Source organism: Cyprinodon tularosa, unplaced genomic scaffold (assembly GCF_016077235.1).
Source record: "Cyprinodon tularosa strain WSP-4 unplaced genomic scaffold, ASM1607723v1 ctg493, whole genome shotgun sequence".
Taxonomy (NCBI): domain Eukaryota; kingdom Metazoa; phylum Chordata; class Actinopteri; order Cyprinodontiformes; family Cyprinodontidae; genus Cyprinodon; species Cyprinodon tularosa.
This window is the reverse complement of record NW_024039222.1, coordinates 6260-150438: the sequence shown is the minus strand read 5'-3', so window position 1 is coordinate 150438 and position 144179 is coordinate 6260. Positions and strand designations below refer to the sequence as shown.

The 144179-nt window shown below is 40.2% G+C and overlaps 5 protein-coding genes across 5 annotated transcripts; 4 read left to right on the top strand and 1 right to left on the bottom strand.

Annotated features, from left to right (window-relative positions):
- Positions 1–1544: 1544 nt before the first annotated feature.
- Positions 1545–24070, top strand: sf1 (splicing factor 1). The gene is made up of 12 exons (XM_038302517.1): positions 1545–1961; positions 6702–6830; positions 8238–8313; positions 11765–11917; positions 13826–13915; positions 14006–14189; positions 16435–16550; positions 16618–16725; positions 16815–17010; positions 17095–17314; positions 22473–22637; positions 22710–24070. The coding sequence occupies exons 1-12, from the start codon at positions 1700–1702 to the stop codon at positions 23042–23044; spliced, it is 2034 nt and encodes a 677-aa protein (XP_038158445.1). The 5' UTR covers positions 1545–1699; the 3' UTR covers positions 23045–24070.
- Positions 24071–28809: 4739 nt separating this feature from the next.
- On the top strand, positions 28810–75268 carry LOC119794819 (glycogen phosphorylase, muscle form-like). Its single transcript, XM_038302525.1, has 20 exons — positions 28810–29052; positions 39076–39177; positions 41380–41458; positions 41533–41636; positions 46157–46288; positions 47816–47927; positions 48000–48082; positions 48184–48327; positions 50079–50171; positions 53425–53571; positions 61261–61424; positions 63493–63607; positions 65865–65966; positions 66056–66203; positions 66286–66344; positions 67210–67351; positions 67873–68080; positions 69431–69565; positions 69646–69712; positions 74283–75268. Exons 1-20 carry the CDS (start codon positions 28810–28812, stop codon positions 74430–74432), a joined length of 2529 nt encoding a protein of 842 aa, XP_038158453.1. The 3' UTR covers positions 74433–75268.
- Positions 75269–81274: 6006 nt separating this feature from the next.
- LOC119794812 (transforming protein p54/c-ets-1-like) lies at positions 81275–98250 on the top strand. The gene is made up of 8 exons (XM_038302516.1): positions 81275–81513; positions 86892–87011; positions 89544–89747; positions 92808–92882; positions 92959–93153; positions 95146–95370; positions 95464–95582; positions 97604–98250. The coding sequence occupies exons 1-8, from the start codon at positions 81381–81383 to the stop codon at positions 97826–97828; spliced, it is 1296 nt and encodes a 431-aa protein (XP_038158444.1). The 5' UTR covers positions 81275–81380; the 3' UTR covers positions 97829–98250.
- Positions 98251–115906: 17656 nt separating this feature from the next.
- zgc:112271 (uncharacterized protein LOC553698 homolog) lies at positions 115907–119528 on the bottom strand. Its single transcript, XM_038302535.1, has 4 exons — positions 119436–119528; positions 119189–119253; positions 118153–118250; positions 115907–116114 (listed from the first exon to the last, which is right to left on the bottom strand). The coding sequence occupies exons 2-4, from the start codon at positions 119249–119251 to the stop codon at positions 116015–116017; spliced, it is 261 nt and encodes an 86-aa protein (XP_038158463.1). The 5' UTR covers positions 119252–119253; positions 119436–119528; the 3' UTR covers positions 115907–116014.
- A 411-nt stretch (positions 119529–119939) lies between these two features.
- slx1b (SLX1 homolog B, structure-specific endonuclease subunit) lies at positions 119940–138927 on the top strand. Its single transcript, XM_038302534.1, has 5 exons — positions 119940–120145; positions 120231–120282; positions 125827–126141; positions 134776–134991; positions 138710–138927. The coding sequence occupies exons 1-5, from the start codon at positions 119973–119975 to the stop codon at positions 138737–138739; spliced, it is 786 nt and encodes a 261-aa protein (XP_038158462.1). The 5' UTR covers positions 119940–119972; the 3' UTR covers positions 138740–138927.
- The last annotated feature ends 5252 nt before the right edge of the window (positions 138928–144179 follow it).

The window sequence follows — 144179 nt, the reverse complement described above, 5'->3', positions numbered from 1 at the left end:
GAATTCCTCATAAAGTGAAGAAAATTATGGATAACAGTGAGCATCCTCTTCATCAGACTGTTAAACATCATCGAGTGTCTTCAGTCAGAGGCTTATATCTGATGCAAGACAGACTTCCTTCCTGCCTACAGCTATCAACACCTACAACAACTGGTAAAAACAAAATATGCAAAATTTAATGAAACTTTGAAATTGGTGATGAATTTTTCAGTTCAAATTATTTCTATAGCTCCAATTCACATCAAGTCATCTCAGGTCACTTTCCAGTTCAACCAGATCATCCGGTCAGATTGATTCAAAGTTTTCTATCTAAGGAAAACCAGCTGATTGCATCGGCTCATTGACTCTTCAGCAATCCCTCACACTAAGCATGCTTGTGGCGACAGTGGAGAGGAAAAACTCCCTTTGAACAGGAAGAAACCTCCAGCAGAACCAGGCTCAGTGTGAGCGGCCATCTGCTGATGGAGACAGAAGCAGACATAGAAAAAGAACCATAGATACAAAAGGTCAACCAGCTCCACAGGCGGCCCCGTCCAGGAAACACACAGCCAGGCAGACGAGCTCCGAGCCAGCTCCCATGTCAGAGGATGAAGAGAGCACATCCAGTTAGTCACAGTCAGAGAGACAGGACTACACTGGAAAACAGGTCAAGCTCCAACATCTAGAAACAAAGGTGTTGATGGCAGCAGCACAGCTGATATTTCTCTCCAGGATGGAGTCACAGCCAAACAGGAACAGACCAGATGAAGCTACTATGAGAAAAAGCAGAGAGAGCAGAACGTTAGAGATTGAACTAATAGATTCAGAGTGGGAGAATAGAGATAGAATGAAGCAGAATGATGAAAAAGGGGTCCCTATGTCCTCCAGCAGTCTAAGCCTATAGCAGCAGAACTATAGAGATAGCTCAGGGAGTAATTTTTGAATTGAACGTTTGCTGTGTTTATGACAAGTAAAATAAATGGACCTAGTGTTCCCTTGCCCGGACATTCCTCATTTACGGGAAGACAGGGCTTCTTTGAAGAGTTTTCATAAACTACAACTTTATTCTCTTAGTTTTAGGACTTTATTCTCGTAATGTTGTGACTTTATTCTCGAAATAGAAGAACAAAAACAAAAAAAAATATTTAGCCTGGCCCTACTACTCCGTCATACTAAATAAATCAAACTTTATGCAAACTTCAATAGCTTTTGTATGGAAGCCAGTTTCCGCCACTCTTTAAAAAAAAAAAAAAATATATATATATATATATATATATATATATATATATATCATTATAATGAGATACTATCTCAGTAAATTGAGTTACTATCTCATTATAATGATACATATATATATATATATAAATATTTTTTTTTTTTTTTTTTTTTACAGAGTGGCGGAAACGGGCTTCCATACCTTCGTGCCTTTTGATTCTTCCAGAATGTTGAATGGGCGTCTTTCAGTTAGAAAAAAAAAATTGCAAATTAGCCAATGAAATCCCAGAATGAAGGGGTCCCGCTGCCCAATAGCAATGCGTCTTGTTAAGAAGTGTCATTTGGGATCGCCCCTTTGGATCCCGTCGGTCGCCATTTTGATTAAAGCATTAGACGCAGGTGCTGCGGACCGCTCCAGCGGGTTTACTTTATTTAAATTTACCATTTACTGAGTAAACTTGAGGGTTATCGATTAAAAGCCATTTTAAAGGGCATTTAATCGGAAATGGCCACTGGAGCGAATGCAACTCCCCTTGGGAAGTTGCACCCCAGTATCGGCGCTAAACGCGGGTTTGAAGCTGGGCCCGGAGCGGGTAACGGCTTGATGCCGACCCCGGCCCCCCCTGGCTCGTTCTCTTCCCTCCAGGGTTATCCGGCTTCCATGCCCAACGCCGCCTTCTCTCAGGCGCACCAGTTTAATCCCGGGACTAATTATTCCACCCAGGCTCAGCCACAGACATCCGCGGGGTCCGGAATGGCCAACACTGGTAAGTTGCTAACCTGTTAGCCCCATGCTAACCTGTTAGCCCTATGCTAACCTGTTAGCCCCATGCTAACAGGGCCTTCATGAAATGGAGTCCGCGCCGTTTGCTAACTCTGCTTAGCAGCCTCTTCATTAAGCGGATCTGTCCTCATAGTGTTTGTATATCTGCTGACAGTAAAGCTGAGCTTTTTTTACCCCCTAAACGACAAAGGAGGACAATCATCTTGACTTCTTGAGGTGTTTAGCATTTAAAGACCCGAAGTTAGCATCCTGCGGCAGGTCAACAAAGCACTGATGCCTAGTAATTGGAATAAGTATCATTTGACTTGTATTTGTAACGGTTACTGTGTTTTAACCACTATCAACAACAGTGAATTTTGGGTTTTCCTGTAGTCTTCCCCCCCCCACTTGTGATTTGGATTTTCAATAAAGTAAAACTTTAATCCTGATATCGATACCCAGGAAAATATTTTAGAAACTCTATGATATTCAGGACAAGGATCAGAAATTGGCTCGGATATTGACTAATTAGCTGGACTGGATGGACTAGTGATTTAAATATTTTATTTTTTACCTTTTTTTGTTTGTCATAATGATTTATTTCCTCACATATTGAGGTTTAAATAATTTAACATTAGTATTTTTATAATGTATCTTATTTGGATTAGATTGGGAAAAATGGATTGGTGCATCTTAATACTCAATACTGATTTTGACAGCATGGGGAAAAATGTGACATAATTTAAGGCAGACAGACTTGGAAAAACTCCCCCTTTATTGTCAACATGGAGCCACGCTTTCTCAACAGGATGACAGATGCTGGTTCAATAAGTGTAGAGCCAAAGAATGAATCAGATTAATCGATTATTGAAATTATCGCCAAACTAATCTAGTAATCAATTATTCGTTAACTGTAGTATAGAGATTTAAACATGCCTTTAGCTGACAGAGCGACCCACTCACAGCAGTAATCATATCAACATTGTAAAAAAAAAAACATATTAATTTTGCATTTAAAATAAAATAAAAAAACTTTTTGTCCATCAACATGCTCTATCCTGAAGTCCTCATGTGGAAAAGGTTGAGTTACACCTGGTTTAATTTCATAAAGTCGTCTTTAGGATCTTTGCCTATAATGATTATTAATAAAAAGATATCGACAGATTAATACATTTTTAAAATAATCGTTTGTTTCAGCCCTAATCAGAACATATTGGCCTGCCTTTAAAATGTGATGTAATGTAACTTCTATACCCGTTACCAGCGAGCAGAGAAACCGGTTTAAACGCATGTCTACCCGGGTCAAACAACTTTGCAAGCGACTCGTGTTAAAATCGCCTCGGTTCTGATCTGCATGCTGTGGAAACACCAGAGCCAGGTTGACCTGCTAAATTATTTGACACCATTGAACACAACATACAGACGTCATCATACCGTGCCATTCGCTTCACCTCAAAGAACCAGAAACAACTCTGTTTACATTCAATAAACATGGAGCAGCTCTGGTAAAGCAGGATTCAGACAGATAATAGACAATAAAACACACCAACTAAGCCCTGGCTTCTTTACATGGTGCTCTCACCGATCTGTTTATTCACTGGATTGCTGATCGCCCACTGGTAGTACAAGGTTGGAGTGAAGCCACCGGCCGCCATATTGGTACATTTTCACTGGAACTAAAGGCTTTTAAAATAAAGATAAATTCATCACTTTGACACACACTGGCTGTTTCATAGTATCGGTAGATTACTTTAACTTGGAATAAAAAAAAAATAGGCTCATCACTATCACATCACACAATAACACAGACGTGCTGAAAGTAGGGATGCACGATATTGGGATTTTGGCCGATATCCGATATGCCGATATTTTAAAACTCATGTAGCCGATAACCGATATCGATACCGATGTTAAAGCTGGACAAAAATAAGTAGTCATTGAAAATAGCAGTTTTATTATCCATTTCTGACACTTTGAAAAATAATATACTCAAATATATTTTCATATGCTGATATCAAATTGATTTTTAAAAACGCGGTATCGATCTATTTTACTTTCAAAATCTGGTGAAATTTCATCGTTCTGTTACAAACTCTCGTGATATTTTGCAAATTCTTGTGAGATTTTGTTAGTTAAATAGATCGATACCGCGTCAATATATCAACATATAAAAATATGGCAACATTTTGTGAATTTTCGGGGGATTTCGTAGCATAACGATGACATATAGCAATATTTCATTAGTAAAAGAGATTGATATGGTGTTTTTAAATGGCAATATATCAGCATATGAAGATATTGGGATATTTTAATGGATCAATTTTTTTTCCCTCGTCTTTAGAAGTTTTTAAGTCTGTAAAAAAGAAGTTTTTGAGGAAGAATTAGTATTGTTTTTTTTTGTTTTTTTTTTTTTTTAAGACTTTAGAAACTCAGAAGCTGATCAAATATCGGGTTAAATATCGGTGGGGTGGCCGATGTCCGATATTCATTTTTAAGGCCGATAACGATAGGGGGCCGATTATATCGTGCATCCCTAGCTGAAAGTGCTAAACTGATGATGTACATGTAATATATATGTATTTATTACATTGTTATTGTAATTATATCTTGCATACTGTTAATCGTACATCATATATATATATACACTATATTGCCAAAAGTATTTGCTCACCCATCCAAATTATTGGAATCAGGTGTTCCAATCACTTCCATGGCCACAGGTGTATAAATTCAAGCACCTAGGCATGCAGACTGTTTTTACAAACATTTGTGAAAGAATGGGTCGCTCTCAGGAGCTCAGTGAATTCCAGCGTGGAACTGTGATAGGATGCCACCTGTGCAACAAATCCAGTCGTGAAATTTCCTCGCTCCTAAATATTCCACAGTCAACTGTCAGCTGTATTATAAGAAAATGGAAGTGTTTGGGAACGACAGCAACTCAGCCACGAAGAGGTAGGCCACGTAAACTGACGGAGCGGGGTCAGCGGATGCTGACGCGCATAGTGCGAAGAGGTCGCCAACTTTCTGCAGAGTCAATCACTACAGACCTCCAAACTTCATGTGGCCTTCAGATTAGCTCAAGAACAGTGCGCAGAGAGCTTCATGGAATGGGTTTCCATGGTCGAGCAGCTGCATCCAAGCCATACATCACCAAGTGCAATGCAAAGCGTCGGATGCGGTGGTGTAAAGCACGCCGCCACTGGACTCTAGAGCAGTGGAGACGCGTTCTCTGGAGTGACGAATCGCGCTTCTCCATCTGGCAATCTGATGGACGGGTCTGGGTTTGGCGGTTGCCAGGAGAACGGTACTTGTCTGACTGCATTGTGCCAAGTGTAAAGTTTGGTGGAGGGGGGATTATGGTGTGAGGTTGTTTTTCAGGAGCTGGGCTTGGCCCCTTAGTTCCAGTGAAAGGAACTCTGAATGCTTCAGCATACCAAGACATTTTGGACAATTCCATGCTCCCAACTTTGTGGGAACAGTTTGGAGCTGGCCCCTTCCTCTTCCAACATGACTGTGCACCAGTGCACAAAGCAAGGTCCATAAAGACATGGATGACAGAGTCTGGTGTGGATGAACTTGACTGGCCTGCACAGAGTCCTGACCTCAACCCGATAGAACACCTTTGGGATGAATTAGAGCGGAGACTGAGAGCCAGGCCTTCTCGTCCAACATCAGTGTGCGACCTCACAAATGCGCTTCTGGAAGAATGGTCAAAAATTCCCATAAACACACTCCTAAACCTTGTGGACAGCCTTCCCAGAAGAGTTGAAGCTTTTCTAGCTGCAAAGGGTGGACCGACGTCATATTGAACCCTATGGATTAGGAACGGGATGTCACTTAAGCTCATATGTGAGTCAAGGCAGGTGAGCAAATACTTTTGGCAATATAGTGTGTATATATATATATATATAGGGGTCAAATGTTTGAGTTATTTTTTTTGTTCCGTCAATATAACTACAATATATCCGTCAATATTTGTAACATAAATATATTAAAGCACATTACTTTTTCAAATGAGAAATACAACAAACGCTACAAAAACTACTGTGCTATCCACTTAATAAATTATTACATTGACATTTCACAGTGAAGTACTTTCTATTTACTCTTTCTATTTACTTTTTCTAACATTAGACACAATGTTAATATTTTCAAGTCGGTCTGAAATAGCCAGACTAATGTCACCCTACATACTATAGGATCCATTGGCGTATTTATGGATTTTCATTCACTGAGTGTGAATCTCCCCATGTGATGTCTTCCCACAGCCAGGTAACTGCTTGTTTTTGCAGCCAAATGCTGCACACGTACTCATTTTTACTGCGTTTCTTCTTTTGGCCAATCAGCAAACCAGTGAATAAATAAAAATAAGTGGTTGTCAGTGGCTCTCCATTGTTTACTTTCCTGATTTCTGTCGCACTGGTGACATTATCCATAGTAACTCAGCGTAATAGTCTCACCAGTCATCGAGGGGTATGGTCAGCCTTTTTTTTTTTTTTTTTTTTTAGACAATTGTTAGTGAGCTAAATGCCAATTGCTAGCGGGTTGACCCATGTTTGAAAACGCTATTTTCAGTGGGAAAGAGGCTATAGAAACATTTTGCTTCTATCTGCTATATCAGTATCATGGAAATGAAAAGTGTTCCTTTTTTGGGTTCTTCTAATAAAGGATTATAAAGTGAAAGTTACTCCCTTGACTATTGCTTCAAAGTTTGACAGATTTTTCGGGGTTTTGTTTTTTCTAGATTTTGGCCAAAAGAAAAGGAAAAAGAGTCGATGGAGCAGTGAGACCCCTGATCAGAAGACGGTGATACCGGGAATGCCCACCGTCATTCCCCCCGGACTCACCCGCGATCAGGAGAGAGCCTATATAGGTAAACGATGATCATCTGCTCTCAAACATTTAGCTTAATGAAAAGATGTCTGATTAATTGTATTTATTATTAAGTTTCTTGTTTTCTGACAGATTATTGTGTGTCTGCTGAGGTCCCAAACAGCTGGAGTCATAGAAAAGTACCAAAAAAATCCATTCGTGGAGAACATGGCAAATCCATTTTTCTGTTTATTAAAGCGCCGTCTCTTTTGACTCCAGCTGATGAGACGAAGCAACATATTCCCGATGAGCAGAAATGATCACGATTTTTGATGCAAGATGTTCTGGTTTTAAGTTGTCTTTGCTATTCTGTAGCCTTTTGGTTTGCATACCATTTTTCACACCCATTAACAACAGCTTAAGGTGGCGGCTTGAAGCTGCCGGCCTGATCTGAGCGCCGGTCTGTTTAGAGGAACCCGGGCCCAGTTTCAGGGCTGATAAAGAAACTGATCTGTTTCCAGATCAGTTTAAAGGAAAATTGATTGAAATCATAGCAGCTTCAAGACCAAAACATTTAATCCAAATCGGTATTTTTATTAAGGAAAACGGATCAGGGACAGCCCTGAACTCTTAATCTAAACCATATGGGTCAGTTTGTCTGTAACTAACATCCGCATCTCGTTGGTAATGGTTGTTGGTGACTGGTATGTAAACATCCATCTGTATCCACCCTTCCTCGTCCCACTTAGTTTGGTTTTTTATCAAGTAGATCCCCTAAAACAAGAGTTTCAGAATTAAATTGCTGTGAACATGAAGCCTCTGGGATGTGTATCCGCCTCATTAACTCAGAATAATCCTTTTTTTAAAATGAATCTGTGTTCAAGGGGATACTTCTTTCCGTTTCTCATAATGTGCATGAAATGTCTGATCTATTCTTTTCTCCATTGCCTCCTGAATACGAGACTTGCCCCTCAGTGTTAGATCTGTGACTGCAAGCACCTGTTTTTTTTATTTTTCTCACTGAAACCTGCTAAACAAATTGAGCCCAGTCTGTCCTCAAAATGCCTCAGCCTTTAAACCGAGCGTGACCTGCGCTCGGGGAGGTCAAGCCTCCTTTGAAGCGTTGAGGAGGCAGGCGGGCATTTTTAGGAATCACGGTTTCATTGTTGGACATGTTCCCATGCTTAATCATTGTGAAAGAAGGAACGGTTGGTTGTCTGTAACCCTAAATGAAATGACCTCTCAGGCATTGTAGGTTTTGACTCCAGGCTTCTGCTTTAGCCTTCAAACCAACACGGTTTTATTCGATCTCCCTCTTGGTTTAGCAGACTCACCCGTTTGTCTTTACTGCAGTAGTGATTGAGACGTTGCTCTCTCTCTCAAGTGCAGAGCCATGTCTCTCTGATGTTGCTGTGGTAACCACATTTCTCTCCATCCTTGTTTTCTTTCCTAACCTGAATTCTTCCAGTCCAACTGCAGATTGAAGACCTGACTCGTAAACTGCGTACAGGAGACCTGGGAATCCCTGTTAACCCTGAGGACAGGTTGGAAAAGATTAAACCCTCGAACAGTAACACTTTCTCTACCTTCTTGCCTTTATGGAAGACTAATGTTGATTTTTAACTGTTACTATATTTTAGTTTGTTTTATTTAATGTCAGTTTTTCTAAAAAGATTTGAATGCTAGTTTATCTATTTCCTCAGAAAGTTAGTTTAGCAAAGATAGTGACTTGTTTAGCCCAGATTCAAATGATAGATCGTACCACTACTTTTATAAGAGCAGAATTGGTCCTGTAGCTAGTATTAAATTTTAAATATGGTTAATGGTTTTATTGGGCTAAGGGGGAAGCAATACTATAAATTTTTTTTAAAGATGTTAAACTGACATGTTTACAGGTTTTAAAAGGTTTTGAATCAATGCAAACGCAGCAGAGGAGACGACATGCAGAAAGAAATGAAATGATAATGAGATGCAGTGGAAATGGTTTCACCAGAATTTGAACAGAAACTTTAAATGGCAGAAAGGCTTAATTTTTGTCAAATTACAGGAAAATTTAGCATTTTTCCTACTGGAACACTGAAGTCCAGCTATGATGGAGTGAACTCAGTGAAATACTGTGGAAATCAACATTTCAAGCCAATAAGTGTTATTGAATCCGGGTCAAGACCTTATTACCTGTAACATAAAAAAAATATGGTTATTTTGATGGATAAAAATTAATGTCAATGTAATAAGAAGAAACGCCAACTTGACCGAAACATCTATATTAAGAAAAATAACAAAAATGCTTCTATAAGAAATTCATGAAACGCCCTCAGAGTGAAAGAAAGCCTCAGAGGCAATAATGCTGATATTGGCACTTACATTATTTATTTATTTTTTGTTTAAACCTAAATTTAATTGTTAACTAGGCTTATTAACTTTTGACCTTTTCTTTTTAAACTTTTCAATTTTTTTTTCCAACTTAATTTCCAGTAGGTAATATATCATTCAATGGCTCATCTAATTGGTCAAATCAGATGTACAGATATGTAGCAGCATCTTTGCTGAATGCCTGGATATTGGCACAAGATCTAGATCACTTGCATACCCCTAGTAAGGGGTATGCAAGTGATCTAAAACGCTAACGATAAAAAAAAGAAAAAAAAATTTTTTTTTTTGTCTGACAATCTGCTCTATCCAGAAGTGTGAAAGTTTCAGTTTCAGCTGGTTTAATTTCATAAAAAAGTCTTTAAGAACATTTGGCTACCTGATTATTGATCTAAAAAAAAATCGATTTGCAGAATAATTATTAGTTGCAGCCCTACTGTCGAATATTTTCGTTAAATTGATTAATAATCTGATAGCAACAGGTTCTTAAAAGAAGACTTTTTATGAAATTAAACCAGCTGAAACTAAAACTTACCCACTTTAGGAGTTCTGGATAGAGCAGATTGACAGATGAAAACACTTTTAAACATAAAATATTTTTTTTTTTTCACACTTTGGGTGTAATTGTTGTTTCTCTGTGAGCTAAAAGCATATTTTAGAGGTTAAATACTCCAGTTAATCGATTACTAAATGAGTTAAGCCCAAGTTTACAGATCATAAGTTGCTGAGAAGCAATCTCCAAACTATACTTGAGTACGACGCCATTAGGGGTTATTGCTGATTGGAGAATGAATGAATTAATCTAAAGCTAATTGATCTTTTCAGTTGACTAATGATTAATTATTTAAATGTTTATTTTATCAGGACAATCTTTTTCATCCTACTTTCATAACAAATAGAGATAATATTTGAGTTAGAATAGCATGTCGTCATATTTTACCAATTTATTGTACTAATCAAATAAAATACTGATTGAATTAACAAATGTTTTCTTACACATTAAGCTTCCTGAGATAAAACGGGAACTTATTAGGTTATTTCAAGATGAATAAAATGATGTTCCATGTCTGATTTCCAGAGATATTATTAACAGAAAGGATTTGTTTGTCTCAATCTTTCTAAAAGTCATAGGATTCCAGTCTTCTAGGAAAACTAATGAATGATTAATGGGATGGGAATGTCTGTTTTACTAAAGGCCTGAAATCAACTTTGTGTAAATGATTAAACAAGGAAAGAAGGATGAAAGAACAGGAAGCATCTTAGGAAATCAATTCTCAGCTGAAAATGTAAACAAGTGTGATTGCAGGAAGTTCTCTCTGCATCGGTGGACTAATCCAGAGCTTTTCTCTCTCTGCAAACTCAATGTTTCAAATTAAACCAGGAAGAAAATGTTTATTTTTCTTGTTTTATGAATTAAAACTAATCAAGTCTTTAAATGTGTAAATGTTTTAGGATATTTCCATTTTTTAAATTGCATTATTTCTAATAATTGATTGAGTTGGGGACAGTTAGCTCAGATAATTTAGCGTTTTGGGAACATTAACCCTTTTTTTTTTTTTTCAATGCTGGTTATTTTCCATTTTACCAGAGTTGAGTTCCTATGAATTAGGATTCTTTATAGCCGAGCAGAGAGTTAAAAACAGAATTGATTTGTCGCCGGGCAGTGAAGTGGCTTCATTCCAGTTTCCCCTCTGGACTGTACTGGTTTTAGAAGAAGGGGGGCCGGTCTGTAACTTTAGGGTCATAAGCATCTGTTTTTGCAGGAAGCGGCTCACCCTCCTCAGTCTCTCCACTTGACATCTGCTAGTTAAAGCCACTTGAACTTGCACGCTTGTTGTTAGTTCCTCAGATGTCTCCACAGCATCCCAAAAAATATCAGAAGAACAGAAGCCGTCCATCAAATGAGCCGCCCCCCCCCCCCTCCTTGTCTAACGTAAGAGAAACGGCTCGGAGGGGGGAAGAGATGCTGCAGCTCGACGGCGTTGGGAAGTTTTGAAGTTGAAAGTTGCTCTCTGTTAGGAGAGCGTAGGAACATGTGGACAATCTAATCCTAATTCCTTTCCTCTAACCCAAATTACCCCACGTCAACCTAACTCTTTTTCAAGCGCAGAGCCTCCTTAACACAGCGACACAGGTTTTCAGCATCCAAGGAGAGGCACGGCCCTCTACTGCCACGTCAGCACCAGCGGCTCAGATTTTGCTTTGATCATTATCTTTTTTTTTAACCTTCATCTGTTTTTTTTTTTTTTTTTTTTTTTTTTTTTTTTTTTTTTTTTTTTTGTGGGCCAAAAATCCTGAATGCAGGTTTAGTTTTTAGAAGCAGGTTTGGGCAAAGACTGGTTCTGATGATTCTCTTTAATCCGAGGTTAAATCGCCTCCATAAACAGCTGAAATGTTTGACAGAATGGACTCTACACCTATTAAACGTGTCGGTGCAAAACTCCTCCTGATTAGTTCTGGTTTTGTTTTGTTTTTTTGCACCGACCAGGAGTCCAAATAAACCTGAGATTGTATTAGGTGGTAGTCAGCTTTAGGGAGCCTTTATGCTTGTGGATTGCGGCGCTCCGGCTTCTGGAAAGGTGTCATCGTTGTGCGTTTTTTTTGTATTTTGTCTGCCGCTCGTAGGTCTCCTTCTCCAGAGCCAATCTACAACAGCGAGGGCAAAAGGCTGAACACCCGCGAGTATCGCACTCGGAAGAAGATCGAGGAGGAGCGCCACTCCCTCATCACAGAGATGATCGCCCTCAACCCCGACTTCAAGCCCCCGGCCGATTACAAGTATGGATTTTTATATGACGAATGATTTTAGCGTTTAAAGTTGCCTTTTCCTAAGAAAGTGGGGTAAAAAAGTGTGAAAATCGCTGGTGACGATTCTCAGTCATCCAGGTCATAGGCATTCCAAAAAAGTTAAATAATCCACTGGACTTTGTTTCCAAGTTTGAAGATGTTTCTCATCCCATCTAGGAAGCTTTTTCAATACAAAATGTCAGATATTAGTCAGTCCAGTTGGATTTTTTACTTTTTTGGAAAGCGTGAAAATTATTTTACATGCAAACAAGACGCCTCATATCGTATCTAAGAAACCAGTTTGAACCAGTAGAATTCTAGTCGATAGGCAGTGGTTTTATTGGGAAACTGTGTCGGGCAAAATTTAGCTATTTTGTTTCATCATAAAAGGTTATGGACAGAAATTCAGAGGAAAAAGAATCAGGTTTATTTTCTGAGTTGATTGAGCCTCATAGTTTGCTTAACAAAACTAAGAGGAAATAAACACAGAATAGGATAAAGTGAATATTTTTATGTTTTTAAATGTTTTAACTCCTGATTTTTTGGGGGGTATTATTCAACTATTTACTCCAGTTAAATAAACGAAGATTGAGGAAATTCACTCAAGCTGCGTGCAATGAAAAAAATCGAACAGGGAATGCCCGGCTTATTTTTATCTTTGCAAACAGAGAACGGTTCATCATTAAACGGTAATCAGCCCTGTTCTGATCTGGGCAGCATTCGTTCCCCCTTACTTATAATAATGGAAAGTAGTCAGAGTCAAAACAAATTACAGACACTTTGGTTAAACAGTAACATGTTATGAATAAACCTTGAGAAAGAATTTGGTTTGTTATGGGAAGAAGGTATGTCTGGTCTACAAACAGCCTCACTCGGGCATCGTCTGGCCTTGCAGGTGAAGCAAACTGAGTGAAACACTTTTGTAGTGAGTAAATGTCTAAGTCAGTATATGACATAAGAGAAATCAAACTTTTCGTAGGGAAGTCATATTTAAATGTCAAATCATTCTGGCTTAAACATGTATATAAATGTAATCTTTATCAGATGATATTGTCCCAAAAGTTAGAAAATTTCTATAAAAAAAAACCTGTCTTAAAATCTGTGTTTTTATTTCATTATCTTCTGCAGGCCAGTTAGTTCTACGTCAGCCTGAACGCCTAAATTCATCCAATCACATATCAATGGTCATCTGTCAATCAAATCTTTTTCGGTCATAGCATCTTGATTCATGTGTCGCAGCTAATATACGCAACGGTTGGAATCAGAATCCTTTCCTTTCCCATTGAGTTGCGTCCCAGTGTTCACGGGGATGGACGTCTGTGTCTTCGGCAGGCGTAGAGCTAACAGAACTGGCAGCGTTGCGAGGCAAGGGCTCAAACATGTATGGCTGGAAGCCTTCTACACCAAACCAAGCTTCTGCCGCCCTGGCGTCCTCTTCCACAACATCTTCGTCCCCGCTTTCCTGCTCTAAATAAAAAATGGATGACGGAGGAGACTCATCCACGACCTCCGACACTAAACTCTCCTCCTCTTGCATGTTTCCGCTGTCCATAGCGTTCCTTGACAGCGTCGTTTCTAAGTCACCAATTTAGTGCTTCTTGGTCCCTATGGAATTACCCATTGGGAACCTGCTAGCACTAAGATGCTAACTGGTTAGCAAGATGCTTCCCACAAATCGGCCACAACCAATGAGTTTGAACAACAGAAAAATATGTGTTGGGTTGTTGGGAAGGTATGACTTTTGTTTCCATGGAAACCGGCTATGAGGGGAGCCTCAAGACCTTCCTAAAGAGACAACCATGTCCGGTAGACCTAAACTCTGGGCTAAACACTTGGACCTGCTTTACCAGCGGTACCTGGTACCAGAAACATTGGGTTTAAGGATCTGTTCTTCTTTAGGCCTCCCGCCACCAGAGTGAGCGATAAAGTCATGATCCCTCAAGACGAATACCCTGAAATCAACTTTGTGGGTCTGTTGATTGGACCGCGGTAAGTTGGACCCGATTGGTTGGTTCTTAAATATATTAACCCTTCTCATGGGCGATCGAGTTGATTAAATGACGTTATGTTTGTTTTTAGGGGTAATACTCTGAAGAACATCGAGAAAGAATGCTGCGCAAAGATCATGATCAGAGGAAAAGGATCAGTGAAGGAAGGGAAAGTGGGCCGTAAAGATGGACAGATGCTGCCAGGTGAAGACGAGCCTCTGCACGCCCTGGTCACCGCCAACACCATGGAGAACGTCAAGAAAGCCGTGGAGCAGGTAAGCCTTTATCCAGTTCCTCCCGGGGGGGTTCCGATGCCGCTGGCGTTCGGGTTCACCATAGGGCTGGGCGATATGAAGAAAAGCTAATATCACGATATATTCGGGCTATAATTGCGACACACGATATATATCACCATATGTATAAATTACTTTCAAAAACAATGGAGTGCATAAAATTGCTTTTCTGCAACATGATATCTTTGGGTGTCGGAACCTTAAACAAGATCCCAGCAACCAAACAGGAAACAAAGCAAAAACACACAATACTGAAACCAATGATAAACCAGACGAAATGTGAGATTAAATATGGAAGGCAGTCTGACCCCGATGAATGAGAATTAAACGGCCAATACATCTTTCTTAAAAATGAACGAGCGTACAGCCTCTTCCTGCTTCCGGCTCACGTTTAAACGAAAACCCCAAAGTCTAATCCTTCCAGAACTGATTCTAAAGCTGAGTCAAACCAGAACTGTTCAGTAGTTGCCATATTCCTTGTTGTGCTTCTCCAGCGTTGCGCAGCTTTGTTGTCACGCCCTCAAACCCCCGCCTACTTTCCATCCAGAAATTCAAAACGCATCTCTGTTTTGTGATTGGCCCGCCAGTTCTAGGGCCTGAGGCATTGAGGCTAGACCAATCGCAGGCAAAAATTATTTTTGCCGCACAAAAAGTTATAAAACTGAGAACATTTCCAAGTTTAGAGAAAAACCGAAAAACCTCTGAACATCACAGGTATTAGAGCATCTAATAAACGTTTAAATAATGTATAAATAGCGAATGTGATTTCCCTCCATCTCTTCCTGTTTCTCTCATATGGGATCGTTTTTTCAAACTCCATCGGCTTCACAGCGCATCGATTTAACATTACGACATTCTTCATTTTACAGCTGATTACTTTTTAGTAGAGGTGTAAATCCCATCCATCATGGTGATTTGATTCAGTATCGATTTCCTGACCCAACGATTTGATTATTTTCGATACTCAAAAAAAACACTTCGATTCGATTAATTGGTTCATTTTTTTTTTTTTTTTTTTAACCTTACAGGCTAGACAATGTTTCAAATTTGAAATAAATCAATGAAAGCTGTAATATCGTTATGCATTTTATTTGAGAAACAGCAGCAAATAACAGAAGTAGAAAAGTTGTTCTCCATCTATTCCTATTAAAACTTAATTCACTGAAAGATAATAATATCCCTGAGTTATAGATTCTGAAAGGCTTTGCATCAAAAAATACTGCACTAAATCAGTGCAATGAGAGCAATGCAATACCACGGCTCCAGAGGCTCCGCCCCCTCCACAGACGCTCCGCTGCTCCTCTCCCACATTGTAGCTGACCGCAGACAGGAGGCCGGCTTGTTTTGTTTTTATGACCGAAATTGCGGAAAACAACTCGTGAAGTTTGACCCGCTAGAAGAGCGAGGTGCGCGAGAACGCTGGGACCCTTTTTCCACCTGGATCTCCGCTCTTTTTGGCCCTCATGTCCCTCCGTCGTCGGACTAAACTCGCCCCCACTTCCTCGCCGCCTCGGCCGTATCTAGACCCACAGCGTGTAGCTCAGACCACGCTTCAATACTGAGCATAAATCTAAAATGTCTGCATCAAGCTCACTGCAACACACTGCTGTAAGACTATAACCAGGAAGCGAGGTAGGAGGGCAAAATAGGTTTAGCGCCACCGCAGCACGGGAGGAGAATTGCGCCCAGGAGCAAATGGATAAAAATAGACCGGAGGGAAAATAAAAAACATGAATCGATTCTCTTGCGGACGTATCGATGCATCGGATCGTCGGCTGTTGGATCGATGCATCGATACAAAACGATTATTATTCACACCCCTACTTTTCAGGCGGTGGAATAAATTAGTACTGCTACCTTTTGTAGCAATGGTTTTTGCAGCACGTTTTACAAATTAACGCCTTTTTACGACGTCGTTGGTGTGAAAACCAAACCGCTGCCATATATTGCTTAGCGCAAACATCTGCTGTCGCCACATTTCGTTTGCCGGTTGCTTAGTTTGCTTGCATGCAGAAAATAATCCTGTTTATGAGGAGCGGTTCAAAGTATGTGGGAAAAATAAAACTCTGTGATATAGATGCAGACGGCTTGATGTCGTCATGTGAATTTGGACTCTATGGCTTCGATAGAAACACTTGAACTATTGTGCGTGGGGAAAACACGAGATACATGGAGTATATTTGATAGATGGGCCCCTCCTGGTTCACCATCCGGATTGTCTCCACAGATCCGTAACATCCTGAAGCAGGGCATCGAGACCCCAGAGGATCAGAACGACCTGAGGAAGATGCAGCTGAGGGAGCTGGCCAGGCTGAACGGCACGCTGAGGGAGGACGATAACAGGTGTGTGTGGGAGGCGGGGCCTCAGCGTTCCACATCCTGATGCTGAACAGAAATGCGTTTGTTGTAGGATCCTTCGTCCGTGGCAGAACACCGAGCCCCGCAGCATCACTAACACCACCCTGTGCACCAAGTGTGGAGGAGCCGGTCACATTTCCTCGGACTGCAAGTACACCAGGTAACGGTCGGGGGCGTCCCTCTGGTACTTTAAGCTGATCTGTTGGCGGTACGCCTGGAGCTTAACGCCGTTTTCCCATTCGGTGACAGCACCTTCACAGGCCAGAGAGCCACTGGCGGTGAGCCGCCACAGTCGGCTCAGGATAAGGCTCGGATGGATAAGGAATACCTGTCCCTCATGGCTGAGCTGGGGGAGGCGCCGGTGCCCACCTCTGGGGGGGGACACTCCAACTCCCCGAGCGGAGCTCCCCGGGCCTCTGGACCCAACAGCAACCAGCCGCCGCCGGTGAGTTTGGGACACAAACCGCTGCTGGATCTCACACAACTTTCACACATTGACCTGATCACCTCCCCCCCCACTCTTCACCAGAACCGCCCCCCCTGGATGAGCTCCGGTCCCGCTGAGAACAGGAACTATCCGGGGATGGGGGGGCCTACGGGGCCCGGAGGCCCTCAGAGCTACCCACCCCCCATGCCCAGCATGGGAGGGCCCCCAATGCCCCCCAACCCTAATGGCCTCCCTCCACCATGGATGCAGCCCCCTCCCCCTCCAATGGTCCAGGGACCTGGACCTCACGGACACCCCATGAGTAAGAACCGACCCGGGACCAGTTCTGGTTTCTGTAATGAGACCTTATTGATGTTGATCTGATGGGAAACGTTCACCTAAACCGTTCAGCCTGTATAAATCATTACTTTACTGATGGAAGGAAAATATAAAAAAGAATGAAATGTTAAAGAACATGCAGTTCAAAAGAAATCTCAAAGGTTTTTAGATTAATTTGCAGGCTAAACTTATGTATTTTTTATTTATTTTCTATTTTTGTTCCAAAAAGTTAAACAATCCACTGGACTTTTCCAAGTTTGAAGACTGTTGGAGCCATTTACATGTTTCTGGCTCATTTGGTTTGGGTTGTGGCGTTTCCATAGAGACGCTGACCTATTTTCCTCGGTGTGGAGGGAAAGCTATAAAGGTCAAAGGGCAGAAAGGGTTCGGGTGACGGGAGGTCATACGCTTTTAACCGCTACCTTTGGCACACATTAGCCTGCTTAAAGGTCTCCCCACAGCTGCTTAGCAAGCAGTGAAATAGAAGGTCTGGAAGTGAAACGCTACAGCGAGAAATCAATGAGTAACCGCCACCAATCACAAAAGACACGATTGGTTCTTTACAAGTCAATCATGGTTGTCTGCTTGTCCCTCCCCCCCGTTCGTGTACGTTGACACATGAACGAATTGACCCCTATGGCTGGCAGCTGGCCAGAGTTATGCAACGTTCACACTTAAAGTAGCAAAAACACGCGCGCTTTTTCATTTTTGATGTATGTACAAGTTCAGTTCTGCTGCTTTAGCTGCACGGTGGTAAAGTGGGTCTGATGCGCGGTGGGCGGAGCTACCCTATCCTCTCTCTGCCTGGAGCAATGGCAGCTATATTAGCTGTGATCAGCAGGTAAAAAGTAGTTAGAATCTATGTTGAAGTGAGAAAGTCCTCCTGAAAACATGGTCTGTGCAGTCAGTTCATCCAGATTACCATCCTGCCTTCAAAGATTATTTCTCTGTGGGAGCCGCTCAGACCCCCACATACCGGCGCTGGGAATCCCATTCAACAGCAGCCTCTGGTCCGATCGCCTCTTCGCAGTTTGCTGTACCGGCTGGAAGGCTTTTTTCGTGTACGTAATCCAAACTGCAGCACCAGGATAATAAAAGTGAACATATTCTGCCGGCAGGTTTCAGCATTTTAAGGCCTTAATAAACTGTTTCAGAGGAGTGATCATAGCGCTCTGCATCAGCAGCGCTGCTCCAGCTACTCTAGACGCGCTGCAGACAGCGTGCGCGTTCATTAGGGGTGGAACGGTTCACAAAATCCACGGTTCGGTTCGATTCACGGTTTCTGGTCACGGTTTTCGGTTCCATTCGGTATGTTGATTGTTACACCGAAATCCCATAAAAATTTATGAAATTAATGAAAAAATCCCCCAAAAAATAATGGATTGTAAGTATTTTAAATGATCTGCGGAAACCCTGGATCATTTCCGCATGTTTTGCTGCTTTGAATTGAATCATCTGGTGCATGCTCTCTACCATCTCCAAGGAACTCAGAGCGGAGCGGACGGGAGCCACAGTGGAGGCTGTAGGCTTTGCTTTGAGCAGCCGGTCTGGAGCGCAGCGGGGCGGAGCGCTGATGGAGTATGAGGGATTTCAGGGTTAGCATGACATGTTGGTCATGTTGCTGTTAGCATAAACAAAACATGTTGCACAATGCTTGCACACTGTTGCACTTTTATCCACAGCTTTCTTTCCGCCGTCATCGTAGGTCACTCTAAATGCAAAGCGGTCCCATACAGCAGACCTATAAAGTAGGGATGCACGATATAATCGGCCCCCTATCGGTATCGGCCTTAAAACTGAATATCGGACGTCGGCCACCCCACCGATATTTAACCCGATATTTGATCAGCCTTCTGAGTTTCTAAAGTCTAAAAAAAAAAAAATACTACTTCTTTTTCCCTTGTCTACTTCTAAAGACAAGGGAAAAAATATTGATCCATTAAAATATCCCAATATCTTCATATGCTGATATATTGCCATTTAAAAACACCATATCAATCTCTTTTACTAATGAAATATTGCTATATGTCATCGTTATGCTACGAAATCCCCCGAAAATTCACCAAATGTTGCCATATTTTTATATGTTGATATATTGACGCGGTATCGATCTATTTTACTAACAAAATCTCACAAGAATTTGCAAAATATCACGAGAGTTTGTAACAGAACGATTAAATTTCACCAGATTTTGAAAGTAAAATAGATCGATACCGCGTTTTTAAAAATCTATTTGATATCAGCATATGAAAATATATTTGAGTATATTATTTTTCAAAGTGTCAGAAATGGATAACAAAACTGCTATTTTCAATGACTACTTATTTTTGTCCAGCTTTAACATCGGTATCGATATCGGTTATCGGCTACATGAGTTTTAAATATCGGCATATCGGATATCAGACAAAATCCCAATATCGTGCATCCCTAAGTTTAATGTCTCCACCTAGTGCCCGCCTTGTTAAATAATTATGACTTTTTTTTTCAAGGACTAAATGTTCAGCAAAAAATGGAGGCTGTTTTTGAAAGAAAACATTCCATATAAATAGGAGAAGTCTTAGAGATTTCTCAATATGCGTTCTTGAGCGTTCTAGTGTACTCGTGGCACGTCATCAGCCTCAGCCCGAGTACCGTTCCAATTCTCAAGAACGCCAGATCGAGAACTCATAAAATCCCCGGATGTTGTTCTCACCCCGCCCTCTTTATCGAGCATGCATCAGAGCAGACTTGTGCGTTCTTCAGACTGACTTTATTATTTTTCAAAGTGTCAGAAATGGATAACAAAACTGCTATTTTCAATGACTACTTATTTTTGTCCAGCTTTAACATCGGTATCGATATCGGTTATCGGCTACATGAGTTTTAAAATATCGGCATATCGGATATCGGCCAAAATCCCAATATCGTGCATCCCTACTATAAAGTGCTGCTGGCGCGTCTTCCAACTCCTGTTCTTTCCCACTCGCCATACCCACAGAATTCTCCACCACAACTGATTTTTTTCTGCTACACCCGGCTACACTGCTTCGCTTCTTCTTCTTCTTGTTTACTACTGGTGGTTGGCTTTGGTCGCAGTACCGCCCCCTTCTGCTCCGGAGTGCAAACGCTTCGCCTATGAGAAAAAGGAGCAGCGCATGAACCGAACCGAGACAGTCGAACCGAACGGTTCGGACGGTTTTCATAAATCGTCCCATCCCTAGCGTTCATGCGTTTTGAAGGCGTGGTTTCAGGGGGTGGTCTGAAGCGAGAGGAATGATTGTGCATGTTCTAAAGTATAGCTCGCTGGAACCATTTTTCCAAGATCTCCTACAGCCTGTGGACCCAGGTTCTGTCATATTACATCTCTCCCATCTCACTTGCTGTAAAAGACCGCCCCTCAGATTGTTCGGATTAAAAGGTGGTCGATCATCGCTACAAAGTTGGCCCGATCAAAAAATTCTCACGACTGGGGAATCGGCCCAAAAAGGGCAAAAAATTGTACAATGTACGCCCAACTTTAGGTGAATGTGGACAGCAGAATCTGTCCAGAGGAGCTAGATCGTCTGACTTTTCAGAGGAATGGGCCAGTATCTGGGACTGCAGGCCAATAATGACCTCAATGACTCCCATTAATAAAGGGTGGAGCTGGTTTACCTGTTTCAGTGTGCATGTTTTTTAAATCCTGGTTTATGCTCAGAAAGCACGTAGGTCTGCATGTGTGTCGCAGATAACTCACACTCTGGTACACCTCCCCAAAATTGTAGGTGCAGGACGCTAGTTTATAGCTCTGTGACGATCTGTTGGTTTGCACCCGAAGCCAAAACACGTAGCGCTACAGCCAGTCTTTGGGGACACCCATGGGTGAACTGTCGTTTGGCGTTGTAGATGGCGAACAAGCTCGTCAAACGGACGTTCACAGTCCTAGTTAGTGCCGCTTCAAAGTACCTGAAACAATCTCACTTTGACACATCGCTGATAGGATAACCAGCCCACAAAGCCTGGAACTCAATGGTGTGTCTGACATTTTGATTGGAAAAGCTTCCTTGATGGACGAGTAACATCTTCAAACTTGGAAATAAAGTCCAGTGGATTATTTTTTCACTTTTTTGGACTGAATAGAATCACTTTACATGATTTCAGCTCCTTAGTTTTGTCATACTTCTGAACTTTGAGGAAATATCTGTTTGGTTTTATGACGCCTCATTAGAAAATCTTGACCAAGCAGTGCTTTCCTGGTCTGTTAAGGAACGTTGGTCTTTAAGCTGGTCGGAGGATGAATCAACGGGAAGCGTTTTATTGTTCACCTTAATTTCCTTTATTTGTATTTTTTGTTTGCAATAATGGATAAAAACAAATTCACTCCACAGCCGTAACACTTCAAAACTACCCTGCAAATGTTCTAAAATCCAGAACATGTCGGATAATGTTTCATGTCCGCTCACACTGAGCCTGGTTCTGCTGGAGGTTTCTTCCTGTTAAAAGGGAGTTTTTCCTCTCCACTGTCGCTACAAGCATGCTTAGTGTGAGGGATTGCTGAAGAGTCAATGAGTCGATGCAATCAGCTGGTTTTCCTTAGATAGAAAACTTTGAATCAATCTGACTGGATGATCTGGTTGAACTGGAAAGTGACCTGAGATGACATGATGTGGATTGGAGCTATAGAAATAAACTGAATAGAATTAGTTTTAAAGAATTCTGTAGAATAGTGTAGAAATGTGACCAATATGGACTATAGGTTCCATCTTTTATTAAACTAAAAAGATCCGATTTCTGGTCGTTTTTTGCAGCAAAACAGGAAGTTGCAGAAAAACATCAGTGAGGTTAGAGTAGAGCGTCTGTGGAGGACGCCGCCATGTTTCACACTCAAGAAGAGCAGATAGAGACGAACATCTTAGATAGAAAAACTCAGCTGAACAAGGCAGTTTATTCCTCAACTTTCAGGAAGACAGACCTCCACCTGTATTTTCTGTTTAGGTTTTATGATTCTATTTTAAACATTTTCAGAATTTTGTCTTTTATTTAGAAATCCATAATTATGACGTTGGCAGCAGCATTTCTATCATCTCGTTTTATTACTTTTCTATTTTTATTATGTAAAAAAGGAAGAAAAACAATTTTATGTTTTCCGGAGCAGAAACTTAATTCTTTAATTTTCCCTTTAGGTATGCTCCCCCCTCCCATGGGCATAATGCAACCCCCACCTCCTCCTCCCGGCAACCAGCCCCCTCCTCCTCCATCCGCTGCCCTGCCACCCTGGCAACAGCAGGCTCCACCGCCGCCTCCTACCAGCAGCATGGCGACCAGCACCCCGTTACCCTGGCAGCAGAGTAAGCGATCAGGAGGCTGCGAGCGTCCGGTTAAATTTCCGCCACGTCTAACGGTGTCCTCTAACTCCGCAGATACAACCACCACCACCTCAAGCCCCGCCTCCAGCAGCCTGCCGCCGTGGCAGCAGCCCCAGCAGCCCGCCGCGTCCGCAGCCCAGCCGCCGCTCCCCATCGGATCCCAATCCATGGTGCCGCCTCCGCCCGGCGTGCAGCCCCCGCTGCCCCCCGGGGCGCCCCCGCCTCCTCCCCCTCCTCCTCCAGGCTCCACCGGCATGATGTACGCCCCGCCGCCGCCTCCGCCACCTATGGACCCTTCCAACTTTGTCACCATGATGGGCATGGGGGTGCCCGGCATGCCGCCCTTCGGGATCCCCCCCGCTCCCCCTCCACCTCCTCCACAGAACTAATCCTGCCACAGAAAAAGTTTTCACACCCTCCCCTTCTCCAGCAGGACGTGACGCACCAGCTACCGACTGACGGCGAGGACTCGAAGCAGAAATGTCTAAGCGGCGCTCTAATTTTATTGCTCCAGCGGCGAACAGCTGGAACGGTCGGCCATCTTCCCTTCCTCCCCGTTTTTCTTTTAAGTTTCCATGGACACGCCAGTGTTTGTGTGGATGTGAACACCATGGCTACGGAGAGAAATTGGTTCCAGTATTATCGTAAACGCCTTTCAGGAAAAAGGAAATTTGGTTCGTTTTAAAAATGAACATTTTTAAAATTCGCAAATTAAAATTTTGAGTAACTTATAATGTATATGTAACATAACAGCCAATATATACATTTATTTTTTCACCTTTCAATTATTGCAATTTTTCGGTGGATGTGAAAAGATTGTTAAAAAAAAATTAAATCTCGAAACTATTAAGATATTGGTTTCACTTTAGCGTTCATATTGTAAATTACATTTTAAAAATATTTTTGAAACAATTTCTCCTTTTCTTGCAAGGCTTTGGCTTTCAATAATGCTGAACTAGATTTCCTTCCATATGTTTCTGCGTCACACGCGTGTCACTGTCTGCTCTCGGTTGTCGTTAATTATCCGAAATTTGGCAAAAACATCCCATAAACTTCCACCGGTTTGAACCGGTCGGAGCTAAACTTGCATGGTTCACCTGAAGTGACTGGTTTTCTGTTTTGGCCTGAAGCTTAACAAGATGAATATTTTTGTAATAAGTGAAGTGTATGTTAGCTGTGTTAACCATTTGTAGTTTGGTTCTGAAAAGGAAAGTTTTTATGTTTGGTTCCTGACAAAGTGTCCTGCTGACTTCTGGCGATGTTCTGTGGTTCAGCGTCTCTGAACCACAAAGAGCTGAATAAGGTTCATGTCCCTCAGGCTTCAGAAGAAAAATGTTTGGGGTTTTTTGGCATAACTCTGTTCTGAATGAAAACCTGTTGAAACATTGCCTGGTTTAGTAATAAACTTATCAAAGTCACCTTTTCAGGCTCCCTGGTTTCTCTTTCCATCCATCTAAGGTCCTTTGTTTTCCTGCCGAGGAGTTTTTTTTTTTTTCTCCCTCTGAGGATTTCTTGGCTTTCTTCCCTAATGTTATGTAACGTAGTTTCCCGGCTCGTTCTGCCGCTTCCTTTCACAGCAAACTTGCTAAAGGATCTGATGGCAGCCATTGGAACAATAGCAACCGTTTCATATTTTCATCAAAGAATAAGTTTTATAGAGGAAAAAGGGTATAAATATTTCCTATAACACGGTATACACCAGGCATCCCCAAAGTGGGTCCCGGAGGGCTGCTGTCCTGCAGGTTTTAGAGGTTTCTCTGCTTCAGCAAAGCTGATTTACATTAAAAGCTGATTAACAGGCTTTTGCTGAACTACAATCATTAGAATCAGCTGTGCTGAAGCAGAGAAACCTCTAAAACCTGCAGGACAGCAGCCCTCTGGGACTCACTTTGGGGATGCCTGCTATACACTCACCGGCCACTTTATTAGGTACCCCATGATAGTAACGGGTTGGACCCCCTTTTGCCTTCAGAACTGCCTCAATTCTTGGTGGCATAGATTCAACAAGGTGCTGGAAGCATTCCTCAGGGAGTTTGGTCCATATTGACATGATGGCATCACACAGTTGCCGCAGATTTGTCGGCTGCACATCCATGATGCGAATCTCCCGTTCCACCACATCCCAAAGATGCTCTATTGGATTGAGATCTGGTGACTGTGGAGGCCATTTGAGTACAGTGAACTCATTGTCATGTTCAAGAAACCAGTCTGAGATGATTCCAGCTTTATGACATGGCGCATTATCCTGCTGAAAGTAGCCATCAGAAGTTGGGTACATTGTGGTCATAAAGGGATGGACATGGTCAGCAACAATACTCAGGTAGGCTGTGGCGTTGCAACGATGCTCAATAGGCTCTATGCACAACTCCACTACTTCCTGAATTTAAAGCAGCTCCTTTGTTTCCTGTCTTTCATGATTGGATGCTCTGATTAATCCAGGTGTGTATGACCTAAGTAACTGGCCAGACACACCTGGATTAATCAGTTCGTCCAGTAATGAAAGACAGGAAACAAAGGAGCTGCTTTAAATTCAGGAAGTAGTGGAGCTGTGCATAGAGCCCATAGGTACCAAGGGGCCCAAAGAGTGCCAAGAAAATATACCCCACACCATGACACCACCACCACCAGCCTGAACCGTTGATACAAGGCAGGATGGATCCATGCTTTCATGTTGTAGACGCCAAATTCTGACCCTACCATCCGAATGTCGCAGCAGAAATCGAGACTCATCAGACCAGGCAAAGTTTTTCCAATCTTCTGTTGTCCAATTTCCATGAGCTTGTGCAAATTGTAGCCTCAGTTTCCTGTTCTTAGCTGAAAGGAGTGGCACCCGGTGTGGTCTTCTGCTGCTGTAGCCCATCTGCCTCAAAGTTCCACGTACTGTGCGTTCAGAGATGCTCTTCTGCCCACCTTGGTTGTAACGGGTGGTTATTTGAGTCACTGTTGCCCTTCTATCAGCTCCAACCAGTCTGGCCATTCTCCTCTGACCTCTGGCATCAACAAGGCATTTCCGCCCACAGAACTGCCGCTCACTGGATGTTTTTTCTTTTTCGGACCATTCTCTGTAAACCCTAGAGATGGTTGTGCGTGAAAATCCCAGTAGATCAGCAGTTTCTGAAATACTCAGACCAGCCCTTCTGGGACCAACAATCATGCCACGTTCAAAGTCACTCAAATCACCTTTCTTCCCCATACTGATGCTCGCTTTGAACTGCAGGAGATTGTCTTGACCATGTCTACATGCCTAAATGCACTGAGTTGCCGGCATGTGATTGGCTGCTTAGAAATTAAGTGTTAACGAGCAGTTGGACAGGTGTACCTAATAAAGTGGCCGGTGAGTGTATTTTATAGTGAAGAGGATTAGGGCCACTAAGCCTCTAAACAGCTGAGAAAACCGGCTAAACTTTTCAGTTTATCTACCAAAGAAGGGAACTACGGAGCCCCTCTGATGACATGGTCAAAAAAATTTTTTAATTGTGGCCACGAAGTAGTATAACGTGCGCACGAAACACTTAATAATATTAATATCATTCCTGGACAACTGGGTAAGCAAATGGAGCGCGCCGTAGACCTTAGAGAAGGTGTGCTCCATTTGCTTACCCAGTTGTCCAGGAATGATAAGTATTTCGTGCGCATGTTAAACTTATTGCGTGGCCACGAAGTAGTATTTCGTGCGCACGTTATACTACTTTGTGGCCACAATAAAAACATTTTTTTGACCATGTCATCAGAGGGGCTCCGTAGGGAACAGCCTCTGGAAATGATTGGGAATTTTTGCTTTTTTTTCTTCTGCAGAGGTAAAATGAAAGTGGAAATGGTTAAAAAAAAAAAATGTCGACCACGAAATACTACTTTGTGGCCACGCAATAAGTTTAACGTGCGCATGAAACACTTATTAATATCAATAAATCCGCCCGTTTTCAGGCTTATGTTAACTGTAATGACTTATCTTGGACAGGCTGCTATGTAAACGGACCTTTAGTCCTTCGTTTAGCTATGCTGCGGTTGTTTACACTACGCCTTTTCCACCTAAAATGGCGTCTTAGCAACAAATGTCACATGACTGGGGGAGACCGACTGGGTAAGCAAATCGAGCGCGCCTTAGGCCTTAGAGAAGGCGCGCTCGATTTGCTTACCCAGTTGTCCAGGAATGATATTAATATTATTAATAAGTATTTCATGCGCACGTTAAACTTATTGCGTTGCGTGGCTACGAAATACTACTTCGTGGCCACAATTAAAAAATTAAAAAAAATTTTTGAGCATGTCATCAGAGGGGCTCCGTAGCATTTAGTTTCAGACTCCGTTGTTGAAGTTTAGGCCAAACGTCATCAACCATACAAGACTTTTTTTTTTTTTTTTTCCTTTATTCCAGCCAAATAAAGTTTCTTTGGAGTCTTTTAAAAAATTCAAACTGATTATTGCTAAATATCGACTATATGAAAGTTTTCATCTTTAAACTATTTAAGTTTTAAGGTTTAGGAATAAAGAAAAAAGAGACTTTATAAAAGAAAGCCCTGATTTGTTTTTTTAGCCTGACCAAAATAAAAAAATCTAAATGTACTGTTGCTAGGTTAAGAGGTTTACAGATGTTGGTGCGTACAGATGTTCTTTGCTTCAGTTTTCACCAATTTAGTGTTTTAACATTCTCAATTTTTAATCCAGCTTTGATCAGCATTCATTAATTTCTAACCCATGTTTATTCCCATTTAAATTTATACTACTTTTTTAATGGTACCTTTATAAATTGTTTTACTTTTTTTAATTAATTTCTGAATTTTAGAAATTATTACATTTTTAAACTATGATTCTTGTGTAAAACTATTTTAATAGCTTTTCTTTTCATCAAAACTTCAGTTTTTATCTTTAGGTTTAATTCATTTCAATTTTTTAATCCAGTTTTAAATTATTGTTCAGTTTGTTTAAAACTTCCATAACCATGGGCGGTTCTAGACGGGGGACCAACGGGGGCCTGTGCCCCTGTAGATAATGTCCTGGCCCTTATATGGCCCCTGTACCGGACCCCCTGTTGAAGTCCTTTGTTTTAGATATTTATAGAGCCACCATTTTTTTTTTTTTTTAGGTTCTTATTGCTATGTTAAGGGATTTTTATTTTTAATTTAACAATAATCCAAATGAGCTTTTTCACGCCAAAAAATATATATTTTCAGTTTAAAAGACATTTTAATTAAACACATTAGAATGGAAATTTCACTTTATGCAGCTCTCTTACTATATTTGAATCCTTTTTTTTTTTTTGTTTCAAAATTTGGGTGAAAATTTTTGTTTCTTCATCTTCTGTGGCTCCATGAAAACACGCCCTCAGATTACAGGGTGTGAATAATTCTCAATTTTCAAAACACAATTTGTGGCATTTTTATAGCATAAATATGGACCAGGATTGGGGCCACTGAAAAAAATAAAGTTAACTGATTTCCTAATATTAACTGATGAACTAATATTTTAGTTTAATATGGGAAAATTCCCAGAATTCTGACTTTAATCTGAGAATTGTAGATCTTAATGTAGATAGGCTCCATGAAGGCAGAGACGTGGAGCACTCAGCTTTACTGATAAAGATGTGAGTTGATTGGGAAGAACAGGAACACATTGGTGAAAAATTATGGAATTAGGCAACTTTTTACGTCCCTGAGGGTCCCTGCTGATGCTATTTGATTAATGGAAGAGCAGAAGGTGATTAAAACAAGAGAGCTAGTCTCTAAAATAGACATGGCTATGGCTAAACATGCTAGCATGTTTGTTAGCTGTCAGAATTATGAGATTAAAATCAGAATTCGTTCCATTTGTATGGTATAAATCATCTTAAAGGTTAAAAATACATAAATGGTAAGAACAAATTCCTACACGCTCCGCCATAAAGTGTTTCCTGTCAGAAATGAGCAGAACCAGTTCCGTCTGTAAAACCAGATTAATTTTTTTCTCTTTCTGCGGTTCTGGTGCAGCCTGTCAGACTGGAGCTTTATTTTGAAAGGGTTGTAGCGGAAGCGCCCGTCCTCGCGTTCCCATCTTGACCCAGAGGTTATAAATAAGGGAGAGGCGGAAGGTTTCCGTGTCCAGCTGCACTCAGCGGGACTATAGAGGACAGGGAGGCTTCAGCTCCGCATTCAGCCTGATAAAGCCGCTCATTGGAGCCATGGCCAAGCCGTTGACCGACCACGAGAGGAGGAAGCAGATCTCCGTCCGGGGGCTAGCCGGGGTGGAGAACGTAGCGGACCTGAAGACTAATTTTAATAGACACCTGCATTTCACCCTGGTGAAGGACCGGAACGTCGCCACCAAGCGGGACTATTACTTCGCCCTGGCGAACACGGTCCGGGACCACCTGGTGGGCCGCTGGATCCGGACCCAGCAGCATTACTACGACAAGGACCCGAAAGTAAGCAGCTGATGCCGCAGTCTGCGGCGGCACGTCCGCACAGCTGATGTGATGAGCGCGCGGGGAGGGGAGGGGCTGAGGAGGCGAGGGATGAGAGGCCTCGCGCTTCTCCCGCTGCGGCGTCGAACTTCGTGTGTGTGTGTGTGTGTGTGTGTGGGTGCGCGCGCACGTCTCCTGTGCCGCTTTCCTCCTTTTATAGTCACGCACAGGATTCCCGCTGTTCACGCGCACTTTTTTCTCGCCTATGTTCTAGCAGCTCCGGCTCATGCACGCGCCTGGTGTCTTTTCCATCGACTTCTGTGACCTTCACTGTACCCCCCCCCCCACCCCACACACTGCTGCAGCGACACGCAGGAATCGGCCCACTCTTCTAACACACGCAACCGGTTGTTGGAACGCAGTTGCGTAACGTGATGGCGTCCATTCATCCCCTCCACGAGCGGCCGCATCTCAAAATGGCCTTTTTAGAACCTGGTAAACTTCACGATCACAATGTTGTGTGCAAAAAAAGTTAAAGGAATATTTTTACAGTTTACTTATTTGCACTTTTTCAAATATTTTTTTTTTTTCAAATTAGTTTTGGGAAACTGCATTCTTCTCAAATCTCATTTTTCAAATTTTACCCTTCACTGTCCCTGTGAGGACCAGTCTTGTTTTCGGCAGCCATCTTAGATTTAGTTTATATATTTTATATGCGATAGTTTTAGTCGACTAAAACTTACAGCTCTATTCTAGATGCTACAATAGCAGGGTATAGAATGCTGCCATGCAGTTCATCATTGCTGTTCGACAGAAAACTTTGATTTAAAGAATTTAAATAGGTTTTTTGTTAAGAATTAATGCCCTACTATATAAAAAAGTGTCTCACAAGAGCTGTGAAAGTCGCAGAACTAGTTCAGCACATCCTATTGGTTAATATAGCAGACAGACAAGCTAACAAAATGTCCAATAAAGGAAGGATTTTAGACATCCACGGTTTCCATCCCAAAGCAAACACTTCCTGATCTACTATGAATTCTGCATTAAACACAGATCAATAAAATCTGCATTGCTCCAAAAAACAAAGAAAAAAAATTATTCTTCTTTCTACTTTGACAATTTTTGTTTTATTTTTTTAATTTAGCCCTTAGTTCCTGCTGCTCAGGGGTCAAAGTAGATTTAAATTCACAGGGTTTCATATTAAAAAGGAGAGAACCTACATCATTGCCATGGCAACCCAGACCTAAATTGAATGTCTACGCTACCTAAAATGTTGAAACATTTAAAAGAAACCGAGAAATTTTTTTAATGACATTACAAGGAAACTTATACATTATATTTAAATACAAACTAGAACAATTGGAGAGAAATATTCAAAGATCTATGTACTTTTTCATCAGGCTATTTAATAAATAGAAATAAACAGAAAGCAATTAATTATTTGCTTTAGATATAATTTAGGAATTCCTTTTGGCAGAAAAGGAAGAATGTTTAGCATCACCTCTTGTGAGCTGGAAGAAATAAAATCTTGATAGTTAGACAAATATGTTTTTTATGCTAGGCAGAGGATGATCAGCCACATTTAGTTTATTAAGTAGCGAGAGCAGGAAGAGCCGTACTGCTGAGAGCGAACCATCGGAGTCGCCGCGCATTTCTGCAGAAGCACAGCTGGAAGATCAGAGTTCAGCCTGCAGTACCGGACCATGGCGGGTTATTTTCTCAGACCATAACGCTGCTGCCAGGGCGGCAGCATCACGGCTCATACTGCTTGGCTTGTCTAACAGATTACAGCACAATGATGTCTGAAACGCCACCCGCTATCATTTTTAGGGTCTCATCAACAAAAACTCACACCTATGAGTCGCCATGTTTTTTGTCGTCAAAGATCCGTGTTTAGCTCCTCAGTTTTCGTCGTCATGAAAAAAAGGAGCGTCAGCAAAATAATTTCGTCATCATTGACGAAAACGACACAAAAATTTGGAAAAACGCCACAAAAAAAATTAGAAAAAAAGTTTGAAAAAAAATCTTGAGGGAAAAAAACGAATGACAAACTGTATAAATATCGGTTGTTGAACTTTTGCAAACACCTCATAAATGAATCTCACCTCCGGATGGTCCAGGAGTTAGGCTCCGTTTTAAAGGAGGACACATCCTTTGAGGATTGGAGGAGGTTCCACCTTCCATCGATTTTAAACTTTCATCAACCGTGTTGATAAAACTAACTGTTAAAGGTTCACTATGCAACCGGTGTTGATTTTCCAGCGAGGCTCCCCCCAGAGGGCGAAATTAAAAGTGCACTGTCGTAAATATGCACAGCTGTTCTCCTGGTTTCTCCGTCAAACCTGTTTTGAGCTTAGCAGACAGGCGTACGCAACAAATCACCATGTCTACTGCGGTATGTGACTAGCCATCGCTTATAACTTCAACAAAGAGAAATAAATGTTCATATACAAAATCATAATACAAACAATGACACTTTTTTTGGTCGGGGACTCATTTAGATAAAGGAAGAGGGACCATGCATTCCGTGGTTGACAATAAATTACAGTCAGACAAAAAACGCTTCTAGGGTCGTCGGTAAACGCTGGTTTATACATAACGTTACTAGCTTCGTGAGGTTTATGGCTTACAAACGCGACTACATTTTGTACTGGTTTCAGATTTTTAAGCAGCTCATTGCAAAACGCGATTGAAACCCAATCTGCGCAAAATAAGGAATTTAGTAAAGTAAATACACAGTCTTGAGATACTTCACATGTGAAGCAAGTTTGCCAAATAGCAAGCGATGCAGTTATCACCTACCGCAACAACAATGTTTAGGCAGCAAGCTAACTAACTTGCTAAACATCCCGCTAGCTACTTAGCTACTCAGCAACAGACCACAATCATACAAAAGTCGAAAAAAAGGCAGTACAAACAAGGACTAACACAGTGAAAGTATGAACATGCACACAGAGAGAGAGAAACCATTCCAATGTTACTTACAATCGCATCAGCAGAAACGCGAGGTCCGCGTCAGCCGTGCAGCCTTCTTTTTCTTTTAGCTCTCGCAATTCGGAAAAAGCTTGCCCGATGTTCACGCGTGTACGACTCCTCTCTGTCCAGAGCCCTTTTCCTCTTTCTTGCCTGCTCCGACATGGGCTTTCGCTGTTTTCACGCCATAATAACTGCACAAAGATCGCCACTGCGCTAGCAATGAGCATGCTTTTCACTGGGGGCGTGTAGCAGTTCTTGCCGTAAAGCAAGACCGACTGTGGGTGCGGGTCGGTGCTCCTGCAATTGCAAGTGCGGTATTTCCCCCACAGACCACCAGGGCGGCTGAGAATACCTTTGTTCAACCTGAAATGACTCATTTAATCATCCAAAACGTTATGGAACACATTAATTAACTGAAAAATGTTGCATAGTGTGCCTTTAACTTGAGATGAGAGATGCAGCGATCCAGCTTTTTGCAACAGTTTGCTCTTCATGGATGTTAGCGACAGCGTCGCTATTGGTCCACATACAGACCAACCAGAGGGGTAGAAACACCATTTGATAAGGATGTTTTTCAAAAAGAAAAAAATACTTAAAGAAAATAACTTTCATACTTTTTTTTTTTGATGAAGGTTTTTAAAGTTCTTGTTTTCAAACATATTTTCTTCATATTTTGCATTTATTCTTTTTAAACTTTTTCCATAAGAGGTAAAAATCAATCCACTGGATTTTGTATCAAAGTCTGCAGACGTTTCTCTTCCCATCCAGGAAGGTTTTTCAATTCAAAATGTCAGAAATAGCGTTTAGTTCCAGGTTTTATACAGTAGACCAACAAAGCCTTGTTTTAAATCAGGGTTTCCACGGGTTATTAAGTCATTAAATTATCTTTTTTTTTTATTATTATAGCCCTAATTGGTATTAAAAGTAATTAAATCTAACTATAGGGGCATTTAAAATGCTTTATTGAAAAAAAAAACTTTTATATGAATAATTTTGTCAGATATATCAGATATAACTGGTTCTGCACGTTTGCGGTGAACTGCTTCCAGTTGATCGTAAAGCCTTAAGTTCGGAAAAGAAGCTCAAGGCGCAGAAAAAGCTAGAGAAAATGCTAATTTTAACAAAAGTTGCTGGAAAACGAATTAGTCATCATGGCTGCAGCCTGTCAACAGTTAAGATGACGCAGTATTTAGCCATGTTTTTTATATATATAATATATATTAGTGATGGTGAGATGAAGCCTCATGAGGCTTTGAACCGTTTGGCCAAATTGCTTCAACGATCCCCACAGTTCATGAGGCTTCATGTGAACATGTCACCACCTACTGGTGGACAGCAGAACTACAGTTTTGCAATAAAATGTAATTTTTTTTGCAACTGTTTTTTTCCCCCTTTTAAGTTCCCTTGAAATTGTTAATGGTTGGTGTGTGTAATAAAATCTTTTGTAAGTTTATTTTAAGTGTAAAATTTCTTAGAACAATCATTTAAGGTGCACAGTTTTTCTGCCATTTTAGTGAAATAAACTCAAGCAGACAGTGAAAGTGTTTGAGCAAATCGGGTAATGATGAGCAAAATAAAAGGTGTTAATCATTTTTATTTAAACATGATAGTTTTTCCACATTTTTTGGTTTTAATCAGGTTGGAAGTCGTGTTCAACCAATCTTTTGTCTAAACCTAATTTAACCAATCTATATTTTTATTGTGGCAAAACAATGCCAATTACAGGTGCTGGTCATAAAATTAGAATATCATGAAAAAGTAGATTGATTTCAGTAATTCCATTTAAAAAGTGAAACTTGTATATTATATTCATACATTACATACAAACTCATATATTTCAGATGTTTATTTTGTTTAATTTTGATGATTACAAATGACAACAAATGAAAATCTCAAATTCATCATATCAGAAAATTAGAATATTACTGAAGACCAATAAAAACAAAGGATTTATAGAAATGTTGGCCAACTGAAAAGTATGAACATGAAAAGTATGAGCATGTACAGCACTCAGTATTTAGTTGGGCCTCCTTTGGCCTGTATTACTGCAGCAATGCGGCGTGGCATGGAGTCGATCAGTCTGTGGCACTGCTCAGGTGTTATGATAGCCCAGGTTGCTCTAATAGTGGCTTTTAGCTCTTCTGAATTGTTGGGTCTGGTGTATTGCATCTTCTTCTTCACAATACCCCATAGATTTTCTATGGGGTTAAGGTCAGGAGAGTTTGCTGGCCAATTAAGAACAGGGATACCATGGTCCTTCAACCAGGTACTGGTAGCTTTGGCACTGTGTGCAGGTGCCAAGTCCTGTTGGAAAATGAAATCTGCATCTCCAAAAAGTTGGTCAGCTGCAGGAAGCATGAAGTGCTCTAAAACTTCCTGGTATGTGGCTGCGTTGACACTGGACCTCAGAAAACACAATGGACCAACACCAGCAGATGACATGGCACCCCAAACCATCACTGACTGTGGAAACTTTACACTGGACTTCAAGCAACGTGGATGAAGTGCCTCTCTTCTTTTCCTCCAGACTCTGGGACCTTGATTTCCAAAGGAAATGCAAAATTTACTTTCATCAGAGAACATGACTTTGGACCACTCACCAGCAGTCCAGTCCTGTTTCTCTTTAGCCCAGGCAAGACGCTTCTGACGCTGTCTGTGGTTCAAGAGTGGCTTGACACAAGGAATGCGACAGCAGAAACCCATGTCTTTCATACGTCTGTGTGTGGTGGTTCTTGAAGCACTCACTCCAGCTGCAGTCCACTCTTTGTGAATCTCCCCCACATTTTTGAAGGGGTTTTGTTTCACAATCCTCTCCAGGGTGCGGTTATCTCTCTTGCTTGTACACTTTTTTCGACCACATCTTTTCCTTCCCTTCGCCTCTCTATTAATGTGCTTGGACACTGAGCTCTGTGAACAGCCAGCCTCTTTAGCGATGACCTTTTGTGTCTTGCCCTCCTTGTGCAAGGTGTCGATGGTCGTCTTTTGGACAACTGTCAAGTCAGCAGTCTTCCCCATGATTGTGTAGCCTATAGAACTAGACTGAAAGACCATTTAAAGGCTTTTGCAGGTGGTTTGAGTTAATTAGCTGATTAGAGTGTGGCACCAGGGGCCATCAATTTTGAACCTTTTCACAATATTCTAATTTTCTGATATGATGAATTTGAGATTTTCATTTGTTGTCATTTGTAATCATCAAAATTAAACAAAATAAACATCTGAAATATATGAGTTTGTATGTAATGTATGAATATAATATACAAGTTTCACTTTTTAAATGGAATTACTGAAATCAATCTACTTTTTCATGATATTCTAATTTTATGACCAGCACCTGTAGTCTCATCAGCCAAAATGATTAAATTTAATCGCAAATTTCAAAAGTAAAAGACAGGTCTTGAACCATCAACCTCTAGAGTGGGAGCCTGTATCTTACAGAGGACGCCACTTAAGAAGATATCAGTTGTTGAGAGAAAATACTCCTTAACAATGACGTGTTAACACTGGATTTGTTCGGTGGTTTGCTCAAATTTTCATCATTACATTGTTTATTCTGACCAAATTAGCTTTAAGCAACTAGATTTGTTGGAAAAACAACCAATCTATTCTTAGAATCTATCCAAACTTTATCCAGCTGACAGCATCTCTCCTCCAAACTCCCACATCTTGACTGAACACTGAGGCTCTTTAGATGCCTGTCTAAATTCTTGCGCTTTTTGAGCCACTTCCCGAAGCGGACGTCATCAATTTTGGCCCCGCCTCTAAATGAATCACGCCTCGACACGCGCTTCGTGGAAACGCCCCCTCCATTACTCGACTCACGCCTTGAAGCCTCGGCTAATCTCATGACACCACTAATATATATATACACTATATTGCCAAAAGTATTTGCTCACCCATCCAAATTATTGGAATCAGGTGTTCCAATCACTTCCATGGCCACAGGTGTATAAATTCAAGCACCTAGGCATGCAGACTGTTTTTACAAACATTTGTGAAAGAATGGGTCGCTCTCAGGAGCTCAGTGAATTCCAGCGTGGAACTGTGATAGGATGCCACCTGTGCAACAAATCCAGTCGTGAAATTTCCTCGCTCCTAAATATTCCACAGTCAACTGTCAGCTGTATTATAAGAAAATGGAAGTGTTTGGGAACGACAGCAACTCAGCCACGAAGAGGTAGGCCACGTAAACTGACGGAGCGGGGTCAGCGGATGCTGACGCGCATAGTGCGAAGAGGTCGCCAACTTTCTGCAGAGTCAATCACTACAGACCTCCAAACTTCATGTGGCCTTCAGATTAGCTCAAGAACAGTGCGCAGAGAGCTTCATGGAATGGGTTTCCATGGTCGAGCAGCTGCATCCAAGCCATACATCACCAAGTGCAATGCAAAGCGTCGGATGCGGTGGTGTAAAGCACGCCGCCACTGGACTCTAGAGCAGTGGAGACGCGTTCTCTGGAGTGACGAATCGCGCTTCTCCATCTGGCAATCTGATGGACGGGTCTGGGTTTGGCGGTTGCCAGGAGAACGGTACTTGTCTGACTGCATTGTGCCAAGTGTAAAGTTTGTTGGAGGGGGGATTATGGTGTGGGATTGTTTTTCAGGAGCTGGGCTTGGCCCCTTAGTTCCAGTGAAAGGAACTCTGAATGCTTCAGCATCCCAAGACATTTTGGACAATTCCATGCTCCCAACTTTGTGGGAACAGTTTGGAGCTGGCCCCTTCCTCTTCCAACATGACTGTGCACCAGTGCACAAAGCAAGGTCCATAAAGACATGGATGACAGAGTCTGGTGTGGATGAACTTGACTGGCCTGCACAGAGTCCTGACCTCAACCCGATAGAACACCTTTGGGATGAATTAGAGCGGAGACTGAGAGCCAGGCCTTCTCGTCCAACATCAGTGTGCGACCTCACAAATGCGCTTCTGGAAGAATGGTCAAAAATTCCCATAAACACACTCCTAAACCTTGTGGACAGCCTTCCCAGAAGAGTTGAAGCTGTTCTAGCTGCAAAGGGTGGACCGACGTCATATTGAACCCTATGGATTAGGAACGGGATGTCACTTAAGCTCATATGTGAGTCAAGGCAGGTGAGCAAATACTTTTGGCAATATAGTGTATATATATAAAATGAGAATCATAGGTACTTGTTGATTGCATTAGCTATTTCTAAAAGCATTAAAAAAGCATTAAAAAGTATTAAATTAGAGTTACTCATTCCTGTATAAACTTTGTAAAATATGTTCTTTGCTTTAACCTCTCAAAACCCACGATTTAAAGCGTTTACAAATAACTCAGAATGCATGAAAATTATACTGGTAAAATGTTTACTAATCCAGTCATGTTAGACGTCGTTGGAAAGCTTAGATTCTCCACAATTCAACCACCAAATTCATTTTATGGACACAGCGAGCACCAAAGCACAGTTAACACAGATATAGCAGCATGACAAAGCAGCCACAACAAGCAAGCAGGTCTTTATAACTGCTGTTAAAAAAAAAAAAACTATTATTTTTGAGAATTAATTCTTGTTTGAAGTGATGCAGCTTGGGTGTTCTACTCACCCAATTTTCATGTATATGTTCAGAAACTAGAAGATGTTAACTTTCAAATAATGTGGGCTCACAGTTCCTCAGTTATTTGCTTTTCCATCTGGGGATGCAGAATAGACGAGAATTCCCCAAAATGAGGTGGATATTAAGAGGGTTAATAATATTGGAATAAATTTCTCTCCATATTTTTCAGCCTGTTGCAGCAGCAGCAAAGATAAATCAATGATACTTTAGAATATTATTAAAAGGCACCAGAGTGCAGTCTGTGTCTGACAGCCTTGCTCAAGGAGCCTGAGTGGCAGTCATTGGGAGTCAAACCCAGAACCTCAGGGATCCCAGGGCAATGCTCTAACCACTAGGCCACCACCTTCCCGGTGATCACTGCCTTAAATGAATAATAAGGCTCGGGCACAGCGCGTTGCATTCTGGGTACGCCGCCAAATTAGCAGCTAGTTGCTACGGTAAACAAAGACCTAAAACAGCACAGAGAAAGCACAAAGACGAGTAAACAGTGATGTTAAAAGCGAAGAAAGGATGCTGAATATACCGAGACACACTGCAGAGGGAAGCCAGGGACCGTTATCTGCAAAAGATGGGCTTCATAAACGGACTTGATCCCTACGAAGTAGCAAGCAAGGACTGGTGCGTTGGGGAAGAATTTCTACCGCCGTTTGCGAGGGAGGACATATTTTCCTATCTAGTGTGTGGCGTCAGTGCCTACACACATGAAGAATTTCGCTGCTACAAGTCGCTAGAGGCTTACAAACAGCTGACAGACGGAAAAGTTCACGACATGGAAGTTATCAAACCGAATGAGAACACAGTCATCAGAGCCAAGGTAAGTATGTTCTGTAACTTACCAGAATGAAAATGCCGGGAACACACTCTCATGGACATTGGGATTGAGTTGAAAGTTATATTTGGCCGTCTTACAGCAGCGACCCATGCTAGCCGGCGACTCTTTGTTATGGAGGACATTTGTTTTCCATTGAGACGCCTCCAGGTTGGAAAACGGTAAAAAGACAATCCATTTGGGATTTTTTTCCCCGTTCAGTCACAGCTTGAGCTACTACACCCTACGACACAGCAACGGGCGACCATAACGACAGCAGAGGTAAAATGAAACGGCAAAAAACTAAGCAAACTACTAGCAGAAGAAAGCAAGTCCTTACAGGCGCGAAGTCGAAGTGTAAACAATGGGCTGACCAGCTTTCAATATGGCTGCCGCGCAACGTGTGACGTCATGTGCCCGAGCCTTATTGAGACGTTTTCTATCGGGAGGTGATCTTGTTTTTCTTTATTTTTACTGTGAAATCAAAGATGTAACTGGCGTCCAGTTTGGAGTATCGCTCCACATCCTTCTGCCCAAACACTGCTGTCAGTTCATGTCTGTTTTCTGTTGCTGTCGCCTCCTTTTAGTTCAGTCAGAGCAAAGTAGATGTTTTCCAACATGTGGAGTGAATAAATCTCATGTCTAAAATAAATCTCTTTGTTCACTGCTTGTTTTCTGCTTTCCTTCAGCGGGTCTACTATCTCTCCCTGGAGTTCTACATGGGTCGGACTCTGCAGAACACCATGGTGAACCTGGGCTTGGAGAACGCATGTGACGAGGCCATCTACCAGGTAAAGAAGATCAGTGATTCTCTCTATCGGTGCTTTGAAAGTGTTTCCAGAACTAAACTTCAGCTCCGTCTCTGAAACAGCTTCCCAAACATCTCACCCTGTGACTCAATATGTCCCTAGAAATACACTTTAAATTACATCACTGTGTTTTCAATTGTTTAATTCGTATTTTTATCATGTATTAGATAAATAGAAAATATATTTTCTTCATGGTACAGTTATTGGTTTAATAGAACTTTTGAATTTTTGTTTTACCTCATAGTTTGGCCCACCATAGATTTCAGGTATTACATCATAATGACTGTGAAATCCAAATCCATTTCTATCATCAGCAAGTTTTAAAGTTTCACAAGTCGATATTCTTATGCCAAACTAACGTAATGATATTTGACGGGAATAAATGTAACAAAATAATTTTAGAAGCAAATTTTAAATGAAATGTTTTTTAGCATTGTTGGTTAGTTGCAAACAGGGTCCTGGGCCTCTTTGCATTCTCCAAGGCTCCATCGTAGGACGAGTCCCGTTCAACATATACATGCTTCCCCTAACTTAAATTTTATTAAGTCTAAGTTACCATAGCGATGCAGATGACACACTACCATGCTACCAGGTGACTATGAACTATGGAAGAGGATTAGGGCCACTGAAAAAATAGAAACTAATTTTTAGATTTTATTTCAGTTTAATATGGGGAAAAAAGCCAGAATTCTGACTTTTTTCTCAGAATTGTGACTTTTTTTTCTCAGAATTCTGAATTCGGACTTTTTTTCTCTGAATTCTGAATTCGGACTTTTTTTTCTCTGAATTCTGAATTCGGACTTTTTTTTCTCTGAATTCTGAATTCTGACTTTTTTACTCAGAATTAAGAATTCTGACTTTTTGCTCAGAATTCAGAATTCTGACTTTTTATTCTGAATTCAGAATTCTAACTTTTTACTCAGAATTCTGACTTTTTTTCTCAGAATTCTGACTTTTTACTCAGAATTCTGACTTTTTACTCAGAATTCTGACTTTTATCTCAGAATTCTGACTTTTTTTCTCAGAATTCTGAATTCTGACTTTTTACTCAGAATTCTGAATTCTGACTTTTTGCTCAGAATTCTGACTTTTATCTCAGAATTCTGACTTTTTACTCAGAATTCTGACTTTTTACTCAGAATTCTGACTTTTTACTCAGAATTCTGACTTTTTTACTCAGAATTAAGAATTCTGACTTTTTATTCTGAATTCAGAATTCTAACTTTTTACTCAGAATTCTGACTTTTTTACTCAGAATTAAGAATTCTGACTTTTTATTCTGAATTCAGAATTCTAACTTTTTACTCAGAATTCTGACTTTTTTTCTCAGAATTCTGACTTTTTACTCAGAATTCTGACTTTTTACTCAGAATTCTGACTTTTTACTCAGAATTCTGACTTTTATCTCAGAATTCTGACTTTTTTTCTCAGAATTCTGAATTCTGACTTTTTACTCAGAATTCTGAATTCTGACTTTTTGCTCAGAATTCTGACTTTTATCTCAGAATTCTGACTTTTTACTCAGAATTCTGACTTTTTACTCAGAATTCTGACTTTTTACTCAGAATTCTGACTTTTTACTCAGAATTCTGACTTTTATCTCAGAATTCTGACTTTTTTTCTCAGAATTCTGAATTCTGACTTTTTACTCTGAATTCTGACTTTTTGCTCAGAATTCTGACTTTTATCTCAGAATTCTGACTTTTTTTCTCAGAATTCTGAATTCTGACTTTTTACTCAAAATAAAATTTAAGTAATAATTTTTGGACAACACAAAGCATTTAGAAGTTACTACGCACCCTGAGTAAATCCAGAAACAGGATTAATATGAAAGTAAAATGCAAACATTGTGGGATGAAATGCATGATGATAAACAAATGAATAAAGGGAGGAGAGGCAATAAACAGAGGAGGGGGGAGAATAAATGAGGCAATAATGAGGCTAACAATAGGACAATGAGTCAGAAGCAAATGATAGATTTAACAGGGAGGTTTGAACTTGGGGCGTTTATCTAGAGCTTTATCTAGAAGCTGCTACCACCTATGAAGAGCCAAGATCTGAAGGCCCAGCTTCCTGTTCCGCGTTAACAAAGCAAAGATCAACCTTTCAGAATAAAATCATCCGGATGGATCTGGCAGGGCCGTACAGTTACAAGCTTTGCTGAATCCATGTGTTGTTCCTCAGCTGGGTCTGGACATGGAGGAGCTGCAGGACATCGAGGAAGATGCCGGCTTGGGAAATGGAGGGCTGGGTCGCCTTGCTGGTGAGTTCTGGATTAAAACCAACGCAGATTATCCCTACAGACTGTCTCACATGTCAGAAACTCATCTCCCACAGCTTGTTTCCTGGACTCCATGGCTTCTCTGGGACTTGCAGCTTACGGATACGGAATCCGTTACGAGTTCGGCATCTTCAATCAGAAAATCGTCAATGGCTGGCAGGTATGTACCAACAATGAAAGATGTTATTTTCTCTGCTGGACCTCATTGGACAGCAGGACACTGGACTTCCTCACCTTTCATGATTTAGTTTAAGATCCAAAATCTGACACAATTCTGAAATTTTAAACGTGTAATTTTATAGGTTTGTCTCGCCCGTTATAGCAGTAGGAGGGTTTCTTTAGCTACGTCCCTTTTTCAGCCTGTTACAGATGGCTATAAATCGTAAATCAGTAAAAACTGGAAATTTATTACGATAGAGTATAAGGGCCAAACTACAGATTTTTCTTTTTTCAGATATGAGAATAAGGTCATAACATTTTGAGAATAATGTTGTAACATTATAGTCATAATATTCCGTAAATAAAGTCATAATATTATGAGAATAAAGCCATAAAATTACAAAAATAAATTTGTAATATTATGAAAATAAAGTTGCATCATTACGGGAATAAAGTCCTAATATTAAAGGGAATAAAGTCCTGATATTAAAGGGAATAAAGTCCTATTATTAAAGGGAATAAAGTCCTGATATTAAAGGGAATAAAGTCCTGATATTAAAGGGAATAAAGTCCTATTATTAAAGGGAATAAAGTCCTATTATTAAAGGGAATAAAGTCCTGATATTAAAGGGAATAAAGTCCTGATATTAAAGGGAATAAAGTCCTATTATTAAAGGGAATAAAGTCCTGATATTAAAGGGAATAAAGTCCTATTATTAAAGGGAATAAAGTCCTGATATTAAAGGGAATAAAGTCCTGATATTAAAGGGAATAAAGTCCTATTATTAAAGGGAATAAAGTCCTGATATTAAAGGGAATAAAGTCCTATTATTAAAGGGAATAAAGTCCTGATATTAAAGGGAATAAAGTCCTGATATTAAAGGGAATAAAGTCCTATTATTAAAGGGAATAAAGTCCTGATATTAAAGGGAATAAAGTCCTGATATTAAAGGGAATAAAGTCCTATTATTAAAGGGAATAAAGTCCTGATATTAAAGGGAATAAAGTCCTAATATTAAAGGGAATAAAGTCCTGATATTAAAGGGAATAAAGTCCTATTATTAAAGGGAATAAAGTCCTGATATTAAAGGGAATAAAGTCCTGATATTAAAGGGAATAAAGTCCTGATATTAAAGGGAATAAAGTCCTAATATTAAAGGGAATAAAGTCCTGATATTAAAGGGAATAAAGTCCTATTATTAAAGGGAATAAAGTCCTGATATTAAAGGGAATAAAGTCCTGATATTAAAGGGAATAAAGTCCTGATATTAAAGGGAATAAAGTCCTATTATTAAAGGGAATAAAGTCCTGATATTAAAGGGAATAAAGTCCTATTATTAAAGGGAATAAAGTCCTAATATTAAAGGGAATAAAGTCCTATTATTAAAGGGAATAAAGTCCTATTATTAAAGGGAATAAAGTCCTATTATTAAAGGGAATAAAGTCCTATTATTAAAGGGAATAAAGTCCTATTATTAAAGGGAATAAAGTCCTATTATTAAAGGGAATAAAGTCCTATTATTAAAGGGAATAAAGTCCTAATATTAAAGGGAATAAAGTCCTGATATTAAAGGGAATAAAGTCCTGATATTAAAGGGAATAAAGTCCTATTATTAAAGGGAATAAAGTCCTAATATTAAAGGGAATAAAGTCCTGATATTAAAGGGAATAAAGTCCTATTATTAAAGGGAATAAAGTCCTGATATTAAAGGGAATAAAGTCCTATTATTAAAGGGAATAAAGTCCTATTATTAAAGGGAATAAAGTCCTAATATTAAAGGGAATAAAGTCCTGATATTAAAGGGAATAAAGTCCTGATATTAAAGGGAATAAAGTCCTATTATTAAAGGGAATAAAGTCCTGATATTAAAGGGAATAAAGTGGCAATTTTTTTGACAACTGTTCCAAGAAGCCCTTTCTTCCCTAAAATGAGGAATGTCGAACATCATGTCAAGTTATACTTTGGAAACGGTTTGACAAATAAGGAAATATAAAGTCTTTTAAAGCAACGGCATCAAATTATCATCGGTATCACAATAAACAACAATGTCCGTATCGAAGCGGTTATATGCTGGTCGGAGCTCGAAGCTTTCTTTCTGAATTGGTTTGTGGTATGACGTCTTCATTCTCGTAATTTTTCTACTTTATTCTCATAGGTTTGACTTTGTTCTGTTAAATTTCCGACTTTACACTCGTAGTGTTACGATTTTATTCTCATAATATTATGACTTTATTCTCAAAATGTTGCAACTTTACTCTCATAATGTTACGATTTTATTCTCATAATGTTACGATTTTATTCTCATAATGTTGCAACTTTATTTTTGTAATATTACAACTTTATTCTCGTAATTTTGCAACTTTTTTCTTGTAATATTATGACTTTATTCTCATATTGTTGTGACTTTATTCTCATAATATTACAACTTTATTCTTGTAATGTTGCGACTTTATTCTTTTAATGTTGCGACATTATTCTTGTAATGTTGCGATTTTATTCTTGTAATGTTACGATTTTATTCTTGTAATGTTACGATTTTATTCTTGTAATGTTGCGAATTTATTGTCGTAATGTTGCATCTTTATTCTCGTAATGTTGCAACATTATTCTTGTAAAGTTGCGACTTTATTCTTGTAATGTTGCAACTTTATTCTTTTAAGGTTGCGATTTTATTCTTATAATGTTACAACTTTATTCTTGTAATGTTGCGACATTATTCTTGTAATGTTGCGACATTATTCTCGTAATGTTGCGACATTATTCTCGTAATGTTGCGACATTATTCTCGTAATGTTGCGACATTATTCTCGTAATGTTGCGACCTTATTCTTGTAATGTTGCGACTTAATTGTTGTAATGTTGCATCTTTATTCTCGTAATGTTGCGACATTATTCTTGTAATGTTGCGACATTATTCTTGTAATGTTGCGACTTTTTTCTTGCAATATTACGACTTTATTCTGGTAATGTTGCGACATTATTCTTGTAATGTTGCGACTTTATTCTTGTAATGTTGCGACTTTATTCTTGTAATGTTGCGACTTTATTCTCGTAATGTTGCGACATTATTCTCGTAATGTTGCGACTTTATTCTCTTAATGTTGCAACTTTATTCTGGTAATGTTGCGACATTATTCTTGTAATGTTGCGACTTTATTCTTATAATGTTACGACTTTATTCTGGTAATGTTGCGACTTTATTCTTCTAATATCACTACTATATTCTTGTAATGTTGCGACTTTATTCTTGTAATGTTGCGACATTATTCTTGTAATGTTGCGACATTATTCTTGTAATGTTGCGACATTATTCTTGTAATGTTGCGACATTATTCTTGTAATGTTGCGACATTATTCTCGTAATGTTGCGACATTATTCTCGTAATGTTGCGACATTATTCTCGTAATGTTGCGACCTTATTCTTGTAATGTTGCGACTTAATTGTCGTAATGTTGCATCTTTATTCTCGTAATGTTGCGACATTATTCTTGTAATGTTGCGACATTATTCTTGTAATGTTGCGACTTTTTTCTTGCAATATTACGACTTTATTCTGGTAATGTTGCGACATTATTCTTGTAATGTTGCGACTTTATTCTTGTAATGTTGCGACTTTATTCTCGTAATGTTGCAACATTATTCTCGTAATGTTGCGACTTTATTCTCTTAATGTTGCAACTTTATTCTTGTAATGTTGCGACATTATTCTTGTAATGTTGCGACTTTATTCTTATAATGTTACGACTTTATTCTGGTAATGTTGCGACTTTATTCTTCTAATATCACTACTATATTCTTGTAATGTTGCGACATTATTCTTGTAATGTTGCGACATTATTCTTGTAATGTTGCGACTTTATAAAGTTACTACATTATTTTCAAAACGTTGACCTTATTCTCGTGTTGAAAACAAAAAAAAAAAAAAAAATCTCTAGCCTGGCCCTAATAATAATTCATGAATCAGAATCAATCGGTCGAACATTACACTACACATTCGCCCAAAACATTTCAGCAATGAGGAAACATAAAATTGTTCCTCTTTCATCTTCTTGTTCAATTCTGGTTGACAAACAACCTTCAGGTGTTTTGCTGCCACCAGCTGGTGAGGAGTGGAACAGCTTCATCAGTGGGTGGAGATTTTTACTTGTAACACCTAAACTTGTATTCTCACAGATCAAACATGGGATTTCATGTGTGTACGAGCTAAAAACAACAAATATACATATTTTAATTTGTTTACTGACTTACATTTATAAATTTAGAGATTCATGCTTACGTTGTAATGAAGTTATCTTACCCTCATGATTTATTGTAGAAACTGCTGTTATTTTTTGTTTTTATCCGTTCCACATGCAAAGCCCCACCCACTTTAGAGCGATTCATCCTGTTGAACCTTTTATTTCATTTTCTAAGTGGAGGCTGGCGGGTCGATGTGAGGAAGGTATGATGGGTGGATTTAGTGTTGACTGTGTAGTAACAGCTCTCTGTGCGCCGCTGGCCTCCTGACTCCTCCTCACAGGTAGAGGAAGCAGACGATTGGCTGCGCTACGGTAACCCCTGGGAGAAGGCCCGCCCAGAGTACATGCGTCCGGTCCACTTCTACGGCAGGGTGGAGCACACACCGGAAGGAGTGAAATGGGTCGACACACAGGTTGGTAGGATCAGATGCACGCCATCAATTCCTGCCTTTGGCGAAGATTTGGTGGTTTATACAGATTCAGATGAGGCTGATTTTATAAGAAGTTTCTGGTTTATATGTTGCTGATATTCATTTTGCACCAAAATCAGTAGAAAAAGTTCTTTAAAACCCATTTAAAGTAAAACTCCCATCGCCGTACAGCCGTACTTCCCTGTAGTGTTGGCTCAATGATCCCAGCGATGAGTCTTTCTGGAAAGAGAAGAAAAATCTCCTTTTCTATTCTTTTTTTTTTTCATTATGTCTTTAAACTAAATGTTTTCTTTCTGATATTTTTTAGGTCATGTGACTGACTGAAAACCAGCTAATGTCATAATTCTAGACTGAACAGATGAGGATTTATTATTATTTTTTAATCTAATTCATTCACTATTTTCAAATGCTGTAATTTTTCTGCTTGGTTTTCCTTGGTGGGTTGAAATGTCTGATCCCCATCGCTAATTATCTGCAAGCATGGCAAGCAGTTTTAACATTCATTTAGCATGTTTAGCGCAGAACTGCAGTTACCGATAACAACCTTCAGTTTTGAAAAGGCAAAATTATACTGCATATAACAAATATCCACTATACCAATTATATCTTAAAATGCTTGCCATACTGCGGGCACCTTGGTAAAGTTCTAACCAGCTTGCTTTACTGGAAAATTGATCAGAAGGGGCTTCTATCTACCCGCCAGTTCTTGTTCTTTGTTTCACTGACCTGACCGAGTCGCTGTGCTCTGTTCAATGTGGACAGAAAAAAAAAATGCGTCCTAAAATCCGAAGCTCCTACCTGTGACAGTAAATAACTCAAGGAGCTCAAGAAGTAATCCAATGTTAACTACCTAAATGATGCATGCAGTATCTATAGCCCGGTGACGGTTGGCATATGGTGTCATTTTCTATTTCTTCAAACTGTAAAATCCTTGCAACAAACTAAATTATAATAAAACTAAACTGCTTTCTTTAAACCAAACTAAGATGTTCTTCTTATATTTGGCAAATTTATGTTTGAATATTTTGCAAAAACATGTTGCGGTGCATGATGGGGTTTTGCTTCTAAAGTCTAACGTTTCCCGTCTTACGTTCATTGTTGCCAGGTTGGGATGTTTCCCAATCTGGCAGTTTAAGATTACCATCTATGAGGAAAAAATGGTTTTCTTTAGATTTTTGACCTAAGAGATCAATAGACTTTGGTTCAAATTTGGTGAGATTTCATATATCAAGGCGGTTTATCTACATTTTTTGGGCTGGAAAACGTGAGTCAGTTACATCTGGCAACCCTGCTGGACGTTACTCAGCAGCCGTCACTGTGGCGTCGGTGTTAATAACCACAGCTCTCAAACTATAAATTGGGAATACAATTTTTTGTATTTATATGACAGAAAGGCATTGAGAAATATTTTTTCTGGTGGAACCATTATTTTAAATGTCACCATGTTTGATAACCCTGAAGACGAACCTAAAAACAAGTAGGGTAAACCTTTCCGTTGTCTTGACCCAGGTGGTTCTGGCCCTCCCCTACGACACGCCGGTTCCCGGCTACAGGAACAACATCGTTAACACCATGAGACTGTGGTCCGCCAAGGCTCCCTGTGAATTCAACCTGAAGGACTGTAAGTATGGTTCCTATTCCAGCTGAGACGTTGGTGTGGTGCAGACTGAAACCCTCTGCCCCCGTCCCACAGTCAACATCGGAGGCTACATCCAAGCCGTCCTGGATAGGAACCTGGCTGAGAACATCTCCAGGGTTCTGTACCCCAATGATAACGTGAGTGAGGATTGGAGAAATGACGCCGTTTCTCTAACGACTCGGGTTCTACCTGGCTGTAGAAAAACAGATGAATGAAACAATCTGTGTTTGTTCCTCAGTTTTTCGAGGGGAAGGAGCTGCGTCTGAAGCAGGAGTACTTTGTTGTAGCAGCGACTCTTCAAGACATCATCCGAAGATTCAAAGCCTCCAAGTTTGGCTCCACGGAGTTTGTGAGATTAGACCTTGCCAAGATGCCTGAAAAGGTGACGGCTTCATCACAGTCCCACATGTTTGCTAACTACATTAGCGCCTATTGTCGATTTTTTTTTTCTATGTTCTTTATGTATCATATTTTCCGAACTATAAGCCGCTACTTTCTTACCACGCTTTGAACCATGCGGCTTATAATTCTATTCAGTTTATTTCTATAGCTCCAATTCACATCAGGTCATCTCAGGTCACTTTCCAGTTCACCAGATCATCCAGTCAGATTGATTCAAAGTTTTCTATCTAAGGAAAACCAGCTGATTGCATCGACTCATTGACTCTTCAGCAATCCCTCACACTAAGCATGCTTGTAGCGACAGTGGAGAGGAAAAACTCCCTTTGAACAGGAAGAAACCTCCAGCAGAACCAGGCTCCGTGTGAGCGGCCATCTGCTGAGGCCCACTGGGGTTCAAGGAGACAGAAGCAGACGTAGAAAAAGAAGCATAGATACAAAAGGCAACTGTCAACCAGCTCCACAGGCGGCCCCGTCCAGGAAACACACAGCCAGGCAGACGAGCTCCGAGCCAGCTCCCATGTCAGAGGATGAAGAGAGCACATCCAGTTAGTCACAGTCAGAGAAACAGGACTACACTGGAAAACAGGCCAAGCTCCAACATCTAGAAACAAAGGTGTTGATGGCAGCAGCACAGCTGATGTTTCTCTCCAGGATGGAGTCACAGCCAAACAGGAACAGACCAGATGAAGCTACTATGAGAAAAAGCAGAGAGAGCAGAACGTTAGAGATTGAACTAACAGATTCTGCAGAGTGGGAGAATAGAGATAGAATGAAGCAGAATGATGAAAAAGGGGTCCCTATGTCCTCCAGCAGTCTAAGCCTATAGCAGCATAACTTTAGAGATAGCTCAGGATAACCTGAGCCACTCTAACTAGAAGCTTTATCAAAAAGGAAAGTTTTAAGCCTAGTCTTAAAAGTAGACAGGGTGTCTGCCTCACGGACTAAAACTGGTAGTTGGTTCCACAGGAGAGGAGCCTGAGAACTAAAAGATCTGCCTCCCATTCTACTTTTAGAAATTCTAGGAACCACTAGTAAACCTGCAGATTGAGAGCGAAGTGCTCTGTTAGGAACATAAGGAACAATCAGATCTCTGATATCAGATGGAGCTTGGCCATTTAAGGCTTTATATGTGAGAAGGAGGATTTTAAATTCTATTCTAGATTTAACAGGAAGCCAATGAAGAGAAGCCAGGATAGGAGAGATATGATCTCTCTTTTTCATTTTCTTATTAGAACTTATCAGAAGCTGCAGCTTTTCTGTGGAGTTTTCCTACCTGCCAGGAGGGGGAAGTAAAAGTTGGAAATGAAAGAATAAGGGGCTAATTTTCATTTAGCGCAAAAACATGCTAGCAGCAGGTGTGGCGGAGAACAAATGTCCCAAATTCACAAATTTTGACATTTATTTGCTGCATTAAAGCTGCAGAACCAATGAGCTGAAATAAAGAGCTGATGAAGCTCCATCTTTCAGTAGAAGCTCTTACTGCTGCGAGCTAACAAGCTAATGGGAACTAGCATTCTTTGTCCCTCCAGGGCTACATGTAGAGCTCCCCCTAGAGGTTTAGTTCAGTAGATATCAGCGGCTTATACTGAGGTTCACTATATAGTCCAGAAAATATGGTAATCTTTACCTATATACCATTAACGCTATAGTTGGCTTCAAAATGCTGCCAGATCCGTTAGGCTTCAGCTTTTTAAATTTGGTCTCTAATGAGTTTTTCTCCTCCGTCTGTAGGTGGCCATCCAGCTGAACGACACTCATCCTGCTCTCGCTATTCCTGAGCTGATGAGGATCCTGGTGGACATCGAGAAACTCGACTGGGAGAAGGTAGAGACTGTTCCTGAGAAGGGCTGAATGAAAAATTGCAATTATTTTCAACCAATATTGCGATTTTATTGTGATTTTCCTTTACACTAAGCACAGGCATGTTGATGTTTTATTCCAGGGTTTCGGTTGTTCCATGACCTTTAAACCCTGCTTGTCCAGAATTCAGCCCTGCAGGACTTTACTGTAGCTGTAACGCATAGATCTAGATCCTAGCTAAAACAGGCATTGTTTAGCATCTAATCTAACATAAAATCAGTAATTTCCTTTTTAAACATCAATCTTTGTACTAAAATATTCTTTCTGTCTTGATTTGTGGACATTTAGATCTTTAGAGAAGCGCCATCTCCTGGTCAGAGCCTGTAATTCAGTGAAAGGGTTGAGTTGTAGTAGAAAAAAAATGCACTCCCAGGAAAAGGCCAGTGGCTGGAAGTTGGGGAGGATTTTGCTGGGAGTTGGAAGGAAGGGTCTAATTTGTAGTTCTGTCTAATAGCTCCCCCTAGTGGCCTGGAGTACCTCCGCCATGCAGACTTTTCATTAATTACAGCTTTTTTCCCCAATGCGTGTGTTTTATGTATGGGTATCTTTTTTTGTTTTGCAGTATTTTTTGTATTTGCTGCATACTTATGTCTTAGCAGAGCGTTTTCAACCTTCGATACCAGTACGAAGAAAAACTCTCTACCCAATGCACGGGTTTTTATCTACGATCATTTCCCTCTGCTATTATTTTTAAAGCTTTAATTAGAGGCGTTATAGTTAAAAGATGGGTCTGTTTTTAGCTGCTTTTTGACTCTTTAAGCGAACCACGGTCTCTGTGAACGTTTGCAGCAGCAGAACCGTTCAGGTTCTGGTTTATCTTCGATCATAATTTATGTTCTGAACAGCGTCTGCTCTGATCTGTTTATCAGTGGCGCCTTACTTCACCATGACTTCAGCAGCAGCTGGGAGCCTGGTGTGGTGTGGACCGACTTGATGCCAGCTCAGACCAGCTTAGTGGAGCTTTGCTTAAGTTGCTTATATCTAAACAGAAAAACGTATCTGGTGCCGCTTAGCATGTTTCAGATACAGAAGCTTTACTAGACTTTAAATGGAAACCTTCTTTCTTTTTCTTTATTTCTTTTTTTTTTTTTGGCAGGTGGTAAACAGCAGTTAGATTAATACGGTTCAGGTACCAGATCTGCTCGGGTCTTAAAATCTTTTCTGTTTCATCACTCGTCTCTGGATGATCTGCACTGGAAATGGGATCCTTCCGTGAGCTAACTTTTTCAGCTTTGGATTTAAACATAAATCTAGTCTTTCTGAGTTTTATGTTTTCATTTCGTATTGACATTATGGTATATAATGCGTAATCTAAAGAAGGAAACAACTAACATGCAGATAAACATGGTTTGATTATATTTTGCCGGACTGCTCTGAGCATGTCAGAGAAGCAGTTTAACAAAGAAAATGTAAAAAAAAAACATTAAATTGTCTCACAAAAGTCACGAAAATTTTTTTTTCAAGATGTGTATTAGTGAGGTTAGTGAGTTAAGGATGTAAATAAGTAATTTTAGTACCATAATTACATTATTTACGGACACCCAGATGTATATCCGTTCATGCATGTGCAGAATTCCTCCAGGAAGAGAGTTACCCGCCCCTTCTTATGATGTCATCATATTGCAACTCCACTCTGACAAACTGTATCGCACCTATTTCTTAAGGATCAAATCTCATTTTGAGTCTCAACATATTATTTCCTATATTTGCAATTATTTTACATTTCATTGGTGATCTTAAGTAGCTGAAAGTAGAAAACAGTCATTCTCAGTCTGAGCTCTGCCGTTTAACAAGGGGGGAAAAAAGTCAGATTATTTTTGTTATTTTTATTAAGATCTGAGGGCAGAGGAGGAAAAATGGAACATCTTAAAATGACTTTCATAGAGATTTCAGACAGATAAAACAGTTATTCTACTTGTAGAAAAATAATGTTTGTTGTTGACACAAATTCAAATGTAGCTTAGCTTACGGTGGCTAACTGAGCGAGCTAAAAGAGGCTAACCTGTTAGCTACTGAGTACAGCTAGCCACAGTGCTACCGAGTCTGCACACTGAGGCTGCACGATGTTATTATCGTTGTCTGGGCAACCACAATGTTTTACATCATGTGGCAACGCTCAGCCAATCATGTAGCGTAACGTCACTGGCAGGAAGCAGATCCGGTATCTACACTGCAATCAAAGAAATGATGCATCATTTCTTGGGTGGGCCTTACGCTGCTGTGCGTTAAGATGTCGTTGGACATAAGTGCTAGACTCCTTATGAATACTTCTATGTATACGCCCAAAATTAAAAAAATACATATACCCCATTTACACTACCCTTGAAAAACCGTGGTGAGACCAGTCCGAGCTCAGTAACGGAGATAACTTATGGTGTGTAAATGGAAAGCAAACTGAACCGAACCGAGCTAGACACAACCGGACCGAGCTAACTGCAGACCGGTTCCAGAGGTGGGCTCGACTCGGTTTTTCCCTGGCTCGGTTCTCCGATAACAAGAGCGCATGAGCAGAACGCGTCATCTCCGTCTGGCTGCACATCGCGATTCACACTCCATTCCAGTAGTTGGCACTAATGCCCCTCCGGAAACAGAAGAAGAAGAACATCTTCTTCTTAAACTATAAACAAAAATCGAGATCTTCTCCACGCAACATTTTAAATAATAACACCGAAGTACAGCAATAATAATCAAGCATACCTTTCTGAATGTAACGGGCGCCGCCATTTTGATTTTCTTGATTCCCTCCTTCTTCTTCTTCTTGTGTTTTACGGCGATGGGCAAACAACTTTTGGTGCATTACCGCCACCAACTGCTTGATTTCCTCCTTCAATACTGGCGGTAATACCGCAGATCGTCACTAGGAGGCGAGGAATCGAGGAACCGAGATAGCGTGACGTGTAAACTGATCCGAGCTTGGACCGGTCTCAGCATGGATCGGTTTTTAAAGGGTAGCGTAAATGGGGTAATAGAAAGTTCAGCGTATGCCAGTGTTTTAGGAGATTCTGGGACAAACACTGGATAAATCAGCAAGGTGTGACAGAGGCCTGACCTAACTATGACTTGGCGGCAGCCAGCAGCTGCGATGGTCAGCTAACCAAAACCCTAAAGCTGTGCTTTGTAGATTGTCGTAATGAGTTACCAGAGTCCTCCGTCTGTTTGCAGGCAGCCAGAATGATTCTTCTTGAGTTTCAGGTCGTTTTGTTCTGACTGTCTGCAGGCTTGGGACATTGTGACCCGGACTTGTGCCTACACCAACCACACCGTCCTGCCTGAAGCCCTGGAGCGCTGGCCTTTGGACCTGTTCCAGAACCTGCTGCCTCGACACTTGGAGATCATCTACGAGATCAACAGGAGGCATCTGGAGGTAAAACAGGAATTTAAGAGGATTTTAATGCGTCTTTTACAGCATTTCACAAATGTTTCCTGATTGGCCGTGGAATGAATTTTGTTCCATTATTTTACCAAGCAAGAAACAAACTTTTTTATGGGAAATATTTTAAAAATTGCAAATTTAAGAAAACGAAAAATGCAATCTAGAAGTAAAACATTGAAAAACTTTTTAATCAGAAAAAGGTTTTGCGGTTTTTCTCCCATTTTATTAGCATTTTTATTTAAATTTATTTTTCATGTTTTTATTTTTTTCATCTGATTTCATATGTTCAGTTTTTAAAATAACTGTTTTTCAGACGTTTACTAATAGTTACTTTGGTATAAGATAATAAAAAGATAGCTCTCAGTGTAGTGGTAATAAACAAAAGAACGGTGTATATTGTGTTCTAGATTTTTTTTTTTTTTACATAGTTCTGTTTTAAAATTTACAGAACCTTTCTGATGAGTAAAGCTACAAACGTCTTGTTTTTGGTTCCAAAAAAAGGTATAGGGAATTAAATATTAATGGTATCATTTATTTGTAATAATTATCCTCTGTGCTGCAACCCCCTGTTTTCACATAATGGTTTGATCCAAATGGTGAACAATCGTAACGCAGTTCTTCCTAAAGTAAAGGGTGAGAATCAATCAGTGCTGAGCTGCGGAGTTTAAGTTTAAATGACCCTAAAGCTTTAGAACGTTCTCTATTTCTCTGCGCTTATTTTTACCCATAGCTTTCTCCCTCCATTGTTGATCGCCAAGCTTAGCTTCCGTGTAGCAGCAGGGTCGGCTATCATTAGCGGTAGCAACCGGACCAGAACACCAGACCTGTTTAATTGTATAGAATCCTTACAGCCCTGTTAAAATGCAACCTTTTTTTTTTTTTATTTTATTTTATTTTTTTTTATTTATTACAAAACTTAAAAAGTTACAGTTCACGTTTGCATGAAGGGAAAACAAAGACAAAGAAATTAAAATAAAATACAATTTTCAACATCAACAATTAAAGAACATAGCCAGAGCAACAAAAAATAAGTATCAGTAAAATGAATTATAAAGTTAGAGTAGATAAATGTTGTAAACATTTTGATGCTGCTTTACCCTTTAATCCAGAAATACAGATTATATAATTTTTTAAGTAGACTTTTTAAAAAATGCAACCTGAAAAACACAAATTTGAGGACACAACAATCCCACCCCCTTGATAATCGACCAATCACATTCACTTTATTCACTCGCGTAAAGTCGGGCACCACTCAGGAGAATTCAGAAATGCAACATTTGGAACAGCGGCTTCCCTACTACTTTAAAATCCAAATACACCTAATAGTAATATAAAAAGAAAAGGCAAAGTATTTTCCCAAAATATTCATAAGAAATGTATAAATTGTGCAAAGTATTTTTAATAAATCATTTATTTCCCTCTAGCCACTAGGAGGTGCTGCAGCACCCCTACTTCCCGTGAATCCTCATGAAGTTCTAGCCTCTTAACTGGGGAATAAACTGCTAGACCTCCTGAGGCATACAATCATTTTTATTTGCTCAGTGGGATCCTGACTAATTATTTGTCACTCACTGCCAGCTTCATGGATATCCATTTTTTTTTTTTTTTTTCTCAAGAAAACAATGAAGTTAGCAAAAATAAGCCACCTCAAACCAATAACTATAAAGTATTTTTTCTTTCCTGCCCAATATAGCTTCACAAATGTCCCACGGTTGTGGGTTCCAGCTTCCAGGCATGTTTAGGCTCCTCTTGTTTGTAACAATCCACAGAAAAAGAATGTTTAATCCGGCGATATATGTTTTTCTTTGGTCAAAAATTCAGAAATTAAACCTAGAAAGAGACAAATCCAGCAGATATTGCGGTTCCTGTGTTGGGGGTGTCTGTTTTCAGGTCCGTGATATCTCGCTATCACAACAAATTACGATTTCCCCAGTTAAACCAGTCATTTTGTAGTTCAGGAAATACAAACAGCTTCATTTCTTTTATGGTCAAATATAGGGATGCACGATATTGGAATTTTGGCCGATATCCGATATGCCGATATTTTAAAACTCATGTAGCCGATAACCGATATCGATACCGATGTTAAAGCGGGACGAAAATAAGTAGTCATTGAAAATAGCAGTTTTGTTATCCATTTCTGACACTTTGAAAAATAATATACTCAAATATATTTTCATATGCTGATATCAAATTGATTTTTAAAAACGCGGTATCGATCTATTTTACTTTCAAAATCTGGTGAAATTTCATCGTTCTGTTACAAACTCTCATGATATTTTGCAAATTCTTGTGAGATTTTGTTAGTAAAATAGATCGATACCGCGTCAATATATCAACATATAAAAATATGGCAACATTTGGTGAATTTTCGGGGGATTTCGTAGCATAACGATGACATATAGCAATATTTCATTAGTAAAAGAGATTGATATGGTGTTTTTAAATGGCAATATATCAGCATATGAAGATATTGGGATATTTTAATGGATCAATATTTTTTCCCTCGTCTTTAGAAGTTTTTAAGTCTGTAAAAAAGAAGTTTTTGAGGAAGAAGAAGAAGTAGTATTTTTTTTTTTTTTTAGACTTTAGAAACTCAGAAGCTGATCAAATATCGGGTTAAATATCGGTGGGGTGGCCGATGTCCGATATTCAGTTTTAAGGCCGATACCGATAGGGGGCTGATTATATCGTGCATCCCTAGTCCAATATACTGTTAAATACATTAACGGCATTTGGCATAATGTATTGAATGGAAGCAGTTCATACAAAAAGAGCGATATCGTCAGCATAGCGTGTTATTTGTTATTTCCATGGAAATGTTTGCAACTTGCAACTTGCAACTTGTTCCTATAAGTGGGTCAGTTTTTCTTAAAATAAGTTTTGCAGCGTAAACTAAATACAGGTGCTGGTCATAAAATTAGAATATCATGAAAAAGTAGATTGATTTCAGTAATTCCATTTAAAAAGTGAAACTTGTATATTATATTCATACATTACATACAAACTCATATATTTCAGATGTTTATTTTGTTTAATTTTGATGATTACAAATGACAACAAATGAAAATCTCAAATTCATCATATCAGAAAATTAGAATATTACTGAAGACCAATAAAAACAAAGGATTTATAGAAATGTTGGCCAACTGAAAAGTATGAACATGAAAAGTATGAGCATGTACAGCACTCAGTATTTAGTTGGGCCTCCTTTGGCCTGTATTACTGCAGCAATGCGGCGTGGCATGGAGTCGATCAGTCTGTGGCACTGCTCAGGTGTTATGATAGCCCAGGTTGCTCTAATAGTGGCTTTTAGCTCTTCTGAATTGTTGGGTCTGGTGTATTGCATCTTCTTCTTCACAATACCCCATAGATTTTCTATGGGGTTAAGGTCAGGAGAGTTTGCTGGCCAATTAAGAACAGGGATACCATGGTCCTTCAACCAGGTACTGGTAGCTTTGGCACTGTGTGCAGGTGCCAAGTCCTGTTGGAAAATGAAATCTGCATCTCCAAAAAGTTGGTCAGCTGCAGGAAGCATGAAGTGCTCTAAAACTTCCTGGTATGTGGCTGCGTTGACCCTGGACCTCAGAAAACACAATGGACCAACACCAGCAGATGACATGGCACCCCAAACCATCACTGACTGTGGAAACTTTACACTGGACTTCAAGCAACGTGGATGAAGTGCCTCTCTTCTTTTCCTCCAGACTCTGGGACCTTGATTTCCAAAGGAAATGCAAAATTTACTTTCATCAGAGAACATGACTTTGGACCACTCACCAGCAGTCCAGTCCTGTTTCTCTTTAGCCCAGGCAAGACGCTTCTGACGCTGTCTGTGGTTCAAGAGTGGCTTGACACAAGGAATGCGACAGCAGAAACCCATGTCTTTCATACGTCTGTGTGTGGTGGTTCTTGAAGCACTCACTCCAGCTGCAGTCCACTCCTTGTGAATCTCCCCCACATTTTTGAAGGGGTTTTGTTTCACAATCCTCTCCAGGGTGCGGTTATCTCTCTTGCTTGTACACTTTTTTCGACCACATCTTTTCCTTCCCTTCGCCTCTCTATTAATGTGCTTGGACACTGAGCTCTGTGAACAGCCAGCCTCTTTAGCGATGACCTTTTGTGTCTTGCCCTCCTTGTGCAAGGTGTCGATGGTCGTCTTTTGGACAACTGTCAAGTCAGCAGTCTTCCCCATGATTGTGTAGCCTATAGAACTAGACTGAAAGACCATTTAAAGGCTTTTGCAGGTGGTTTGAGTTAATTAGCTGATTAGAGTGTGGCACCAGGGGCCATCAATTTTGAACCTTTTCACAATATTCTAATTTTCTGATATGATGAATTTGAGATTTTCATTTGTTGTCATTTGTAATCATCAAAATTAAACAAAATAAACATCTGAAATATATGAGTTTGTATGTAATGTATGAATATAATATACAAGTTTCACTTTTTAAATGGAATTACTGAAATCAATCTACTTTTTCATGATATTCTAATTTTATGACCAGCACCTGTATGCTTGATATACCTCCAACCAGTGGCATCTAGAATGTGGCATAAAAAGAACCCACCAAAAAATTTTTAATTGTTTTTTTTTTTAACTACTTTAGTTTTAAATTGTTGTATTGACCAAAAACCAAAATCCCTGCTCTTTAAAAAGCATCCGACAGGTGGAGTTTTGATAGGCGACGCTTCTTGGTACGTCCAACTTTAGTTCAAAGAATTAAAACTGCAGGACCGAAATAATAGAAGAAATCTACATTCTGGAAAAAACTGACGCTATGAGGCTTCAGCAAACTCAGATGGAAGAAAAGTGGATGGAATAGAAAACATTAAAAACAAAAGACAGCGACAAAAAATAGATGATCTAGATGGGACAAATGTGAGGTAGAGAAATAGCTCCAAAGCAAAGGTTTTATGTTATGTTGAATGTGAAGTGTTCATGTATATTTTGTATGTAAACAAATATGAAAAATACTAATAAACATTTAAATGTAAAAAAAAACAAAAACAAAAACTGCAGCTTTCTTCTGCAGGTGCTTAAAATATTAGAGAAAGAAACGTCCAGGTTTGAGCTCATAGCTGCAGAGTTAGGATTGTTTCTGTGTCAAAGCGCCGATCAGGCTACACCACATCTAGAGCAGAGAGAGAATGACAGCTGTCTTTGTTTATTATTACATAAACATGATGAAACAGCCTGCATGCTCATCTGTTGACACCTTAAAGACAGACCTGTTGGGTCCCGACCAATGAGGCATTTTGTTTACGGTATAATGAACCGCGCTAACATGGTACTAGTTTATCAGTAGGACTCGGCGCGTTAAGTACATAGTTAAGTAGTTAAGTTCTGGCTAAGTTCTCGGATAACAAAGATCGATTGTGCGGACCGCGTCATCTCCTTAAGGCTAATTTATACTTCGAAACCAGGTCGTCTGCGCAGGTGTCGCAGTGAACTCAAAGACGTCCCCGCCCCCTCCGCAGACAATGTGCCGCAGACAGGAGGCCGGCTTGATTTGTTTTTATGACCGAAATTGCAGAAAACAACTCGTGAAGTTGGACGAGCTAGAACAGGGTCTGCAACCTTTCATATCCAAGGAGCCATTTCGCTAACCTGACTCCGCCAGATGGATTTGCTCCGCATATCCATCTGGAAACCTTCCGTAGAAGTAATTTTGGGAAGGGGCGAAAATACTGGTTAGCTGATTGGCCTATGTTGGTGATAGACGGGCCAAATAAACCAATCAGATCAACGAAGCATATGACGTATGTTAGGTTTAAACACCAAACATTTTATGCAGTAACCTGTACAAAGAAAGACACAGAGAATTTTAGTATGATTTACTTGCAAGGAGAGTGATCAGAGACTGTTCAGTTACAATTCTCTAAACCACTCTGAAACAGCTCTGCTCTCACAAGCCTTTATTAAAGGAAACGCCCTGGCTACAATGTTGGTTCCGACTGCTAAAGGGAGGGGGTGAAACCCAGTCGGTACCAGAAGTTCTGCATCACATCATACAATATCATGAGATAAGGAGTGCTTCACTCCTCATCCAGTGCCAGTACGTGCAATCCTCCATTCTCCTGACCTTGCTTCCTGCACACACTAATAACAAGCATTAGAAAGACAGCAAGTGAAACATTTCAACACTTTGTGTAATACAAGTATACAGGAATATGCAAATGTGTAAATATGAATGTATAAGTATAATATGATTAAAGTAGAATAACTTGTACAATTAATCCAACAACGTACTAACAGAGCGACGACGAAAACACAACCACAAGCCAGGCTAACTCTTGCCGAAACCAGTCGGGAGAAGAGCAAAAACATCTTTTCCTCTGAGAAAAGCCTCCAGAGCAGTGTTTTGCTCTTCTTTCAGTGAAGAAATACTCTGTAATTCCGATAAAACTTGCTCGATAGCCACGCTAACGCTAGTTTCATCGGCTGAAGCCGCCATGTTCTTTAGACTGAACTGTCGCGCTTCTCTTTGCGTCACACCTCAACCCGCCTCAAAGCCAACGCTGATTGGATGTTTGTTTGGTGAACGGCTCCAAATTTTCTTTAACGGAGAGTCTCCAGACTGATTAGCGAGTGAAACCTTGAAAGCTCGCGAGATCAGGATGGTCTCACGAGGCTACCATTTAGCCCCGAATGCGACCAAGTAAAAGTTGTTTAGGGCCTCAAAATATAACCTGACTTTATCAAAAAAAAGCCTATTTTTTTATATCTCGTATGGGAAATTAGTTGCCAACAAATTATGTATTTTTAGCTTTTAAAATAAGATTGATCACATAAATTCCAAGCTAATTAAAAGAAAATTGCTTCTAAAAACATACTTCTGGTTCTGTTAATGTCATTCTTTTCCATCTTGTGTTTAAAAAAACATTTAAGACTAGTACATTATTTAGCTCTTTATATATAGCCGCTGTAGGGGGTCCAAAGAGTCGTATGTGGCTCCGGAGCCGCAGGTCGCAGACCCCTGAGCTAGAAGATCAAAATGCGCGAGAACTTTGGGACCCTTCTTCCACCTGGATCCCCGCTCTTTTTCGCGGTCATGTCCTCCGTTGTCAGATAAACTTGCCCCCACTTCCTCACCATCTTGGCCGTATCCAGACCCACAGCGCGTAGCACAGACCACGCTCAAAATTGACCAAAAATCAAAAATATCTGCGTCAAGCTCACTGCGACACACTGCTGCAGGAGTATAACCAGCCCTTTATAGTCGGCCTCCGTAATCATGAGACCTTCATAAAAATGCTAACTTCCCTACGGTGCAGAGATGATTCTGCTTAGCAGTGTGATGAACCTCAACGTCTGTCGTTGTTTCTGCGTCTGTAAGCCCTGATTAGACTATCGTTGGTCGTATCCACTTCCCAAAAGCTGACTCTCTCAAGTAAATTCACCAATGGCTGCCTTATTCACCTGAATATTACGGGCGCCGCCATGTTGGTTTGCTTGTTTACCTCTAGAGAGCAGTAATACCGTACATCGCCGCTAGGAGGCGAGGAACCGTGCTAGCGTGGTGTGTTAATGGTCGTAAGGAACCGAATTTGCCACGGATCGGTTTTCAGAGGGTAGTGGAAATGGGGCTAAAGTGTTGCTTTACAACAGGAAACTTTTATCTATCGATTGACTGGAGCTAAAATCTCTGTACATGTTCTTCTCTTCTGCCCCTGCAGCGCATCTCTAAGCTCTACCCCGGAGATCACGACCGTCTGCGCAGAATGTCCCTCATCGAGGAAGGGAACACCAAAAAAATCAACATGGCTCATCTGTGCATCGTGGGGTCTCATGCAGTCAACGGAGTGGCCCGCATCCATTCAGAAATCATCAAAAGCACGGTGTAAATAAATAAAACCCTCCTTCCTCTGCAGCTGTCTAACCTTTGGGTTTGATAAGGTGTCATGGCTAACTTTGGTGGCTGTATTCTCATTTTTCACATCATGGCATATATTTTAAACACATGTAGTTAAAAAATGCATCAAATAAAAGCTGCATAGTTGCTTTATGTGTTTGCAAAAAAGACCATAAACCATTTGATCCTGATAAAATCAGGTCAAAGACACCAAGCATCATGATAGCGGTTCAATCGTTTCCTTTCTAAGCCTAAATAGAATTCCAGCACTGGGTGCAATGAGCAGACATGAATAGATGTGGCGCCATCTACTGGCAGTAACATAAAAAAAACAACCCGGAGACCAGATGCTGGCTGCTTAATAGTCAAAATTTCTTATTTTATTTTAGAAAGTTATTCAATCTGCAGGGTTTTGATCGTTTGTCTGATCCAGGGCGACCCGCTTTAGTCTTAGTGCTTGGAGTTCATCCTGGTTGGTCAAAGATCTACTCCTTCTATCACGCAGGGAAATTTTGTTCCTGAATTGTTTGTAGAAGTTGTTTGATCCCACTTATATTCACTTTGACCTTGGCTTTTTTTTTTCTCCCACAATGCTTTTCTTTTGGAATGAAGCAGGATGCTAATGCTACGTTCAGACCGCAAGCAGCAGAGGCAGCAGAAGCAGCTAGTTTATATGTCAAAGGTTGACGCGAATCAAGAGTCATGAGCTTCAGAAGCAGCAGCTGCTGGAGTTGAAAAAAATTGAACTTTAGCTGTTGGACGCGTCATATCAACCAATGAGAGAAGCTGATCTGGGAGCTGGCAGGGAGTCAGACACAGCACTGCTGATGCAGAGCGCTATGATCACTCCTCTGAAACAGTTTATTAACGCCTAAATTAACTTAATACGTAGAAACCTCGAGGGCCATTAGACATTCTGAGGCCTCTTTCCAGAATTGTAGAATTGCATAAATACAGTAGTTTAAAAACGTCGTTAAATAGTTAAAAAATAGTTTGTTAAAATAGATAGTTTAAAAAGAAAAAGCCATCAACATCCAGTGATTTTAATTGAAATCATGTTGGAGTGTCAGTTTATTAGAGTTTGCTAAACAAACTCAGAGTGATTCTTTCATCCGTGTTTATTCCTGATCTTAAAAAATAAACATTTAAAAGTAACAGACCTGAACAGTTTAGGCCTTTTTATGCTACTTTAAACAAGTAAACCAGCGAGACCAGGTTTTAACTCTGAAATGATTTATTCATTTCTTCTTTTTCTACAAAAATCAGACCGTTTTCCTTGTTTCATTCAAATATCGCTTAGCAACTTGGCCGTAAGTAGCATTGGATGCAGCGCTGCTTCTGCTGAGCTGACCACTATGACTCATTATTCACCACTAGGTGGCGTTTACTAGGTTTAGCTTCACTGTTTCTCTGTGGTTAAAAAAACTTGCTCAGGAAGACAGAGTTCAGTGCTTCTTTTGTCTCCATTTACACAGGGGGAAAAAAGTCGCTTGATTTGGCTCTATGCGCTTTTTGGAAATTTATATGTTCTGGCAAAAATTTATCCAAACTTTATGGCCTCCAAATACTTTAGCTGACAGTTTTCACAGCAAAAACTGAACAATAAAGAAAAAAATAATAATAAAATAAGTATATTTAGCTTTAATATGAGCAGGTAAACAAGGTGATCTGCTGATGAAAATATAATTTTTTTCCTAATAAGATAATCTCTTTCTTTTCTGTTTTCTGCATGAAGTATTTCATTCTGTGGCTTATTTGTCTTATTTGATCTAAATCAGGGAACATTTATTCATTTCAAGAAAAGATTAATTAAATTTTTGCCGTTTAAATCGTTAAAGTTCAGGACTTTTCTAGACTCTTTGAGTGGAACATGATGATGGCAGTCTTAACTTTGAGGCAGTTATTTTTAGCTTACAGGGAAACTGATTTCAAACACATTTCCCTCTTTTAAAGCAATAATCAAATCTGATTGAGCAGGTGATCTCGCCATGCTGGACTTTAGGTTGTGACCTGATGCATGAAACATACTCACGCAAATATTGTCGAACTCCTTCAGGTTCAAGGACTTCTACGAAATGGATCCTGAGAAGTTTCAGAACAAGACCAATGGGATCACGCCCAGGCGATGGCTGGTCATGTGCAACCCTGGCCTGGCTGAGGTCATAGCTGAGGTGTGTGTGCTGATGATCACTGGAGGACAAAGTCATGAAATATCACAGCTAAAGACACGTCTCACTTTTATCATCAGTAATTAGAATAATTTAAAAAAAAATCATGTATATTATAGTAGTTGGCAGATATTTCCTGCCTTTGGGTAAAATAACTGTTAATTAAAATGTAGGCGCCAGTTTCTACATTTGTGAATGTAAGATTAATTTTAAGATTTTTTTTCTTGACGATTAATACAAAAATGTGACATCAGATTTTTGAATTTTACAAATAAAATATTTAGAAGTCTGAATCTCCACCCCCTGTAGAAGCTGTTACACTCCTTACCAGTTGGTGGCAGTAATGCACATCAAGGTTGTTCACCAACAATGTTAAAAAAGAACTGGAAGAAGATGAAAACAGATCCATTGATGGTTAAGTCTTTGCTGAAATGTTTTTGACACTTAGGCAGTATTATGTTCAAGCAATGGTTCTGTTTTGTCGTCTTCTCCTTTAATGGCTGCTGGTGAACAACCTTCAGGCTCTTTACTGCCACCATCTGGTTAGGAGTATAGTAGCGTCATCAGGCGTTGGAGATATTAACTTGTAAAGGGGAATCGTATTTGTTAATTTGACTCATATTTGAAAAGTTCTATTTCATACCCGTGTATTTGTGATGTTCACTCGTAAATTCAGAATTTATTCTTGTAATTTTCTTTTAATTCGCGCTTCTAAATTTAACATTCCTATTCGGAAATATAGTTTTGGTACTACGCCTCTCTACTTAATTTGCGATATGCACACCTAGATTTACCATTCGTTCTTGTAAATTTGTGATTCATACTTCTAAATATCCCAGTCGTGCCTGTAAATTTGCGATTTGTACTCGTACATTTACCATTCGTAGTTGTAAATTTGCGATCTGTACTCCTAGATATTCCAATCATACCTGTAAATTTGCTATCTTTTGTAGATCTACCATTCGTAGTTGTAAATTTGCGATTCCTACTCCTAGATATCCCAATTGTACCTGTAAATCTGCGATTTGTACTTGTAGATTTACCATACGTAGTTGTAGATTTGCGATTTGTATTCCTAGATTTTACAATCGTATTTGGAAATTTGTGATTTGTACTCCTAGGTATTCAAATTGTATCTAGCAATTTGCGATTCCTACTCCTAGATATTCCTATCGTGCCTGTAAGTTTGCAATTTGTACTCGTAGATTTACCATATGTAGTTGTAAATTTGCGATTGTACTCCTAGATATTCCAATCGTAGTTGCAAATTTGCAATTTGAACTCTTAGATATCCTGATCGTAGTTGGAAATTTGCGATTCGTACTCCTGGATATTCCAATCGTAGTTGGAAATTTGCGATTCGTACTCCTAGATATTCCGATCATAGTTTGAAATTTGCGAGTTGTACTCCTAGATATTCCTATTGTGCCTGTAAGTTTGCAATTTGTACTCGTAGATTTACTATACGTAGTTGGAAATTTGTGAGTGTACTCCAAGATATTCCAATTGTAGTTGGAAATTTGCGATTCGTACTCCTGGATATTCCAATCGTAGTTGGAAATTTGCGATTCGTACTCCTAGATATTCCAATCATAGTTTGAAATTTGCGAGTTGTACTCCTAGATATTCCTTTTGTGCCTGTAAGTTTGCAATTTGTACTCGTAGATTTACTATACGTAGTTGTAAATTTGTGAGTGTACTCCAAGATATTCCAATTGTAGTTGGAAATTTGCGATTTGTACTCCTAGATATTCCGATCGAAGCTGTAAATTTGCAATTCGCAATCCTAGACATTCCAGTCGTAGTTGGGAATTTGCTTTTTGTACTCCTAGATATTCCGGTCGTAGTTGGAATTTTGCGATTTGTACTCCTAGATATTCCGATCGAAGCTGTAAATTTGCGATTCGCACTCCTAGATATTCCAGTCATAGTTGGAAATTTGCGATTTGTACTCCTAGATATTCCGATCGAAGCTGTAAATTTGCGATTCGCACTCCTAGATATTCCAATCGTAGTTGGGAATTGCGATTTTGTTCTTGCATTGCTCCTAAGTTGTAACCTAGTAAAGCATACTCATAACTTTTAAACTTCTACTCCTACAGATGAAACATCTGGTGTCACATGTATTTATAAGTTAGCAAATGTTAAATTTATTGACATTATTGACTTTCTTTACAATTTCATAAACCTACACATCCATTTTTATTGAAGGTTGCCTTTTTTGCCCTGTAACTCAGCCTCTGCCCTGTTTACCTTGCAGAGGATTGGAGAGGACTACATCCGCGACCTAGACCAGCTGAAGAAGCTTCTAGACTTTGTGGACGACAATGCCTTCATCAGAGACGTTGCAAAGATCAAACAAGTAATAGTTTATAACGTGGATGTCAGGGTTTATCGGTACAATTCACATTTTTTGGGTTTGAAACAGCGTCTGTTTGCTTGAACTTTCAGGAGAACAAGCTGAAGTTGGCCGCCCACCTGGAGGAGCACTATAAGGTGAAGATCAACGCCAACTCCATGTTTGACGTGCAGGTGAAGAGGATCCACGAGTACAAGAGGCAGCTGCTCAACTGCCTGCACATCATCACGCTTTACAACCGTGAGCGTCGTCAGAAACGGATATAGATTATATCTAGACTCAGAGAAAATAATCTCTAATGGTTGTTTTTTTTCTCAATCAGGGATCAAAAACGAGCCCAACAAGTCATGGACCCCCAGGACCATCATGATTGGAGGAAAGGTGAGCAACCTTCACCCCCTTTGTTAGATATACCTGCATGTTGTCCTACTTTAAACACTTGCCTGACCAAAGCATTGACCAATAAAAACAGGCTTCCCGCGGGTCCTTAAAAAATCTTAAAAGGCATTGAATTCTTCAAAATAAAATTAAGACCTTAATTGGTATTAAAATGTCTTAAATCAGTCTTTCGTAGGTCTTAATCACCACATTCAAAGCTAGTCTGGAGCTACATTTCACCTCCTATTACTAATAGTCTTTAGATAATAATAAATTACGACTTTTTTCATTTAGTGGCGGGAATAATAATGAACACAGTCAGATAAATACAAATTAGATTAACATTTTGCCAAATAAAACCAAAATATCGCGATCAGAGCCAGCAGTACTTCACACATGGCTATGCAGAGAGAAGGTTGCTGCAGATGGGCTAACGTTAGCCCTGGCTGCTGCAGACGGCCTAATGTTAGCCCTGGCTGCTGCAGACGGCCTAATGTTAGCCCTGGCTGCTGCAGACGGCCTATCGTTAGCCCTGGCTGCTGCAGACGGTCTAACGTTATCCCTGGCTGCTGCAGACGGTCTAACGTTATCCCTGGCTGCTGCAGACGGGCTAACGTTATCCCTGGCCGCTGCAGACTGGCTAAGGTTAGCCCTAGCTGCTGCAGACGGGCTAACGTTAGCCCTGGCTGCTGCAGACACGAGGAGCTTGTTAAATTGTTGTTGTCCTTAATCTGACACAGTACATACAATGTTGTTAAAACCCCACAGCTGAATAAAATCCTCCATGTTCTGTGTGGCTGTGTGGAAATTAAACTTGCTGTTTTACCTTACTGACCTTCTGTGATGACCTTATTTTTTCCGTTTCTAGGCGGCTCCAGGTTACCACACTGCAAAAATGATCATCAAGCTGATCACATCCATCGGGGACATAGTCAATAACGACCCTGTGGTGGGAGACCGCCTTAAGGTCATCTTTCTGGAGAACTACAAGGTCACTCTGGCTGAGAAGGGTAAAAACAGCAGCAGCACAAAGACTCATGCTAATTTCACACCGCAAGCAGCAGAGGCACCTAGTTTACATGCAGAGTGCTTGATGTACATCTTGGCGCTTGGTACAGCTGCTGGAGTTGGAAAAATTGAACGTCAGCTGCTGGACGCGCCGCATCAACCAATCAGAGAAGCTGATCTGGGAGCTGGCAGGGAGTCAGACGCAGCACTGCTGATGCAGAGCGCTTTGATCACTCTTCTGAAACAGTTTATTAACGCATAAATTAACTTAAAATGCTGAAACCAGGCTAAGAAAGGATATGGTAGCTCCGCCCAACGTGCATCAGACCCACTTTCTCCACCGCGCATCTAGAGCAGCAAAGATGCTTCAGTGTCAGAACTAATCTTGTAAAAGCATCAAAAATGAAGCAGCACTCGCATTTTGCTCTGCTTCTGCTGTTTGCTGTCTGAACGTAACATATTGCTGTTCATGTCAGGCTTGTGTTGAAGCATCCTTAACTCCAGTCTGTTCCTAATGTTTCAGTCATCCCAGCCGCTGACCTTTCGGAGCAGATCTCCACAGCTGGAACCGAGGCCTCTGGCACTGGGAACATGAAATTCATGCTGAACGGCGCCCTCACCATCGGTACCATGGACGGAGCCAACGTGGAGATGGCGGAGGAGGCGGGAGAGGAAAATCTCTTTATCTTCGGCATGAGAGTGGAAGATGTGGAGGCGCTGGACAGGAAGGGGTGAGTTTAAACAGGAGGGGTGTTCTTAAATAATCCAGAACTCCGACTTCTGACGATCAAAGAATTCAACTTGGTTTGTTTATATGGCCCCAGTTAAAGCACGTCATCTCTAGGAGCTTTACAGAGACGATCCAATCAAATCATCCGTTTAAAGGTTCAGTTTTCCATCTAAGGAAAACCAGTTGATTGCATCCAGTCATTGAATTTGCAGGATTAGCTCCTCTTGAATGAGAATGTGGAAACAATAGATATTGCAGTTTTTCGTTGACTCTACAGTAATCCATTCCACCCAGGGATTGCCACCAGAACCAGGCTCAATTAGGCCTTCTGCTGAGGCTGACTGGGGTTCAAGGAGAGAGAAACACTGACCCATGAATACTTTCCAAGTTAGAAAGCTAACGGTAAACTAGCTCCACAGGTGGCTCTGACTGGGACAGAAACAATTAATCAGACGACCTCCGAGCCAGTTTACACTTCAAATGGATAAAAGAGACAAGAGAGATGTAGTTAGTTTCAGTAGAAGCTGAGCGCATAGCTACGTCTAGGAGAGAAACAGGATTAAACACTGAAAAACAGGCCCAACAGGAACAGACCAGATGAAGCTACTATGATAAGAAAAGCAGAGAGAGCAGAACAGATTAAACAGATTCTGCAGAGTGGGAGAACAGAGATAGAATGAAGCAGAATGATGAAAAAGGGGTCCCTATGTCCTCCAGCAGTCTAAGCCTATAGCAGCAGAACTATAGAGATAGATCAGGATAACCTGAGCCACTCTAACTAGAAGCTTTATGAAAAAGGAAAGTTTTAAGCCTAGCCTTAAAAGTAGACAGGGTGTCTGCCTCACGGACCGAAAAATTGAGTGTTTGGAATAAGAGGATATTAGCCAGAGGTGCTAATAGCTAGCAGACCCGAGGGAACTCTTTTTAAAAGACTGTTTGGTCATATTTTAGGAACCAAATATAATGAGCGCATCAGAAAAAACATCATTGTCAACTTTAAAAGCTTTACTGGAATACAGTTTGTAAATAACATTTAAAACACATTAGCATCCAGTTAGCATAAGCTTTTTATCTTTTTATTTACACTGAAAATAAATCAGACCTAATGTAACCTAAGTTGTTTAGTTGGAAACATTCCAAAAGCCTCAAACTCAACCCTATTTCCGACACTTTGGATTAAAAAAGCTTCGTGGATGGGAAGCGAAACGTCTTTAAACTTGGAAACAAAAGTCCAAAGTTTTTTGGAATGATTATGTCCTGGTCCCTCTGTTAACCTTCATTGTGAGGAAGATTAAGGTATCTTGGACCTGTCCACATGACGGTAAGCTTTTTGTTTGTTTCTCCCCCTCAGCTATGATGCCGCCTCTTATTACAACCGCATTCCGGAGCTGAAGCAGGCGATGGATCAAATATCAGGAGGCTTCTTCAGCCCCGACCAGCCTGGTCTTTTCAAGGATCTGGTCAACATGCTGATGCACCACGACAGGTAACACAGGTCCCTGTCATGAATCCAAGCTGTCTGCTTAATGTTAGCACTGCTAACACTGCTGAACGCCTGTGCTGCAGGTTTAAAGTGTTTGCAGACTATGAAGACTACATCAAGTGTCAGGAGAAGGTCGACGCTCTCTACAAGGTCAGTGGGTCAGCAATGATACAAGCGGCCATCCATGATCCATAGTCATGACTTAGAAAAATGTACATAGACACAAAAGGGTGGAAATGTTTTGTTTGCAAAGGGCGCTGTCGGGTTAAATCCAGCAACTCCTGAGGTGTTTGTTTCTGAATGTTCCCCTGAATGAATCGTCCTTCCAGCAGGACAACCAGAGAAGCTTTGGTCTAGTCAAAGTCTAGACCACAAATCTGAAATCTCAAAGCTCATTTAAACCGTTTCTACAAACATCAAAATAGGAAAAAGCAGTTACATAAGTGTTAGCTGAACCACCAACTCTGCCTGCTAGCTTCATCCAACATTGGTTCTTGTTTATTTTACCACGGTTATAAAGAGTTGTAGGTTTGCCTCAATATATTCCACTGAATAACTGTTACAAGAAGTTTATAGCTTTATTTATTACATTTGTAAAAGTTTTTTTTCCCCAATAATGTTTTATTGAAAACGATAAAAACAAATTTTTACACAGAAAATAAGTTATACTTTTGGTTTAACATTAATTTAAAAAATAAAAACTTAAACAAAATGAAAACAGAAGCCAGAAAAATGAAGAAACGGAAACAACAAATTATATATATCTGTTTAAGTGAAACATGGTGGCTTTAACAGGGAGCCGATTCTTAAAGAGGAGCAAGTTTCTATTCTTTTTTTCCAATTTGAGAAGGTCGAGGCAGAGAGGTTAGGTATCAGGGCCAGGCTAGAGATTTATTTTTTTAATACGAGAATAAAGGCATAACATTATGAGAACAATGTAACATTATAAAGTCGTAGTATTATGAGAATAAAGTCGTAACATTAAGAGAATGAAGTTGTAATATTATGAGAATAAAGTTGTAATGTTATGAGAATAAAGTCGCAACATTACGAGACTCAAGTCACAACATTACGAGACTCAAGTCGCAACATTACGAGACTCAAGTCGCAACTTAACGAGACTCAAGTCGCAACTTAACGAGACTCAAGTCGCAACTTAACGAGACTCAAGTCGCAAGTTAACGAGACTCAAGTCGCAAGTTAACGAGACTCAAGTCGCAAGTTAACGAGACTCAAGTCGCAAGTTAACGAGACTCAAGTCGCAATTTTATGAGACTCAAGTCTCAACTTAACGAGACTCAAGTCGCAACTTAACGAGACTCAAGTCGCAACTTAACGAGACTCAAGTCGCAACTTAACGAGACTCAAGTCGCAACTTAACGAGACTCAAGTCGCAACTTAACGAGACTCAAGTCGCAACTTAACGAGACTCAAGTCGCAACTTAACGAGACTCAAGTCGCAACTTAACGAGACTCAAGTCGCAACTTAACGAGACTCAAGTCGCAACTTTACGAGACTCAAGTCGCAACTTTATTCTCATAATTAAATGACTTCATTCTCGTAATATAATGACTTCATTCTCGTAATATAATGACTTCATTCTCGTAATATAATGACTTCATTCTCATATTTAAAAAAAACTCTAGTTTGGCCCTAATACTCCATCGTAGTTGGTAAATAAGAGCTACACAAAATCATTTCGGCATACAAACAAAAATCTGATCCATTTATCCCAAATATACTATATTCCTGATGTCCAGACATCCATCTTATTCAGGCCTGCAGAGGAAGTTTCCTACCCTGGATGTTTTTGGTTCCATTTCATCCCTACTGAAGCCAGAGGCGGTGCTTCAAGCACTGAATGATCATTCTTGCGCAGGTCGAGTATTAATGACAACAAAGTCACCTGTGAACTCCCGGGGACCCACGTGACTCTATTAAGTAACATGGCACCCGGCGTTCAATCCCTTTTCTTCTCGCGCGCAGGTGTGGTCATGTGAAGCTGGTTGCTTCTGTGTGTACCACTGCTTGTTGCCGGTAGCCCCGTGTCCGGGTTTGGTCGGAGCTGCGGGTAAGTCTCGCCCTCCAGGGGCTGCACAAATCACGCAGGCTTTAGCAGTATGATGCTGGATAATCCGTGCTGCTCGACTTGTCTGCCTCCGCTTCAGCCCGACGACGGGCATGATTTGTACCCCTTCTGTCTCAGGGAGGCGCTGTCTGATAGCACTTGCCCTAACTGTTGCGTCATGCCCCGGTCGGTCAGGCTGGATCGGTTGGCTGCCTGGAGCAGCCTACTGACTGCGCGGAAAAGCACCTTGCCTTTCTGTTGCCGCCAGGAAAGGCAAGGTGCAAACGGTCTACAGTGGCTGCACCTTCGGTGCCGGCAAAGCAAGCCAGGCAGACCAACGCGGGGAGAGTGTCCATGAGAGTGGATCATCTCACTACTGAGCTGGCCCAAATGAGGGCCCTGGGCGGGTCAGGATGACTGTGATCCGCGACCTGGTGAAGGCACAGGCACTGGACCAAGAGATCCGCACCTTGCCGGCCAAGGGTGTTATAGTGCCTGTGGACCCCCTGCGGTATCCAAGGGGCTTTTATCCCATGTATTTTCTGGTTCTGAAGAAGACCGGGGACCTTCATCCAGTAGGAGGGACCAGGCGGTTCGAAATACTCTGTTAGCACTCCATCATGTGGGATGCTTGGGCTTGCAGGTGAAAATGGTGAAAAGCAGTTTGACTCCGTCACAGGAGACTGTGTTCCTAGGCATTACCATGAATTCCATTCCAATAACTGCTTGCCCATCACCACAGCGGGTAAACCGTGTATCGAGCATGCTCCTGGAAATCAGGCCCTGCCTCTTGTGCGGTATCTTCACCTTTTGGGAATGCTTACAGCTGCATCCTCCGTAATGCCGTTAGGGCTGCTGTCATTGCGGCCCCTCCAGATGTGGTTGAACAGCTTCAATCTGGACCCCGCACGGAACACTCATTGTCTCAAAAGACTCCGGGTGGGGCCTCAATGTCTTCAGTCTCTGTCACAATGGAGGGTGAGGTCTTTTATGACAACAGGGGTCCCGCTCGGCTGCCTCCCGTGTCGTTGGGAGGTTTTGTTTACGGATGCATCCTCCACAGGCTGGGGTGCAACATGGCGGGATCGAATGGCTTACGAGACATGGTCCCAGCGGCAGAGCAGGGAACCCATAAATGTCCTGGAATTACAGGCTGTACTCCTGTCTCTTCAGAGCTTTCTTTCAGACTTGCAGGAGAAGCATGTGCTGGTGAGGTCAGACAACACCACTGTGGTTTTTCACATCAACCACCAAGGGTGGACCAGGTCAAGGAAACTGTGCGACCTGAGCTCCAGCTCGCCAATGCGTCTCCCCCCCCAGGAGGGATCTTCTCTCCCAGATGGGGGGTCAGATTTTGCACCAGGAACCAGACCGGCTTTAGCTCTGGATTTGGCCCCTGCAAGGCAGGAGCCAACTTTCTCGAGATAAACTGGGTCGGTAGGGCGCACAATGGCCAACCCATGGGCGCCGTACATGCGGGCTGCCTATATTAACAAGTGGGCGGTCTTTGCGACCTGGTGCCGTAATAAGGGACAGGACCCGGTGCAGCGTTCAGTCTTTGACATACTGACCTTCCTGTAGGCATCACTGGATCAGGGACGGTCTCCGGCTACCTTAAAAGTGTATGTGGCTGCTGTTTCCTGTTGGCCTAACGGGCTGATTGGTTGCTCAGTTGGCTGAGACAAGGATGTTGCACAGTTTCTGAGGGGTGCTCGGTGCCCAACCGCCCTGTGGCACCGACATTTGACGTTTCTCTGGTGCTTGAGGCAGTTTGATCTCTCGCATTTAAACCCCTGGCATCAGCAGACCTCAAATGGCTTTTTCTGTAGACGGCATTCCTTTTGGCTATGGTTTCCACAAAGCGTGTGGGTGAATTGCAGGCTCTCTCAATGGCCAAGCCCTGCTGCCGGTGGAATCCCAATGGCTCAGGTGTTGCACTGTGGCCTGATGTACCGTTTTTCCCTAAGGTGCCACTGCAAACTGGGGTTTGGATTTTATCTCCAAGGCTAATGCCTCATAGGACCGGCCGCTGCCGGCAGGAGTGAAGTGCCACCCTACAAGGGGCATGTCGACATCATTTGCTGCCATGACTGGGGTGCCATTGGATGTTATATGCCCTGCGGCCTCCTGGAAATACCCCAAGAACCTTTTTATCGGTTTTACAGGGTGAATGTGGCTGAACCCCAACCTTTTCAAGGAATCCTGGAGCAGCATGCCTCTACATCACATTAGGTGGGTGGTGTAGGGGTTGTCCCCTGAGTGTTGCCGATTCCTCATTACCTTATTGACATAAGTCATCCAGTACTTGAAGCACCGCCTCTGGCGGTCAGCAGGGATGAAATAGAACGAAAGTTACTACCGTGACTACGGTTCTATGAATCCCGGATGACAGCCAGAGTGCTTGGTCCCTTGGGATCTCTGCTTCTTGCGAGAAGATTGAGGGATTGAACGCCGGGTGCCATGTGGCTAAATAGAGTTGCGTGAGTCCCCGGCAGGTCACAGGTGACTTTGTTGTCATCAATACTCGACCTTCGCTTGTGCAAGAATGATCATTCAGTGCTTGAAGTCATCTGGGATCCATAAAAGCGTAGTTACTGTAGTAACTTTCGTTATGTCTCCTAACTTTACGCCCTCCTCCTCTTTTTATCCAGGACCCCAAAGAGTGGACCAAGAAGGTGATCCACAACATCGCCGGCTGTGGGAAGTTCTCCAGTGACCGCACCATCTCCCAGTACGCTAGGGAGATCTGGGGGATGGAGCCCAGTTTGGAGAAGATCGCCGCTCCGGATGATCCTCGCTAAAACGCTGCTGCTTCCTTCCCTTCAGCCGTAGCTCACCGTGCGCTTAGCCCCACCCTGTAGCCTCTTCACTTTGCGCCGCGGCGTCTCTTCCTGAACAGATCGGGTGGTTCCCGCTTCACCTGGGGAAAAAAAAAGAAACGGTTTTTAACTTTGAAATGATTTATTTTAGAAAGATAGAAAGCTTTGCTAACTCCGGTTACTGAATATTCTCAGACTGTAGCTGCGTTGTTTCTGGGAACAGGTAAAGATTTTCTTCTGTTCTTTTTCTTTGCGGTTGAACAAAAAGGGGACGTTGGAACCCATATTCCCACATTCCTTCACAAAAGGCCAGCGGATGAACCTCGTCACTGTTCTTCCAAACCGCCGTGTCTCGTTTTAGACAGAAAGGAGGCGACGGGTACGAGGGGTTAAAAAAGGAAGCCATTTCTCCATCTTTATGTGAAGATTTCATGTTAAAGAGATGCTGACTGTTAAATGTTTTTCTGTGTTAGCTGAATGTAATAATTTCTCTTTAAAGATATATTAATATATAACTATAGAGAAGAGCTTTAATGCAAATTATATATATATATTTAGTTGGCATGTTTGTGGCTCATTCTGTCCTGTCCCTGAAAGTGATCCATGTTGAGGAATAAAACTGCCTTGTTTAGCTGAGTTTTTCTGTGTAAGATGTTCGTCTCTATCTGCTGTTCTTGTGTGTGAAACATGGCGGCGTCCTCCACAGTCGCTCTACTGTAACCTCACTCTGGCGCTTTTCTGCAACTTCCTGTTTTGCTGCAAAAAACGACCAGAAATCGGATCTTTTTAGTTTAATAAAAGATGGAACCTATAGTCCAGCTCTTTGTTGCAGCTCTTCTTTGTTTTAACATATCGGTCACATTTCTACACTATTCTACAGAATTCTTTAAAACTAATTCAGTTCAGTTTATTTCTATAGCGCCAATTCACATCATGTCATCTCAGGTCACTTTCCAGCTCAACCAGATCATCCAGTCAGATTGATTCAAAGTTTTCTATCTAAGGAAAACCAGCTGATTGCATCGACTCATTGACTCTTGAGCAATCCCTCACACTAAGCATGCTTGTAGCGACAGTGGAGAGGAAAAACTCCCTTTGAACAGGAAGAAACCTCCAGCAGAACCAGGCTCAGTGTGAGCGGACATGAAACATTATCTGACATGTTCTGGATTTTAGAACATTTGCAGGGTAGGTTTGAAGGGTTACGGCGGCGAAGTGAATTTGTTTTATCCATTATTACAAACAAAAAATACTTTTTTGGAAATAAAATAAAGGAAATTAAGGTGAACAATAAAAGGCTTCCTGTTGATTCATCCTCCGACCAGCTTAAAGACCAACGTTCCTTAACAGACCAGGAAAGCACTGCTTGGACAAGATTTTCTAATGAGGCGTCATAAAACCAAACAGATATTTCCTCAAAGTTATGAAGTATGAAAAAACTAAGGAGCTGAAATCATGTAAAGTGATTCTATTCAGTCCAAAAAAGTGAAAAAATAATCCACTGGACTTTATTTTAAAGTTTGAAGACGTTTCTCTTCCATCCAGGAAGTTTTTTTAATTCAAAATGTCAGAAATAGGGTTTAGTTCCAGGTTTTATCCAGCAGCCCAACAAAGCCTGGTTTTAGTTTAGAAAACATGCAAATAGAAACGGATGAACGAGTCCCCCCCTTTGGAAAGGGGGTTGTTTGGCTTCTTTATTAATGTGCACTTTAACTAGTTTGCAGTTGGCAAACTAGTTAAAGTGCACTACTGCCACCAACTGATAAGGAGCTAGACAAGGAAACAAGACTCGCCCACCCCCCCAAAAAATATATTTTTAAATCTTTTTTTATTGTAAAATGAACAAAGACTACACTCATGAGAATCCAGAGTTGAATAAAACACCAGTGGCATGAAAAGCAAATGTAAAGATATAAAAGGGGTAGAAAGATATAGGTAAATCTAAACAATGTATGTATTAAGCAAATTGTGCAAAGTACCAATTAAAAAAATATCTGATGACACACTGCAGATATATTAAGATCGGACATAATTGGCCTACGAATCTGGCCTTTGGAGGACGCAGCCTATGAATTTGAATTCAGCCATCGACTCTTCAGCAATCCCTCACACTAAGCATGCTTGTAGCGACAGTGGAGAGGAAAAACTCCCTTTGAACAGGAAGAAACCTCCAGCAGAACCAGGCTCAGTGTGAGCGGCCATCTGCTGAGGCCCACTGGGGTTCAAGGAGACAGAAGCAGACATAGAAAGAGAAGCATAGATACAAAAGGCAACTGTCAACCAGCTCCACAGGCGGCCCCGTCCAGGAAACACACAGCCAGGCAGACGAGCTCCGAGCCAGCTCCCATGTCAGAGGATGAAGAGAGCACATCCAGTTAGTCACAGTCAGAGAAACAGGACTACACTGGAAAACAGGCCAAGCTCCAACATCTAGAAACAAAGGTGTTGATGGCAGCAGCACAGCTGATGTTTCTCTCCAGGATGGAGTCACAGCCAAACAGGAACAGACCAGATGAAGCTACTATGAGAAAAAGCAGAGAGAGCAGAAAGCTCTATAGAGTGGTAGCATCTCTACACCTTATGGACAAAGGACATTCTTTTGAGGACTAGAATGTCCACATTTTGGACAAAGTAGACAGGTGGTTTGAGAGGGGTGTGAAGAAAGCCATTTTTGAGAAAGAAAACACAACCTTAAACAGAGGGGTGGACTCAGATTTCAACTTTCAAAAACCTACAACACAGTTGATTCCTTCCCGTAATCATCGCAACCCTTCCACCGCATTATTGGAGAAAAGTAGACCTCACCTGTTCAGCCAGGCCAACTATTCCCTTTAACGACCCCCCTTTCAGAGACATAGACAGGTATGGGGCATTGCAGGCTAACAAAGAAGCCAAACGACCCCCATTCCAAAGGGGGGGACCCGTTCATCCTTTTCTATTTGCATGTTTTCTAAACTAAAACCAGGCTTTGTTGGGCTGCTGGATAAAACCTGGAACTAAACGCTATTTCTGACATTTGGAATTAAAAACGATTCCTGGATGGAAGAGAAACGTCTTCAAACTTGGAAACAAAGTTCAGTGGATTGATTTGAAGTTTTTTAGAATATAAAACCTTTACTTTAACCCTGTAAAAAGTTACTGAATGGGTTCACTCAGAGAGACGCTGACGCCTGTGATTTTAGCCTAAAGAGAAGTTTTATTTTATTTTTATTTTTTTACGGCACTAGTGGCTCTTTTTTTCAACAGTAGGCTGAACACAAAAGAGGTGTGAGAGAGAGAGACATGAGGCAAAGGACCACATGTCTGATCCAAACCCAGGTCAGCCCCATTGAGGACTAAGGCCTCCATACCTGGGTCGTGCGCGCTAACCACTGCTCCACGTGGACACCCTATTTGCAAAGAATGGATTAAAAACAGTTCTTTGGCGCTCTGATCCCGGCAGAAGACTTGATCCTGCAAATTGACATGATCCCTGATGAATAGTTTAGAAAAAGGATTAGAAAAGTCTTCCTCCTCTGGGGGCCTGGACTGGAATAGGCCAGAAGATGAATGAGAGATGGACTGAATTCCAAACGGCCCCTAAACACTAACCCCCCTGGTTGCACGTTCCCGTGGAACGTCCGTCACATTAAGGGCCGTCCCAACCCACGTAGTGGGTAGGGCGAGTGGACCGTTCAGCCCTTGAAGAGCGATTTTGCATCCGTGCAGGCTTGCTGGAATTTCGCAGCGGGTGTAACGGCGAAAGAATGGCGGAGGATTCAAATGTAAGTTCCTCTGGTTTGCTGCAACTTCGTCACATTGACAGAAAATATGAAGTTTGGAAAAAGAAAAAAAACACCAATAATCCCTAAAGAGATGATCCTCTTTGAAATTGTTTTATCTGATTGCATATATTCATGTTTAAGAGAGGGATAAATGTTTGATGTGATGTCAACCTGTGCCACAGGGGTACACACACACGTGTTGCCATAGAAACGACTGCTCTCCTGTTGGAGGGGAGAAGGCGTCTCATTCACCTTCAATCCAGGCGGCTCCCACAGCTGTGAGTGGGACTTGATTGGGAGAGACACTTCATAGTTAAGGGTTAATGCTTAGGAGGCGTTTTGGGTTTCAGCCTGAGAGTTAGGGGGGGTGAAAGTTCATCTGGTATGTGGGGGAATTGCTGAAGGGGTGGGATTAACTTCAGAGGGGGTGCGGTCCCGACATCCACTGGCTGGAACTTTGGCCCATCGCAGGTGATCCAGGTGAGGCTGACCAGAGTCCTCCAGGAGAAATTTGTGCTTCAGCTTCATTTATAAGAACAAATCTTTAAAGGAAAAGTAATATTCAGAATTCAAACTTCTAAAAGTTCTTTAAATCTGAAATGATTCCATCCTGTTCAATAAATGATCAGTGTTTTTAATTCAGAGTATTTTCATGTGAATGTGCTTTACTGGAGGCATCCATGTTTGTCAAAGAACACTACTGCCACCTACTGGTTTGTGACGTCACATGTGCGGTATCGGCTGTTGATCAAGTCCCAGTGCTGTATCTGGTGTTTGTCACAACGCGCTATTATCCAAGTCATCTTGAAAACATTCTTCTTCCAAATGTTGGCTACATATTACGGGTTTTTTCTCTGGCCAGAAGTTCGATGGCAAATCCTCCCTCTTCAAGTTGGCGATCCAACGACCAACCCGTCCGTGGAGGATCAGGAATCAGAAAGGTGGAATAACTCTTTTTTTCCACTTTTACCCGATGTATTCCAGCATCCAGCTGCCATGCACGTGGGCATTGTCAGTTTCACTATAGCTCTGGTGAATTTCAATGGTGAAGTCCTCTGGAAATCTTCAATAATTGTTGTTGATTGCAGATGTGTCTAGTAGTTCCCATTGATTTAGCTTGTAAAGCGGGGAGAATGGCGCTAGGCTTACCGCACCGTGACGTCACTGCTGGAAGATGGCAGGAGGGAGGGGCTACTATATTTGGGCAAAAATGGCCGCTCCCAGACGAAAATTGTTTTTGTATTTTTTACTGATTAATGCTACATTCATTAAATCACTGCAAACGTTTTAATTTTAGGTATAAATAATGATCCATTGATTATTCCTTCAAATGGAGGAGAAATCATCTCTGTGAACCTTTTCTTTTTATTTTGTTTACGATTTACTAAAGGACGATGCCTTTTAAAGAAAGAAGAAAAACCTTTAACTGTTTGTCTGTACTTAGATTTAAAAGGCAAGATGATGACCATTTTCCTCCAGTGGACTTTAAGCTTGCTGATGAATTATGATCCATTATTAACTTAATGAAAAACTCTAAAGTCTCAACAATTCAGTATAGAATATCAATTTCATCCCCTAAGAATTGACCAAATTACAGGAATACCACAAAAATTAATTAATCAAACTCTTTTAGACTGTGGCATCTCACTGACTGATACAAAATGATCATAACTAGGAATTTGCTAAATAAAGGGAATAAATATAACTTATGTACAAATTTTATACAAAATCAGTAAAAAAAATAAGTTTTGTGTTTGAGATTCACTATGAAACAAAAGGCCAAAATAAATAAATAAATAAAACTAACTTAAAAATATCAAATTTACACCTTTGAATTACTGAGGAGCCATGTCAGTAATAATGATGATAAAAAACTCATTTTGTCAAACCGATACAGAAACAATAGACCAGGTTTCTGCAGTAAAGTCAAAATATTTTGTAAAAGATCAAATTAAAACTACTTTTCCCAGAATGCATCTTTAAAGATAAAACATGAAAAATAATCTGAGATAAAAAAGGATGATGTCACTTATAAGCTCATTTTTTTTATTCATAAAGAATAATAAGAACATCCTCCATCTTTGATGGCTTCCAAAATGACAATAGGTTCTGAAATTGAAAAATGAATATGGAGTGAAATTTGCTCCATTATTGCTGCAAGCAAATAATACGATAGAGGGAAAAAATGCAATCCAAAAAGACACTGAAAAACTTCTTGATCAAAAAAATATTTTGAGAGCAACTTTGCTGTTTTCTCAGATTTTCATTTTTTAAATGATTTTTCTTTTTATTCTATGTTTCAGATTGAGTTTTATAAATTAAATTATTTTAAAACCTTGTTTTAGTTGGGCTTGAAGTAAAGAGAGAATGTGATCTGTAAAAAGCACAAAAAAAACAAGGCAATTTGTAAAACACGATCTGAAAGGGAGAGAATTAAAACAGATATATTTTTATTAACCAAAATTTAAGAAGAAAATAAAAAATATTTATAATAAAAACAATTCACAGAATTTGAAAAAAACTGCAATATGTAAAACATTTTAAAAAATACAATGTTTACAACAAAATTTAAGAATAAAATAAAATATAATAAAAACAAGTGAATAAAAAAAAACTGCAATTAGTAAAATATAAAAAAAGACAATTTTTATAACAGAAATTTAAGAATAAAATCAAATAAAAGGAAATATAATAAAAACAATTAAGTGAATTTGAAAAAAAAAAACTACAATTTGTAAAACATAAAAAAATGAAATTTTTATAACAGAAATTTAAGAAGAAAATGAAATGGAATAAAAACAATTAACTGAATTTGAAAAAACTGAGAATCTATGAAACAATAGTAGTACCAATCCTGGATCGCACTGTTTTCAGATTTCTCATTACAAACATGTCGTTTGCAACAATATCAGAACTAAATTCACTCCATACATTTAAAGGCCTGCTTGAAGTTTTTTACTATTATTTTTTCCCCATATTTACCACTTCATTTGATTTACTGATGGTCCTTCATCTACATCCACTATGCAGTGATTTGCCATGTTGTGTTAAATCAATGGATCTTAAAAAAAGTAGCTTAATAGTTGACGATTAAAGCTTAAATCCTGAAGCTGCATTATATTTCCTCTCCTCTTTTCTCTGACTGTTTCTCTTTAGTCCGTCTCACATGACTGACAGTCGTCGCTCACAGCCGGTCTCCACCTTCAGACCAAGCTCCCGTATTAAAGCTCCTTCCTCCCTCCATCCTCTCCTGTGTTTCCTCCACCTGAGCCCCGGGGAAATGGACTGCCAGGCGTACGGTAAGACCCTCAGCTTTGTCTTCTATCCATAAAATAAGACGTACTGAAATGAAACACCTGATTTAACTTCATAGAAAGTTATTCTGAGAGAAAAAATTATTCGATATTTCAATTAAACTTGAAAACCGTTTTTAAATTATCTTATTTTATGGGCAAATTTTCTCACCTTACAGGAAATAGCCTTATTTAAAAATATTATATTTCACATTTTGCAGTGTAATGATATCAAAATAAATAGGTAAGGATATTATATGTGTGTCCGTTAGTATTGACTCCTATCATAGAGGCTGAAGGGGTCTAAATGCGTCGCCTTTGCTGATATTTGGACAATATATCTGTTTTTTCCGTCTCACATCCTAATTCTTCTTGTTTATCCGCTGCCTTTAATTATTCCCTTCTATCTGCTTCTTTTAGAACATACAAACAGATTTCAGCCATATTTTTAATAGGTGGTAAAAAAAAACTATTTATTAAATCCCATTTCTCTAAAATAGTTTTCAGTTCATTTCCATTCAGTTTATTTTGCTTTATGTTTTGGTTATAATCCGTCCTATGATGATGTAACTCAGTTTCTACTTGGACTTGAAGCAGAGCAGAAGCAGCTGCAAGCAAAATGTCTGACTGCTGGTTAAACGGTAGCTTCACTCGTTAAACTTCTCTAAATCATCCTAAACTATGCTGGGAAAATGTTGCTTTTTTCCCCAATCCTTGCAAAGTCACTGCAGAACAGAGGTGGGTAGAGAACCAAAGAAACTGTACTAAAGAAAAACGATCACTGCTTCACTGTCATTATACTCAACGGTAAAAAATCTGGTGTAACAAACCACAGAAAGTGGACTAAAATCCCAGAGGCCACCCAAATGGAAGAATTCTTGATAAAATTACAAACAGGTAGTGGGAATAATAAAATATCAGCCATTTTAACAAGTTATTTATAGATATCGATCCCAAAAAAACTCTACAGACCAAAGAAAAATGGGAAAGGGAAAAAATATAGATATACAGCAAGACAGATGGCGACAATTCAGGTGGAACTAGGTTATAGTACGATTCTTTCGGACACCAGCGGTCATATCCAAAATGGGAACCACACAGTCAGATAAATGCTGGAGAAGCCGTGGGTCACCCATTGGTAACCTTTGTTATATATTTTGTGTTGAGTTGGGTGGGGTGGGGGTTTGAGAGGAGCAGAGATGGGAAGTAACGGAGTACAAATACTTCGTTACTGTACTCAAGTAGATTTTTCTGATATTTTTACTTTACTTTACTACTTATTTTTATGGCGACTTTTTACTTCTACTCCTTATATTTAAAAAAATTGGCTCGTTACTTTAGTTTTGAATCATTTCAATGGAGTTACCGTTATTATTTTTCACGTCATCAATACCAAATTCAATCTAATTGGATGGGAATCTACGTTGCATTTGGCGCACCGCTACAAGATGAATCGACAGATTCGGCGGTATTCATTGGCGGCAAATCATTGCAGCTTGGTGGCGGTGGCGTTAGCATAGTAGCATGGACGACGAGATGATTGAAAATGAACACAACGGAGATCTAGTCCTATTGGCAGACATCCATTTAAAATGTAGGCAACGGCATGAAAAAAGTGGTTTCTACTTTTACTTTTATACTTTAAGTAAATTTACAAGCCTGTACTTTGTTACTTTTACTTGAGTAAAGAAGTTTAATCAGTACTTCCACTTTTACCAGAGTATTTTTTAACACAAGTATCTGTACTTTTACTCAAGTACGGAAAGTGAGTACTTTTGCCATCTCTGGAGAGGAGCCAAATGCAGACACTGAAGCTGAAGTGGCTTCTTGAAGATTTAAAAATAAAAAAGGTAACAGAAGCAAAAATCCCAAAAGATAAATCCACAAAAACTGAGAACCTGGAATACTCGCAATAAGAGCAAAGAAATGACAACAAACCAGCAACAGTGACTGAGCAGGAGGTGTATAGATGGGAGAGAGAAACAAAGAACAGGCTAATTAGCAGATTGGGAGCAGGTGTGAACAGAGGAGGCAGGAAGGGAGCTATGGGGAGGAGACCGACACAAGAGGGCAGCAGAAGGCAAACAAGAAATACCTAAGAACTCAAATACAATCAGAAAACACATCAAAATAGAAATTAAACCAATAAAACTAGAAAACTAAGAAAAACATGGATCAAACTGAAACTGAAAACTCAAAAAGAAAACTTGGCTCTATGTAAATAATCTGAATTGATTTTAAGTCAAATTTATTAACCGATATTGATTATAACCGTAACTGATTTATTAATTATTTCTTTAGCAAGTTATCTAAGAGAAATACTTGTAGTTAATTAACATTTGTAAATAAGCAAATGTTTGGAATTTGGAAAAAAAAAACTTTTTTGAGCATTTTAAATCAAATGAAAATGCATAAAAAATTATACCAGCATTTCATAAGAAAGGTTTTGATAATCTACCTATAAATAATAAAATTTTGAATCTTAAATGGACAATGTGTATCTTCTTTGTCAACTTTTCTCTTAATTCCTGCTGTATATAAGTTGTTCTTTTAGCAAATTAGATGTTTTAGACTCTGCGTACCGTTACTCTGGATCTACCCTGCTACTACTACCTATCTACTGAATACCCTCGAAAGATAGACAGAATTACTTTATGCTTTATCTGTTTATTAAATGTTTAATTTTGGATAAATGCATTTATAAAAAATTACATGTAATTATTTATTTCAATAAAATTCAGTTTATTTCTATAGCTCCAATTCACATCATGTCATCTCAGGTCACTTTCCAGTTCACCAGATAATCCAGTCAGATTGATTCAAAGTTTTCTATCTAAGGAAAACCAGCTGATTGCATCGACTCATTGACTCTTCAGCAATCCCTCACACTAAGCATGCTTGTAGCGACAGTGGAGAGGAAAAACTCCCTTTGAACAGGAAGAAACCTCCATCAGAACCAGGCTCAGTGTGAGCGGCCATCTGCTGAGGCCCACTGGGGTTCAAGGAGACGGAAGCAGACATAGAAAAAGAAGCATAGATACAAAAGGCAACTGTCAACCAGCTCCACAGGCGGCCCCGTCCAGGAAACACACAGCCAGGCAGACGAGCTCCGAGCCAGCACCCATGTCAGAGGATGAAGAGAGCACATCCAGTTAGTCACAGTCAGAGAAACAGGACTACGCTGGAAAACAGGCCAAGCTCCAACATCTAGAAACAAAGGTGTTGATGGCAGCAGCACAGCTGATATTTCTCTCCAGGATGGAGTCACAGCCAAACAGGAACAGACCAGATGAAGCTACTATGAGAAAAAGCAGAGAGAGCAGAACGTTAGAGATTGAACTAACAGATTCTGCAGAGTGGGAGAATAGAGATAGAATGAAGCAGAATGATGAAAAAGGGGTCCCTATGTCCTCCGGCAGTCTAAGCCTATAGCAGCAGAACTATAGAGATAGATCAGGATATGCTTAAATTTTTTTTATGTAATTTTAAATGTTTTGATTAGATATTATTTAAATGTGAATTTTCCCTTATCAAGGTATATTTATTATTTTTGTTATCATGTATTATTTATTAATAAATTTAATGCTACTTCTACTTATTTCATGCTACATTTAGTTATTCTATGACACATTTTGTCACTCCATAAACTTTGGAGATCACATCATAACTATTTATTTAATATCTTGGTGCCCTGGGAGCCGTTGCTCCTGGTATCGATCCGATGACCAAAGTAGTTGACAATTATTTAAAGAATCCATTAATCACAATTAATGGATTCTGTCTCAATATGAACTCCAATGTGAGGTGGATAGAGGTGGATAGAGTGGTCTATCATAATGGAAAGTTATATTCTTGTGTTTTAAAGAATGAGATAAAACCATAAAACATCAATAACAGTTTTTTCACTCTGTTAAATGGTGGTGGTGAAGTCAGAAAGTTTGCAAAGATTAAAACTACTACAACCTATTTCTTTTTTGAAAGTAAAAGTACTTAGTTACTGCTACCTTTCTCATGATACAATCCTTTCAAACTCAATATTGATAACCAGGAAGATATGCGACACTGTTTTTAGTGGATAAAAGAGAAAATATCTTCAATCTTCCATCTCAACACTGAACCTCCTTTAATAGAATCACAGATGTTTGCTAAATAAATTCTAAATAAAAAAATCTAATCCGAGGCTATTTGATAATATTTAAAGGTTTTCTGATGTTATTCGTCTATCTTCAAACTATCCAGAAATCTAAAGTCAACAACAACTTTGACTATCAACACTTCTCAGAGTATCGATACTTCTCAGAGTATCGATACTTCTCAGATTATTGATACTTCTCAGATTATTGATACTTCTCAGAGTATCGATACTTCTCAGAGTATCGATACTTCTTAGATAATTGATATTTCTCAGAGTATCGATACTTTCCAGAGTATTGATACTTCTCACACTATTGATACTTTTCAGAGTATGGATACTTTTTAGATGTCTGATACTGCTTAGATTATCGATACCTCTCAGGGTCTCAATACTTTTCAGAGTATCGATACTTCTCAGAGTATCAATACTTTTCCCAGTATTGATAGTTCTCACAGTATTAATACTTTTCAGAGTATGTATACTTCTCAGAGGACTGATATGTTTCAGAGTATCGATACTTCTCAGAGTATCAATACTTTTCCTAGTATCGATACTTTTCCTAGTATCGATACTTTTCCCAGTATTGATACTTTTCAGAGAAAGTATCAGAGTATCAGACAGTTACAGACACTGTGTTTTATAAAAAATAAGGAAGCCTATTTTTCTTGAAATTTAATTTTAATTTTAGCAGATTAATAAGACAATCAATTAATAGAATAAAGAGAATTACCTTCATTATCTTATTTCAAGTACATCCTATTTTAGTATTTTATTTAAAGGGCAAACCTACTCCTTCCATTCCAGCAGCGGGTCGTCTTATTAACCTACTCAGACTGAGGGCAGATAAACTAAAGAAGTATTTCTTATTCGCTGGGTCAGTTTTTGCAGTAGAAATTTATTTTTCCTGATCCCGCATCTCTGCCCCGTCTGAAGATGATGATGGCACGGTGACACTGGCAGCGTTTTTATCTCCTCTTTTCACCACAGATGTTAGTTTTTATTTGTTTTGGTAATTTCATTTATTAGCTGTGCCTCTCTCATCGCTTCATGGTTGCATTGCTATCATGGCTGTTTTTGTTCAGGGCTGGTTCTGCATAAACTGATATATCTGATAAATTACCCAGAAATCCACAGATTCAACATCTTGACCTTTTTCTGCATTTAACACACCTTAGCCATTAATGCAATAGAGATGTAGCATTTAGCTGGTAGCTACTTGAAAATGTTTTTATTTCTCTGTGTGTCCCAGAGCTCGACTCCCTGGACGTCCCGCCTCTCACTCCAACCAGTAAGGAGGTCCTGAGCCAGGCGGTTAATGCCAGCTTCTCTGGCTTCGCTCAGGAGATCAGCAACCACCAATTTCCACAGGGTGAGCTTTATACGGGGTGCCAAATGTCAAAAATCCACTGATGGTTTTGCTCACTTTCTTCACATTTAGTGCTTTTTTTTTTAATATTCAGGAAATTCTTATATGTGAAGTTAAATAAAACATTTTTATCTAAAACTTGAATCAAAAGTTTGTTTATATAAATATACATATATGTATATATGTATATATAACATTTAATGTTAAATCTAAATATATATCCTAAATCTATATTTTGCAGTTAAATCTAGCAATATATATTACACCTACATCTTAAATGTAAATTTATATCTTAAATGTATAATATTTTTTTGAAATTAAATATCTTCCATGTAAAATATCAATGTATATCTTAAATCCTAAATCGAAATCTTTTGAAAATATGCAAATTAACCGTGCCCCTTGTAACAAACCATCTTGAGGCCAAACGCGAAGTACGTGCACCTTTTAGCAAACCATCTTGAGGCCAAACGCGAAGTACATGCACCTTTTAACAAACCATCTTGAGGCCAAACGCAAAGTACGTACACCTTTTAACAAACCATCTTGAGGCCAAACGCGAAGTACGTACACCTTTTAACAAACCATCTTGAGGCCAAACGCGAAGTACGTACACCTTTTAACGAACCATCTTGAGGCCAAACGCAAAGTACGTACACCTTTTCACAAACCAACTTGAGGCCAAACGCGAAGTACGTACACCTTTTAACAAACCATCTTGAGGCCAAACGCAAAGTACGTACACCTTTTCACAAACCATCTTGAGGCCAAACGCAAAGTACGTACACCTTTTAACAAACCATCTTGAGGCCAAACGCGAAGTACCTACACCTTTTAACAAACCATCTTGAGGCCAAACGCGAAGTACGTACACTTTTTAACAAACCATCTTGAGGCCAAACGCGAAGTACCTACACCTTTTAACAAACCATCTTGAGGCCAAACGCGAAGTACCTACACCTTTTAACAAACCATCTTGAGGCCAAACGCGAAGTACGTACACTTTTTAACAAACCATCTTGAGGCCAAACGCGAAGTACCTACACCTATTAACAAACCATCTTGAGGCCAAACGTGAAGTACGTACACCTTTTAACAAACCATCGTGAGGCCAAACGCGAAGTACGTACACCTTTTAACAAATCATCTTGAGGCCAAACGCGAAGTACGTGCACCTTTTAACAAACCATCTTGAGGCCAAACGCGAAGTACGTGCACCTTTTAATAAACCATCTTGAGGCCAAACGCGAAATACGTAGGAACACCGATAATGCCGCTGTTACTCCTTGACAATTTAGCCAGCATATACCGACGTACGGCATTTGCTGGCTAAAATGCTGGTGTACGTTGGATAAGTTATGGGCAGGTTTTCTATAAGTTATGAGCACGCTAAAACACGCTGGCACACGTCACACGGCAGGTACGTGCCAGAGTCTGAAGTCTGATGGTTGACATACGTTAAGTGTAATTTACTCATATGTCGTGGTGTCTAGCTTATCCTAAATCTATGAGTAAGTTGTATATAACTTATACATAGGCCCACGACTTGAATACAGGGAGGGGGGCATTTCATGAGCATTATGTGCGTTATGCAGAAGTTAGGCTGTCGTTGGACAGAAGTTCTGGAATCGTTATGAATACGCTATGTATACGCCCAAAATAAAAATACATCTAAATTTCAGCGTATGCCAGCGTTTTAGGGGATTCTGGGATGTCGGCATACGCTGGATAAATCGGAAAGGTGTGACAGCGCCTTCAGAAAAAATAAGGGATTTTTTAAAGGATCCCGCCCAGCTGCTCTTCTCATTGGTTGTCCTAATTCTTCAGGGTGTGGCCAAAAGAAGACCTGTTAAATGGGAGTGGTAAATCTGTATATTTGGTAAAAAATTTAAGTTTGAGGTTTTACAATTTAGATTAAAGATCTAAGATTTCTACTTAGAATTAATATTTTGATTCAAAATATACACTGCGAAAAACGTTTTCTTAAATTATGTGCATTTTGTTTTGAATTGAGGAGGTAAGTGAGACACGTTGCCAATAGAACAAGACAATTTACATTCAAAATAAGAAAAAACAACTGCATTGTCTTATTTCAAGTGAATATTATGTAATTATCTTATATTAAGAGTAAAAATACTCCTTCCATAGCCAGATAATCTTATATACCTGCTCAAATTAAGGGTAAACACACTTAATTTAAGACATTTTTACTTATTTATTGATCGTTTTTGCAGTGTGTTTTCAAGATTTAGATATAATTCACATTTATATATATAGAGATAGATCAATTTTAAATTTTATATGATGTAGAAATAGATTTAACATATATATTTTGTATATCAGTTAGATTTTACATTTATATTCAGTGTTTTGCCCTTTAAATCTAGAATAAATATAAACAATAGAAAATTGAAGGGGATTCTTTTTTTGGTTAAATATTTTACATTCGGTGCCCCGTACATTTTATACATCTTCTTCTTGGTTTTTATCTGGATTGCTTTATTTTTGCGCTCTGTCGTCGGCCTGCGTGTTTAGATCCCAGCCTGTGGTCAGAATGGGAGGTGAACCACTGGCTGGACTGGTGCCAGGCTGAGTTCGGTCTCCACTGCCTGGGCTCAGATCTACGGGGTCTGCAGGGCAGCGAGCTGTGCGGGCTGGACAGGGAGACCTTCCTGGGCATGACGTCCGACTGCACTGCAGGAGAGATCCTCTGGGAGCATCTGGAGACCATGAGGGCAGGTCAGACACACTCTTCATCATCTTATTGATATATATACATATATATGTATATATATATATATATACTATTTTAATAAAAACTTATTAAAATAGTAAATAGTAACTTACCGGGAAAAGGAGGACATCTGGTCACCCCAACTAATATCTACATAAATTGATTAAAAAGTTTTTATTAAAATAGTTAATTATCTTTGATTTCAATGAAGACTCCTAGATGACTTGCAGACACATAATTTTCTCTCTTACCAGATCAAACACATGAATTCTGTACTTATCATCTTTAATGATAGTATTATGATGTGCACAAAAAATAAAATGTTTTGATTATTCCACTTGATAGTATTACTGCTGCCACCATCTGTATTAGAGGGAAAAAATGGTAAGGGTGGCCAATGATTGGCTGAGGGTGGCCATGGCCACCCCCGGCCCCCCATCTAGCTCCGCCTCTGGCCACACAACATTAGTTAAAAATATTGGATAATAAAACTTGTAAATTTTTTGATAAAACTGTGATTTTTTTTGGACAATTAATAATTAAATAGGAATCATGAATAGAGCGAGGTGTTACATTCCTGGCATCAATACAGGAAGGGAAAATATCAGAGCGACTTAAAATATACTTTTATACTTTAAGTAGTTTTAAAAATGGTACTTTTACTGGAGTAAAAAGCTTAAATCGATCCTCTAACTTTTACAAAAAAGTGTTTTTTAACATGAATACTTTTGATACCTCTGGACAGTTTGAAAGGTTTATCACATCTTTTGGTCGTTTGTTCTGAACTTCACCAGGTCGTCTACGGTCGGTTAGATAAAAGATGGCGGAGTGATTAACGTTTTTAGAGATATGGGTGGAGCTGCCAAGCAGAGCAAACTATCCAGGGTTGTGGGAAAGAAAGACCAAAAGTAACATTTATATGAAGTTTGTGATGCCAATGTATAATTTTTTTTTTAACGTTTAAAAGCTTGTAAAATACATTTAAAATGATATAACCCATTTTAAGACAAATTATCAACATTTTGCCTGGTTTCTTCTCATTTGCATAATTTGATGTGCTTGATATTTTATTTAATTATGTAAAATGTAATTTTTTATCTAAATAATTGGATTTATTGTAAATAGTTGTTGTCGTTGCACCACAGATTATTTTTCAAAAAAGTGGATGATTTAAATATACATAATCAATGAATGTTCTGATCATCTCAAAATTCTATTCAGTTTATTTCTATAGCTCCAATTCACATCATGTCCTCTCAGGTCACTTTCCAGTTCACCAGATCATCCAGTCAGATTGATTCAAAGTTTTCTATCTAAGGAAAACCAGCTGATTGCATCGACTCATTGACTCTTCAGCAATCCCTCACACTAAGCATGCTTGTAGCGACAGTGGAGAGGAAAAACTCCCTTTGAACAGGAAAAAAATACTATGGATTGCAGGGCTCGACGTTAACGATCGCCTGCTCTCCCGGGGCAAGTAGTTTTTATTGTCGGGAGAGTACAAATTTCATTGCAAAAAAAATATATTTATCTCTCAAAATTACTTTAAAATCACCGACATTCAATGAAAACGACCCAGAAGCGTTGCCGGCGCCATTTTTGTTGTTTTGTACACATTCTCACGTGATTTCAAGAGGCCGCGTGATTTTCCGCCAGATGTCGTGATTTTTGTCCGGCGCGAATCAGACACATTTTTTTCGACTTGGCAGGCTAAAAAACAACAACAAGCCTATTTCATCCACCACCCAGATAACCCTAGATTAAAATTATCGGTCAGGGATTTGGAAAATTGGCATAAAACTAATCCTGATCAGTTAAAAGTCAGGGAATTCTGAAATGATGTCAGACTGTGGAAACCCTGAATAAAATAACTATGTATAATGATTCTCTAGAAAAGTCACATTATATTAATAGTATTATCTTGTATAAACATACCGTGACTCTAAAATAAAAGTTATTCATTTGTGACATTGACTTCTGTCTTGTGATTTATCTTAAGTTTTTAACCTGTCAATTTTTTTTTAGATTTTTAACATTACAATTTATATTTTTCCAAGCACGCAACAGTTTAAATCAAAGTTTAGTTTGAAAAGAATTTGCAGGAAGGATTGAAAAGCATGTTAACACGATAATGTAGGCTTGAGTTCATTATCTGACGCATGCAGATACACACCAGGAACCTGGAAACTTAAAAAATACTGAATTACAAAAAACATTTAAAAAACAAACATGTTTCATTGATATATATACAAAAATGAATATTAGGAACTATATTTATCAAACATTATACTGGGCAAGTAAAAATTGTTTCTGGGCAAATGAAATGTGAAAGTCACTTACCCAAAGGGCAAGTGGTAAAAATCCTTAAAGGAATAGTACACCCAAAACATGATTAGCCTTCATTTTCTACTCACCCCCATGCTGAACAACACTCTGGAGTACTTTTTTGATATCTCAAATGCATCTGGAGATCTGGGAGGCTTCTTGCTGTCTGCTGACATTCAAATAATGGAGGTCTATGGTGCCCGAGGCAGAAAGGTCCATAAAAGTCCACAAAAAACGTGTCAATATTCCTCCATACTGCTCGTCCAATGTATTCCAAGTGTCCTGAGTGGGTAGCGTCCATAATTTACTCGAAACGAAGTCATTTAGAATGTTTTTAGAGCATAAACAGTAGTGTATAGGATTTCCTAAAAGCGCGTTCACGAGTCTACGGAAACCGCGGCAGACCAAACCAGATGAAAGTGCGCAAGAAGCCTCCCAGATCTCCAGATGCATTTGAGATATCAAAAAAGTACTCCAGAACGTTGTTCAGCATGGGGGTGAGTAGAAAATGAAGGCTAATCATGTTTTGGGTGTACTATTCCTTTAACATCAACCCCTGGATTTCAACAGTCCATATTATTGGCAAAAATAAAGGGCCCCAAACTCAAATATCCCTCAGGGCCCCATGGAGGCTTGGGCCTGCATGAAAGACACTGAACAAGATTGTTAAAATGAGCGGATGGGACCTCAGGGCAGCCTCTGACTACGTCTCTCAATGTTTTGTTTCAATAAACTCCCAGAGAACGGACTCAGCTGCAGTTCTTCGTTCCCCAGCAGCAAAGCTCCGTGCTACTACCAGCTTCAGACTCACAGAGGTAGATCTACACATTAGAATCTGTTGGTTTTCTGGCTGTTCGCTCTAACATGTCGCTCATTGCTTTGCTTTAGCAGAAACCTTCTCAGACTTCATCCAGGATCACTGTGATAATCAGAATTACCAGCTTCACTACAACGCAGCTGAAGGCACAAACCTCCACCTCCTGGAGCCGGCGGCCCAACATGACGGATACGGCCTGGTGAAAACAGAAGATCCCAGAAGGAGCGTCAGTGCTGCTCTTCTGATCCCAGACAGACACATCAATGGAGGTAAAACTAAGAAACTATATTTATATATATATATATATATATATATATATATATATATATATATATATAGACAAAGTACTCAGCAGCAGTACTTGAGTAAAAGTATTGATACTCACTGTCAAATCTTACTCGACTACAAGTAAAAGTTACCCAGGCAAACATCTGCTCAAGTTAAAGTATTGAAGTACTCACTTTGGGAAGTACTTAAGTATTCAGTAATACAAATTAAATGTTCTAATATCAGAACATTTGTATAATTTTCAGAATAATTCTAAAGAACATGTAACTTCCAGACACCACCTGATGTACTTAGGAGTGTGCAAAATAATCGTCATGACGATGCATCGCGATTCTAATTTTTGTGATCTAATGCGTCGATTCTTGACGCCAAGTATCGATTCTTAATTTAAAAAAATGAACAAATAAAATACATGAATGGTTGGCGCACATCAGCCAAACCAAGTGGAATTCAACTTCCAGTCCAGCAGATGTCGCTGCGGATGTGTTGACGCCCGCTGCTTTGCGTCACAAGCATTTCCGGCCGTGGGATACTGAGACGGGTCATACGTAAACAAAATATGGAGGAGACTGAGAAAATTCGCCCCGCGGCTCCGTCACATTTCAAGTTAGATGCTTGGATACATCTTGGCTTCAAAAACAAAGAAGGTAAAAATGAAATTGATATGATGCACGTCATTTGCAAAAGGGGAAATATACATTTGAATGTTTTCGTTTCATTCGTTTAAAGGACCACTGAGGCCATGTAAACGGCTCTGATTATCCTTATTTTGTTATGGTAAGGGCTGTATCTTTTTCCTACAGTGTTCAGTGAAAATATCGCAACGCATCGCGATGCATCGCAATATTTCAAGTAGGGGTGGGTATTGCCAAAGAAGTCACGATTCGATTGGAATCACGATTCACAGGCCACGATGCGATTCTATCACGATGCATCACGATACTTGGATTATTGCGATGCATTGCAATATTTTCTCCTCCATGTTTTGTTTTTGAATGACTCGGCGCAGTATCCCGCGGCCGGAAATGCTTGTGACACAAGGCAGCGTGCGTCAACACATCCACAGCAACATCTACGGGACTGGAAGTTGTATTACACTTGTTTTTGGCTGATGTTCGCCAACCATTCATGCAATTTTGTTTATTAATTTTTTTAAATTAATAATCGATACTTGGCGTCAAGAATCGATGCAGTAGATCACGAAAATTAGAATCACGATGCATCATCATGACGATTATTTTGCACACCCCTAATTTCAAGTATCGTGATGCATCGTGATTCGAATCGAATCGTGACTGCTTTGCCAATACCCACCCCTGATATACTGATGTGTAGAACCACCTGATATAGATTCTACACCACCTGGAAAGAACTTCAGCATAAAAATGCCTCCGAAAAAACTGATTTTGATTATTTCTAATTCATAAACATGCCATAAATAAAACAGGAGAGTTTTTTGATTTTCGTCATTCTTTCTCTATGGAATAGAGAAGCTATACAAAGAAACTATAACTCTACTTTGAGACTCTACTTTGTTTTAGTCTTTTTCCTGCTTCACAAAGGTAGGCAGCAGCTTGACACAAAGCCATGATGGCAATAATTTTACATCCAATTAGTTTGCAGTTCTTCATATATACACACACATCAATTTTAAACAGATGGTATCGGCCGATACTGCACAGCCAGGTATCAGTTATTGGGGCCAAAAAATAGCATCGGCACAACACTAGAACCCAGTAGAACTTTTTATTGCCTTCCTGGAATGGGTGACAATAGTTGAAGAAACTTTTGGCTCTCAAAATGGTATCGTTTCCCTATTTGTTGGTACTCTCCGATACCGATACCCCGCCCGATGCAGGTATCAGTATCGACGCAACACAAATTTTTCGCTTTAAATTAATTATTTTGCCTTCTTTTAAGTGTTCATGTTTTACAGAAGCTGAGTGTCTTGTTTATCTCCTGCTTTCTGGTAGAAACCGGCTCAGAAATGAGAGCTGTTCCCAGCAGAACCTCTGCCGCCGTCAGCTTCCTGGCCTGGACGGCTCCTCGGGGGGACCTGGACCCCCCGATGGAGGAGAGTCTGCCCGACGACGCCTTCGTCTTACAGCGAAAACACGGCAGCTTCAAAGACTACGTGGGCGGCAAAACCGAGGCGGGCAAAGCTGTGATACCGGCCGCCATCTTAGCTGGTTACACCGGTTGGTTCGACGATGTCGCCTCATGTTTCTGTGTTCAGATCGATTGTGGATTTTCTGAGCGTCGATCCGTTCTGCTCGACCGTCTCTCCACAGGCAGCGGCCCCATCCAGCTGTGGCAGTTTCTTCTGGAGCTTCTGACCGATCGCAGCTGTCAGTCCTGCATCAGCTGGACTGGAGATGGATGGGAGTTCAAGCTAACAGACCCTGACGAGGTAAGTAGCCGCCATCTTTAACTTTCTGCTGGTTCCCCTGAATAATCTATTCGACAGGAACAGCAAAGACTTTAAAGGTGCAGTAGGAGATTGTTTCTGACGCATTTTTTACCAGGTGGCTTAAAGATCTCCCCACAGCCGCTTAGCGAGCAGTGAAATAGAAGGTCTGGAAGAGAAACGCTACAGTGAGAAATCAATGCCTAACGTCCACCAATCACAAAAGACGGTCCGTGGTCAAATATTGGATCCTGACACGTCAATCATGATTATCTTCTTGTCCCTCCCCCCTGTGCACGTACCCTGACACATGAACGACTTGACCCCCCAATGCTCGTGCAGGACGCCATGGCTGGAAGCTAGCCACCGTCATGCTACTTTCACACCTAAAGCAGCAAGAGCAGCAAAAACGCTCGTGCTGCTCCATTTTTGATGCTGTACATCTAGTTCTGACGCGCGGCTGAAGCATCTTTGCTGCTCTAGCTGCGCAGTGGGAAAAGTGGGTCTTATGCGCGGTGGGCGGAGCTACCCGATCCTTTCTCTGCCTGGAACAATGGCAGCTATATTAGCTGTGATCAGCGGGTAAAAAGTAGTTAGAATCTATGTTGAAGTGAGAAAGTCCTCCTGAAAACATGGTCTGTGCAGTCAGTTCATCCAGATTACCATCCTGCCTTCAAAGATTATTTCTCTGTGGGAGCCGCTCAGACCCCCACATACCGGCGCTGCGCTGTCACTGGGAATCCCATTCAAAGGCAGCCTCTGGCCTGGTTTTCCGTGGCGGCTGGAAGGCGTTTTCCACGTACGTAAACTGCAGGCAGCAGGATAATAAAAGCGAACATATTCTGCCGGCAGGTTTCTACATTTTTAGTTAATTTAGGCGTTAATAAACTGTTTCAGAGGAGTGATCATTGCGCTCTGCATCAGCAGTACTGTGTCTGACTCCCTGCCAGCTACGTGCTGCTCCTGCTACTCTAGACGCTCTGCAGGAACTTTTGCTGCTCCTTGATGCGCGTCAACCATTAGCTTTGCATGTAAACTAGCTGCTCCTGCTCCCTCTGCTGCTTTATGTGTGAATGTAGCATTATGTTTTATGCTAGCTTGTGTCACTAGCACTCGGCTTGTTTCGTTCTTGATCTGTACCGACACCTCGACAGACAGCGTGTGCGTTAATGTGTTTTGAAGGCGTGGTTTCGAGGGGTGGTCTGAAGGGAGAGGCATGGTGGTGGATGTTCAAAAATATAGATCGCTAGAACCATTTTTCCAAGATCTCTTACAGCACCTTTAATTTGGAGCTGGTTTGGGACTTTTAGAAGGCTGCCAGAGCCATCGGTAATGCTAACTTGGCAACATTGTCGCTATATTTACCAACTTTTAAGATCTTTCAGGCCACATTTTTTTTTTAAAGTAACTAGAGACAAATATTTTTCAATTCTATTCAGTTTATTTCATCGACTCATTGACTCTTCAGCAATCCCTCACACTGAGCATGCTTGTAGCGACAGTGGAGAGGAAAAACTCCCTTTGAACAGGAAGAAACCTCCAGCAGAACCAGGCTCAGTGTGAGCGGCCATCTGCTGAGGCCCACTGGGTTTCAAGGAGACAGAAGCAGACATAGAAAAAGAAGCATAGATACAAAAGGCAACTGTAAAAGGCAATCCAGGAAACACACAGCCAGGATGTGGATGTCATGTCAGAGGATGAAGAGAGCACATCCAGTTAGTCACAGTCAGAGAAACAGGACTACACTGGAAAACAGGCCAAATTACAACATCTAGAAACAAAGGTGTTGATGGCAGCAGCAGATATTTCTCTCCAGGTCTAGCATCCTGGAACATACCATAGTGGCTAAAATCACACAGTGATAGACACAAGTTTAAAAGATGTGAAAAAAAAATTTATAAAATGAAATAATTTCATTCTAATATCTAATTTATTCTGCAGACTAATGAAGGAAAGAGATTGCTGATTGTGACTGCTTTCCAGTGGCCAGATGACTAATTGTCTTTTTTTTGTTTTTTTTTTAGGTGGCTCTGCTTTGGGGAAAGAGGAAAAACAAACCCAAGATGAACTATGAGAAACTGAGCCGAGGCCTACGCTACTACTACGACAAAAACATCATCCGCAAGACGGCGGGAAAGCGCTATGTCTACCGCTTTGTCTGCAACTTGCAGGGCCTGCTGGGATACGAGCCTGGGGAGCTGCACGCCATGTTGGACATCAACAGTAAAACCCACTCAGAGCGAGAATAACCAGAGACGGAGACCAAGAACTATTTTTTATACGATTATTGGATCCAGAAAAAGGAGGAAACAAAACACTGCATAGCCAGACGATGAAAGCTGGCAAAAAATCCAAGGAAACATGCATTTAAGATTCCAAACTCATTATTTTTGGGTTGAATAGAATAATACTTCTACTGCCCTCAGATGCTACAACAGTCCTCTGACTAATGGCTGAAGTATCGCCTCAAATTAAAATATCAGGACAAAAAAGCCATAAAGCAGCAGGCAGTCTGCTCTGTATCCAGCTAGCTTCAGTTTGATTGACTGTAGGTCGCTTTTGTCACCGCCTGATAACGCCGTCTTTAGCCTTCTGTTGTCACCAATTCCCTGATTTGTAAAACAAAGTCAATTATCAAGGTTCTCCAAATGCAAATCCTTTCTTAAGCTACTGTCAGTGTCATTCAATATGGAGGACCAATCCTGCCATTATTAAAAATAAATACAGAAATAAAAAAATGCTCCAAAAATAAATAAACATACAATAATTGCCCCCAAAACTACAATAAACAAATAAATGCAGGTAGAAATGTAATTATGCGGTGAGACATGAATGTATATATATATATATTTTAATTAGCTTCTTTGTTTATTTGCCTTGATAATAATTACCTTATTTATTTATTGTCCGTTATATTCTTAAACTGTTTTTGTTTATTACTTATTTCTTTAAGTATTTATTTATTTGCATGTTATAATATTTTTGTCTGGGTTATTCTTCCTTTGTAATTTTTTTACCGTATTTATTTCTGCCTGTCGTTTTTATATTTCTGTCTGCATTTCTGCCTCATTATGCAAATGAGGAGGGGGCGTGTCTTAAGGGCTCAACTTCTCCCCATTGGTTGGCTAGCAGCCACCCGGGGACGGAGCGACTGAACCCGTCCCGCTGACGGTATGCTTCCATTCGTCTGCCTTAGCGTGCAGGCGGGGGGAAGCATGGGGCCGCAGCCTCCGTCCATAGGTCAGGTGACGCTCTGTCCCCCACTGGCTCCCCCTAACCCCCCCCCGCTGGAGTTCACGGCTCTGTTCTGCTGCACTGGACGATTTTGAAATTTCACGTGGTCTGTGTCCAGACTAGGATGACCAGACGTCCTCTTTTTCCTGGACATGTCCTACTTTTCATACCTAAAAAAAAAAAAATTTCCGGGGGGAATTTCAAAATCGTCCAGGATTTCGGTCGACTCGGGGCTGGTCCGGGAACCCGGCGGACGGGGAGCATATCGTCACCGGGGCGAGTTCCCTCGTTCAGTCCCCGGCTGGTTCCCTGACCAGACCAGCCCCGCAAAAATACAATAAACAAATAAATAAACATTTATTTTTTATTGTATTTTTGGGGGACAATTAATTGTAAGCTTATTTATTTTTGGAGAATTTTTTTTATTTCTATTTATTTTTAATTATGGCAGGATTGGTCCTCCATACTACAAATCGGTTTATTTGCTTAAATAATTCTCAGACTTTGTTTAGCCTCTGGAAGTGGCTCGATACAATGACAATGTGTGCAGGAAGTGTTTTTCCAGGGTGTTGGAAGAAACAGTTGATATTTAATAACACCAAACAAAACACAACTTTGATCTTTATATTGGAGAAACCAAACAACCAAATGACCCGTGGCCCAACATAGAAGAGCGCCCTCCTCAGGACAAGACTCTGTGGTACATCTGCACTGATACATTCTTTGGGGGACCAAAATAGACCAGAATAGAATAAAACCAGCCCATTGTTAGCTGCTGCAGGCGTTAGCCCGTCTGCAGCAGCCAGGGCTAACGTTAGCCCGTCTACAGTGGCCAGGGCTAACGTCTGCAGCGGCCAGGGCTAACGTTAGCCCGTCTACAGTGGCCAGGGCTAACGTCTGCAGCGGCCAGGGCTAACGTTAGCCGTCTGCAGCGGCCAGGGCTAACGTCTGCAGAGGCCAGGGCTAACGTTAGCTCGTCTGCAGCGGCCAGGGCTAACGTTGGCCCGTCTGCAGCGGCCAGGGCAAACGTTGGCCCGTCTGCAGCGGCCAGGGCTAACGTTAGCCGTCTGCAGTCGCCAGGGCTAACGTTGGCCCGTCTGCAGCGGCCAGGGCGAACGTTGGCCCGTCTGCAGCGGCCAGGGCTAACGATAGCCCGTCTGCAGCAGCCAGGGCTAACGATAGCCCGTCTGCAGCAGCCAGGGCTAACGTTAGCCCGTCTGCAGCAGCCCTCTCTCTACATAGCCGTGTGTGAAATACCTGTGGCTCTGATGGAGGTTTTTTTTGTTTTATTTGGCAAAATGTTCATTTGATTTATGTTTATCTGACTGTGTTCATTATTATTCCGCCACTAAATGAAAAAAAGTAATAAATTAGTACTATCTAGAGACTATTAATAACAGGAGGTGAAATGCAGCTCCAGACGAGCTGAGCGTATGGTGATGTCATCAGTACGCTTCTGTTCCAGTTGACCCAGATTTATTCTGCATGCTCCCGTTCTCCCCGAGTCCAGACTTTCCTGAGTTCTTCTCTAGAACATCCTTGGCGAGGAAACAAGTTCGTACTCCAATTCCTGTGAACTGAGAAATGATTTTAGCGTTATGCTTGGAGACGTTTGCATTAGGATGATCAAACTTCCTGTCAGAAATTGCTTCAGTATTTTAACATGACGCTTATTTCTAACGATGCACATCAGTCGCTTCTGGAGCAAACCATGCTGCAGACCTCAGACTTCATCTCTGGTACGTTGGCTTCCAAACTTTTCTTTTTTAAAGTAATGCTAGTAAATTTACACCCATTCTCACCTCTATCTGGAACACATTCCTATTGGTCTGTGCGTCGACCAATAGGAATCAGTCTCCTTTGTGGACCTTAAAAAACAGCAATTCAATTGGTCGCCGCAAAGACCACCGAAATCTGTCACTAAAAAAGTTACGATGTCACAAATAATTAGAAAAAATAACATTTAAAACTAAAATATTTGGAAAAAATAAAAATTTGGAGAAATATTTGCTTTTTTTTTTCAAATTTCCCTTCTCTCTTCAGTTTTCAATAAATAAAAGTAAAAGCAAAAGAAATTACTTTAAACAGAGTATAAAAGTGTTTGGTAGACTACTTGGATATGGAGTAACTAACATAACTTATTCAATATTTTAAAATTGTCTCTCCTTAAAGAGAAAATATATAAAGCTGTGTCCAAATGCCGATATTTAAATGACTATGATACTTACAGTCATTATTGTAAATACAGTGAGTGAAAACAGTGTAGATATCTACTGTATGTAACAAAGCTGGTGCATAGACAGGAGGTCTCACTCTAACAGAAAGTCTAATCATGTCTCGGATATTTTTAGTCAAATCGATAGTTTTATTTTCAGTAAAGTTAATCAGGAAGGGCAGAAAATTCAGACATTTTTACTCAGGTAAGAGCAGCACTAGTTAATGTTCCTCAACTAAAAAAGTCAAATGTGGTAAAAGTACATTTTGATCAATCTTACAGATTCAGAAGCATCTAATCTGGGCTTTATTGCTTTGTTATTACAGAAAGTAATAGAGACTTATCTCTATAATTCAATAAATGAGAATGAAGGTTATCCTAACTCTTAAAAATTACAGTTTAATCTGATTTTATACGTCAAAAATAGCATTTTTATGAAAATATATCCGTTACCTCTGACTGACTGTGCTGGAATAAATCTTTTGTTTGTTTTGAAGGTTGAAATGTTGCTTTTATCCTAAAATATCCCTTTTCTCCATCCATGAGGCGGAGGACAGAGGAAGCCAATGAACAGAAAGTAAAATGTTCTGAATGAAAGTCATTTATGTTAATAAGTCCTTTATTGTGTTTACACAACGCCATGAAGCAAAGTGACTCATTTTAAAAGAAACAGCCAACTTGTGATGTGATTTCATCCATCGCAGAGCAGGAGAGCCGAATCCGGGTGTGGAGGATTACTTCCAGCACTTACCCTGCAGAGAGCTGTTAATGGAAGAGCCGGAGCCGAGCAGCACTCGGCCCTGAGCTCCTGGATGCGTTTAGGGCTGAACAACCTGATTAAGCTCGTCATTTACACCCCAGCAGACCCCCCCCCTCCACCGGGGAGCGCCCTGAGTTATAGCAGCCCTGTAGAGAGAGGAGCTAATTTTATCCTGAACGGTTTATTTAGTGCCGGTAGAATCTAAATGAAGAGAAATTATCAAAACATTGACCTAAATTAACCTTTTAACCTAAAATCTGTAGTCTAGCGAACATTCATTCTGTATTTTTAAACAAGTTTATTAGAATTATAGCTTTTATTTCTTTTTATATTAATATTTTCACTGTAAAATTCTTACTGTTGTGTTTTTAGGTAGATTCTGGTGCATTTGCGGGAATGCTTATTAATGTACACTATCTCTGTCAAATAAATAGTTTTTGTGGAAACCAGAAAAAAAAAAGGTGCCGGATGATGACAGATGAGGATTTTTAAGAGCGTTTAAATCCTTCAACCTGGGGGTCAACCCCCCCCTTAACACAAATGTATCAAAGTCAGGGGGGGATTTACCATGAGGCAATACTAGGCAGTTGCCTAGGGCCCCAAGTTCCTGGGGGCCCCATAAAACTCTGTTTATATGTATGGTTAATACGACGGAGTATTAGGGCCAGGCTAGAGATTATTTTTTTCTTCTATTTCGTGAATAAAGTCATAACATTATGAGAATAAAGTAGAAAATTACGAGAATAAAGTCGTAATATTAACAGAATAAAGTTGTAACATTACGAGAATAAAGTTGTAACGTTTCTAGAATAAAGTTGTAATATTACATGAATAAAGTCATATTACCAAAATAAAGTCGTAATATTACCAAAATAAAGCTGTAATATTGTGAGAATAAAGTTGTAACATTACTAGAATAAAGTAACATTACGATAATAAAGTCGTAACATTACAAGAATAAAGTTGTAATATTACGAGAATAAAGTAACATTACGATAATAAAGTCGTAACATTACGAGAATAAAGTTGTAACATTACGAGAATAAAGTCGTAACATTACGAGAATGAAGTTGTAAAATTACGAGAATAAAGTTGTAACATTACGAGAATAAAGTTGTAAAATTGTGAGAATAAAGTCGTAACATTACGAGAATGAAGTCGTAACATTACGAGAATGAAGTTGTAAAATTACGAGAATAAAGTTGTAACATTATGAGAATAAAGTCGTAACATTACGAGAATAAAGTTGTAAAATTATGAGAATAAAGTAAAAATTATGAGAATAAAGTCGTAACATTACGAGAATAAAGTTGTAATATTACGAGAATAAAGTCGTAACATTACGAGAATAAAGTTGTTACATTACGAGAATAAAGTCATAACATTACGAGAATAAAGTCGTAACATTACGAGAATAAAGTTGTAAAATTATGAGAATAAAGTCGTAACATTACGAGAATAAAGTAGAAAATTATGAGAATAAAGTCGTAACATTACGAGAATAAAGTAGAATATTACGAGAATAAAGTTGTAAAATTATGAGAATTAAGTCGTAACATTATGAGAATAAAGTTGTACAATAACGTTAATAAAGTCATATCATTATGAGAATAAAGTTGTACAATAACGTTAATAAAGTCATATCATTATGAGAATAAAGTAGAAAATTATGAGAATAAAGTCGTAACATTACGAGAATAAGTTCATAAAATTACAAAAAAAAACAAGTTATGTTTTATGTCAACTCTTCCAAGAAGCCCTTTCTTCCCTAAAATGAGGAATGTGGAGCATCATGTGAAGTTATACTTTAGTATCAGTTTGACTAATCAGGAAATCTTTTAGCAGCAGCATCAAACTGGGCAGGATGTCAAAGTGGACTCTGGTTGCTGATTGGTGGAGCTGGTCGGCCGTCATCTGCTGGGCGGAGCTCCAAGCTTTCTTTCTGAAACGGGTTGATGTATGACGACTTTATTGTCGTAATGTTACGACTTTATTCTCTTAATGTTACAACTTTATTCTCAATTTCTTATGACTGTATTCTTGTAATAGAAGAAAAAAAAATCTCTAGCCTGGCCTTCATACTCTGTCGTAGGTTAATACAACTATTCCTTATCTGTGCACATTAATTATGTTTTTGATCAAAATCCTTTGGCTAAAATGTCATCAGAACGCTGTTAATATTAAATGTGTCTCAGCCCCCCCCCTTCAGTGTCCACCATATTGGATCAGTCCATTTGCTGCACATGTTCAGAAAGGTCCAAACAGACAGCAGCAAACCATTTGAAAACAAACCATGCAAAGAGCAGTGTTGCCAACTTAGCGCTTTAGTCGCTATATTTAGCCACTTTTCAGACCCCTCTAGCACTTTGATTTCTAAAAAGCTCCTAGCGCCAAATCTAGAGACTTTTTTCTGCTACTGGAGACTTTGGAGACAACATCTAAAAGCAGCGAACTCTGCTCTCCAGAGCGAGTAGATTGGTAACCCCGCCTCCTGCTCTCCTCTATCTTGTCTGCTGTCATGATTCATGCAGCTATTATTTCATCCAAATGAAAAATGGAGAACAGATAAGCACATCATGGCTTGTCTACAGTGAAAAGAAGGACTGGGTTATTTACTTTGGCCTTTTTGGAAACACAGGAAGGAGCAATCAGCTAAGTGAGCTTAGTGCTTGGAAAAAATCTTTCATTCCTTTAGAGACAGCATGAAAAGTCAGCTGAGTACAAAACATAGAGAGGAAAACAAGAAGAAAGGGGACAAGAAGAGAGGGACACAACCTAGAACAGATAATGGATGTCTATTCTAGTAACATTTCTCTATCTGGAGAATGGGGCTGTTCTATGTGTTGTTTTCTCCATTCAGAGGGGCCCCTGCCTGTCTTTACCTAGGGCCCCACATTTCCTGAATCCGCCCCTGATCAAAATCAAGTGCAGTTGAATCCAGGAATTTATGGAAAAGACATAAACTTAAGGGTGTTTCTTTCTTCGGTTGGTATCACTCTATTTGACTGACATCACACTTCATAAATATAAAAAAAAAAAAAAAAAAAATTTGACAATAAAATGTCTTTGTTATGGTAACCCATAGAAACCGTAGAAAGATGCATGTGTTAACAAATTACAACTCATTATGATTTTTATTATAATAATGCTCAATTCAATTGTTTTTTGTCTAAAGCAAAAAATGTTTGTAAATAGAAATTTAAGAACTTCTTAATAATTAAAAAAGGTTTTGGGATAAATTTAGATTTTTTTCTCTGATTTTATTGTTTTCATATTTTATTTCTTATAAAATTGTTGTTTAACTTTTATCTTTTATACCAGTAGCCATATTACTTTTAAATTCTATATAGGGTGGCTGGTGCATTTGTTTTTAATAAAAAAAAAAGATAATTGTGTTATCTTTTTACTGTTTTTCTGTTTGTTTATTTTTTTATATATTATTAATTTTGATCCTCAAGCTCCTTCTCACATTTTTTCTTTTTTAATCATCTTATTTTTAATGTTATTAAACTTTTTTTTTTGTACTGCTAAAGCTAATTGCCCCTGGTGGGATTAATAAAGTCTACGTCTAGATTCTAGATCAGTCTTTCCCAACCTTTTTTAACTTGTTTTCCCCTTTGGGTATTTTTTCATACCTTGAGTTCCGCTCTCCAAAATTGGAACATAAATAGCTGATTATAAAATACAAACTATTTTACTTAATTTTCTAATTTGAGGAGCTCGTCTGCCTGGCTGTTTCCTTTTGTATCTATGCTTCTTTTTCTATGTCTGCTTCTGTCTCCTTGAACCCCAGTGGGCCTCAGCAGATGGCCGCTCACACTGAGCCTGGCTCTGCTGGAGGTTTCTTCCTGTTCAAAGGGAGTTTTTCCTCTCCACTGTCGCTACAAGCATGCTTAGTGTGAGGGATTGCTGAAGAGTCAATGAGTCGATGCAATCAGCTGGTTTTCCTTGGATAGAAAACTTTGAATGTTGGCAGTGGGCTTTAGGCTGCCCTGCAAGGCTTTAAACCTGGGTTTAACCAGAGACTAAGCCATTCTCAAGCACATATCAAGGAGCTCATTTTGAGCCTGGATCCAGATTTATTGTTGATTCTGTTCATGGTGGAGAATCCTGCTTCACAGCAGCAGGTTGAGCCAAACATCCTCTAAATGTGCAGGGTCATCTTTGAGCACGCCATTTCACTTTTCTTTCACCAGTTCACCGCAGTTCTTCCAGCAGTCCACACTTTCTCTGCTCTCTTTTTCTCATGGTCTTCTCCTTCTTTCCCATCGCCCGGCTTGCCACAGGTTTGCCTGCTGTGTCTAAATGTAGCAGCAGCAGCAACCCAGACTGACAGCTCATTGGCTCATTTGGAGCCGGACGCTCCCCAGGGCTTTACCGTATTAACTGGAGAAGAGGAGCAAGTGAAGTTAGATACTGTTGTCTGACAACGTGTGGTAATTTATGCTTTGCATCAGGTTGGGTCCAGATTATCCAGCAGGTGGGTCCGGATCCGGACTGCGGTCCGCTAATCCATGACCTCTGACCCCTAAATACAAGAGCACTGGGCAATATATCGATGAAGCTGCCTGGCTGCTTTCCCACAGATTTTAAATTAAAACCACTGGGTTTCTCTGCAGGAGCTGCATGTTGCCTTCATCCAAGCACAAACCAAGCGCATGAAGGCATGGAGGTGAAAACCAGTGAGCTGACTGAGCAGGAGGGGGAAAAAAACCTATTAGGTTGCATTTGCTCAGTCACCTGCAACTGATCACACCGAGCCTCTCTGGTCCTCCGGTGTCTCAGCAGGTGATGCATCTGTTGTGGTTATTTAGTTTTCTGGCAGAAACATTTGGAAGTGCTCGCTAATGTTCATCACATTCACAGCAGGAGATTCACCAGCAGCTGAGACTACAGCAGAGGAGGGGTGCTTAAAATCATCTCACCATCAATTCAAAAGATTCTGTAGTTAGACAAGCACATTTTAAAAAAGGACTAATAATAAAACACTGCAAAAATCTGAATCTAGATAAGTCATTCTTTCTTTAAAATAAGTGCATTTGTTCTTGAATTGAGGAGGTAAAAGAGACACTTTGCCAATGGAACAAGACAATTTACACTTAAAATAAGAAAACACAATTGCATTGTCTTATTTCAAGCGCTTATTATCTAATTATATTATTTTAAATGTAAAAATACTAATTCCTTTGGCAAACTATCTCATTTACCTGTTCAAATTAAGGGTAAATACACTTAATTTAAGAAATTTTTTACTGATTTCTGGATCGTTTTTGCAGTGAAAAAAATAAATAAAAGAAACTAGACTTGCAAATAAAAAAATGAGACTAGCAAACTTTAAAGGTAGACCAGAAAACGCAAAAATCAGATTAGCAAATTTAAATGTCAGTGTCAGTCACTACCCGATCCGTACCATCAGCTTATTTGCACATTAGCAAGCAGATATTCATACAGGCAACCATAAATAATATAATCAGGGTCCTAAAAGTACTTATTTCTGTCCTAAAATCACTAAAGAATGCTAATACACATCTGTACTTTTTTAATGACTTGGAAATTTTTGATGCTTTTTCCATTTTCTCCGTTAAACAGCTTTTCTGACATCATCATGGGACATGTAGCAGTTCGACAAAACAAAAATAAACCATGTTTATCTGCATTTTAGTTGTTTCTTTCATTAGATTACGCACTATATACCAGGAAAACATAAAACTCAAAACGTTTAAACATTAAAAAGTTATTTAAAATGTTCAGTGCTTTCAAGTAAACTGTTACCGAAATACTTTCCTTTCACAAGCTTCTCGCAATAGTAGCATGAATTTTAGCACATTCCTCCGTGTAGAACTGGTTTAACTGGGTTAGGCTTTTATAGGCTCGCATGCAGTGCTTAAGCTCCGCCCACAGTTTTTCAGTTTGACCTAGGTCAAGGCTTTTCATTGGCCAGTCCACATAATCTTTGTTTTCCTCAATAAACTCTTAGCGTGTGCTTGGAGACGTTTGCATTAGGATGATTAAACCTCCTGTCAGAACTTGCTTCAGTATTTTTACATGGAGCTTATTTCTAATGATGCACATCAGTCGTTTCTGGAGCAAACCATGCTGCAGACCCCAGACGTCATAGCTGGTACGTTGGTTTGTATGACCGCCATTGTGGAAAACGACTGGTGAAGATGGAGCAGCTAGAAGAGCGAGGTGCGTGAGAACGCTGGGACCCTTTTCCCACCTGGATCCCCGCTGTTTTTGGCCCTCATGTCCCTACGTTGTCGCGCAAAATTGCCCCCACTTCCTCACCGCCTCGACCGTATCTAGAGCCACAGCTAGTTCCTGATTGGCGTCGAATAACATAGTGCAGACCATGCTTCAATACTGGGCAGAAATCAAAAATATCTGCGACAAGCTTAGTGCGACACACTTCTGAGGGAGGATAACCAGCCCTTCGGAGAAACAGGACTACACTGAAAAACGGGCCAAGCTCCAACATCTAGAAACAAAGGTGTTGATGGCAGCAGCACAGCTGATATTTCTCTCCAGGATGGAGTCACAGCCAAACAGGAACAGACCAGATAAAGCTACTATGAGAAAAAGCAGAGAGAGCAGAACGTTAGAGATTGAACTAACAGATTCTGCAGAGTGGGAGAATAGAGATAGAATGAAGCAGAATGATGAAAAAGGGGTCCCTATGTCCTCCAGCCGTCTAAGCCTATAGCAGCAGAACTATAGAGATAGCTCAGGATAACCTGAGCTACTCTAACTAGAAGCTTTATCAAAAAGGAAAGTTTTACGCTTTAAGTTTTAAAAAATCCAAATCTAGATAAGTCATTTTCTCTCAAAATAAGTGCATTTGTTCTTGGATTGAGGAGGTAAAAGAGACATTTTGCCAATGGAACAAGACAATTTACACTTAAAATTAGAAAACGCAAATGCATTGTCTTATTTCAAGTGCATATTATCGAAATATCTTATTTTAAGAGTAAAATTGCTCATTCCGTTGGCAAACTATCTCATTTAACTGCTCAAATTAAGGGTAAATACACTTAAAGCTACAGTGTGTAATTTTCAGCGACATCTAGCGGTCAGACTGCAGACCGCAGCAAAATGAACGTCTCCCCTCCCACCTCTTCTCCCCCCCAACAGTACGGTGAGCGTTACGGGACAAAATGTCTTCCACGACGTCCACATCACCTACCCTCTCAAGTGATGAGGTTTGTTTACATAGATAATTTTACAGATAGTATTTCATTAGTCTGTGTAGGGTATAGATTTCATGTAGACTTAAGATAATAAATATACCCGTTATTTTTTCTACATCGTTGTGACGTTTTGGTGAGCTGCTTTGCATGGTGATATAAACAGACGAAGTAATTGTAGTCATTAGTTTAACAGCGAGATTGTGTTCGCTGGAAGAATATATATTCCCCGTTTACAGAGTCCAAGTCATTTTGGTGGCACGGGGGTTACAACGCGAGGAAGAGGGAGAGGACGAGGGCGAAGGCAGGGAGGCCGTGCAGCTAGGGCCAGGCGAGAGAGGGGAGCCAGCGGGGTGAGAGCAGAGGAGGAAAGGCTTGAAGATCTCCAAAGGAGCCGGAGAGAAGTAACCGAAGTATATATCCAGAAAATTATTTTACAGAAAATTACTGAATCATTACCTATGAAACGTCAGGGACGTTGCTGAATAAGTATACTGGAGAGGAACAGCATCATCACGCCGCAGCATGTTATTGTTTTAGACAGGTCTGAGCATCCTGTACTCCAAAAACTGCAGTGATATTAGACAATTGTGTGTGTAGGATTAATTACCTGTCCAAGAGAAAACTGGCAACTTGAGCGTCACTTTGAAAACCTTTTTCCTCCATCAGTGACTTCCATCGTGTAAATGCCGTGCCAATGTTGATCCGTGTTTTTTGTCGTTTCTTGTCACGCTTGCGTTTATTCTCGTCGTGTTTCCGCTTCTTAGATGACGGGGGTTCGGTGTCCGCCGTTTTTCGTTGTGATACAGAGTAGGCATGATCCTCCATTCGTCTGATGTTTGGCCAAACAGTTTGCAAAGTCACTCACGCCTGCCGCCTTGTTCACCTTTCTTGTTACTGATGCGCAGTATACCTGCTTCTTCTTCTTCTTTGGTTTCAGGCAGACTAAACGCTTCTCAGGCATAATACTGCCATCTACTGTTCAGTACCGTCTCAGTTCATCTCTCTCAACTTGCCGTAGTTATTTTTGAGCGTCATGGGAGATCTCGCAATCGCTAGTTTGTTGCCTCTGCGCTTGCCGTAGCGCAAAGATGTCAGCCTCCATGGCTGCGAGACCCGCTCCTATGTAATTATAAATAACGAATTCTAAGGCAACGCAAATATTATGGTTAAAAGGCTGAGCTCATAGGTGATGATAAATAACATAGTTATGTATAATATATTAAATTTCTGACTTTATATGCCTGTAATTATTACACACTGTAGCTTTAATTTAAGAAATTTTTTACTAATTTTAAGACATGTTTTACTAATTTTAGATCATTTTTGCAGTGTAGCCTTAAAAGCAGACAGGGTGTCTGCCTCACGGACTAAAACTGGTAGTTGGTTCCACAGGAGAGGAGCCTGAGAACTAAAAGATCTGCCTCCCATTCTACTTTTAGAAATTCTAGGAACCACTAGTAAACCTGCAGATTGAGAGCGAAGTGCTCTGTTAGGAACATAAGTGTGATAGAAAATGGATGGATGGATATTCTAGAACCTCAGGTGAACTTTTAGTAGGAAACACAGAAAACTAAATCTGTTTATGATGTTTAACACATTACTCCTCTTTCCATGGGGGAGCGTAACAACATACAATGACTCTGCAATACTCTATTTTCTGCCTTTAGTTTCATGCTCTCCTTGTTTATTTCTGCTATTAACAGCTGATTATCTTAAAGTTTCTCGCTCTGAATGCGATCATGTTTTATTTTTCCTGCGTGTCGTGGTGTAGACCTGTAATGAACCGTTGACTCATTCTGGATAAAACCCGCCTCTTGGCCAACGCTGGAGACACCAGACATACTGTGAGGATAGAAAATGGTGCCTTTACGGTTGGATTGATGCCAGTCAGACCTTCAGATCTATTTCTTTTCGCTCAGCTTCTTGGGTGAGCAGTCAAAGTGCTAAAAATAGGACAGGCAGGAGGTCTGCCTTCCCTTATTAACAGCTCTCTACCCCCATGGATATCTACACATGTGCACTAAAGGCAGAAACATGTTTATTCACCTCATTCATATTCATTACCTTTTTGCATGTTATTAAATGGAGAAAAAAAAGAAGCTTTTTGCTGATTTATTGAGATAAACCGGAACCTTCTACAGGTCCATCCACCACATCTATTGTTTTTAATTTGATTTCAATTCAGTTTATTTCTATAGCGCCAATTCACATCATGTCATCTCAGGTCACTTTACAGTTCAACCAGATCATCCAGTCAGATTGATTCAAAGTTTTCTATCTAAGGAAAACCAGCTGATTGCATCGACTCATTGACTCTTCAGCAATCCCTCACACTGAGCATGCTTGGAGCGACAGTGGAGAGGAAAAACTCCCTTTGAACAGGAAGAAACCTCCAGCAGAACCAGGCTCAGTGTGAGCGGCCATCTGCTGAGGCCCACTGGGGTTCAAGGAGAAAAAGAAGCAGACATAGAAAAAGAAGCATAGATACAAAAGAAAACTGTTTTATGTAACCTTCAGACATAAAACGTCTATAACACGAGCCACAAAACTGATAGAATAAAAGAATAGAGGACTTATTGATCTGGAAATATATATATATATATATATATATATATATATATATATATATATATATATATATATATATATATATATATATATATATATATAAAATCTTGATGATCCTTAAGTTTAACTTAATGTGATGCACAGTGAAGGATGAAGTACTCACAAGTAGTACTTGAGTACAAGTATTGATACTCATAGCGAAATCTACTCAAGTTAAAGTACCAAAGTACTTGTTTTTAAAAGTAAAATGTTCAAATATATGAATATTTCTGTCTAATTTTCAGAGTAATTTCAAAGAACCTGTAACTTTCAGAAACCACCTGATGCACTGGAAAAATGAACTAGAAATAAGTATAAAATGTTTAAATTAAGTGTATTTACCCTTATTTTGAGTATGTAAATAGAGTATTTCTACTCTTAAAAGAAGATAAAGATTAGATAAGATGCACTTGAAATAAGACAACGCAGTTGTCTTTTCTTATTTAACTGTAAATTTTCTTGTTCCATACGCAAAATGTCTCTTTTACCATCTCAGAACAAATGCACTTATTTTGAGAAAAAAAAAATCACTTATCTAGATTTAGATTTTTTCCAGTGCACTGGGAAAACGATCTAGAAATAAGTAAAAATGTATTAAATTAAGTGTATTTACCCTTAATTTTAGAATGTAAATCGGGCAGTTTGCCAATAGAATGAGTATTTTTACTCTTAGAATAAGATCATTAGATAAAATGCACTTGAAATAAGACAGTGCAATTGTGTTTTCTTATTTTAAGTGTAAATTGTCTTGTTCCATTGGCAAAATGTCTCTTTTACCTCCTCAATCCAAGAACAAATGCACTTATTTTGAGAAAAAATGACTTATCTAGATTTCGATTTTTTCCAGTGTGTGTATTGATGCGTAGAACTACCTGCCATAGATTCTACCTGGAAAGAACTTCAGCATAAAAAGGCCACAAAATAAGGACTGCTATTTGATTATTATTCTTATTTAAAAACAAATAAATAAATAAACATAGACGACTTTTATTGTCGTTTTGTATACGCAAAGTGTATAGAAAATGATATTTCATTTTGTAAAGCTTTCATGACATTTCCATTTCTTAAAATGCAGCAGTGACCAAATGTGAACAGTGTGGTGGAAAAAAACATGGTGCAAAAAAAACGCTTTTATATAGAAGGAGGTTCTGGATTCTCCTTATTTTTTTCACTATGGAATAGAGGTTTAAGTTGGAATCTAATCTAACTTTGCAAAACAATTAATATGTTGATAATTTTTTCGATTAATAATCAGATAGCCAAAGAAGATTTTTTATTAAATTAAACCACGTGAAACTCAAACCTTTCCACCTGAGGAGCTCTAGATAGAGCATTTTGATAGAGAATTTAGTTTTTTTTCAATCTGGAATGCGAAATTATGATATATTTTTCACAATGTTGGTATAACTGGATTCTGGATTTAACAGGAAGCCAATGAAGAGAAGCCAGGATAGGAGAGATATGATCTCTCTTTTTCATTTTCATCAGAACTCTGGCTGCAGCATTTTGGATCAGCTGAAGGCTTTTAACTAGTTTGTGGACTTCCTGATAGTAAAGAATTACAATAGTCCAGCCTTGAAGTAACAAATGCATGGACTAGTTTCTCAGCATCACCCCTGGACAGGAGATTGCTCATTTTTGCAATATTCCTCAGATGAAAGAAAGAAATTCTAGAAACCTCTTTGATCTGGGATTCAAATGACAGGTCCTGATCAAAAATAACACCAAGATTTTTTACTTTATTATCTGAATTATTCTGTGACATTATTCTAGTAATTTTATGACTTTATTCTCGTAATGTTAAAACTTTACTCTCGTAATTTTACGACTTAATTCTTATAATTTTACAACTTTTTTTCTCGTAATTTTGTGACTTTATTCTCGTAGTATTACGACTTTATTCTCGTAATTTTACGACTATTTTCTCGTATTTGTATTACTTTATTCTCGTTATGTTACGACTTTACTCTCATGATTTTTAGACTCTTTCTCGTAATTTTCTACTTTATTCTTGTAATGTTATGACTTTACTCTCGTAATTTCACGACTTTATTCTCACAAAGTTACGACTTTATTCTTGTAATGTTAAGACTATTCTCTTTGCGACGTTATTCTTCCAATACAGGAAGCTTTTTCAATTCAAATTCATACTGTTTTTAATTTTCTTTTTTTATGGAATGACCTGGATGACTGAGAATCTTCACCAGCAAACTGTAAGAACGCTTTTTGATTTTCTTTCCAGGAGAAACTGGAAGAAAAGTTTTTTTTTTCCATTTCTTCCAGAAAATACGGAGCCCCCTAGCGGACATGGGGAATTTTTTTTTCTTTTGCGTTCCCTCGCAAAAGTATTGTGTTACCTCGCAAAACCTTTTGCGAAAATTAACCCTAACCTTACTTCGGTAAAGTTAGAAAGATATTCACAGATTCAGACTTCAGGGATCAATTCCGCGGTCACCAAGAGCCCCTTGGTGCGTGTGGTGATTTTGGAGTCTCTGCACTTTATGGCAGTGGAGTTATTGATTTTTATTTGCCATGTTTTGCTGTTGTTTTACCTTTTGCAGACGGTTGGAGAACGGCTCGTTTTTCTCGAAAATAACGCTTTTTGATTCTTGTAATACCTAGTCTGTGCTATCAGGCATGAAAGAGGCGCCATTTGTGATTCAACGAGAGTTATTGATCCTGGAAGTCCGAATCTGTGAATATCTTTTCAATTTTACCGAAGTAAGGTTTTGTGTGGGAACGCAAAACTTTCGCGAGGTAACGCAGAATTTTGCGAGGTAACGCAAAAGAAAAAAAAAATTCCCCATGTCCCCTAGGGGGCTCCATAAGAAACAGTATTTTTTTTTTTCCAGAAGAAATTAAAAGAAAACCTGGAAGTAGATCCTATCATAAATCACTACATCCAGCCAGGCTACATGAGGAGAAACCTTTATGAGGATAAACACGGTGACACCAGAGAAAACCCATCATGGAAACCGTATCTTTAATAAAGATGTGATCATTTACTAACAGGCTTTAAATGGTGAAAAAAACATTTTCTTGTATCCTTAGATTCCACCAGCTGGTTTTCTTTCATTTCTTCTTTTCTTCCTGTCCCCAAACCTCCCTGGTTTATAGATATTGAACCCACCTGCAGGTTATAACTGGATCTGGGCCTGATTAAGTTGGCCTGAAGCCTTAAGCTTTGTCAGGGTGACAGTGGCGTCTGTATATGGCAGCCTGGTGTCAGCGAGGCCCAGCACAGCTACGATGTAATTTGCCACCATCAATGCGCTGTAGGTACGAGATTGACTCGGGGGCCTGCGCCTTTTGATGACGTCATAATATGGCAACTCCACTCAAACAAACTACATTGCGCCCGCGGTCTCTATTTGTCACAAATCTATTTTATTTAGCCAATAAACGGTAATCGTTTGGCACTGTCCGTAGACGCGTCATTGGGCGGGATCTGCCTACGCTGAGATGCGTCAGAGCGTCCGCCATCTTAAATGTGGCAAATCTGCAGTTTCTCAGTCACTTAAACAGTATCAGAGGGACTTTAATCTCTGAATATACTTTGTATTCGTAGTATTTTTGGTTTTGTAATATTACAAGTTTATTTTTTGTATCCCTTTAGCTTCATTCTCCTGAATTTATTCTCGTTACAAATGCAGACCGTGGGCTCAATGTAGTCTGTTTGAGTGGCGTTGCCATAATGTGACGTCATCGGGAGGCACAAGGCCCATGGCGAATTCGGTGACGTCATCGGAAGGCGCAGGGACCATGGAGAATTTCTCCGTAAAATTGTCCGTTTACAAACCGCAATCCCGCTTTCGAATAAAACCTACACCCCGCTATAATGACTTTAGTAAGCTGTCCAGACCAATCAAAATGTTTTGCGCAATTGTGCAAACGTTAAAACAATTATGTATTGTGACGTCATCAAAAGGCGCAGGCCCCCGTGTCAATCTGGTACCTACAGCGGCAGTGAATGACTGGATGTAATGTCAGGTCAGGAGACTTGAACAAAGCACTTTATAAGTTCAGGCCTTTTTACATTTAAGGCAAAACATTCAGGAGAAACAAACATTTCCAGCAAATTTGACCTTCCAAGTTTCTTCCAGCAGAAATTAGAAGAAGATTTGCTTTACTTTTTTAAGGTTTGCAAAGAAATAAAGTTTTATATTAAAATTACATTAAATGTTTTTCTGATGTGACTTTCTTCTGATTACCAGTGCAGTGCTGGGAAGCTAACCCACCTAACTGGTCATGCCGCTGACGCAGCATCGATAAACCATTTATTGTTCTCTTCACTGTAAGATAAAAAACAAAGGATTCATCCAAAGACAGGGGAGGAATTTGTTTTTTATTTGCACTAGTAGCAGCAACAAGATGACTGAAGCACTTTAACCTTCAATGTTCCCAAACTCTCAAGGCTCTAGGAGGAAATGTGTCACTGTAGCTTCTGTTTGTCCCACTGCTCTGGCGTCAGGGTCTTCTGTTCAAACGCATGAATTTCCTTCAGCTCCTCCGCCAGACACGTGTTCACCATCCTGCAAACAGACGGCACACTTTACCCTCCATGAAGTCCATTTTTTTTATTTCCTTTTTTGTTTTCATCTATATTAACCTGAATTTCCAACATTTTTTACGTCACATGACGGAAAGACACAAAAACTGACATCAAATCCTTGAACTAGACAAGATAGATGATGAACACTTTTTTATTCAATTTTGTTGCATTTCCTTTTTTATTATTAACCTTTAAAATGGAGCAAATGTTGAATTATCTAAATTACCAATGATCAGTATTGCTTATCACCTGAAGAGGGCACCAAACAAACAGTTTAGGGGCCCACGTTTCTGGTAAAACTCTATATGTCTGGTTAATACAACTATTCCTTATTTGTGCACATTAATTATGTTTTTGATAAAAATCCTTTCACTAAATTCCATCAGAACGCTGATAATATTAAGTGTGTCTCAGCCCCCCCCTTCAGTGTCCACCATATTGGATCAGTCCATTTGCTGCACATGTGCAGAAAGGTCCAAACAGACAGCAGCAAACCATTTGAAAACAAATCATGCAAAGAGCAGTGTTGCCAACTTAGCGCTTTAGTCGCTATATTTAGCCACTTTTCAGACCCCTCTAGCACTTTGATTTCTAAAAAGCTCCTAGCGCCAAATCTAGAGACTTTTTTCTGCTACTGGAGACTTTGGAGACAACATCTAAAAGCAGCGAACTCTGCTCTCCAGAGCGAGTAGATTGGTAACCCCGCCTCCTGCTCTCCTCTATCTTGTCTGCTGTCATGATTCATGCAGCTATTATTTCATCCAAATGAAAAATGGAGAACAGATAAGCAGATCATGGCTTGTCTACAGTGAAAAGAAGGACTGGGTTATTTACTTTGGCCTTTTTGGAAACACAGGAAGGAGCAATCAGCTAAGTGAGCTTAGTGCTTGGAAAAAATCTTTCATTCCTTTAGAGACAGCATGAAAAGTCAGCTGAGTACAAAACATAGAGAGGAAAACAAGAAGAAAAGGGACAAGAATAGAGGGACACAACCTAGAACAGATAATGGATGTCTATTCTATTAACATTTCTCTATCTGGAGAATGGGGCTGTTTGATGTGTTGTCTTCTTAAATTCAGAGGGCCCCCTGCCTGTCTTTGTCTAGGGCCCCAAATTCCCTAAATACACCCCTGTTATACAGCTTTTTTGGGGGTGAGTCGTCTTGTAAGTATGTGCTTAAATCTCTGGTTTGTTTATGCCGTTTTGTTGTTTTTATTAATACTGATTTCACCAACAATGAATTTCAGTAAAGTGATATATAGATACATTCATTCATTGATTGATTAATATATCCAGGTCTGTAAAATACAAAAATCTAGAATTTTCCAGACTTCTTCTTACTGTGCAACATCTGCTGGACTAAAACCTGCCTTTTTATTGAACTTTTTTTCTTTCTGTATCTATGTGTTGTTCTTTTAAATAACTGATTCTTATTTCCTTTAGGAATTACTTAAAGTGTGATTACACTTAAAGTAATCATTTAAAGTGTAATAACCCCGCCCCCTCCCCCTTACGTTATGAAACTTAAGGGGGGGTCGTTAGGTTTTTTTTTTTTTATTATTTTGGAACAGACTTTGGACTTAAACACTTCCAGGACTTTGTTTTGTCATTTGGAACTGCTTTGTGGACATTATTATTAAAAATAAAAACGTTTTGGACTTTCAGTTATTAGGTTTTTTTTTTTTTGCAGATATAAATCGAGTTTTTGAGTTAAATTATAAATTGATTCTTGGTAATATTGTGATTTTATTTTATTTTTTTAACAAATCATTGTCGCTAAAACTCCATAAAATTGTTACTAAGTGGTTGGATATTTTTACTTTCGTATTAAATTTATAATATAACATATTTTTAGCTGATTTCCTGTGACAGAATCCCCCTTGAGTATATTGCGACTTCTGCTTTTAATCAAGCTGAATTTTACATCACTGTCCATATTAAATAAATAATTAAGTAAATTAAAAGGCAGGATTAATCAAATCTGTCTTCAGATCAAAAAGTTACAACAAACATCATACCTGTGTCTCTGTAACAGCGGTTTACCCTCAAACTGCGGTGACACCACCAGGACTTTGAAGCTAGCCGCACATCTGCCGGGGGAGGTGTCCTCTACGTCCTGAAAAAAACACAAGAATCAGAAATACTTGAATGATCCCATGGGGAAATTATCTTCGTTACACGCTCCAGGTATAAAAAACCCCCAACAAAATAACTATATATATATATATATATATATATATATATATATATATATATATATATATATACACAAAATCACAAAATGACACATGAAAAATATTAATACATACATATGTAACTATATATATAGCGATAATATGCAATGTGCAAAATAAAATGAATAAAAGTCAGTATGTGATCAGAGATCTGGGCCCCCCTTAGGACCCCAACTTAGAGGCTCCCAAACACAAACAACTATGGAAAACTGAACTTAAATTCTTTCTATATAAGAAAAAGATACAGTAGTTTGTTTATTTATTAAGTACAACGGAGTATTAGGGCCAGGCTGGAGATTTCTTTTTCTTGTATTTCGAGAATTAAGTTGTAACATTATGAAACAAAAGTCATAAAAGAATGACTGAATTAAAGTTAAAATTCAAATTGACTCTTAGTTTATTTACTGTTTTTACTGTGCTTATTGTTTTAAAATCATGATCTAAAATCCTAGTCCACAAAAGCATCCTTGTTCACATTTCCCCCTTAATTTTCACCTTATATGTTTACATTATTTATTGGCAGCATCTAAAAATATCAAAGATATTTTCAATTTAAACATACATACGAAATAATACATTATAACCTATAATAACTTAAATTATATCAGTGCACTAGGTCATCAAATCAATTCAGTTTAGTCCAATAAACTGCCTGTAGTGTCTTTAAATGTCCAGCAGGTGTCAGTATTCTGTGAGACAGTAGCAACACATTTTGGCTTCAAGATGCCTCACTAAAACATCACTAATAAATATCAATGAGAAGATTCTGCTCTGCAAGATAGTTCAACGCGAAGCATCACCCATGGAGACGGAGACCCACCACGTGCACTGCCCCCAGCTCCTTGGTTAGCTTATCCCGGATGTGATCCGCTGATACTGCCATGTCTATTTGGAACAAAATAACAGAGAAACACAGAATGGCGAAACACCACATGTGTAAACATTTCTAGAACTGACTTATTTTTATTTTTCAAACAATGAAGACATATAGAACCGTTCGGTATTAAACGGTTTATTATTTCTAAAGAATGGTAATTATATACAAGCTTTAAAGAACTGAACGCTACCTGTGTTTTGCTAGTTGCACCCACTGGACGCCGGATAGCACAAACGTCACTCCGTAGCCCCGCCCTTGAATCCCACAAATCAGCCAATTGAATTGTAGCTTTCAGAACTTTAACCAATCAGGGACATCCTAAAGCTTTTACGCTGGTGTTCAAAACAACCAATCGGTGTCAAAATAGGAGTCCTTACAGAGGGACAGTTTTTATTTTTATTTTCTAGCACTAATTATAATGATTTAATTGAGCGCCGCGCGATGTCATTTATTAGTTAGTAATCAAATAATAACATTTTTGTTTTCTCTCTTAAAAGAGCGAAGTATGGAGAGTTCTTTACACATTTTTTGATCAGGCATCTTAACGGCCCACTAAGCCAGAGATCAACTGTTCACAGAGGAAAACATACAACAACAGCATTTAAATGGTACCGGTTTCTAACTTTCTACATATTATTTCACGGGTTTATCGGCGATAGCTATATTTGTTTTTAGCTAACGCTAGCTGCCGGTTTTGAGGAGGCTTAAACTTTTTTTTTTTTTTATAATGGTAGTGGAGGTGGAAAGCTTCTACGGTGTGTACATGCTTTACTGCACAAACCCAAAATTCAAAGGCCGCATCTACATCGGCTTCACGGTGAATCCTGAGCGGCGGATTGGACAGCACAACGCCGGGAGGCACAAAGGAGGCGCAAAGAGAACCAGCGGCAGAGGGCCGTGGTAAATATGCCGCTCTTCTTCTTCTGCTGTCATGTTCAGGAGGAGCAGCGGATCTAACGTGCATCTGTTTCCCTGCGTTGCTTAGGGAGATGGTTCTTATTATCCACGGCTTCCCCTCGGATATAGCTGCCCTGAGGGTGAGTATGAGGCAGAGTAGAACACAGAGGGTCCATGTGACGTCATGGTTCACGGTCATTGCTCATCAGTAGTGAGATGAAGCCTCATGAACCGTTTGGCCAAGTTGCTTCAATAATACCCACAGTTCATGAAGCTTCAGGTGAACATGTCGCCACCTACTGGTGGACTGCAGAACTACAGTCAGTAAAATAATCTGACTTTTTGCAAAATTGTTTTTCATATTTTCCCACATAAGTTGAGAATACATTTGTAATATTATGAGAATAAAGTTGTAATGTTACGTGCATAAAATAGTAATAGTACAAGAATAAAGTCATGAAATCACGAGAATTAAGTTGCAATATTAAGAGAATAAAGTCGTAACATTATGAGAAACAAGTTGTATTCTATGACAACTCTTAAAAGAAGCCGTTTCTTCCCTAAAATGAGGAATGTGGAGCATCATGTGAAGTTATACTTTAGCATCAGTTTGACAAATCAGGAAATCTTTTAGCAGCAGCATCAATCTGGGCAGGATGTCAAAGTGGACTCTGGTTGCTGATTAGTGGAGCTGGTCGGCCGTCATCTGCTGGGCGGAGCTCCAAGCTTTCTTTCTGAAACGGGTTGATGTATGATGACTTCATTGTCGTAATGTTACAAAAAGTATTGTCAAGTTGTTCTTTTATTTAGTGATAAGTATCTCACACAGAGCTGCAGCTTTTGTCTCACATACACTTAAATTACAAACAGCTGTTAGGGACCGGAAAACCCCTGCTCTATATTCTGTTGCTTTTCAAAGTAAAAGACGTCACATAGCATTACACCACATCTCCCTTTCTTTGGAACAAAAGGGTAGACAGCCTTTGTACCAGCAGATCTTAAAAGTTTAGCTGGAGGACCTGTTCTGTCCCTGATTCACACATGAACACCAAAAAAAACACTTGACTAAACTACTTGTTTTTTTTTTTTTCTCTTTAACAAATACTTACTTTAAATATCCGGTTCCTACTAAAGTATCTTAAAGCAGATCAATTACAGCATTCACATCTTAAGAACAAAATACAATCACATTTCTTTTTCATTTTTTCTCTTTTTTTTTTTTTTTTTTTTTCATGTCCGATTTTTTTTTCAAAGTCTCATAGGGTTACCAGTCTCTTCGGAGGTCTGACCTCTCTCCCGGCCCTGGTCCGCATGGTCCCTGTAATGGTAGGTGCTGATGTCGCAAGTGGGGCCTCTGGAGTTGGCGGCTCTTAACCCACCTGTGGTTTAGCATCGACCAATCCGTTGTTGGTCTGCAATGGCACCAAATGGTATCGGTTTCTCCTCAGAGTGCCTCGGGGCACCTGAACAATGTAGGAGCGAGGAGTGCTATGTTGTGATATCACTGTTCCCTGGACTCGCGCATCAGTGACCCACACATCCTCTCCAGGTAAGAGTGGGCGCAGGATCCTTGCCCCGTGGCGCTTATTAAAGTATCCAGCATCCTTCCTCCTCTTCTCCTCTTCTTTGGCCCCCAATTCACTATAGTCTGGCAAAACGGGGTTCAGCAGGGTCGGAAGAGCGGGGACAGTAGTACGGAGGCGGCGTCCCATCAACAGCTCAGCTGGGCTATATCCATTCTGCAGGGGGGTTGCTCTATAGGCCAGTAAGGTGAGGTATGGGTCTGACGCTTTCGTTAACAGGCTTTTCACAGTTTGTACAGCCCTTTCGGCCTCCCCATTACTCTGAGGAAACTTGGGGCTGCTTGTGATGTGTACAAAGCCATACTTGGCTGCAAACTCTCTAAAGTAGCTACCTGAGAACTGAGGCCCATTGTCACTTTTAAAGAATTCACAAATGCCATGGCGGGCAAACATGGATTTTAACTGCAGCACCACCTCTGTGGACGTTGTGGCAGACAGTAGTGCAATTTCTACGTACCTTGAGAAATAGTCCACAACTATCAGGTAAGTCTTGCCCCTCAGTGTGAACAGATCAGCACCCAAGGTTTGCCAGGGCCTCATGGGCATCGCTGTTGGCATCAGTGGCTCTTTTATGTTCTGTCTCTCTTGAATGCAGGTTTTGCATTTCAGCACCATGTTGTTCAACTGGCTGCTGAGTCCTGGCCACCACACTGTCCCCTTGGCCCGGCTTCTGCATTTTGTTACCCCCAAGTGCCCCTCGTGTAGCCTTTGCAGCACATCTTCTTGCAGTGCTGATGGGATGACAAGTCTTGTGCCCCGTAGCAGTAGACCATCGTGTACAGTCAGCACTGCCCTGTCAGTCCAGAATTGTTTCAGCCCTCCTCGTAGTTGACTTTTATCAGGCCAGCCATCTGTGCAGTACTTAATCAGGGTGGAGCAAATGCTGTCTGCCTTCAGATGCTCGCGCAGGCTGGCCAGATAGTCCCCACTGACAGGAAGGTTGCTGATGACAGAGTCAACATATATGTCAGTGTTTTCTAACAGGTTTGTGGCTGTGTGTGTTTGAACGGATCTCAGAGGAGCACGAGATAAGGTATCAGCCGTCCATAGGCTTTTACCAGGGACATGTTTGACTATATAGTCATACCTCAGAAGCCGCATCCTGAATCTTTGGATCCTGGGCGGGAGCTCATCCAACGCTTTGCCTCCCAGCAGAGTCACCAGCGGCTTGTGGTCGGTTTCAAGTTCAAATTGTTTTCCCAGGATGAAACAGCTGAACCTTTCACAAGCCCACGTCGCTGCCAGTGCCTCCTTCTCTATTTGGGCGTAGCGTTGCTCCGTCGGTGTCATGGACCGTGATGCATACGCCACAGGTGACCACCTGTCACCAGTCTGCTGCAGCAAGACCGCACCTAGGCCGAAAGAAGAGGCATCGGCTGATATTTTCACCGCACTGTTTGGGTTATATAATGTGAGCACTGGTGGGGACGACAATTCAGCTTTTAGTTGATCGAAGGCGGCCTGTTGTTCCTTACCCCAGTACCAGTGATTTTTCTTGGACAGCAAGTCCCGTAGAACCTTGTGTTTTTCAGCCAGGTGAGGTATGAAGCGCCCCAGCTGATTGACCATACCCAGGAAACTCCTGAGTTCACTGACATTTTTAGGTGGATCGATCCCTTGTACTGCTCTCGTCTTCTCTGGATCTGGTTTCACACCGTTTGCTGAGATCATGTGACCCAGGAATTTAACTGTGTGGCGTGTGAGCGCACATTTGTCCATGTTGAGTGTAATGCCAGCCTCTTGTGCTTTCTGAAGCACTGCATGCAGTCGCCTGTCATGCTCCTCCTGTGGCCGGTTAAAATAGTAGCGCCCAAAAGGCGTGATGAAGGTGGTGTATTTGGCAGACTCTTTTGTTAATGGCACCTGCCAAAAGCCCATATTGGCATCTAATTTACTGAAAACTGTTGCACCTGCTAGCATGCCCAGTGTATGCTCAACTGATGGCAGGATAAATTTTTCTCTGCACACTGATTCATTCATTTTTGTAAAATCGACACAAATGCGAACAGTACCTTCTTTCTTTGGCACCACCACCATCCCAGCGCACCACTCAGTCGGCTCCTCGATCTTGGTGATCACGCCCATTTTCTCCATGCGATCTATCTCCTCCTTCACTTTTCGCATGAGTGGCAGAGGGACCCTGCGAGGTGTTGAAAGAGAAAAGGGCACTGCGCCTGGTTTTAGTTTAAGTGCATATGGACTCCGCACAAGACCCAGCCCGCTGCACAGCTTTGGATACTGTCGCTTCACCGTATCCATGGTGATGCTGTTGACCCTGCTTACAAGTTGAAGCTGTTGAATAGCAGGGCGACCCAGCAGTGCAGTGTGCAGATCTTTAACAACATAAATGTCCTCTTCAGCCGTCATTTTGCCTCTATGCAGTGTCTCTTTAGCTACGCCCAGGACATTGAGTATATTGCCACCAGGTCCAAACAGTGGGCGCGTCGATGTCGCCAGGTGCATCACATCTAGCCCCCCAGCAATGTCACGGTACACCTCGACTGGCAGGGCAGTGACATCAGCACCTGTGTCTATCTTAAAGCACACTTTTTTATCTCTGACTTGAAGTTGCACTGTCCATGGATCTTTTCCAGCATCCACAGCACCAAGGAAAAAACTTTCCCCTTCATCTGCTGTAACAGCATTCAGAGAGGTTGCACTGTTCCTACATACATTACTGTAATGTCCTTTCTTTCCACAGCGATGACACACAGCATCAGTAGCAGGGCATTCTGCTTTTCTATGTACCGGCATTTTCCCACATCTATAGCAGGCCCTTGTGCTTTGCTGCGCGTGTGCCGGTTTGTATCTGCCTGGAAGCTGTTCTTGTAGCAGCTTGGACGGAAACCTCTGCTTTCTGTAGCCAGCAGGTGTAGCATGCACAGCATCGACACTGGAGCATCCACTATTTTCTCCTCTCAGGTCCTACTGCTGTCGTCTGATTTCCTCCGCTAGCCTCGTCTTTTCTATGGCAGTTTGGAGCGTGAGGTCTCTGTCTAGCTGTAACTTTTCAGACAAGGAGACGTTTCTCAATCCAACTACCAGCCTGTCACGAATCAGCTCCTCATGTAACTGTCCATAATTACAATGTTCAGCTAAGTTGTAAAGAGCAGTGATGAAGGAATCCACTGTTTCTCCTGGCAATTGCACGCGCTGATTAAACTTGGCTCTCTCATATATGACATTCTTTTTAGGTACAAAAAATGCATCAAAGCCTGCTTTCACGTCTGCATAGTTGTTTCTAGCATCTGCAGTTAGCGGTAGCCCCTTTAGCACATCTTCGGCTTCATCGCCCATGCAATACACCAGCGTATTTACCTGGTTTTCCTCTGGCGTTGCGTTTAGATTACTTGCAAGCCGAAAGCGGTCGAATCTCCTAATCCACCGTTCCCATTCTTGTGGCTTGGTGAAATCAAATGGCTCCGGAGGTTGTATGGTGAACGTTGCGCTTGGCGTGGGTCGCCCCATTTCTGCCTGATTGTCTTTCGTCTCGTCACCAGAGCTACTTGCAAAACTTTCTTTTAATCCGCTTGATGCACGATTTCTCCTCTTAGCCCTTTTCTTCATCTTTCTCCATTCATGCGCAGCATCCCACTCCTGACACCATGTCAAGTTGTTCTTTTATTTAGTGATAAGTATCTCACACAGAGCTGCAGCTTTTGTCTCACATACACTTAAATTACAAACAGCTGTTAGGGACCGGAAAACCCCTGCTCTATATTCTGTTGCTTTTCAAAGTAAAAGACGTCACATAGCATTACACCACAAGTATGGCGGGATCTCGCAAAAGTTTATTTTTTGCGAGATCCCGCAATAGTTTTGCGAGATCCCCATTACTTTTGCGAGATCCCACAATAGTTTTACGAGATCCCGCAAAAGTATTGGGGATCTCGCAAAAGTTTTGCGGGATCTCGCAAAAGTTAATTTTTTCCCTCCATGTCCCTTCAGGGGCTCCGTACAGAATATATAGTAGTTGAGTTGGGTTATTGTACTTGTACCTCAGAGATGTACTGACCTTATAAATGAGTAAAAAATCCCACAGGCTACAGAGTATCTGTGGCTGCGATGAGTTAAAGTAAACCTCTCATCTTTCCCCGTCAGTTCGAGTGGGCGTGGCAGCACCCCCACTCCTCCAGACGGCTTTCCCACGTCTCCCGGCGTTCCAAGAAGGAGAGCAGCCTGCAGTTCCACTGGCGCGTCGTCTCCAACATGCTGAGGGTGGCGCCGTGGAGCAGGCTTCCTCTGACGGCCCGCTGGCTCAGGCAGGAGTACAGGATGGACTTTGACCCCGGCCTGCAGCCCCCCCTGCACATCCCCATCGCCTTCGGCAGCGTGAGGGCCAAGAAGAAGCTGCCGTCGCCATCTGCAGGGGAAGAGCTGATGTCCACGTGCTTTCTCTGCAAGAAGATGGCAACGGTAATAGTCGTGACGAAATCGGGGGGATGGGGTATAAAACTCCTTTTACATATATGGTTAATACAACATGTAATAAAAATATATATATATGTATATATAACCCATCAAAAGCATGAGCGGTTCTAGACAGGGGCCAACGGGGGCCAGTGCCCCTGTAGATCATGTCCTGGCCCTCATATGGCCCCCGTACTGGAGACATAATACTAAAAGATATTCTACTGATATTATGCACTGGAACAGACATGGTTACTGATAGATCCTTTGGATCTATTTCATTTTTTATTTTCTTAAAAAATTCTATTTGACTAATTATTTAAAAAGTTGTATTGAGATATGATCCAAGTTTTCATCTGCTGAATGTTTTTTTCAAAACAAATTTTAAAAACCAATTTTTACTGCTTTATCAGCTTTTCTTCAGTTCTAAGTCTAATTTTATAGAAAAATTTTTACTTGAAAATAAAAAAATATGTAAAATTCCTAAATTATGAATGTATATTGACTAGGGCTGGGCGATAATTCAATAACGATATATATCGATCGATAGACGTGTGGCGCAATAGAAAAAAATAGGCTCGATAAAAGTTCGATAAAAAAGAAACGCAGTTTTCCTTCCTTCTCATTGTAGCCTAGCATATAGGTTTATGCTAGTCACTGCTTCCTCCCAACCAATCACAATCGTGGACCCAGGCACGCCGTCACCAAGCGCCGCCCTCTCAAACCACAACACAGAGCACATGAAGCTGTTCAGCAAGGAGAGGCGGAGGAAATTGTTTCAAAGAAGGGTTTTTGTAGTTCGGCAGTCTGGCAGTATTTCGGTCATGGCAAGTCGAACCAAAAACAAACCACAGTCATCTGGAAAATGTGTCGGGAACCAGTGAAAACGAAGTCTGATAACGAAACCAACTTTTTTTTTATCATCTCAGCCGCTCACAGCCGCAGGAGTACGAGCTGTGTAGGCCCCGACGCGGCTCTCCTCCGAGGAATCTTCGGAAAATATATATATATTTTCAGTTCTGGGCAGTTTCCCACGTAGTTCTAACAATTGAGATAAAAATGCTGAGGGGCCAGAAACTTCAAAGTAATAACTCAGGTTAATGCAGGAAACGGGGGCGGCGGCGGTGGGGGGGCATTTATTTATTGGTTATATTTATTTTGGTCACTTTTCTGGTCACTTTAGTTTATTCTTTGTCAGTATTTAATAACATAACTCAGGTCTCTTAAGTTATTTTTCTTTAAAACAATTCTGTTATGGTTAAAAAAGTTGGTTAAATAAATACCAATAAATAAATAAATACCCCTCCTTGAACCGCCACCTTAACGTGGTGGAGGGGTTTCAGTGCCTGGGTGATCCCAGAGGCTATGTTGTCGGGGGCTAAATGCCCCTGGAAGGGTCTCCCAAGGCAAACAGGCTCTGGGTGACAGGTCAGACGAAGAGCGGTTCAAAAACCCTTATGACGAGGACTCAAACGAGGCACGTGACGTCGCCCGGTACGGCGGAGCCGGGACCCCACCCTGGAGCCAGGCCTGGGGTTGGGGTTCGTCGGCGAGCGCCTGGTGGTCGGGTTCTTCCTCGCGGGACCCGGCCGGGCCCAGCCCGAAGTAGCGACGCGAGGCCATCCCCCAGTGGGCCCACCACCTGCAGGGGGAACCATGAGGGACCGGTGCAAAGAGGATTGGGCGGCAGCCAGAGGTGGAGACCTCGGCGACCTGATCCGCGGGCGCTTAAACTGGCTCTGGGGACGTGGAATGTCACCTCACTGGCGGGGAAGGAGCCCGAGCTTGTGCGGGAGGTGGAGCGATACCAGCTAGAAATAGTTGGGCTCTCCTCTACGCACAGCCAGGGCTCTGGAACCCAGCTCCTTGAGAGAGGCTGGACTCTCTTCTACTCTGGAGTTACCCGCGAGGAGAGGCGGAGGGCGGGGGTGGGGCTGCTTGTCTCCCCCCAGCACAGCCGTCTCGTGTTGGAGTTCACCCCGGTAGACGAGAGGGTCGCCTCCTTTGCCTTCGGGTTGAAGGGAGGACTCTGACAGTTGTTTCGGCCTATGGGCCGAACGGCAGTACGGAGTACCAGGCCTTCTTAGCATCCCTGGGGAGGGTGTTAGAAAGCGCCCCTCCCGGGGATTCCATCATTCTGCTGGGAGACTTCAACGCCCACGTGGGAAACGACAGTGACACCTGGAGGGGCGTGATCGGGAGGAACGGGCCCCCAGCTCTGAACCCGAGTGGTGTCTCATTATTGGACTTCTGTGCAAGTCACGGATTGTCCATAATGAACACCATGTTCAGGCATAGGGATGTCCATCGGTGCACTTGGCACCAGGACACCCTAGGCCGAAGGTCGATGATCGACTTTGTAGTCGTATCTTCTGATCTTCGGCCGCATGTCTTGGACACTCGGGTGAAGAGAGGGGCGGAGCTGTCCACCGACCACCACCTGGTGGTGAGTTGGATACGCTGGAAGAGGAGGAAGCCTGAAAGACTCGGCAGGCCCAAACGTGTAGTGAGGGTCTGCTGGGAACGTCTGGTGGAGCTCTCGGTCAGAGACGTGTTCAACTCCCACCTCCGGGAGAGCTTCTCTCAGGTTCCGAGGGAGGTTGGAGACATGGAGTCCGAATGGGCTGTGTTCTCTGCCTCTATTGTTGATGCGGCTGCCCGTAGCTGTGGCCGTAAGGTTTGCGGTGCCTGTCGTGGTGGCAATCCCCGAACCCGGTGGTGGACACCGATAGTAAGGGATGCCGTCAAGCTGAAGAAGGAGTCCTATCAATCCTGGCTGGCTTGTGGGACTCCTGAAGCAGCAAGCAGATACCGTGAGGCCAAGCGTGTCACGGCCCGGGCGGTTGGAGAGGCAAAATCTCGGGCCTGGGAGGTGTTCGGAGAGGCCATGGAAAAAGACTATCGGTTGGCTTCAAAGCGATTCTGGCAAACCGTCCGGCGCCTCCGGAGGGGAAAGCAGTGCTTCACTAACACTGTTTTTAGTGGGTGTGGGGAGCTGCTGACCTTGAAGGAGGATATTGTCGGGCGGTGGAAGGAATACTTTGAGGATCTCCTCAACCCGACAGACATGCCTACCGTGGGGGAAGAAGAGACGAGGTGCTTGGGGCTTGGTTCGTCCATCACCCGGGCTGAAGTCACCGAGGTAGTCAAAAAACTCCACGGTGGCAAGGCTTCGGGGGTGGACGAGATCCGTCCTGAGTATCTCAGAGCTCTGGTTGTTGTCGGGCTGTCATGGTTGACACGTCTCTTCAACATCGCGTGGAGGTCGGGGACAGTTCCCCTGGATTGGCAGACTGGGGTGGTGGTTCCCCTCCACAAGAAGGGGGACCGGAGGGTGTGTTCCAACTATCGGGGAATCACACTTCTCAGCCTCCCCGGAAAGGCCTATGCCAGGGTGCTGGAGAGGAGAGTCCGGCTGATTGTCGAACCTCGGCTGCAGGAGGAGCAGTGTGGTTTTCGTCCTGGCCGTGGAACGGTGGACCAGCTCTACACCCTCTGCAGGGTGCTTGAGGGTTCATGGGAGTTTGCCCAACCAGTCCACATGTGTTTTGTGGACTTGGAGAAGGCATTCGACCGTGTCCCTCGTGCTGCCCTGTGGGGGGTGCTCCAGGAGTATGGAGTCGGGGGCCCTTTATTAGGGGCCATCCGTTCTCTGTACAAGCGGAGCAGGAGTCTGGTTCGCATTGCCGGCATTAAGTCGGACCTGTTCCCGGTGCATGTTGGACTCCGACAGGGCTGCCCTCTGTCACCGGTCCTGTTCATAACTTTTATGGACAGGATTTCTAGGAGCAGCCAAGGACTGGAGGGGGTCTGGTTTGGGGAACAGCGGATCTCGTCCCTGCTTTTTGCGGATGACGTAGTTCTGCTGGCTCCCTCCTGCCAAGACCTACAGCGTGCGCTGGGGCGGTTCGCAGCCGAGTGTGAAGCGGCTGGGATGAGAATCAGCTCCTCCAAATCCGAGGCCATGGTTCTCGACCGGAAAAAGGTGGCATGTCCCCTTCGGGTTGGAGGGGAGTCCTTGCCTCAAGTGGAGGAGTTCAAGTATCTTGGGGTCCTGTTCACGAGTGAGGGAAGAATGGAGCGGGAGATCGATAGACAGATCGGTGCGGCTGCTGCAATAATGCGGACGCTGCACCGGTCTGTCCTGGTGAAGAGAGAGCTGAGCGAAAAGGCAAAGCTCTCAATTTACCGGTCGGTCTACGTTCCTACCCTCACCTATGGTCATGAAATTTGGATCATGACCGAAAGAACGAGATCCCGGATACAAGCGGCTGAAATGAGCTTTCTCCGCAGGGTGGTTGGGCTCTCCCTTAGAGATAGGGGGAGGAGCTCGGTCATTCGGGAGAGGCTCAATGTAGAGCCGGTTCTCCTCCACATCGAGAGGAGTCAGTTGAGGTGGCTCGGACATCTTCTTCGGATGCCCCCTGGACGCCTCCCTCGGGAGCTGTTCCAGGCATGTCCCACCGGGAGGAGGCCCAGGGGATGGCCCAGGACACGCTGGAGAGACTATGTCTCTCGGCTGGCCTGGGAGCGTCTAGGGCTTCCCCCAACAGAGCTGGAGGAGGTGTCTGCGGAGAGGGAAGTCTGGGAGTCTCTGCTTAGTCTGCTGCCCCCGCAACCCGGTTCCGGATAAAGCGGGAGACGACGAGGCGAGACGAGACGAGACGAAGTTGGTTAAATAAATATTTAATTGGAAGTCTGTGTTTGTGTTTTTTTATTAAAATTAAATCATTTAGCAATATTATAAAAAGTCCAGGCAGAGCTGCACATAAAATATGGTTTCAAATCTTTTCAATAATTATCGACATCGATCAATATGCATTTTTTTTTATCGATAAGCTTTTTTTCTATATCGCCCAGCCCTAATATTGACCTAATATTCCAAATAATAGCTTTATTTGATCTTTTAGATATTTATATTGCTACAATTTTTGAGTTGCTTTTTTGCTATGCTAAGAGATTCTATTTTGATTTTAACGATAATCCAAATGAATATTTTTAAGCCAAAAATAAATATTTTCAATTGGAAGACCTAAACCTAATTGAATGGAAATTTCATTTCATGCAGCTCTCTTAATATATCTGAATCCCCTGTTTTTTGTTTCATGCTTTTCTGGGCCCCCATGAAAACATGCTGGCCGCCTCCCTGGTATATTTGGTCTAGAACCGCCCCTGGTCAGAATGCTTATAATATTAAGTGTGTCTCAGCATTAAACCTTAGAAAGGGACGTCCCCTTATATTGATAAGTAATTATTTACCATATTGAAGATAGGTCATTTTAAAATTATGTTTTTGTTTGTATTTGTTACAGACGACCAGTTTTTATTATTCTTTTTTCTCATGTTAAAGTGGAAAACTTCAGGCTTTTAGGTGTTTTTTCAAATGGTGAACTGTGAAATGGAGACGGACTGATATTTACTTCCAGCTATTTTTTCATTCAAATGAAAAATGGAGAACAGATAAACGGATCATTACGGAGGAGGATTAGGGCCACTGAAAAAATATAAAAAAGTTAGAGTCAGGAAGAGTCAGAATTCTGATTTCAATCTCAGAATTCAGACTTTTTTATTCTCAGAATTCAGACTTTATTCTCAGAATTCAGACTTTATTCTCAGAATTCAGACTTTTTTTCTCAGAATTCAGACTTTTTTTCTCAGAATTCTGAAGTCCGAATTACTTTAATCTCAGAATTCGGACTTTAATCTCAGAATTCGGACTTTAATCTCAGAATTCGGACTCTTTTTTTCTCAGAATTCTAACTTCAATCTCAGAATTCTGAAGTCAGAATTACTTTATTCTCAGAATTCAGACTTTCTTACCAGAATTCAGACTTTAATCTCAGAATTCAGACTTTAATCTCAGAATTCAGACTTTTTTTTCTCAGAATTCCTACTTTTTTTCTCAGAATTCTGAAGTCCGAATTACTTTATTCTCAGAATTCAGACTTTATTCTCAGAATTCAGACTCTTTTTTTCCCTCAGAATTCTGACTTCAATCTCAGAATTCTGAAGTCAGAATTACTTTATTCTCAGAATTCAGACTTTCTTACCAGAATTCAGACTTTAATCTCAGAATTCAGACTTTTTTTCTCAGAATTCAGACTTTTTTTCTCAGAATTCTGAAGTCCGAATTACTTTAATCTCAGAATTCGGACTTTAATCACAGAATTCGGACTTTAATCTCAGAATTCGGACTCTTTTTTTCTCAGAATTCTGACTTCAATCTCAGAATTCTGAAGTCAGAATTACTTTATTCTCAGAATTCAGACTTTCTTACCAGAATTCAGACTTTAATCTCAGAATTCAGACTTTAATCTCAGAATTCAGACTTTTTTTCTCAGAATTCTGAAGTCCGAATTACTTTAATTTCAGAATTCGGACTTTAATCTCAGAATTCTGACTTTAATCTCAGAATTCAGACTTTAATCTCAGAATTCAGACTTTTTTTCTCAGAATTCAGACTTTTTTTCTCAGAATTCTGAAGTCCGAATTACTTTAATCTCAGAATTCGGACTTTAATCTCAGAATTCAGACTTTTGTTTCTCAGAATTCTGACTTTTTTTTTCTCAGAATTCAGACTTTAATCTCAGAATTCAGACTTTTGTTTCTCAGAATTCTGACTTTTTTTTCTCAGAATTCAGACTTTAATCTCAGAATTCAGACTTTAATCTCAGAATTTTGGATCTTAATGTAGATGGGCACCATGAAGGCAGAGATGTGGAGCACTCAGCTTCACTGACAAAGATGTGAGTAGTTTGGGAGGAACAGGAACACATTGGTGGAAAATTATGGAATTATGCAACTTTTTCCGTCCCTGCTGATTCTATTTTATAATGGAAGAGCAGAAGGTGATTAAAACCAGAGAGATAGTCTATAAAATAGACATGGCTACGGCTTGATGCTAACATGTTTGTTAGCTGTCAGAATTCAGTCAGAATTCTAAGATTAAAGTCAGAATTCTGACTTTTTTTTTCATAGTACACTAAAATAAAATCACAAAATCAATTAACTTTTTTTATTTTTTCAGTGGCCCTAATCGTCTTCCATAGATCATGGCTTGTCTACAGTGAAAAGAAGGACTGGGTTATTTACTTTGGCCTTTTTGGAAACACCGGAAGGAGCAATCAGCTAAGTGAGAATGGGCTTAGAGAGGGACAAAACCTAGAAAAAATAATAGATGTCTTTTCTTTTAAAATTTCTCTATCTGTATAATGGGTCTGTTTAATGTGTTGACTTCTCAATCCAGAGGCCCCCTGCCTGTCTTTGCCCAGGGCCCCAAATTTCCTAAATCCGCCCCTGGATGAAATAAAAACTCGTAAAACTAACTCGTCTCTACAAATCGATAAGCAGTGATTTCCTGATTCAACAGGAGCGGGCTCAGTTCTAGGCCCGCTAGGCCCGCTCCTTTTCTCACTTTACCTTCTTCCGCTCGGCTCTATTTTAAGAAAACATGGGATTGCCTTTCACTGCTATGCAGATGACACACAGATATACTTACCGCTAAAGAATGTAAACTCCACCTCTCTTCGGTCTCTGTTTTTATGTCTTGAAGATGTGAAGGCCTGGGTGGCCCTAAATTTTTTAAAACTCAATGAGGACAAGACGGACGTAATGATCTTTGGCAGATCCACTGCTGATTCCGTGACCAGTCTTGGCTCCTTGGCTCAGTACGTTAAGCCGGTTATTACAAATTTAGGGGTTAAGATGGATGCTGGTCTTAAAATGGAAGCGCACATCAGAGCCGTTATAAAGTCCAGCTTTTTCCACTTAAGGCAGCTAGCAAAAGTAAAACCCATTCTTTCCAGACAGCATTTCGAAACAGTGATCCATGCATTTGTGACGACACGGCTGGATTACTGTAACTCACTTTATACAGGGGTCAGCGACTTGTATATTTCTCATCTTCAGAGGGTTCAAAATGCTGCTGCACGTCTTTTAACAGGTACACGAAAATTCGACCACATTTCCCCTGTTTTAGCTTCCTTACACTGGCTGCCAGTACATTTTAGGATTAATTTTAAAATTATTTTATTTGTTTTTAAAACTCTTAATGGCCTTGCTCCTTCTTATCTGTCTGAGCTGTTACATTCTTATACACCCTCCCGTTCCCTCAGGTCAGCTGATCAGTTGCTTCTGAGGGTCCCAAAGACGAAATGCAAGCTCAGAGGAGACCGTGCTTTTTCTGTGGCAGCTCCTAAGCTGTGGAATGATCTGCCTCTGAGCATAAGACAGGCCTCTTCTCTTGCTGTTTTTAAGTCCCTTCTTAAGACTCATCTTTTTTCCTTGGCTTTTGACACAATTTGAGACGTTTTACTTTGTTTTATTCTTTTTGTATACTAATATGTATTTTACACTCGTTTTTTCTCTATTTTATAATTTTATTGTATTTTATGATTGTGTACAGCACTTTGGTCCTGTTCGGTGTATAAAGTGCTTCATAAATAAAGTTGGTATGGTATGGTATGGTAACATGAGCCATTAAATGTCAGACAGCTGAAAGCCACTTTCTAAATTGTTGTTTTTTATTCTCAGCTCAGGATCTTTTCCAGCTTTTATTGTTATTTGAACTTAACTAGAATTTAATGGAATAAATATTTAGATCCATCCACGTCTGACGGCTTTGGTCCTTTTTTCCTCCAGGTGTCGGAGAAGCTGAGCTGCTTCCACCCGTCGTGTGAGATGAGCAGCCATTTAATCTGCCTGGCCAGATATTTCCTGAGGTCGGAGCCGTCCAGCCTGCTGCCTGTGGAGGGACGCTGTCCGTCCTGCCGCCGCTCGCTGCTGTGGGGGAGCCTCGTTCGTTACAAGCAAGGCTGCTTGGGAGACCTGGAGGACGTCGCTCCGTCTGCATCACAGGTAGGATCAAAGCTTCAGGGAAAAAAAAAAAACAACCTGGAAGCTATGGAGAGAATTTCTGTTATATTACTGGAAAAAAAATATTTTCAGAAAAATAAAGTGGAGGAATATCCATGTCTATAAAATGGAGCTTTGAAAAAAAATTGTAAGCAAAAATTCAACCAATATGTCAGGATTGATTCTTTCAGATTTTATTTTTCAAATTTTATGGTTTTCAAATATGTTTCAGATTCTATAAGGAAAAAAATGAAATTGAAATTTCAGGGTTTCATAAAATATCTAAACAGTCATTAAATTATAAATTTTTTTTAGATTAAGGCCTTAAATGGCATTAAAATTCATTAAATGTGATTATCGTGGCATTGAAAATCCTTTACTAAAAAAATATATATATATTGTGATATATTTTCCTGGAAGTGTTTCCGGTTGATCGTAAAGCTGCATGTTCAGAAAAGAAGCTTGAGGTGGAGAAAAATCTAGAGAATGCAGGCTGTGGAGAGTAAAGATGTGTATGTATGTATATATATATATATATATATATATATATATATATATATATATATATATATATATATATATATATATATATATATATATATCAGGGGTTGACGTAAAGGATTTTTACCACTTGCTCTTTGGGTAAGTGACTTTCACATTTAATTTGCCCAGAAACAATTTTTACTTGCCCAGTATAATGTTTGATAAATATAGTTCCTAATATTCATTTTTGTATATATATATCAATGAAACATGTTTGTTTTTTTAAATGTTTTTTGTAATTCAGTATTTTTTAAGTTTCCAGGTTCCTGGTGTGTATCTGCATGCGTCAGATAATGAACTCAAGCCTACATTACCGTGTTAACATGCTTTTCAATCCTTCCTGCACATTCTTTTCAAACTAAACTTTGCTTTAAACTGTTGTTTGCTTGGAAAAATATAAATTGTAATGTTAATAATTCAAAAAAAAAAACTTGACAGGTTAAAAACTTAAGATAAATCAGGAGACAGAAGTCAATGTCACTAATGAATAACTTTTATTTTAGAGTCACGGTATGTTTATACAAGATAATACTATTAATATAATGTGACTTTTCTAGAGAATCATTATAGTTATTTTATTCAGGGTTTCCACAGTCTGACATTTCAGAATTCCCTGACTTTTAACTGACTCAGGATTAGTTTTCCCTGACAAAATAAATGCAGCAACAAGACAATAATAATAACATAATAGGTCACCAATCTAACATGTTTAGCTCTATAACATTTAAATGCACCTCTCCAATGTCTAAGAGTAAAAATTTAATGAAAATGTTTTAATGTATGACCCGCATCACTGTACAGAAGACTGCCATATGATAGCCATATTTACACTGTGCGCATGGCATACAATTATGCCAATTTTCCTAATCCCTGACCAATAATTTTTAATCTAGGGTTATCTGGGTGGTGGGTGTGTTACTGTACTTACATTTTTAGGCCCGAGCAGCGACAGCGCTGCAAAGGCCTATTGTTCCTGTATCGTTTATTATTTTTTTTGCCTTGTTGTTGTTTTTTAGCCTGCCAAGTCGAAAAAAACTGTGTCTGATTCGCGACCAATTCCCGGACGAACATCACGCCATCTGGTGGAAAATCATGCGGCTTTTCCAAATTACACACCTTTTTCAAATCACGCAAGAATGTGTACAAAACAACAAAAATGGCGCCGGAAACGCTTCACTGACATTCATCGAATGTCAGTGATTTTAAAGTAATTTTGAGTGATGCCCGGCGGGCAAATGCAATGAAATTTGTACTCTCCCAACAATAAAAACTACTTGCACCGGGAGATCGGGCGATGGTTAACATCGAGCCCTGTATATATATGTATATATATATATATATATGTATATACACATGTGTATGCGCCAAGGTCTGGACTCCAACACTCCTCGTTTTGTGGCCGACAAATACGTCCTCCTTTGTAGACCGATTTGAAGCAAAATAGTTGTTTTAATGGTTATAGAGTCAGATATGTGGCGGTAATGTTTGATTTATCTAAAGGTTTTTATCTGTTACTGTGTAAATGGGTTTGTCTGTAATTTAAGGACAGATTCTAATATATCTACAGAGTGGAAACTATAAATCTGATATTTTTATTCTTTTAATGCTATTTTGCACAATTTGCTTAAATAAATATTTTTTGTTGTTGAATATGAGATTTTGCAGATATATTTTTATACACACATTGTTTAGATTTACTTATATCCTACTTCTCCTTTTATAGAACAAAATAGAATAGAATAGAGAATCCCTTTATTGTCCCACAATGGGGAAATTCTGGTGTTTATAGCAGCAAAAAGATATAGAAAAAATGGTCACACAAATGTGGACCTTAGAAAAATGTATAAGAATAACATAATAGTAAAGAATTGAAATATAAACAATACAATTCTGTAAAGTGTTTTAACAATATAAAACTGGAGAATTAATAACCAATATGCAGCTATGGACATTTTTACAGTGATGGATATTTGAAAATAGCAGCAACATCAGAGATGTGCAGAATGACAGCAGCAGGTTATTTAACTGACTAAGGCCCCGTCCACACGAAGTCAAACCCTGGCCTAAACGCACAAATTTTTCACCTAACCAGCCTCTCATCCATACGAAGCCGGCGTTTCGGGGGTCTGTAAACGATCTTTTTTTTATTCAGCCTTCAGAGTGGGAAGATTTTGAAACGCAGTTTTCGCGTTTCCATCTTTAAGCTCTAACCGGATTTTTTTTCTTACACGCATGCGTCATAGCGTCGCCTCTAAACACGCATGCGCGACACAGTATCACAACAACAATGGCGCCGTACTGTGTTGAATGGTTGCTGCTCATGCTACACACCCTGCTGTCGGGCTTACAACAGAATCTTCTTCTTCTGGAATATCTCCAGGAAGAACAGAGCAATATCGACCACATAGTTCAGCACCTGAATTTGACTGAACCACGAAAATGGACCCGCAGGGCAACCATGTATAAATATTAGTGCGCATGCCCAACATTTCGTCGCTTATTTTTGCTTTGGCACCACAGCGCCACTTACAGGCCTGGCATACATTTTGCAGCGTTTTCATGCATTTGTGTGGACGATCACATTTATTTTACGTCTGCGTCTTTACGACAAACGTTTTGGAAAATATTAGCGTTTCGTGTTCGTTTTGACTTCGTGTGGACGGGGCCTAAGATTTCTATCATTACATTTGATTTGATTTGTTCCTGCTCCCGGTGGTTGGAACCTTTATTCCACTCTGGATTCTCATCAGTCTTGTTCACTTTACAATAAAAAAAATTTAAAAGAAACAGTTTATTGTGTTTATTCTTTTCCTGCTTTGTGTGTCAACTGTCACAGTTGCTAAGCGACAGATTGTATGGCAGTAAAACCTGCCAAAGGGTAGACCTGTTTGAATTCACAGCCAAAACTCTTCCTTTCTCCTTATTTTCACGGACTTCGAAGGATCGATTCAATTCACCCTGAGTCTCCCCCCAAATATTAGAAAAATAAAATTATAATAAAATAGAAAAAAGAAAAACGTTGAAATTAAAATCTTTTTAAAATTACATAAAAAAAACAAAAACATGCATTTTATTCACATTTCCCTTTTGTTAAACTTTTTTTTTGGTCTAAATAATATTGGAACATGTTTCTCCCCATAGATAAATGTTTCCTGATCATTTGTGTTTCTTCTTGCAGAGCCACTGGGCAGATGAACTGCAGATGTAAAGAGAAGAAGGCTGAAAAATGAAGTCAGTCTGTGCATAAATGTTCATATTCATCATGAAGTGCTTTTTTTTAACCACGTGATTAAAAATATCATGTTTAAAAAAAATTCTGAAATTATTTTAATGCTTTCATTTCTACAGAATTTGTTCTGTCCTTGTTTGTTTTTGTAAAATAAATCTTAAATTATTTCCCTTTTGTTGCTGTTGTCAATTTTTACAATCCAAACTGGACCTTTGTTGATTTTTATGGAGCTAAATTTGGGCCAGAAAGTTTATTCTAAAACACCTTTTTGCTTAAACTGAGAAAAAAATCATTTGAAACAGAAAATCTTTTTGGAAAGTAAAACAAAAACAGTTTAAAAGTGAAAAGCATTTTTTAAACTAGATGGATTAAAAATTTTAAATAATTTTTTTAACAAACCAAAAATAGAAGATAAAAAAATAACATTTTTAAACCAATCACATAAACATAGAATATTGATGATGCTTTAAATACATTTCTATTTCCCACGGTTCCTAAATGCATCTGCTGGGATTATTTTGTCAGGCAGGAAAGCTATTAGTCATCATTCCAGACCACTTAATCTAAGCCCCGCCAAGAGAAAATGAGTTTAAGTTGATCACTAACGTATCACCTCTACTAACGGTGGGCAGTTATATAGTAAAACTAATGCCAGGTATTGATCTGGTAAATTGGTCGGCCAGTTAACCCAGTTAGTTACTGGTTAAAGTTCTATGAAAAGGGCCACAGATAGAAGATGTGGCCGGTTTGTAGAAAGCATCTTGCTAACCAGTTAGCATCTTTTACGTCCTCAATTCAAGAACAAGTGCAGTTATTTGAAGAAAAAGTGACTTTTTTCCAGTGAACTGTGTACCTTAAATGATTGTTCTCCTCTAAGACATTTTACACTACGAAAAAACGTACAAAGATTTTATCGTACACGCCGATCATTAAGAATTTAAAAGGAACTTAAATGGGAAAAGAAAAACAATTGCAAAAAAAAAAAAAAAAAAGTATTACTGACTGTAGTTCTGCACTCCACCAGTAGGTGGTGACATGTTCACTGAAGCCTCATGAACTGTGGGGGATTGTTAAAGCAATTAGCCCAAATGGTTCAATGCCTCATGAGGCCTCATCTCACCATCACTATCTGTGTGTCAGCAGACCTAATTTAAATGTATTACCGCCACCTAAAGGACAGGAGTGAGAAGGTCTGCGTCTTACTCTCAATAAATATAACCTAAGCAAAGATCAGACTTCTCTAGAACATTTAACACCATTTAGCCTGATTTACTTCGGAGAAACTCCAGAAGACTCGGGTGGAGGCATCAACATTTAGCCTCGTGAGACCATCCTGATCTCGCGATCTTTCAAGATTTCACTCGCAGATCAGTCTGGAGACTCTCCGTTGAAGAAAATTTGGAGCCGTTCACCAAACGAACGTCCAATCAGCGTTGGCTTTGAGGCGGGTTTAGGTGTGACGCAACGAGAAGCGTGACAGTTCAGTCTAAAGAACATGGCGGCTTCAGCCAATGAAACTAGCGTTAGCGTGGCTATCGAGCAAGTTTTATCGGAATTGCAGAGTATTTCTTCACTGAAAGAAGAGCAAAACACTGCTCTGGAGGCTTTTCTCAGAGGAAAAGATGTTTTTGCTCTTCTCCCGACTGGTTTCGGCAAGAGTTTGATCTATCAATTGTAGGGGTGTGGGAAATAATCGTTTTGGCAATATATCGTGATATTCGGCTGCCCAATATAATATCGATCTTTCACTTCTTAGTATCGATTTTCAAAAAAAAAAATGGTTACATAAAACATTGATGGGAAAATGGGCTACCTCTGCACCACCACTCTGGCAGAAAGCGCTGTGGAGCCCTTTAACTGTGCGTGCAGCACCAAATCTGTATTTGAGGCAGTCACAGTGGAAGAAAACCCCAAACAACATGGATAATAATACCTAATCAATATTTTCTGATGAAAATATACAGCACTTGCTGTTTTATCTCATCATTTGATTTTGATAGCTGGGGAAAATATGGCAATATATGGTGATACTGCAATATCTTTATAATATCGTATCGTGACCCAAGTATCGCGACATGTATCGAATCGCAACACTCATGCCAATACTCACCTCTAATCAATTGGCTCCTCTTCGTCATCGCTCTGTTAGTACGTCATATGCTTCGTTGATCTGATTGGTTTATTTGGCCCGTCTATCACCAACATAGGCCAATCAGCTAACCAGTATTTTCGCCCCTTCCCAAAATTACTTCAACGGAAGGTTTCCAGATGGATATGCGGAGCAAATCCATCTGGCGGAGTCAGGTTAGTCAACAGTAACCTGGATCAAAGACTACCTGACCTGAAATTCCTCTATAACAGAGGTAACAAATTAAAAATCTGTGCATTCCGAACAAAGAAAATCAACAGCCAGAACAGGTGCGGAGACATTTTTAATCTGTTTCTTTAAACCGAATTTAACACTGAAATTAGCTTTTATGCATCCATGTTATACATACAAATTGAACGTTTTTCCATTTTAAAATCTAGTTGTTTTTTTCAAGTAGAGGACAATCGTTCAGTTTGGTTTATAGATAATTTCCTGATTCCCATATTTTCTCAAACCCCTGAACTGAGCGTTTGTTATTTTCTTTCTTTTTTCTGTCTTAATGTTGGCAGTGGGCTTTAGGCTGCCCTGCAAGGCTTTAAACCTGGGTTTAACCGGAGACTAAGCCATTCTCAAGCACATATCAAGGAGCTCATTTTGAGCCTGGATCCAGATTTATTGTTGATTCTGTTCATGGTGGAGAATCCTGCTTCACAGCAGCAGGTTGAGCCAAACATCCTCTAAATGTGCAGGGTCATCTTTGAGCACGCCATTTCACTTTTCTTTCACCAGTTCACCGCAGTTCTTCCAGCAGTCCACACTTTCTCTGCTCTCTTTTTCTCATGGTCTTCTCCTTCTTTCCCATCGCCCGGCTTGCCACAGGTTTGCCTGCTGTGTCTAAAAGTAGCAGCAGCAGCAACCCAGACTGACAGCTCATTGGCTCATTTGGATCACGTGCAGCCTGGAGCCGGACGCTCCCCAGGGCTTTACCGTATTAACAGGAGAAGAGGCGCAAGGCAAATTAGACACTGTCATCAGACAACATGCAGTAATTTCTGTTTTAAATCAGGTTGGGTCCGGATCCGTGACCTCTGCTCTAGAACCTCTGGAGATTATTTCACAAAGAATTCCTCATAAAGTAAAGAAGATAATAGACGCCAGTGAGCATCCTCTGCATCAGACTGTTAAACACCAACAATGAGTGTCTTCAGTCAGAGGCTTCTCCAGATTTGGTGCAAGACAGAGCTCTACAGGAGATCCTTCCTGCCTACAGCATCAACACCTAGATAAAAGTAATGTATGAGTTATTGAAACATTTAATTTCCATCCATCCAATTTTTTGTCATGCTTATTCCAAGCAGGGTGGCGAGGGGTGCTGGTATTTATCTCCAGCTGTCCACAGGTGAGAGGCGGGTTCCACCCTGAACAGGTCGCCAGTCCATCGCAGGGCAACACAGAGACAAACAACCATTCACACACACACCTAAGGAGAGACCCACACATTCACGCTGAAAGACCCTGGGCTGGGAATTGAACCCAGAACATTCTTGCTGCAACTGCTGCACTGAGTAGCCCCATTTAATTTCCCTTTGCATCCAGTGACTTTGGGATTTTTTTTTTGTTGGGATTATATTGCAAACACAGCTGTTCAGCCCCACACTGCAAACAGAAAGCCCAATAAAACAGAGGAAAAGCCAACAGGATTTGTTTTATGCTTTATTTTTATCACTTGCATGCATTACAGGGTTAGAAAAAGTTGTTCAAAAAGCAGTAAAAAACACTTGTTTAGGATTTTACACTTGTTCAAGATAATAGTATAATAAAAACTGAGGTATTGCAAAAATGAAATGCAATTTTTGTTGAAATAGGTGGCTTTTCTCTTGTGTTGAGCAGGTAAGTAAGTAAGTAAGGCCAATTGAAAAAGAAAATTTCTGTTAAAATAATAAGAAAAAAGCATGATCTTATTTTTAAGTGTTTAATATCTGATTATCTTATTTTTTGGGTACTATGTGGGGTTCTGTATGTTACAGGATAATACAGGCTGTAAAACAAACAAAAAAACATTGAATAGAACGGTGTACATAGTTTTACCAGTCGAGGCTTTTCATGGACTTCAGAAACCGTCCAGTTTGATTATGGAGCTAAATTTGGGCCATAAAGTTTGCTCAAAAATATTTGCGTTTAAAGCATAAAACTCAATTTAATTTCGCAATTTGAAAGAAAATATTTGAAAATGAAAAATTAAAATTAAAATCGGGAAAGAAATGAAACTGCAGAGAAATATTTGGTTTTAAACTACTAATGTCAGTAGTTTTGCAGACTGAACAGAAGAGACATTTTGATTCCAGTCTTACTTAAAGCCAGAGATGGGAAGTAACGAAGTACAAATACTTCGTTACTGTACTCAAGTAGATTTTTCTGATATTTTTATTTATACAAGTAACCCAATCATATTCTTTACAATATTTCTATCTAAGGAAAACCGGCTGATTGCATGGGCTGAGAACAGTCTGAGATGGGGGGTGAAAGTTCGCTTGGGTTCGGGAGAGAGAAGCTAGGCCAGGAGCTAAGCTAAGCTTAGCTTTATAACTAATATTAGTGGCGGCTGGTGGAGTTTAACACAGGGGGCGCTATACATTCAAAAAAGACGTACACCAAAAACCAATCAAAGGTATACTAAGCTATCACACCATTATAATTATATAAATGCCAACAACAAAAGAATAATATAATAAATACTTTGTGAAAACAAAATATCATTTCATGTGCAGGTTGTACGTAAACGTTGCCCTTCTGAGGCTTTGTGAAGGTAAATCTGTGTGCATCGTTCTACATTGTGTCATAAACCTAAACATTTTTTTACTGGTTTAATAATGGAGAAGCTATTAGTCAGCTTTATATTTCTTTAATATATAACAACTATTTTATTTTTCAGAGAATGTGTTTATGTAAGAGCAACTATGTAAAGGGGATTTCTGGAGGTATCTGCAGTTGAGAAGTTCAGTAGGAACTGCTTTTGTTCTAAGACGAGAGAATAAAGATGAAAATCTGTTGCAGGAGTTTTTTAATGCTCCGCCTATTTCACACGTACACTCTGCCTCTTCTTTCTATAACAAAATGTCAAAAACCCAAACAAAAATGTGTGAAAATCTAAGAACTATCTGGCAGAAAGACCTTGATACAGACATTGATGACGCTGTGTGGGAAAATCAGAGATGGGAAGTAACGGAGTACAAATACTTTGTTACTGTACTCAAGTAGATTTTTCTGATATTTTTACTTTACTTTACTACTTATTTTTATGGCGACTTTTTACTTCTACTCCTTACATTT

Bases quoted from the DNA above. Each gene is read 5' to 3' on its own strand.
- zgc:112271 (XM_038302535.1), bottom strand. From the start codon at position 119,251: ATGGCAGTATCAGCGGATCACATCCGGGATAAGCTAACCAAGGAGCTG. The intron at 118,251-119,188 runs GTGGGTCTCCGT...TGTTTTTTTCAG, and splicing joins AGCTGGGGGCAGTGCACGTG to GACGTAGAGGACACCTCCCC. The intron at 116,115-118,152 runs GTATGATGTTTG...GTCTGTTTGCAG, and splicing joins CCGCTGTTACAGAGACACAG to GATGGTGAACACGTGTCTGG.
- LOC119794819 (XM_038302525.1), top strand. From the start codon at position 28,810: ATGGCCAAGCCGTTGACCGACCACGAGAGGAGGAAGCAGATCTCCGTC. The intron at 48,083-48,183 runs GTGAGTGAGGAT...TTTGTTCCTCAG, and splicing joins TTCTGTACCCCAATGATAAC to TTTTTCGAGGGGAAGGAGCT. The intron at 65,967-66,055 runs GTAATAGTTTAT...TTGAACTTTCAG, and splicing joins ACGTTGCAAAGATCAAACAA to GAGAACAAGCTGAAGTTGGC.
- LOC119794812 (XM_038302516.1), top strand. From the start codon at position 81,381: ATGACTGACAGTCGTCGCTCACAGCCGGTCTCCACCTTCAGACCAAGC. The intron at 93,154-95,145 runs GTAAAACTAAGA...GCTTTCTGGTAG, and splicing joins AGACAGACACATCAATGGAG to AAACCGGCTCAGAAATGAGA. The intron at 95,371-95,463 runs GTTGGTTCGACG...GTCTCTCCACAG, and splicing joins CATCTTAGCTGGTTACACCG to GCAGCGGCCCCATCCAGCTG.
- slx1b (XM_038302534.1), top strand. From the start codon at position 119,973: ATGGTAGTGGAGGTGGAAAGCTTCTACGGTGTGTACATGCTTTACTGC. The intron at 120,283-125,826 runs GTGAGTATGAGG...TTTCCCCGTCAG, and splicing joins CGGATATAGCTGCCCTGAGG to TTCGAGTGGGCGTGGCAGCA. The intron at 134,992-138,709 runs GTAGGATCAAAG...TTCTTCTTGCAG, and splicing joins TCGCTCCGTCTGCATCACAG to AGCCACTGGGCAGATGAACT.
- sf1 (XM_038302517.1), top strand. From the start codon at position 1,700: ATGGCCACTGGAGCGAATGCAACTCCCCTTGGGAAGTTGCACCCCAGT. The intron at 8,314-11,764 runs GTTGGAAAAGAT...TGCCGCTCGTAG, and splicing joins CCTGTTAACCCTGAGGACAG to GTCTCCTTCTCCAGAGCCAA. The intron at 13,916-14,005 runs GTAAGTTGGACC...GTTTGTTTTTAG, and splicing joins GGTCTGTTGATTGGACCGCG to GGGTAATACTCTGAAGAACA.